The sequence below is a fragment of the Panthera onca genome, chromosome A1 (assembly GCF_046562875.1).
Source record: "Panthera onca isolate mPanOnc1 chromosome A1, mPanOnc1 haplotype 2, whole genome shotgun sequence".
Taxonomy (NCBI): Eukaryota; Metazoa; Chordata; class Mammalia; order Carnivora; family Felidae; genus Panthera; species Panthera onca.
In genome coordinates this window covers 88,487,077-88,631,255 of record NC_138339.1, presented here as the reverse complement: position 1 = coordinate 88,631,255, position 144,179 = coordinate 88,487,077, and the positions used below count along the sequence as shown (strand labels likewise).

At 36.2% G+C, this 144,179-nt stretch overlaps 1 protein-coding gene and 1 long non-coding RNA gene across 6 annotated transcripts; one reads left to right on the top strand and one right to left on the bottom strand.

The window, feature by feature from the left end:
* Positions 1-51,918: 51,918 nt before the first annotated feature.
* On the bottom strand, positions 51,919-123,394 carry TMEM161B (transmembrane protein 161B). 5 transcript variants are annotated; one of them, XM_060635410.2, is made up of 13 exons: positions 123,231-123,394; positions 100,995-101,098; positions 89,504-89,587; positions 87,325-87,422; positions 83,237-83,393; positions 64,544-64,695; positions 63,961-64,021; positions 63,333-63,473; positions 60,510-60,623; positions 58,279-58,453; positions 57,108-57,204; positions 55,800-55,912; positions 51,919-52,167 (listed from the first exon to the last, which is right to left on the bottom strand). In XM_060635410.2, exons 1-13 carry the CDS (start codon positions 123,231-123,233, stop codon positions 52,060-52,062), a joined length of 1,407 nt encoding a protein of 468 aa, XP_060491393.1. In that variant the 5' UTR covers positions 123,234-123,394; the 3' UTR covers positions 51,919-52,059. The 5 variants fall into 5 exon arrangements, with proteins under 5 accessions (XP_060491393.1, XP_078304436.1, XP_060491392.1 ...); XM_078448310.2 differs by adding an exon at positions 109,994-110,117 and having other exon boundaries at positions 52,051-55,912; positions 123,231-123,327; XM_060635409.3 differs by having other exon boundaries at positions 52,051-55,912; positions 123,231-123,391.
* Positions 123,395-123,439: 45 nt separating this feature from the next.
* LOC132681199 (uncharacterized) lies at positions 123,440-125,203 on the top strand. Its single transcript, XR_009610941.2, has 2 exons — positions 123,440-123,540; positions 123,778-125,203. It is a non-coding gene; the product is annotated as an uncharacterized LOC132681199 (long non-coding RNA).
* Positions 125,204-144,179: the final 18,976 nt, after the last annotated feature.

The following is a 144,179-nucleotide window of genomic DNA, read 5'->3' as shown; positions in this document are numbered from 1 at the left end:
TAGGTAAAATAAAAATCTCATGGACCAGCTGGCAACATTGTATATAAATTCTCTCATAGCAAAACTAAGAACCTTCAACCCATAACAGATGAGTTTTGTTTTTTAAACTTGGCAAGTAAAATAAGTGTAAATGTGTGGCTAAGGAGACCTGGATACAACTAAGTGTAACCGAGATGTTAACTCAGGTGGCAACCCGAAATATGATCATTAAAGGAACTTGTAATCTGATTGGTTGTATCATGCTGCCTGGATTTAAAAAAAAAAAAAAATCCCAAATTAGAGTACAAGGACAACAGTCTACAACAGAAAGCCAGAGAAGAATGAGTCAGGGTTTATCCAACCCTACCTGAGGACAGGGTCCTGGACCTAGAGGCTGTGGGCAGATCGTGGGCCACACTTGGAAGATGTTGACTTCACCAAGCAATTGACATCCTGCAGACATTATCTGGGGATGGAGGAAACAGTTGGCCTTATACTATGATATACTAAATGAGTTCTCCCAAATCCCCTCAAATTAAATGTACAGAATAAGAGGAACAGAATGAATGAAACTTAGCCCAAAGTCTTTGGGCTGGTTACTACAGAATGGTAATTTAAATAACAAATAGGGAATACTGAAAGGGAAAAAAATGGATTGAAAAGTTAAATCTGGTTGGGGCCATGTGAAGTTTTAAAGGCAAATAAGGATACAACATATAGATCCCTGGAAGGTGACTAGAAATGCAAGCCTGGAGCTTATGAGGAAATGCTGATTAAAGACAGACCAATTTTACCTGAGGCTATGAAATAATTCCGATTGCTAAAACAACAAAATGGAAAGCCAGGGTCGAAGATGCTGCCCAAATTTGTTGAGTATCTACCATGTGCTGGCCACACCATTAAGAGTAACACATGTTATCAAATTTAACTTCAAAACACCACTATACAGGAAAAATTAAAAATTCCATTTATAGGACAGCATACACCTGTTCAGAGAACTTAAACATCATACCCAAGGTGCAAGGTATAACCAGAATTCTAATGCCAGTAAAAAAGCAAAAGCCTCTATACCTTGCTTTTTCAAATGCACACGTTAAAACACTTAGTTGTAAAACTGCTAAAATGTTTATTCTTATTTTAATTTATATCCTTACAAAAGCATTCTTGTGAGACTCAAAGCATAAATATAAACTTTGATGAATAGTGTAGAAAAGGTATTATTCTCCCAATTTTACATTTAGGGAAACACACAGAAGGTCATAGACAAAACCACTCAGTGAATAATGAACCCAATACTAACATGTGATAAATGTTACTATCTCCTCATCTATGTGGGGAATGGAAGCTACTAAGAGCCCGGTACTCTCAACAAGTCTGCAATATAATTGGAGAGGTTATATACATATGTTTATGAAAATTAACAGTACATACCAGATAGTGTAGGATTAACTTTTACAGTCAGATAGTCACATTTTTCAACATAATTATTTTCCCAACAAATCACTCTTGCTTTTAAATTTTCTCCATAAATAAGTCATCAAACACCAAGATGTTTAATAATACACTCTCTAAGCAAGCATACTCAAATTTGTATTATTTCTTATATACTACATTCACAAGAGTCTAATATATTGATAAAATCACAACATTTTCATGAAGTATTTGCTTTTACCCATGCCATACATTTTTATTTATTTTGAGAGAGAGAGAGAGAGAGAGAGTGGGAGGGGCAGAGAGACAGGAAGAGAGGGAATCCCAAGCAGGCTCCTCACTGTCTGCACTGTCAGCACAGAGCCTCACATGGGACTTGAAGTCACAAACTGTGAGATCATGACCTGAGATAAAATCAAGAGTTGGACGCTTAACCAACTGAGCCACCCAGGCACCCTTTACCCATGCCATGCTTACTTACCTAATTATCCTTATTTACTTTTATGATAGCACCGCTAGGTAACTGATTCAACATGTCAGGATATATGCACCTGAAGCATGCTAGATATCATGCTAGGCTCTGGACAGAGGAAGAGGAGTAGAATATTGTTCTCACTCCCACGGGGCTCACAATATCATAGTGAGAACACAAGGTACACAATTACCAAGTTGCTCACTAGAAACATACTCCATGAGTTTACAGCAAAATGTTATGTTTGCACTAAATATATTTTAACTTGCTAAAAGGAAAAAAAAAGGAATTATTTAACTCAAGGAAATTCCAGACTTCTGATTGGAACCAATATTAATGAGATGCTAAATGAAATTCTCCCCAATGTATAAAACTAGAATCTTTTGGTATATTTTCCACCAGACTAAAACAAAAAATATATACAAGAAAAAGCTTTACCATCTTTATACAGTATCTTGAATCAATCCCTAATAAATATGATGGTGTATTTTCATTTTGAAATACATTCACTTAACAACTTTTAAGGTGTAAACACAAACAATCAAATGTGTACACATGTGAAACCAGAAAATCTGAAGAAGATAAATTAGAAAATAGTTAACATATTATTTAGCTATGAGAAAGAAGGAAATCTTCCATTTGCAATAACATGGATGGAGCTCAAGGGTGTTGTACTAAGTGAAATGAGTCAGGCAGAGAAAGGCAAACACTGTGTGATATCATTTATATGTAGAATCTAAAAAAATCAAACTCAGAGAAACAGAGAAGCATATAGAACATAGAAGAACATAGAAGAACATAGAACCACCAGAAGGGTAGTTACTTGGGGCTGAGGGGTGAGGGAAGTGGGGAGAAGTTGGTCAGAGAGTACAAACTTCCAGTGATAAGATGTATAAGTATGAAGATCTAATGTACAGCATGGTGATTATACTTAACAATACTGTATTATATACTTGAAAATTGCTAATAGAGTAGATCTTAAATGTTCTTGCTACAAAAAGAAATGGTAATTATGTGATATGATAGAGATGTTAGCTAATGTTTCAATATGGTGGTAATCATTTTATAATATAGAAGTTGACCAAATCAACACGTTGTACACTTTAAATTTACACAATGTTATACATCAATTATATCTCAACAAAGCTGAGGGAAGAAAGGAAAAGAAAATAGTTTAACCAATGAAAAATTTACAGGCATCAAGAACGTTGAGGATAATATAAAAGCAGGATGCTGTAAATACATTCATCATACAAATATTAAAAGATATAGCTAAGCACCTTCAAGTTGCTGATAAATATTCTAGAGATATTTCACACCAGATGTAGTCCCCATCTTTATAATCAAAGAAAAACTCTCCTTAAACTCTAATAGAAGTGTCCATGTAGTAATAGGAAAACAGTATTCTACCATTAACTCATGCCACACTTGAAAATTGGTTTTAGCATGATTTTTAAGTTTCTTTCAAAGAGGGAAAACCCAGGAGGGCTCTAATAGAGGTGTTTGAAACATTCATATAGTAAAATAACATGATAAATATCCCTTTCTCTTCCCCTGTGTCCTCTCCTCTCCTTTTTCAATAGACTGAATGCTTTGGATATCTTTGATATTGGTTGAATCTGTTCAAAATAAGAATAAAGAAACCTGATAAAAATTATTTACACTAAATTGTTAAGAGTAGACAACAGCAGGGAAAAAAATATGCTCAACGTAGAAATGAACTATTTAAGGTGGAGTTTAAGGAAACAATGGGAAACATCTCTGTTGAGACACTTTCAGGGTACCCTCTTAATAATTCCCACATATGTAATTGCCTTTTATACCAATAAACAAGGACTACCCTCCTCCAAAAATATAAAAGGTTGAAAAATGAATAGCTCTTTCTATCCCACAACATTCAAAGAGAACCAGACAGAAAAATTGAAGCAACATGATTATGACTGCTATAGTTCTTAGATTTCCTTAAACAGTCTCAATAATAAATATCTTTCCCATTGTTGTAAATAATAATAATGATGATGATAACAATGCCAAGGAAATGTCAGAATGTTGGCCAGTTTCCCAGACTACCTCTCATACCTTGAAGAAACAAACAAAAAAAGGCATCTGTATCTTAGGTATTCCAGTTCAGGCTTAAGAATATCTCTCACCATATGTGAGTTATACAGTAGAAATTACAGTTCAGAAAATTAGGGAAAATTCAGCCAATCACCTCATGGTCCTCCATTTTATTCATGGTGGTCATACAGACAGATCATGGACCAGTAGTCCCAGAACTCCACCTAAAGAGCACCATAAAAATGTGACCCTCAGATTCTGACTAGGTCTCTTTTGAATTATTATGGTTAATTATGGTGAATGCATGCTCAATTATTAAAGTTCAACACTGAATGAAGTATCATAAATCAAGGATCCAAACAAAAAAAGGCTTGTGCACCCAGAACATATCCAATAGAGACTGTGACACTTGAGACTAGTGCCCGGTTTAATCTTCATTAATGGCCTAATAGTAAGGAGAGATAGGACAAACTGATAACTCAAGTGGAAAACATTGTAAAAAAATTGAAAAGAAGTTGTACCTAACACAAGAGAGAGAAAGGGAAGGAGAATTAAGGAAATAAAAGAGGAACAGCTTTCTTTCAAGAGAAAATTAAGACCAACCCATCAGCAGAAAAATGATTGTGCACTGAAGGTAATCCAAAGAAAGGGAAAGGTAGGAAACAATGCACTAAATGGTGGAATAGATGAGCTTCATATGCTAACAAACCCCATACCCCAAAGTCCTTTCCCTTCTATTACTCATTCAACTATTTATTGACTCCTTTTAGAATGCTCAGTATCCTTTCAGGTTGTATTTCTCACCTCCTATTTATTCTGCACTTTTAAAGGTGGAGAGTGGAGGAAAGGGATGGGAAAAGAAGAGTATCATAAATAAAATTTCATTAGACACCCATCTTATAAAAGTCAAGTGAAAAGACAAGTGTAAGTTGTATCTCTGATCCAAGGAAACCACTTGGAAAGTAAAGTGTTCAAACGATCAGTTGTTTTATCTGTGTAGAGCCAAATTCAGGTAAAAAGTGTGAATTTCCTCCATGACACATGGGTGCAAGAAGCAATGTGTGTGTGTGTGTGTGTGTGTGTGTGTGTGTGTGTGAGAGAGAGAGAGAGAGACAGAGACAGAGACAGAGACAGAGAGCACGCACATGTATGCAAGCACACACAAATTAATCTAGTTTTGCCCATACCTGCTGAAGTTGAGGGAAAATTCAAACTGAATCCTGTTTTAGGAATACTTTCTAGGGTTATATAAGAGTATAGTCCAGAAAATTTGAGGAAAGACCAGAAGTCTTCAATGCATTATGCTGACCAGGCCCATATCATTTATTCAAAGGCAATTTCCAAAGCGTGGCCACAAAGACCCTTCTCCGTGGCCACTTAAGACTGTAGGACTGAAACACCCACTTACCACTGCCTGAGAGGTCCTACCCTCTCACAGAGCACTGTATGGCAGGATGGCCTGGGTTTGCACTCTCACAAATCATCCACCCATGACACTTCTCTCTCTTCTATGGAAGACCCTACTAGAAGGAGGAAAATCTGCTATTCTCTTCTTAAACTCAACTCAAAACATCACCCTCTACTCCTCCCTTTCTGCTCTAGGGCATTAGTGGATCAAAAAAACAAAAGAAGAAAACTTAAGTAAGAGAAAGCCAGTAAGGGTATCTAAGATCTTTAGAAATACTATGCTGACTCTTCTTCCAAGAGTGGAGAAAGGAATATTGTTTACACACAAACATTGCTTCTTGGAAAATGCAATAGGATAAATAAAAACTGGGGGGGAAGGGGGGAGCTCAAAAGATAATTTATGTATTAGCTTAAGACAGATAAAATTGTCATTGTCTTAATTTGTCTAAATATCAGCAAGTTCATGTGACTCAGCCTAGTATTTTCTTCTTAAAAAATTATTATATTTGTTTGACTAGTTTCCATTAGATGAATTTTTAACTGATCATTTATTTGGGGGTCAAACTCTACCTAAACACAAAAACATGCAAAGGACTTACCAACCTTTCCCCAGAAGCCCTTATTATCTGGGGCAATTCTTGTAGACATTTCAGTATAACACTGCCTAGTGTGTTGATCCTACCAGTATGTAATAAGTGACTTAGTCTATTAGCTTACTTTGTTACATTGGTCCAGCAGATGAAGAGAATGAATGAATGAATGAATGAATGGGAGGGACGGAAGGAAGGAGGGAAGGAGAGAGAGAGGAAGGAAGAAGGAGATAGAGAAAGAAAGAAAGAAAGAAAGAAAGAAAGAAAGAAAGAAAGAAAAGAAAGAAACCCAAGTACCTGAATAAACTTCAGTTTTAATCTTGCTCCCAAATCATCTGAACCTCAGAAAGTGATTTTTTAAAATATTTTCTAAATGAAAAGGATTTGGTACATTTCCATTCTCTGTGATAGCATCAGAGTAATTAATGTCATGACAACAAGAAAAAGGCTAAAAGGAATAAATAAAAGGAGAAGTTAATTTTTCTATTTGTTGCTGATATAAGATGCTTCAGTTTCTCTTGAAAATTAAATTATTTTCAATAATCTTTTAAATCTTCTATTTACTTCACAAAGAAAACCTCAATTCAGTTCCAATCATCTCAAACAACTGATAATTTCCCATCAAGTTAACAGTTTTAAGGCTCTCTGGAGCAGAGAACAGGAGTCTTTCTGTCCAGTGAAGGAGTTAGAAATCAGAGGAAGGGGCTCCCTAATCACTCAGGCTGGGTGGCCCTTTGCTGGTGGTCTGCAAATGGGCAGATTGGTACTCATTAAGATTCCAAGTGATATTCATTCCAGTACCCTTTCACCAAAATGATACAAACTAGACTCTAATGGATATTTTAGCATTCTTTTACCAAAGGCTCACAGGATGTCCAAAAGCATCACAGGATCCAAAACTTCAAGGTCATTAAAGTCTACACTTATCTACACTTTTTGCAGTACCTGAGGGGGCAAGGTCTCTCCATTTAGGCCTCTGGAGGAGGTTCCCAGTGGACACACTCTCCCTCCCTTTCTCTCACCTTCTCCCAAGCATCTTTAGGTCCCTTCAACTGTCTTCGCTTCAGCCCCTCTCAAAACAGGACATATCACTCTTCCCCTTAGGCAACCTGAGTCCTGGGCCTGGTCTCATCTTCTGCTTTGCAAACTCTGCCATCTCAGACTTCGTTGGGAATTCGGAGAGGTCTGTCTCTGCTTAAGCTTCCTCCACGTCCAGGGTCTGTGGAAAAGGTGGGTATTTCAAGGTCAGTTAAGACACTCTTTACCAGTTATGTTGCAACTCACTTCTCCACTAAATACTTGAAGGTTTACACCCCTGATCACAGAGCTGGTTCATTTTCTTCCAAAGGCTTGAGCAAGGCCCTGTCTAATCTTCGTGAGGAGTGTGTACATCAACTATGAACATGACTTTGGCCCCTATTCCTTGTGAAATAATACCTCTAACCTTATGATATTAAAAGCTCATGGCTTTCCTGCCCTGCATTTTATTACAAAGGGTCCCCACATTAATTGAAAATGCTTCTGCCTGAGTCGTTCAAGATGAAGCTTGCCAGGCTCAAAGAGTGCCACTCTGACACTCTAGTTTCTGTCATGACAACAGATGTGACATTTACCTGATGCAGATCTAGCTGACCTCTAGAAATCAAGCCCAAGTAAATTCCATTTAGGAAAAAGCCCTTTTTTAAAAACCAGGACTTGGTTTATATGACCCAGTCACGCCTTCCACATCCATACCTCCTGCTATTGTTACTATGATATAATATATATCTGAAGAAAAACATACTTATTGATCCAGAAGATCATTAATCTAGATCGGAGATCAACAAGTTTTTTCCTATGACAATTCAGGTAGTAAACATAGTCTCTAACACAACTACTCAACTCCACCTTCATAGCTTGAAAGCAGTCATAGACAATACATGACTGAATAGGTACAGCTGTATTCCAATAAAATTTTATTTACAAAAATAGGCATTGGGTCAGATTCAGCCTGTGTGCAGTAATTTGCCAAGCTCTATTCTAGGTTATTTTTCCAAATTATAGATTTTAAAAGACACTTTAGGTTTACATTGGTTCAGATTACTATCAAAAGTATCTGAAGGTATCTACGAGGATAGATCTATTTACATGCAAGATATGAATAAAGAAAATAGCCATAGAATTTCACATTTCAAGACATCAAGACAACTGAGGATTTGTAGTAATGTACCTTATTTTACAGATGATAAAAATGTGCAACAGATTTTAGTAAAGAACTAGGTCCCCTGACTCCCAATCCAAAATTATCACAATCCAAGAAATTGATCACAAAATTGAGAAAGCAAAACACAATGTGCACATGAGGAACTCTGGGAATTTAAACCTTTTTAATTATATCATAAAGGGTCTCTAGCCTACTAGTATCTACAGAGTTAGACGGAATTGCAACTACCTATCCAGTCCGTAGTTATTCCCCACCCTAACACACATGTAAACAGACACACACATCTGATACACTATTATTGTGGGTTTCCAACATTCACCCCAGGCCAACATTGGCACAAAAATTCAACTGAAATATACCTTGACACTGACCAGCAAGAGTTATTTCCACAGTTAAAAAAAAAAAAAGTATGCCAAGAAGCCATAAATAAGAATACTTAGAACGAGGTCAATGGAAATTTAAAACACAACATAAAAATGTTAACAGTGGTAGGACTTTTAATAATGTATATTTTACCTTTTATAATTTTTTCTGTATTTTCTAATATTTTTCCAATTCACATGTACTGGTTTTATAACCTGGGGGAAAAAAAAACTCAAAACTATTATTTGACACAGGTCTTATTATGTAACACAAAATAGCTCCTTGAAAGAATGACTTGTCAGATTCAACTCTGTATCACTAGTTCCTAGCAAGATACAAATATTAGACATTCAATAGATGCAAATGTAACAGGTAACTTGAGCACATTCTCAGTTAAACAAGTAACATTAGTGAAGGTATTTAAACACTACAAAATTCTAACAAAGTCATTCTCATCTTTATTTGTAATATCCATTATTAGCATGCAAAACTATTTGGCTTTATTATATTCTAAAGTTATGTTTCACAGCTGTGTTTTTGTAGCTGTGAAAATTTAGTCCTCCGATTACATCTTAGCTGTTTACATTTTAGCTGTGAAATAGGATTTTGTTTTTAGCTAGCTAGCAAAAGAACTTTTGTTACATCAGTTTCAAAAATTGTCAAATCAGAAATAACAACTTTAAATATATCAAAATGTACCTTGCATTTTCTCATGTGATAATATCTGCTATATAATAATTAATGAGGTTGAGGTTGAACAGTTAAATTACTTTATCACTTTTTTCCATAGAAATTTCTGTTACATTCTGAATAAAGAAACTGTCCAATCTAAGGAAAATGGCACAGTGTCATTGCTGCTTCTTCACTGATAAACTACACAGCAAATTCTCTGTTCCGATGCAAAGTTCCTATATATGAACACAACAACTATTTTGCTAAGGAACAAAACAACTCATCGGTAGTTTAACATGGTTACCAATATCAAAGTGCAAACCAAGATTCAACTTGCTTAAGAGAGCTATTTAGAAAGTCTAGGGCACTGATACTCAAAGAGAGGTTCCGGGACCGTTACCTGGGAGCTGTTTAGAAGTAGAAATTCTGAATCCTAGGCCCACACCAGATCTCTTGAATCAGAATGTGCATTTTAACAACCTTAGAGGACTTGTGTTTACGTCAAATTTGAGAAGCCAGTCTACTGCTATTTTCAGCAAGAATTCCGGACATAATATGTACGTTGTACCTTCACAGACACCAATGAGACTAGTTGGTCACAAACATACCAGAATATTTGTATTCAGATTTGGGCCATTAGTGTAGTCACATTTGGAACCATTTTATACTTATTTCCCTGACACTCCATCCCTGACGCTCTATTTGGAAATTCCCTTTTGTACTTGGTAAGACTCACAAAATCAGTGGCATTACCTTATAGTTTCACCTCCTTTTGGATCAAAAGCAGCTTTTCTCACTGATTTTATTCACAAAACTAAGCCAAATAACATTGGGCTCTTTCCAAAATCAAATCCATTTTCAAATATAAATATTTGTTCTCTTTGGGAGTAATAAAAGAAAATTGGGCTACAGGCTCTGAAAACCAGAGGGTAGGTTCAAAAACCTGTTTAAATGACATTGGCAAATTACAATAATGTATATAGCAAGTGACTCCTTTAAAAAGGGCAACTCTAAAAAACATAAAAATAAAAAATAAAAAAGACAACTCTCACTTAGGTGTACGATTACGTTTTGGAATTTTTATTTTTTAAACTGGGGACCCTGCTAAGATTTAACTGCTTAAAAAAAATGACCGGTGAAGATCTAAGGGATGCTTTTGTTACAGCCCCTTTAGCAAGAAGATACCATGAGGTCTTCCAATTTGTCCTTGGAGGAAGGAATTCTCATAAAGGAAAGGAAATGTTTCCAGATTGTGGAAGTAAATAGACATTTGTGTCTTTGTGGTCCAGACCCTTCAATTAACAAAAGAGCTCTATCGTCAGAAAAAGGAGAGAAATTGACCTTTTGTTTGGGAGCAGGGGAAGGGAAGGCTGCTGACTCCTGTGGGTGAAGCCCAGAGGCTAAATGCGAGCAGCAGATACCATCTAGCATGGTTTGTTACTGGTGGGTCCTTGGATGGTGTGCAAACCCAAAGGATGGGCCCTAAGATCTGTGTCCTGGGGAAATGTTCTTATTCAGAGGAGCATCCTGGCCTGGAGGTCCATGCAGCACAGTGTGGTAACAGGAAGCCAGAGCCACAATGGCCCCAGGCAATGAGAGCTCTCCTGGGGCCAGAGTAGCCAAGGGGCTTCTTTGGGACCTCTGTAAACCCACAGAATTCTTAAATATTTCAGAATGGGGGAAGGAGGACTCTAAGGGTGTGATACTGATGTTTATGTCAATCACAAAGATAAGAGTCAAGCCAGTTCTGATTCAAATCAAAAACATAAAAAAGACAGTGCCTACAGCCCAAGCATTATAGAGCAGATCACATCTTGCCCTTATTTTCCGGCCACACCATAAAGAGGGCAAATAAAGACTCTCACAGGCAATATTGTCAAGACGGTCAATTTTGTGGCTAGCCACTTTAGAAGCCAGTAACGTGGGAGAATTGAGTGAAGTAGTGAGATCTTAATGTGTAGTGTGGGATACAATGAGCCAGGTGAGGGAAATACAGCTCAGAGAATAGGGAGCAAATGATATCCATTCAGTCTTTTAGCTGTGTTCCTGGAGCTTCTTCTATAGCACAGACACTGTGCTAGGCAGAAAGGATGTGTAGCAAATGACTGGTTTTCTGGAATTCATATTATTGAAGAGAAAGTGATACACAAACATGTAATCTAATAGGTGGTATCAATGGAGGAGGCAAAACAAAGCAGTTGAGTTAATAGGTTTTGGGGTCAGACATATCTGTCGGAAAATTTACTACCCAACTGAAACTGAACAAGTTATGTAAAGCCTCTGAATCTCATTCCCTTCATCAATAATAATAGAATTATAGCACTTAAGCGTTCAGTAGACGTTAGCTGTCATTCTTAAATCGGAGTATATATTAGTAGAATGATATATTAATTCTATCTGTAGGGTCATGAAAAGCTTCATCAAGAAAAACATTTGGGGATACCTGGGTGGCTCAGTCGGTTAAGTGTCCAACTCTTGATTTTGGCTCAGGTCATGATCACATACATGGTCCTGAGATGGAGCCCTGTGTCAAGCCTGGCATCGACCTCTACACTGGGCCTGGAGCTTAAGATTCTCTCTCTTCCTCACCCTCTGCCTGTCTCCTGTGCCTTCTCTCTCCCTCTCTCTCTCTCTCTTCTTTCTCTCTCTCTCAAAAAGAGAAAAAAAAATGCATTTGAACTTCATCCTACAGGAGGAGTAAAATTCACCAGATAAAGAGTGGGGGAACAAGCATTCCAGCAGAAAGGACAGTATGAATAAAGTCACAAAGAGGTTTAGAACAAATCTCCCCAAATTTTGCCACTTGGGCATGTGAACTATTTTGAGCTGAAAAGATAAGCTTTTGCCCCTCTCTTTACTTCCTAGAAAAATTAAAAATGGGGGTCTTTCTCAGCGTGAAAGTTTCTCCTGGAGATAAATTTTATCTGAATGACCTATCTGTATGCCAGAGCAAACATCTAATTACCAATCACCTCTTCCTCTTCTTACTGCCCTGTGAATTGCCATCCTCCCTTTTGCGTGTAGGTTTCCCGGCTGTACAAAATTAAATATGATTTTTGCCTGTTTATCTGTCTCATGTCAGTTTAATTCTTAGACAAACCGGGAGAACCTCTGAGAGGTAAAGAAAAATTTTTCTTTCCCAGCAGTCACAGGAGAACAAAAGTACCTGGTCCATCCAGGGATTAAAAAGGGTTTAAATACAACTGTCATAAAAGGCCTGGGAAAGGAGGCTGAAATGATGACTAAAATGTAAAACAGGGCTGTGATGTAGCTGGCTACATAACCTCTTAGCAATGAGGAACCAGCAAATGTTTTAATTCAAGTAGCAAAATCAGATATATATCTTAGAAAGGTAATTGTGGTACTATGCAGACACTAGACTGCAGGAGGAAAAGTCAGTAGTATAGGGCATCTAGAACAGAAAATATCTGATAAAAATCAAATAATATGCCAGGAAAACCTTTGGGAATTGTTGGTGTGGGAGATGGGGAGATGGGCAACAATGTATATATGACTGTGTTTCTCCTTCTTTTATATACATACACACCCACAAACACATCTGTTTATGTATTGGTCATATAACCTCTGTGCCTCATTCTCCCCTATTCACAAAAAGGAGGTAATAATAGAATGTTGTAAGAATCAAATGGTTGATACATAAAAAGTGTCTGGTACATAATAAGGATTATATAAACATTGTTATCACACTTTTTCTCATCATATAAACTCCTTCCCTTTATTCCCTGGTTTAATCACTGCCCCTTCCCACTGTCAACCACTTCTATGTCCCCAAAGCTCCAACTGCAAATTTTCAGGCCTAAAGTGGTCTAGGAGTTTCACAAGTTCAATTCAATTCAGAACATTTTAAGTGGCTCCCTCTTAGGTTAGAAGAATTTCCAGACATGGTAGGGGAGAGTCCATGTATAAAAGGAATCATCCCTTTTCTCTGCACTAGGGAAGCTCACATTCCATTAGGGGGAATATGAGAAGTACATAAGTTTGTAAAATGTGATACACAATAAAGCAAAGACCAGGAGAGAAGCTACAACCAAATGGAAAAGCACTTCCTGGGTATCACGTTCTAAGCTATGATTCCACACCTAGTGGCCAAATTTCCTGGGCAAGCTGCTGAACTCTGGTTAGAGAGTGTGAGGGGTAAGCACTTTGGTCTGGAACCAGACTGGATGGATTCTCATTTGACTCCACTATTTACTTGCTCTGTAGCTTTTGGACAGGTTACTCTATTTCTCTGAAACTCTGTGGTTCAATCTATAAAAGGAAAATGAGAAGAAGAAGATTAAGTATTTCCTACAGCTACAATCTAGACAGACCACATGAATTAAAACATGGAAAGTTCTTAGAACACTGACTGCCTGGCACAAAGAAAGAAGTCCATTAAAAAGCGAGCTATTTTCAGTATGTCTGAACCTCTGTATCCTTTACTATAAAATAAGGATAATCACTGCTTTCACCAATCTATTCTAGAAGGTTATTGTGAGATAATTTACATGAAATGAGATAATTTATGTGAAAGTGTTTGGTCAATTGTTGAGTGTATAATATACAAAAGCATAATATCTATAATACAAAGTGAATAGTAATACCATTAGATAATAAATTATTTCTTCTCAGAGAATTATTTCTCCGACCTTGTATATGGTAACCCCACTTGAAGCCCTTCCTAAATGCATCAGAACTAGATCTCTCATCAGTGAGAATTCGGGACAATGTGGAAAACAACAAACAGTGTTGTTGGATGCTTTTTAATAATCACTTGAATGGGTTGTTTTAACCAATGAACCTGTAGGCATTAATGACCATATTTTTGAAATGATAGTAGAGTAAATATAAGAAATTCAATCTTTTTTAAATGTTATCCACTTGGGATGTCTGTTGACATTTTGCAAAGCAAACCAGAAATGTACTTAAACCGATGAGTTAAAACATTAAAATTAAAAATCAGCCTATCTTTTCTCTGAGTACCTTTTTCAAATGGCACAGGGAACTTTACACAAGCTCCAAGCACCTCTATATTTAATTCCTAGGGGCAATGGTATTCATCACTGCATTAAACATACTGGTCAGGTACTGCTGAGTCAACCCCGTTCTGGGGCTTTTCTTGATTGTGAATGCAGCATACAAGCCTTGAGATGTCATTATTCCAACGTTATGATAAGGCACTCACTTATGCTGCAAAGGGGAGCAGATTCTGCCACCCCAAAATACGTTTCTTTGCCATAAGGATTATTTGGAGCTAAAGGCAATCAAAACCCAGTAGACTCAGGAAAAACTCTCTATCTCAACCTCCTCAACTGCCTAAATTTACATTGGAAAGAGGCTATTATCAGAGATACCTTTTTACCCAAAAAAGTTACCTGCATAACAGGGCAACGTTTGTTTTCCAAACTTCTCCTCTGCCTCCCTATAAATGGCCTTCCTTCCTTTTGTATCCCCAGATCCCAATCCCTTTCTTTCGCGCAGGATGTTATATAAGCCTCAATTACCTGGCTGCCTTTGAGCCTCATATTTTTGCGGGGCTCCCATCTTACATCAATTTAATTATTAGACCAGCCAAAGAACTTAGAAGAGAAGCAGGGCTCATAAAGTTCTCTTGCTGGAGGAATCTTAAAGTAAAAAATAGTAACATGTTTGCCCCTTTGCCCTTTTATAAGTGAGAAAATTGTGGTACACGTACGGTACCTCGTTCTCAAGGTCTCCCAAGCCTTAACAAAGCTCAAATGTGGCCTCTATATCCCTTACTTATAACCTCTATAACCTTGACTTACCATGTATTCAAAGTAAATTCTGAGCGGCTATTTTACTAACTAGTCCCTTAGTTGACTAGTGAAATGAAACTTCTGTTTCTAGAGTCATTTACCAGAGGGTGATGCTAATTATCAGAACTAAGACTAAGGGTGACATGCAAAGGCTCAGTGTAGCGACTGGATACAATTTAAATTAGAAAGCCAGCCTGCTTTAGCAAGGGAACCAGATGAGAAACAGCACTCCTTTGATCACAACACTGTTACCACTCTTGACAGTGGGACTGTCCTCTTCTCTACTCTAAACCACACCCAGAAAGTCATCAGCCTACAACATTTGCTTTTCTCCTTCCCATCCTGCATGTTAATACTGGGCTGGCTGCCTGTGACAAAAACAGCTTTCAAATAACCATGAGAGACCTAGAGGTTTTTGTTTTGGTTTGTTCTTTTAATTTTTTTAATGTTTGTTTATTTATTTATTTATTTTGAGAGAGAAAGATAGAGAGTGGGGGGGTGGGGGGGAGGCAGAGAGAGAGGGAGACAGAATCCCAAGCAGACTCCTCTCCGTACCATCAGCACGGAGCCCAATGTGGGGCTAGAACCTATGAACCCTGAGATCATGACCTGAGCTGAAATCAAAAGTCAGGCACTTAACTAACTGAGCCACCCAGAGGCCCCAGGGCTAGAGGTTTTTCGAATAAGTAAATAAATAAGGCCCTAAGTAGTAGCTAACTCACAAACATCTGATATTTGCCTCTGGAACTCTGAGGCATGTATACTAAGCTTATACCCCCACAGCCTTACTCTGTCTCTGAATCAGCACCTACTCTGTACCGCCCAGGTGTCTGCTTCTCAGGGTCCCCATGAGAAACAAAGAGGAAACCAAACAAGAAGAAACCAAACCTTTGAGGACTGATAGTATAGACCAGGATCTGGAATCACACAGAATCCTTAGAAGTAGTGAGAACCTCTAAACTGGTGATATAAATTGTCACCCTGTATCAGATGCATGGAAACTCAGCCTGCCACTAAAGTTCAACCTGGACCTCAAAGGGCAAAGGTCCATCTTTCAAAAAGGATTTAGGGAATATTTAGAAACAAGCCATAGTTCCACAGTTGGAAATACACAGATGCTCAAAGAGTTAGAAATGTAGGTCATCAGCATCTCTAGTTAGTCTCTCCTACTGCACAACTAAATTAATCTCTCCTCTCGCTACAACTAAATTAATTGAAGGGCAACTTCCAAATGACTGTGAACATGTGTGTTTTTCTATATATTTGGCTGGGTAGGTTGTACCTAGCCCAACAGTACATGGTACTTAATATCAGATTACAGATTTCACCTCTGGTGGAAATATGTGAACCCATTTATCGATATAATACAATGACCAGTAATAGAAGATCTACATTATAATGACAACACCTTGGACAATAATGAGTCCAGTCCCTGGAAACAAGAAACTGTACACCAGGGACACCTGGCTGGCTCAGTGGGTGGAGCATGCAACGCTTGACCTCAGCGTCATGGGTTCAAACCCCATGTCGGGCATAGAGCTTACTCAAAAAAAAAAAAGAAAAGAAAAGAAAAAAAGAAAAAGAAATTGTACACCAGAAACAACTCATATGGCCTTCAACTGGTAAAAGGAAAAACTATCTGTGGTATGTCCATGTAATGAAATACTGCTCAGCAATCAAAAGGAACAAATTATATGGGAACAAACTACATCTCACAACACAGATGATTCCATTATACTAAGAGAAAGAAATTGGGTGCAAAAAAAAAAAAAAAAAAAAAAGGCTACATACTGTGTGGTTCCATTTATATGATATTCTGAAAAAGGCAAAACCATAGGGCTGGAGTGGTTTCCAAGGTGTAAGGTTACGGGGGAATTTACTCCAAATGGTAAAGGTTGACTACAAAGGATAGCACAAAGGCACTTGGGGAGGGGGGTGATGGCAGTGTTTTGTTTCCTGCTTGTGGTGGTGGTTACATGACTGTGTTTGTAAAACTCATAGAAAAGTATACCCCCCAAAAGTAAATTTTCCTGTATGAATATTAAAAATTAGATAAAAGGTGTAAAAGCTTCAGTATTTTTCTTATGTATTCAGAAAGAGACAATTATTTTTGATTACGCCTATTAAACTCGTGATTATCACTTCAAGAACTTAGCCTCCATGTCAACTCTTCCATAGATTCTTCCCATACTCTCTATGTTCTCTTATTTTCTGATCCCCCCTTTTTTTTTTCTTTACAGAAATAAGCACTATTCACATAGCTAAAGCCCATGTGATGAAAGGATCCCTGTCTCCCCAGGGATTACCCTCATCCTGAGGTTGCATGCACCCCGCCCTGACACGTTTGTATACTTTTACTATATAAGTATATATGAACAACTTTTATATTTGGGAAGCTTTAAAAATATTTCTATACGAATAGTTATTAATATTAACATTAATATCACATGTATTCTTTTGCAATTTGCTTTTTTCATCCAACACTGCCTCCTCCAAGACATTCTGTTCATTTTTAACTGCTGCAGAGTATTTCACTATAGGAATATGCTAGTATATTAACCCACTGTCTTTTTGACAGATATTTAAGCTGTTTCCATGCTCCATGTTACACTATACCACATTTATCTTTTCTGTTCTGTCTCCTCTCCCTGCAAGGCAATGAGCAACTCCAGGGCAGAAACCATCCCAAATCCCTGCACCTCTCCCTAATTTCCGTCACACCTGAGAATCATGGCACATACAATGTGCTTCACATGGAAGAGGCTGCTGTGTGCCCTGCATGCAGTAAGTACTCCAGAAAAGTGTGTTGGATGAACAAATGATGAAAAAGTATTCCCAGTCTTGTGCTCTCTACTCTCTTCTCCATGTCTTACTACAAAGTTCTTGAAATGTTTCCATGTCCAAATAGACATCTATGAAAGAAGATCACGATTTTCTTGCTTTCTCAAAGCACTACACAAACAGCGATTTTCTCCAGTGACATTTGTCCCCTCAATGTGCCTCAAGGTCAGTTCAGAGCAGTATTCAAAGCTTGAATACCCTTCATGGGTTGCTGCAAAAGGCCAGAAACCAGAGTTTGGATGTAAGTAACAATAGCAACCAACTACCCCCAGGTCTTTCTTCTTCGAGGATTTGCTTCTCATTCATGGGTCTCCGTATGTGCTCTAAGTCTGCTCACCTGTGCGGTTTAAGACTTTGACATTAAAATGCGCGCCTTTAGCAGGTCTTAAGCCACCACTTGCCCTTTACCCCACGGCCCCACTCTCTCTCCTACTACTAAGTAGATCTAATGCTGTTTGATCTCATCTCCAATTCTTTGCAGTTTAAGAAGCTGTGTAGCCTTGATGTACAAGACAAATACACACTGTAGCTCTGGGCTTACAAAATCATCTATCATCATCCTGCCTTTGGACGTGACCAGTACATTGTGTGTTTCAGAGAAATTAATCTGGTGTTTAGGAGGAGAAAGGCATTTCAAAATCATTCTGCGTGCAGAACCTTCCCGCAGACCTGCAGAGGCATTTTCGACGCCTTTCGCTCCTGCTCAGCAAGCCTCAAACTTGACCTTCGAGAGGATTTCAAGGATAGTACCTTCCTCCCTTTCCCTCTCCTGTTCCAATAGCGCGCGCAGGCCTCCTTCTGGGAAACAGCTGCCCGGGACCAGAGCTCGGAGGAGTGCACGTCTAGGCGCGCGGACGCGGCGGGGAAACCGCAGGAGGCACAGGCGGCAGGCGGGGGGCGGGTGGCTCACGGTTTGAGGCGGGGGAAGAGAGGGCGGGGGGTGTTGGAGAAACAGGAGGGAGGAGGAAGATTATCTGCATATGCATGAGGCACCCAGCACTGCCCTCTTCCCCGGCAGCTGCTCGGGCGGGAGCGGAGGGAGGGGGTGCGGGGGGGAGGAAGGAGACGCCGGCGAGGCGGCAAGAGCAACTGCTAAGGCGGACGCGGGTTTGGAGAACGGAAAAGGTGATTTGCATGGCGCCTGGTGATTGGATGACAGCCGGAGGCTGGGTCTGAGAGGAGGCTGCTGAATGGTTTAACGGAGGAAATTACAGGATTCATTTGGCTAAAGAAAGCCCGAGAGGGCCCGGTCTGCGCAATACGAAGCCTGGCCGCGAGGGGGCGCGATGTCCCATCTTTGTTCCTGTTAAAGGCTCCTTTTCTCTTCTCCCCACCCCCTCCGTCCCTGCCCCCACCCCCCACACACAGACACACGCAGAAAGTGCAGAGAAACCCTGTGATCCAGTCAACTGGCTCTGCCCCGTCTATTAAGAAAGATGAACACTCCTTTCTCTTCCATCTCCTTCATGGGAGACCACTTTTCATTTCAGATTATCACATCAATAAATATTCTTCCAGGAATAAAAAAAGGCACTTTGCCAAAAGATAAGAGAATATATATGAAATGTGTGGATTATAGAGAAAGACAATACATGTAGGCAGGGGAATAGGCACACATATGTAAATACGCACATAATCACCCTGAGGACACAAAACATGGGTGGGGGGGAGCATAGCCAGACAGGACACCCGGAGAGAACACGCATCACTCACAAGGTGCTCACAGGCTGTACACACTCGCCCAAACGCTGAGGCACACACCCACTGACCAGCACACCACCACAACCACCACCGCTACAAACACATACACACACACACACACACACACACACACACACCTCGGAAAAGCTATCCAAGTAAATTCACACGCAATGGAAACACTGCCGAGAAAATAAGAGAGAATAATTTAAATGGTTCATCCCCTCCCCCTTCAAAAAATACTCAAGCAGAATGATTCTATTTGCATAATACTAATGTACGCAGGACGCCGACAGGGGCAAAAAAAATGGCTCTATTTGAGGCACACACGAGAGAATGCGGGTATGCACACACAGACACGCACACGCACGCACGACAGTGGGCGGGACACACCCACAGCCTGTGTCCTCCGCCCACGGGCACAAGCAGAGGACAGATGCCATCAGCTGCCATCAGTACATTTTTCCAGAAAATACTAACGTGAGAAAAACGTAAAGAAACCCACCCTGCTAAGCCACAGGAGAACCGTTAGTGGACCCAGGTTTTCTAAACACACACACACACACACACACACGCACACGCACTTGTCAGACAGGAGAGTTAGGTTCAAAGAAATAATGGATGCACAATAGATAACTGAGAGCTAGACTATGTCATCAGCTTAAACAATACTTTGAAATTACTTCAGCCTGAAGATGGCTTTCTGGGATGCTCCTGAAAAATCATACCTAAGAAAAATAAAACATTTTCATTTATTCTGCTTTTCTCTTCTTTTTTTGCTTTTCCATCTTGTTTTTTAAGACAGGGTAGAGGGAGAATCCCCCTTTCCCAAAGGAGGGTAGCCCTGTTTTTGTTTTGCGAGCTCATGAGCTTTCCAGTTGATTTCCCTGGGAGGAAGGTGCTAGGGAGAAGTCTTTCCCCGCAGCCTCCCAGCCAGACGCATCACAAAAGGCATTATTACACATTCCAAATAACAAGGGCTGTCTATATATTTACAAATCTGTTCAAATATTTAACCTCTTAACTTGCTAAATATCCCCCTCTTCTCCCTTTCTTTCTCTCTTGCACTCTCCCCTCTCCCCATTTCGGCCCTCTCTCTTCCTTTTCCCTTCTCCTTCCAAAAGAGTTGGGGACAAGAAGTGCCCTTCTGGGGTCCAAAATGTGGCTAGGGGCTCTGGGCTTTACCTGACCCTATTTGAATGCCAATTTCGTTTCAGGCAATTGCTTCTTCGCCAGCCAAAGATCGGTTTTGAATTATCACGGCTACCCCTTTTAAAGGGGAAGCTTTGATGTTGCCTCTCAGTTTTTAAACTGCCACCGGAAGGCATCTCCTAAATGGGAGGGATTGTCCTGACCCTTTGGAGTTGCAGGTGCCCCCAATCAGCGGTGTTTTCCTGCGCGTTGCACCTTCTGCCCATCAAGGGACTAATAGAGGGGCAGCTGCATGAGTGAGGACCTTCTAAAGACAGCCAGAGAGTTTCGGCAGCATTTTGGCAACCCAACCAAGGCCAGAGGTGAGGCACAAGCCTACTGCAGTAACCAATTTGGAATGCCACCGTTGAAAATCTCTCACTGCCCAAATCTTTCTTCATCAGGTTAATAAATTCAATCTGAGGGCCAATGTAGAATGTAAAGATACATAGCAGTGGGCCTTTAATGCAGTAATAGCGCTACATTAATCCAAAATCAAGTTATACTCGCTCTGATGCATAAAGGGAAAAGAAAACTTGTGCTTGGGTTTTGCGGGAAAGGCAAACAGGCTAACCCCTAAGGACACTGCTCACTCCCTACTCTCCAGGCAGGTGATGTGGGTAGGACTTCACTTTGAAGGACCCATAAGCACCCTCACCCTGGTGTGTCCCAGCTTCACCCGGGACTTTGCTTGTGACACAACCTAAAGTGCCTTGAAGGAGCTTCCCACGCCATTCTGGGGTTTTTCTTTCCGGGAAGAATTGCAAGGAAAATCCAGTGCCTCTACAGTTGACACAGAAAAGTGTACTTCCTCTTGTCCCGTTTCCTCTGGCCTCAGATAATACCTTTGGCTATGTATTTGTGTCGGGGTAATGCAAACAGTGAAACTGCAGTTTGGCAAGATAATGAGAAGTGTGTCTGCATGTCATGTTTGTCCAGTTGACCATAACATTTCATCTTCCACCATCTTCAGATGTCTGTGATTCTCTGAGGCGAACTACCCACCAATGGCCAGAGAGCACTTTAGGAAAACCAGCGCTCTCCTCAGACCCTAGCCCTTAGCACACTCAATTTGGTGTGCAAGAACCCCTCGCCCCCGGGTATCTGCCAGGCTCTGACTTTCCCAGAGGTGCTGAAACGCGCCTTTCTGGGCGATAATGGCATTTGCTCAGCTGTCGGGGCTGGCATGCCGCGCCACGAGTGCTTAGAGCCGCCCAAACCTTGGGCAAGGGGAAGTAGGGAAGAGGGAGTAGCTAACATACATGTTGAAAGAGGTTTCCTAAAAACTTTTACAGATGCCAAGTAAGAGAAGGAAGACGAAGTGAGTTAAAAAAAATAATAATAATAAAAGTATGTTTACTCTTGGTGCTCACGCCAGACCCGGAGGAAAACGTTGGCACTGGATTGTTATGCGATGTATTCTGTAAAATGCTATCTATTTGCATGACTGCGTGATGGTCAGGACATTTCTCTTCTATTGCACAAACCCCTTAGGAAAACTGCGGGCAGTTTAAGAGTTTTCTAGTTTTTCCTGATCGGAAAAGATATTCATCCGGAGACATTATCTAAATTTGCGCAAGAATGAAGGCTGCTTGTCATGCGTCCTTCGTCTCCAGTAATACGTGCCACCCAATTAGAAGCAATTTAAGCAATCAAGGCCGTTATAAGGGAAGGGAGTGTTAAAAATAGGTTTTCTATAGCCTCAGAACTCTAATTCGGAAGAAAATCTAAAATTACACATGTATCATTTCTTTATATAAAATAAATATATAATCCAAGTGTCTCCTGTTCGCTCTTCTTTTTTCCTCCACGCTCCCTCCCCCATCGCCTGCCTTCCTTCTGGGAATTTACAACAGAAGTGAAATGTAAAGCTCTGATAAAGCAGAGACTAGAGTCCCTAAAAAGTCTTTGAGACCAACGCGAGGATGAGGGTGGGGCTTGGCCCAGCTCTTCCTGGGCTTCCCGCTCCTGTATTAAGAGCCCTTGACAGTGGTTGCTATCTGATTTCCATCCGTGATGAGCGGGAAAATCTCAGAAGTAATGCCCAGATATCGAAGGACCCCCATTCCTGGAATCTAGTTGTATGACCTCCCCGGGCCCCTAGCGGGGGAGGCGGGGAGAGGTCAAGGATGGCCGACTAAGGCCGTGGACTCTGGTCCCTCGAGGGAAGTCAGGATAGCTGCCGACATATACGTTCACCTTGGAGGTTAGGGGTACAGAAAAAGGGCAAAGAGACTATGTTGGAGGCGAAAGAGGTAAATAAAAGCAGGTGCATGTTTCCAAACAGAACGGGAAAAGAAGAAATCAAAAAAACTAAAGCACAGCAAAAAATAGACCCCAAGCAATGTTCTCTAGCAAAAAACAAGAATACAAAACTCGGGGGCGCCACTTCTCACCATTTCCTAAGTTCCCACTGGGCAAGCGCCAGCGGGGCAGGCCTGGAAAAGAGGCTGAGGGCCAAAATGACTGACTCCCCAGCTTCTTCCCTTACCCACCGAGCCTGCCCCTTCCGGCACAGCTATTTAAGAAAGAATTTTATCCTCCCCAGCTTTCCTCGGAAAGCAAAGCAAGCCGGTCCGGAAATGGACAGAAGTAAAGTTGGCAGAACTTTTAGGAAGCGAAAGGCCAGTCCCTCTGCTTCCTGCGGGCGCCAGATCCTGAGCCTTCAATGCGTTTGGCCACGAGGGCCAAAGTTCTCTGGAAGTGAGTTTGTGCTTAAAGCTCACCTGAACCCTGAAAGCCCTGGCAGACAGGGAGAGGGGGGAGGAGTCTGCACTGACCCGAGCTCCGGGCCCAGAGTGGCAGAGTGCACATCGAGGGAGGCCAGGAAGTTGTCCCTGCGCTCCAGGAACAGACACCCGCTGACTCCAGGGGACTCACAGCCTCCAGAATGGGAATTAATCACCTGGCAGTAACCCCCTTCAGAACTCAGTCTTCTGGAAGGAGCTTAAGGTCAAAACAACATTCCTTTCCCAAAGCTTCTAAGGGTAGACCATGAGTGCATGAGTACCGAAGTGGGGACAGGTCTTGTCTCAGATGTACCACTGGGTTTAAAGACAATAGCAGTTCCAGAGGAGACCGCAATGCCTCCACAGGGCAAGCTGACTATCAACGTCTGGGTGTCTCAGAATGTGAGCCCCAGACCAACTGCCAGGCAAGGAGAGCAGATGCCAGGGCCCCTCTCCACCCTCCGGTGATTCTTTACAGAAGGTTCTCATACACAGCTACAATAATATTCCAATGTTAAAATCCTTCCTAATAGCACCTAATTTATTTCCTATTTGTTCTGCTTGTTTGTGTCTGATTCGTGAACTGAAACCATTTGATTTTTAACAAATTGATCGATTTAACAATTCAAGAAGTATTTATTTTCAAATAATCTTCCCTGGAAAACAGTGTTCAATTTCCTCTTGATTTTAAAGCTTCATGAAAAGTAATTGCTTCCAGAATTCTTTGAAAAAATATACTGTATTTTTACACAACTGTGCTAAAAATAGATGACATTTAAAACACAAATAGATATTAAAAACATTTATCCTAATAAGGTTTTGATTTAATAAATACAGATGTAAGCATTTCTGAATTTAATTCTTCCTCTTGCTACATAATGCCCTAATATGTTGGAGTACAAATCAGAATAGATATTATTGACAAACAACAGTACACTTTTATTTTTGTTTTAATTTTTTTTAATGTTATTTATTTTTGAGAGAGAGAGAGCATGAGCAGGCTAAGGGCAGAGAGAGAGGGAGAAAGAGGATCTGAAGCAGGCTCTGTGCTCGAGAGCAGAGGCCTGAAGAAGGGCTTGAACTCAAGAACCGTGAGATCATGACCTGAACTGAAGAAGGACGTCTAACCGACTGAGCCACACAGGAGCCCCAACAATACACTTTTAAAAGTTAAATTTGTTCTTTAAATCTACTCTCTTCATATTGCAGTTTGAAAGTTTAGTACACACAGATAGTCTTTTCTCCTTCCTGGGTCTCAGCTTTGTTAATTTTGGGGATTGAACTAAATAATCTACAGTTCAAAAATTATAGTTTTATAAAATATTTGACTTCCATGTATTTTGCAGTTACATAAAGACAGTATTAATATCAAAATAAACATTTTCCTGGCTACTTTGTACAAGTAGTCTGTGTTTTAACTGTCTATATAATACTCTGTTTTAACTCTCTGGGAGGATTCCTGATTTGATCTATTGCCCCATAACAATCCAAGGGAATGCAGGAAGGATTATAAAGAATTGTGTATCTTGATGCATAGATCCACTTTTCTGTAAATGGGGTCATATCTCACTAGATTCCCAAAGAGATTCATGATTCAAAACAGTTTATGAACCAAAGATCTATCCTGGAAGCATTCATAGGCAAAAACACAACAAACCCAGCAATCCTTGCATTGGCATTCCTTTGCATGGATAAAAGGTTTAGTTCTTAAAGTAATTTAAGGGCACTGAATGCTATGTGAACTTCTACAATAGCACTCCATCTAGATGTAGAAAATGAAAATCTCAGGAATGGTGTTATCCATAAGAATTTTATGACCCTAAAAAGAGCTTAAATTTTTCCTCCAGCCATTATTGAAGTTGGTGAATTAATACCTTGGATAATTTTATAACTTTCTCTGGAAGACAGCTAGTTCATTTCAGTGATTATAAGAATCAAGAACTATGTGGAGAATATGCTCTCTGATAGTGTCCTTGAAGTTGTCTTTTTCTCCAGTAATAATCTTTTCTCAGTTCTCTTCTTCCTCTCCCCTCAGTTCCTCTTCTAGTCCCAATACCCAGTCCCCACTTAGGCCCATTCTTCCAGGCTGACCTGAGTTTATTTAGTCTAAGCAACATTTTCAACAATGAGCAGCAGCAGATTACAATGAACATTTTTTTTTTTTTTCACTTTGGCCCAAGTCTATGAAATTAATTTCCATTTCAACAATCACAAGACTTCCCTTGGAAATATCAGTGACTGCACAAGCCATAGACAGATCAAGTGGAGGTGCTCAATCATCTGAATGGGGTTGGGTTATGTTTTCAATTGGAACAAGGTATTAAGTGATTAAATTGTGCCAGCAGTCATAGCACTTTTATCAAGCCCTTTTCTATCCAAGCAGGCACAAGGATAGTCAATCCCTGGTTCTGAAAGTCTCCAAGGAAAACTTGGAATGCTTTAAGAAACCATGTTTGCAATTAAAGCACTGGCATTTTTCTTCCCATCACAGAATAAAGGCTAAATACCATTTTGGAAACTTTACCTTTCTTTTTATTTCAATAAGCTGCTTAAGATCCTCTTGCATTCATTGACAGGATTTTTGGCCCCATTCTGCTGCACTAGCCCACAACCATTTAATTATTAAATGTTAACAGATTACAAGTGACTTAACAGAGACACATTCAGAATTCCAGATATCATTATCTTAATTCCTACCGCAGCTAGCACTCATACAATACAGAAGATCAAATACCAATATGGGCACCATATTTTGCCCGCCTGTTTGTAGACAGAGTTAGAACATTGGCATGTCTTTACCTTATTCCTATCAGCATACTGGCACAAAGATGGGAGAATGAGTTAATTAATAAATGAATGAACAAATATGCAGGGTGCTCAGTGTCAATTAGACTATTTGAATCACTGGAGAAGTGGCAGCTTTTTAGTGGTTCCTAGGATAGTTCCTAGAAGTGCTTTTAAATGAAAAATACAAAATGAACATAATAAAATACTAAATACATATCATAAATCTGAAATAAAATTAAGCAGTCCATTATCATAAAATTCTTTTTAAAACTCTTCCAACTGCTGGAAATAGGAGAAGTAAAAATGAAACTTCCTCGGTAAGGCCAAGAGATTATTGTGTCAGGCATCGTTCCGAGTGTTTTGTGTGAATTCTCTCATTCAATCTCCCAGGAAAACTCTGAGACATGGACTAGTATGACCATTTTACAGGTGAGGAGACAGAGGCAAGAGATGCCGATAACTGAGTGTATATGGTGGAGCCAAAGTTCAAATAGAGACAGTCTGGTTCTAGACAGAACTCTTAGCCACTTAGGGGGTATTTCACACAAAACAGTGTTCAGTTGATGGTCACATAATTTGTTGAAAGAAGTGTAGGAACAAGGGAATTAAAGAAATATTCAGAAAAATAACAGGTGCTTCAGAGAATCCAAAGATCCCACTCCTATTTCTCATGGCAAATAAACAGGCAGCACAGCATGAACAGCAGAGTCAGCTGAGCTGGGTTAACGTCTCCAAGTCCTCATTTTTGAGCTGGGAGACCTTGGGCCAGGTACCTAACCTCTCTGAGACTCAGTTCTTCAACTGTAAATTGGCAATAAAAATACTAACCTCAGGGAATTGTAATGATTAAATATAATGGATACACAGTACTTCATATAAAATAAATATCAGTTATTATGTGTGACATAGATTACAGGATTGAATTGGATCCTAATTGAAGCATTGCCTCTATTTTCAAGTGAAATGCCAATATTCTATTCTAGCTACTTCCACAACATTCCTACCATTTTTCCCAATCTGATGTCTTCAGACATTGTATCTGCCACACTTAATATGAAATCAAAGTTATATTCTTTGTATTTCAGAGATAAACTTGCAAACAATCTCCCTGCACCCACTACAAGTACTGTCTCGGAAGCATTAAGACATCTTCATCTTCCTTCACCTGGACAAGGCCTGGAATATGAGGAAGGTGTGTACAAGGGCATAAGGGAGCTTGAAATGAGGAGACAAGACTTTTATTTATTTATTTATTTATTTGTTTGTTTGTTTTTCATTCATTCATTCATTCATTCATTCATTTTGTGGGCTTCATGCCCAGCACAGAGCCCAATGTGGGGCTTGGACTCACAACCTTGAGGTCAAGACCTAAGCTGAGATCAAAAGCTGGACACTTAACTGACTGAACTACCCAGATGCCTCAAGGACACAGTCTGTTTAATCTGGTCATTAATTTCCCTGTAAGAAGAGCTCTCTCTGCTCTTAATATATATTTTTAAATTATATATTAGTTATATATATTTAATTATATGTTTTAAAACAATTTTTTTAATGTTTATTTATTTTTGAGACAATGCAAGAGACAGAGTGCAAGCAGCGGAGGCGCAGAGAGAGGGAGACACAGAATCCTAAGCGGGCTTCAGGCTCTGAGCTGTCAGCCTGGAACCTGGCCCAGGGCTGGAACTCACGAACCATGAGATCATGACCTGAGCTGAAGTCGGACGCTTAACCGACTGAGCCACTCAGGCGCCCCAGTTATATAATTATTTTTAATTTTTATCAAGGTAAAGGATATATATGGTTTTAAAAAAATAACATAGAGGGGCCCCTGGGTGGCTTAGTCGGTTGAGTGTCCAACTTCGGCTCAGGTCATGATCTCACAGTTCGTGGGTTCGAGTCCCACATCGGGCTCTGTGCTGACAGCTCAGAGCCTGGAGCCTGCTTCAGATTCCGTGTCTCCTTCTCTCTCTGCCCCTCCCCACTCACGCTTTGTCTCACTCTGTTTCTCAAAAATAAATAAATGTAAAAAAATAACATAGATTGACTTACAATGAAAAGGCACAGAGTCCTGTCCTTTCTTCACTTCCATTATAGTCCCTCATGAAGAATCATTTTAAATGTTTTCAATTGTTTCTAATTTTTTTCTGGTGATTACTATCATATTGCTAAATATTATATTTATACATCTACTTTTTTCTTTTTTTTTTTACGTAATTTTTTTTTTAAGTTTATTTATTTTTGAGACAGAGAGAGAGCATGAACGGGGGAGGGGCAGAGAGAGAGGGAGACACAGAATCAGAAGCAGGCTCCAGGCTCTGAGCCATCAGCCCAGAGCCCCACGCGGGGCTCGAACTCACGGACCCCGAGATCGTGACCTGAGCTGAAGGCGGACGCTTAACCGACTGAGCCACCCAGGCGCCCCTACATCTACTTTTTTATTAATTTTGGCCACTGTCATTAACTTCCTTCCACTGGAAATGCAGATATAGGTTACCTGTACCACTTCCCATACATTTTCCCGATATAGTTGCATCACCATTTTTTACTTTCTACATTGTCTTTTTAATTTTAAATAATATATTTTACATGTATTTCTTGATGAAACAACCTCAGATACTATCTTTTGATATCCCATTTTAGCTCTCCTCTCATCTCTCACCACTGAAATTGTATTTTCTGTATTTTGTGTTTACCTTAGCAAATTTGATGACATTACATTCTCCTTTTAAAATTCATAAAATTAAGTTTATGTATTTTTATAAATATAAAATTGAAAATCAATAAAGTTTTACAATTATAACAATGTAAATATATATATATATATATATATTTTTTTTTTTTTTTTTTAATGTTTCTTTTTGAGAGAGAGATGGAATGCAAGCAGGGGAAGGGCAGAGAGAGAGAGAGGGAGACACAGAATCCTAAGCAGGCTCCAGGCTCCAAGCTGTTACCAAAGAGCCTGACACAGGGCTCAAACTCACAACCCTGAGATCATGACCTGAGCTGAAGTCAGACACTTAACCAACTAAGCCACCCAGGTGCTCCATGACAATTTAAATATTATTTATTGAACAACCATAATATTTTCTCTTATACAGCCTTTTGCTTTTCCTGGAGTTTCCTATTGCCTTCTTTCCTTGAATTATCTGCCTTTGTTGCTTCCGTAAGTTTTGATGGTATCAACCTTTGAAATCTATTTGTCTAAAACCTCCCCCCATGAGCTTTTCCTTTTCTGCTTCAATCTTGACAGATTTCTCTTCAAGGTGTGTCTACAACTGATAGGCTGAGACATGCCTTCATTACTTTCCTGGGTTGTAGACAATATTTTCTGCATGGAACTCATATCATTCTTTTTTGTGTCACTTTCCCTACTTACCCCATTTGGCTCATGTAAACTTTTATACTGGTCACAGAGGAGACAATTTTTCTGAGTCCTTTCTTGTTTAAATAGTATTTATTCAATTGCACATATTATTGATAATTTGGCTGGGTAAAGAATTCTAGGTTTAAAATATTTTCCTTCAGAAAATTTAAGACATTGATCCACTATCTTTTGCTATGGCTGATGTAAAGACTGATTATATCTGATTCTTTTCCTGTTGTAAAAGTTCAAGTGCCCCTCCCTGCCCAGTAAACATTTAGTCTTCTCTTTATTCTTACTGTTCTGTACATGTAAATGATGTATCGAAAGTGGGTCTGCATTTTTTCATTGTTCTGAGCATTGAATGAATACTTTCAATCAAATTACTCATGGCCTTCAACCCTAGTTGCTCTCTTTAGTTGTCTTTTTCTTTTCTTTTAGAGAGAGATTGTGTGTGTGGTTTTGCGGGGGGGAGGTGCAGGGAGAAAGAGAGAGGGTGAGAGAGAAAGAGAGTGCTCAGTGCAGAGCCTGACACATGGCTCAACTGCACGAGCCTGGAGCCTACTTTGGATTCTGTATCTCCCTCTCTGCCCTCCCCTGCTCTCTCTCTCTCAAAAATAAATAAGCATTAAAAAAAAAATTTTTTTTAAGACTAATTCTTTCTCTTTTACATGTCCATTATATTTTCCATTTATTTTTCCACTTGTTTTACTTCTTTAGAAATTTACTTAATTTGATTCTTCAATCATTCAATTGTATTTTTTGTCTGATAATCATATTTTTAAATGCAAGGAGCACTTACTTCATACATAATCTTTTTTTTCCATAGCATTTCATCCTTTTTTTTTTTTTTTTTAACTGATGTATTATGCTTTCTAATCTTTCTGTGGTATGGATTAGAACTTTTAAGGATTTTTTTCTGTTGTTGTTCCTCAACTATTTCCTTCAAGGTTCTGTCATCTCTGTGTCTATTTCTTTTTTTTATGACTTTTTTTGGGGCCTTTCTCATTCATAGTGCTGAATCTCCTCAAATGATTAAGATGCTTAGTATGTGTTTATAAATAGGAAATAGTAAAATGGCTGTTTGCTCTCTGAACATGAGTAGGGTCTTATTTACAGGCAGTTCAATTAATAAAATGTGACTAGGAAACTGGTCATTTTATTGAAGGACACACGCTTGCCATAATTCACAGGTCTTTGTTCTGGAATATCAATGCCTGCACAAACTTCCCTGGACCCACTTTGACAATTTCTCTAGAGAAGGCCTTCCATTATGTTGGAAAATGATACAATTGTCTATACTCTATACACTGGAGTGGGGCACTGAGAGTTTCACATATAATCAACTAAATGCCTGTTTTTAGTCACACATCTTACCCCCATCCTCTTTCACACCTACTTCTGAGTCTTCCAGGGTTCTACAGGGCAGTCTGGATCCCTCTCTGCTTGTAGTCACCTCTGCATATACTCTGGGTAGTGACTGCTTCCTACCTGGCTCATTAGTTGCCACTCCCCCATCTATTTTTCAGCTTCCAGAACTTTTACAAAATCTCTCTTTTGTAGTTAGATTCTCCTTATGTTCTTTTATGTTATTTAAAGATGGTTTTCTATAACTTTTAATGTTTTAGGGTCAGATTGCCATGTTGAATCAGAAGCCTATGTTTAAAAAAATTTAAAAACCTTTTTATATTGTTCATACTTTACTTATTTCATACATCTGAGTTATTGCTTTTTATTGGCATTTTGTAATCAATCATGAACCTGAGTTTAATTGACAGTATAAATTAGATAGTTGGTAGGAAGGCACTATCTCTGATGATTTGAATGACCAAACATAACTCTTTCTTTGGCAAGTGTGTTTCAAAATGTGAAATGGATTTAAAATGTTTATTTCCAGGGGGTCCTATGTTAGTGTTAACAGCAATCTTGGATTTTTTTTTAAGTTTGTTTTTTTATTTTGAGAGACAGAGACAGCATGAGTGGGGGAACAGCAGAGAGAGAGAGTATCCCAAGTAGGCTCCGTGCTGCCAGCACAGAGCCTGATGAGGGGCTCAAACTCACAAACCATAAAATCATGATCTCAGTTGATACCAAGAGTTGGACCTGAGCTACTCAGGTGCCCCAAGACAATCTTGGATTTTTTGATATTTATTTATACCACATATTTTTTCAAAAGCTACTTCAATAAAGTAGAAAATCCTATTTGTAGCAAAAGCATACACACCAACAGTTGGCATTCCATTAGTTGTAAGTTTGCTTACCAACACAGATCTTTCCTCAAAAGTACCTTCAGTATCATCACAGTGGTCACACCGTTGAACTTAATACTGTAAATGATATACCTTCTTTGACCCTCACTTATCTATTCATCCTACAGTTCATCTCCAAAGGGTCTGTGGCCAGGTCTTTCACCACTGTACCTCCAGTGCCTAGCACAGCTCTTGCACCTTGTGGTCAGTTGATAAACATGCACTGAGTCAACACTGAATGAACTGTGTCCAAACAAGGTTCTGAAACTGACAATCAGGTTTGGGAAATTAGATGTAGTAAGATGTATTAGGAATAAGAGTCTGCAGTGTGTGATAAATGTCGCAGGGGTCACCTGTGCAAGTGCTATAATAGACGTTTAAAGGAGGGAAAGATTGCTTTAAGCCAGGATGATTATAATATCCAGTGGAAAATGAGGAATAGGATTTTGATAGGGAGAAATGAGAAGGGCAGAGCTTTTCGGGGCATTAAAGGGTTTAAGTCAAAATAATATCCAGCTTATAAAATGTTTGTACTCATTCAATGTATTTAACTTAAAAACAAAGCCTGACTTACAGAATGAAAAAGTAACAGTTTCATAAGCACTGAAGGCAAATCAGGCTTTGTTTCTTACACCAACTGTATACCGATAATGAATGGATATTTAGATATTATCATCTTGGTATACAAAACCACATCCTTTTTTAAAAAAATATTTGTTTATTATTATTATTATGCTTAATTTAATTTTATTTTAATTTACATCCAAATTAGTCAGCATATAGTGAAACAATGATTTCAGGAGTCGATTCCTTAGTGCCCCTTACCCATTTAGCTCATCCCCCCACCCACAACCCCTCCAGCCACCCTGTTTGTTCTCCATATTTATGAGTCTCTTCTGTTTTGTCCCCCTCCCTGTTTTTATATTATTTTTGTTTCCCTTCCCTTATGTTCATCTGTTTTGACTCTTAAAGTTCTTATATGACTGAAGTCATATGATTTTTGTCTTTCTCTAATTTCACTTAGCATAATACCCTCCAGTTCCATCCATGTAGTTGCAAATGGCAAGATTTCATTCTTTTTGATTGCCGAGTAATACTCCATTGTATGTGTATGTATATATCTATATCTATATCTATATCTATCTATCTATATATATATATCACATCTTCTTTATCCATTCATCCATTGATGGACATTTGGGCTCTTTCCATACTTTGGCTATTGTTAGTGCTGCTGTAAACATGGGGTGCATGTGTCCCTTCGAAACAGTACACCTGTATCCCTTGGATAAATGCCTAGTAGTGCAATTGCTGGGTCGTAGGGTAGTTCTATTTTTAGTTTAGTTTTTTTTTTTTTTTGGAACTTCATACTGTTTTCCAGAGTGGCTGCCCCAGCTTGCATTCCCATGTTTGTTTTTTAATGTTTATTTTTGAGAGAGAGACAGAGACAGAGACAGAGCATGAGTGGGCAAGGCATAGAGAGAGAGGGAGCCACAGAATCTGAAGCAGGCTCCAGGCTCTGAGTTGTCAGCACAGAGACTGATGTGGGGCTCAAACCCGGAAACTGAGAGATCATGACCTGAGCTGAAGTCAGACGCTTAACCAACTGAGTCACCCAAGAGCCCTACAAAACCACATTCTTGAGCCAACGTTAAAGAGTTTCACACCAGGTGTCCGGGGTGGTTCAGTTGGTTAAGTGTCCCACTCTTGATTTAGTTCAGGTCATGATCTGTTTGTGGGTTCGAGCCCCATGTCAGGCTCTGCCCTGTCAGCGTGGAACCTGCTTGGGGTTCTCTCTTTCCTTCCCTCTCCCTGCCCTTCCCCCGCTTGTGCTCACTCTCTCAAAAATAAATTTAAAAAACAAGCAAAAACCCAAAAAGCATGCATTACAAAAAAAAAAAAAAAAAAAAAAAAAAAAAGAGTTTCATGCCATATCTTCTTGGCTTTGGAGCTGAATTAAAATATAATACTAATTTACTATGCAAATGTCCCTTACTTGGGTTGATTGTCGCCTAGTTAGTAAGAATAAATATATTTCATTCTTGATTATGTTACTAAGTTTTGGCAATTTCCATCTGCAGTTCTTAGATCTTCTTGATGAAAACAGAATGTCTGAATATTTTAATGTTCTGTTTACAAATATCCAGGTGCTCACACTCTAATCAAATAAACCACAAAGTGGATCAGGTAGACCTAAATGAATTTGGCTGAAATTCCCCAGCAGAGCACAACTAGGGGCAGGCAGGTTCTGACACTAAGGGTGGGCTGGGGCACATCCTTGGAAGAGTTTTATCTGGGGCACCCTCTAAACAGAGTTGAGAGTCGTCATCGATTCCAATTTTCCTGATAAGAGAAAACAATACCTCAAAAAAGACAACGATACACATGACTATTTAGAGAAAAAAATGTAATTGAGTAAAGAAAAGGAGGAAATAATGATAACAGATGATAAAATGGTAATAATAGTCAAACACTCTAAGTTCTTTACATGTATTAGGTCACTTAGGAGAAAAGAGAAGAAGGAAGGTGGGGGAATACGTTTATTTTTCTAGAAAGTTCTGATCTTAAAATGACATACAATTTTTCCACTGTGGTCCTTGAGGAAGTATGATGAATTGGAACATCTACCTTAACATACTGTGGCTCTGACATCTTGGATCTTGTCAGAAATCAGTTTTGCTTCATTATTTTAGTTGATAAAAGAGGGATTCACAGAGGTACTCACTGGAAATACCACCAAGACAGCCAGATGAGGAGAAATGCTTAGTGCCTTTAAATTTGGGGATGATGGGCACTCAAATGAACTATTTAAATCTCAATGCAAATTCTAGATTTCTCATGCATAAAAACTAGAGTATCATGTTGTTTTTAAAATTTATTTATAAGCTATATTCTAACAAGTCCTCTTCTAAAAGGACACATCATGCTTTTAAATAGGAATGAGCTAAAGCACAGTGCTAAAAACACACTGGTTAGAAAAGAGTCTTGCAAACGTGGCTTCTAACCTCATCTCTGGCAAGAATCATCTGTGTGTGAGGTAACAAAATAGACCATGGTTTTCTGGACACCTAATGTTGCCAGAAACTCACAAACTAGAGACCTGCTGAATGCCACCACCACCTACAGCCCACCAACGCAACTGGTTGTGTCTTTGAACTGACTTTTATGCATTTAGCTTTGTTCTGATTTAAGATTTCCTTCTCCTTAATGAACTAGCTAAGCTCTACAACTCTAGTTCTAAAGAACTGAAATGTGCCATTTACAGCCAACACATGGGGGAGGCATGTACTATTCAGGACATCTCAGGGGTGTAAATCAATTTTAAAAGGTAGAATTATACATGTGCTTTAGTGGAACCCCACATTACAAATCAATATTTAAAACATGGCCATTTTAAATTTCAATGACTGTGCCTTATTTTTCTTATTTTACACAAGCAGGACTTACTGGTGCTTTAAAACATGCAAATCAAAGTCCAACAAAATAATGCAAGCTAATGGCAAAGCAGAAAGAAATCTTTAAAACCCACTTTTACAAAGTTTTGGCCTCTCTTAAAAGCACCGACTTTTTAAACATTAGTCTCTGTGTGTCTCAAAGGGACTAAAAGGTCACTTTCTAATTTTGCACTCTCTAAGCCACCTTGCCTACATCTATGCCACTTATTTTCCACTCCCTATAGGCCTACACCCATCCGGACACTAAATCAAGCGACCAAAAGTCTAGTAGTTTTTTAGACCTACAGTCTTTACATTCTGGTAAAGCCATATAACAACAGAAGGCTGCTTTGGAGTTAGCAGCATTGCTAAAACCACACCCACATGGGAGCACTGCTTTTGTGGCATGCAGGTCTCCAGAACAGAAGTAGGGCTGTCTCTGGGCAGGAACACAGAGCCCCTGCGTGTAAAGGAGCAACACCTGGAAAGATTATGAGAGAGTCTGCAGACTGTGTACAGTACTAAAAGCTCGGCTGAATCCTTCCACTGCTGCTCTAGTCAGTAACAAATTGAAGCACTTTATAAAATTTGTAGCTCTTCAATAATTTTGAATCATTTTAAAGTGCTCATGCTCCAAACCATAACGTCTTTCTTAACCACTGCAAACGTATAAAAGGCGCATCATCAAAATGACGGTAATCAACTCCTTCAATTTGAGGTGTGAAATTGTTCTGTGTTTTTTCTCCTTGTTTCTGTTGTTCACCAAATACAAAAAAAAAAAAAAAATGGTCATAAGGACACAGTGTGCAAAATCTTCATTTTTCAAAAGCACCAAGTGATCAAAATCCTAAAAAAATTCTCAGATGAAGAAATATTTGATTTTAGATAAGATACCCCAAGGTAGGTGTGTATGTTACATCTGTCCAGGATCCTAACTGAACTGAAAGAAGCCACTCATAGGTATAAAAATTGCTGATGCAAGTCTTTGGAAATGCCCTTGAAATAGTATGTACCAGGTTCCCAAGAAAAGGAAGGGAAGGGAAGGCAAAGGAGGAGAACTATGTACTTTACAGTGTGTGAGTTTCCTTTTGAGTTAAAATAAATTTCCTATGAGCACTAAAATATTGTCATGTTGACACAATTTTCTAATCTGCTTTTTTCTTTAAATTACTGAATCAATCCCATTCAGATTAGGTCCTTTCAGGTAATGAATATCAACCCTGGTTCAAACTTGTTTACAACCAAACCAAATAAAACTACACATCAGGTTCTAAATGGAGGTATTCAATGATGTAATGATATCTCTCATTTCCTGGGATGGCTGGAAATTATCTCAGAAATCTCTGTCCAGTTTTAGTACAACTCAAATTTAGTTCACTTGAAAGCATTCATAAAAATGAATATATCCTTATAAATTTGAGGCTGGGTGGCACACAACTCTTCTCACAGCCCTAGCTCACCTTAGTTGGTAGAACCAGTCAACACAGCCCCACCTAACTGCAAAAGAACTGAGTGTTATGAGGGAACATTCACATATTTGGTAAGCAGTAAATATCTTTCTCAAGGGTTCTACCCAAAACAGAGTAGTGCACCCCACTAAGTTTTAAAATCCTATCATGTATTCATACAAAGCTTACTCTCAAGTCTAAAGTAATTTTTCAAGCATAGAATGAGTTGAAACTTATTTATTTCCCCTTCCTATATTTGATGGTGGAACTAGGAGATTTTTTCTCCTCTAAACTCAGGGCAGAACAGGGCACAAGGAAGCTCATATGGAGTCCCATTGTGCAGTGGACTGAATGTTTGTCCCCATGAAATTCATATGTTGAAATCCCAAACTCCAACATGATAATATTAGAAGGTGGGGCCATTAGGAAATTAAGTCAGAGATGGGATGGAGCCCGCCTAAATGGATTTGTGCCCTTTTAAAAGAGACCCCAGAGATCTCCCCCTGCCCCTCTTTCCATCACAAGAGGGCACAGTCAGAAGATAGGTATCTGCAACCGAAAAGAGGGCCCTCACTGAGGGCCATCATCAGAGCTCAACCAGGCTGGCACTCTGACCTTACACTTTTAGCCTCTAGAAGGATGAAGAATAAATTTCTGTTGTTTATATATAAGTCACCTACTCATGATATTGTTATAGCAGCCTAAAAGGACTGAGACACAGAGGGAGAGAAACAACTCTAGCTGAAGACTTTGCTATCTTCCCAGTGCAGGTGGGCCGCTGTACAAACCACCAGTGAAGGAGGATGGATCTGTTCTTATAGCCTGTTGGCCTGGAGAAAACATGGCCCTTCCTTGTCCATCAGGGAGAGACAGCCCTGAATCCCTCTCTGTTTACGAGCCTGCTGAGTATAGCCCTGACTGTTAGCTAGAAGCTGACTTGCCTAAGCCCAAACAATCTACCATTCCTATGAAAACATATAGCTAAAAAGCTAATAACACGCATTTCATATATGGCATTGGGGCCTTAATTTAAATACTGATAGTCCAATTGCTTCAGACAGCTTTGTATTTAAGGCTTACATACTTCAATTAATTCAAGGGACATTTCAATGACAGAAGAAAGTCTCCTTACAAAGCAGCATTTGGTTTTGGGTCTCAGTACCCAAAATAGGATCAACAGGGGATCAACAAAATAGGATCAACAGTTGATCAATAGGATCAACTTGGTAAATACCAAGTCAAAAATTTGTGTAATTTTTCTTGATCAAAAAGAAAGCATTGATTTTACAAGGCTAACCCACTCGATGGAGAATAGAGTGAGGTAGTCAAACTGTTCTGTGTGAGTTTCCATGTGAATTAGCGTGAACCTAAGAATGTATCAGAAAACAACTATTAAACAAACTGCTAAGAGCTCCAGGGGTTCTCAACTAGGGGAAGGTGGCCTTCCTACAAGGCAGCTGGAAATGTGTAAAAGTGCTTTGTTTTTGCTTTTTAGTTATCCCATTTTTTTTTTTTTAATTTTTTTTTTTCAACGTTTTTTATTTATTTTTGGGACAGAGAGAGACAGAGCATGAACAGGGGAGGGGCAGAGAGAGAGGGAGACACAGAATCGGAAACAGGCTCCAGGCTCCGAGCCATCAGCCCAGAGCCTGACGCGGGGCTCGAACTCACGGACCGTGAGATCGTGACCTGGCTGAAGTCGGACGCTTAACCGACTGCGCCACCCAGGCGCCCCAGTTATCCCATTTTTAAGTGGGGGGCCTCAGGTGGCAATAGTGAATGTAGAGTGAGGGATACAAAATACCTTGGTGTATGTGACAATCCTAAAATAAAGCATTTCTTTCCTGCCAAAAAGACCAAGTGAGAAATACTGAGCTAAACAAATACAAAAAACTTACGATAAAGGTAAAAAAGCATTGACTCTTTATATTCCTCTTCCAATGAAGCAGAGCCCTCCCTATCATATACCCAGAGAAATGCAGATTAGCCTTGGAAAGGAGATAAAACACATCAAGAGGCTGGATGAACTTGAAACACAGGTGAGTAACATGTCAAGTGCGTTTTTATTCAGACATTTAAAAGGTACTCTTTGATCCCCTCCCCTTCCTGAACAATGCTGAACTTAAAGGCTTTAGGTGGCCATCCATGGTGGGGAAGGTGGCACTGCTATGGTTATCAACGAACGTAGATGGAATGTGAAAATAAACATCACTGTCAATGAGTGTCTGCATGTTCACACAAGTGTGTGTGCATGTGTATGTGCACTTACACTCCTCTATCCCATGGCTCTGTCCTCTGAGAAAGTCTGGGAACAAGGACGATCCAACAGCCATATACACCTGAATGCTAAATTCATGGTTTCTAAATACCATTCTTCACTACAAGAAACTCAAGTTTCTTAGAGAAATAATTGATTCCAGAAGAGGGAAAGTGCAAGATAAGTCTGGAATGCCTGGCTGTGCCAGAAAGTAAGGAAGATCTCAGAGAACAATGGAGACATGTCCAAAGGTCATAAAAGCAAGCTTGAAGGAACTTGCACTGGCAGTGGGACAATGTAAGCATCAAAATAAATGATGATAGTAACAGGGGCACCTGGGTGGCTCAGTCAGTTGAGTGTCAGACTCTTGACTTTGGCTCAGGTCATGATCTCACAGTTTGGTTGGTGGGTTCGAGCCCCACATCGGGCTTTGCACTGACAGTACAGAACCTGCTTGAGATTCTCTCTCTCTGCCCGTCCCCAACGCGTGCACACACGCTCTCTCTCTCTCAAAATAAATAAACTTTAAAAAATGATAGTAACAGATAATGACTCATTAATAAACAGTAGTCCATATGATTTAAATGAATTCTAAGTTTGGTGAGGACCAAGATACATTTTTTTCAAAGTACCTCTCCACAGAATACTTATTACAAAGGGATAAGAAGACATCTTTATAGTGGCAGACACCCCCTTCACCAAGGGGCTAAAGTGAACATCATCAACTGTGTGCCAGCCAATAGGCTACAATGAGAAAAGCAAGACATCACTTCTGTGATAATTCTAAAGTTGAATAACCTGAATTTACTCATAAAGGAACATCAGAGAAATCCAAACTAAGGGTCATCCTATAAAATAACTGGCCTAAAATCTTCAAAATGGTTAAGGCCATGAAAACCAAGATAAGATTGAAAAGCTACTTCAGACTGAAGGGCCTAACAACTAAATTCAGGGAGTCAAATTCTAGATTACATAAAGGATATTATTGAGAAAATTGGCCAAACCTGACTATGGTTTAAAATTTAGATGGAAGTCGTATCAATATCAAATTTCTGGTTTTGCTGGTTGTACTGTGATTATACAGAAGAATGTCTTTGGCAAGAAAACACCATAGGATTAGGGATAGAAAAGGCATTTTGTGAGCAACTTACTATCAAATAGTTGAGCAAATTTAAAAAGTCCTTTGTATTGTCCTTGAAACTTTGGTGTAAATTTAAGACAGTTTCAAAATAACTAAAGTAATAATAATCATCTTTTTTAAGGGCTTGTTATAAATCAGGCTGTTTGCTAAGTCCTAGAGACAAAGTAGTAGGAAAAACTCAACTCCTGCCACCTGGTGCTTATAGTCTGGCAGAGAAAACAGAGTTGAACAAGTTAAGTATTAAGGGCAAGAGAGGAAGCTGTTCAACTGCAGAAACTGAAGAAAGCCCCCGCCCTCCAGCCCTGCCAAAGTGATCTTTACGCTAAGTATATAATGATGCATACAGTTGTGTTGGGTGATGGGTGAATGAGGGTGTGTGAGTCTGTGTGCTGTGGGACACAGCGATTTTGGACTTTGGCAATAGGATATCACTGGTATGATTTAGCTGTGTAAAAACTACACATGCAAAGGAACTGATTATTTATGATATCCACTATCAATATGATAGGACTGTAAAGTGCAGATACCAAGTTAAAGCTCCTCGACAAATGATTACAATGAATTGGGATGTCATTATTGCTAAAATTTGTAAAGAGATTGCATTTTGAAAGAAAAATATGTTATAACATCTTGATTTTAAGTAGCTCGTTCCTCAAAAAAAAGTTAACATATTTTCATTTATTAGTCAATTTTTGAGACATAGTGTCAAAAAGAAATGGTTTCCCACTACTACTTTACACTTGGGGAAACTGAGGCAAATGACTTGCACAAAAATCGCATAATTTTTCAGGTGGTAGGGCCAGGACTACATTATTAATTTTGAAACTCTCACTCCAATGCTTTTGAAAATTACTGCATTGAAAATATATCAACCATGTTCTCATGGCAGGAAAAAAAGGAAAATGTTTTACATTCTTTTCATTATAGAAACAGAAATATACTTACAAAGACTAGTACTGAGTACAAATATAGAATTACTTTATCTAATCAGTGTCAACTTGATCATTTTCCTCACTATAACCTATTTCTCTTCTGTCCCAGCTGTTTTACTTTTTGGTGACTATTCTACTTCGGGAGAATTTCAAACCTTTTTCTTTGCAATTCATTCTCAAACATAAATGAGATCCTACTTCAATGACACTTAATCTTTTTAGTCACAAATCTCTTTGAGAATTTGATGAAAGTTATGAACCACTTTCTCCTCAAAGTGTTCACACAGAGAACACTTTTGAGTTTGAATGAAATTTTGAGTTTGTGGAGCTGAAATTTTAAAATTTACTTTCCTTTTTCAAAGCCATTTGTGTACCCCAGATTATGAACCCCTGACCTATGTGTCAGTTACTGATTTATTTTTATTTTTATGACAACCCTGAATACCCTGGAGGGTTGCTGTTATCTTCAAAATACAGCAGAAGGAACTAGGCCATATCAAGTAGTATAAAGTAGGATTTGAATCCAGGTCTTTCCCTACATCTTCCACTTACATATTCTTACCTACAAAATAGTGCTTAAAACTCACCCAACTAAATCTAGAGTCCTACATTCAGCCTTTATCTACCCAATCAGCTTCCTCCACATGCCAAATCTTTCGACCATTTTCCCACTCACCTGAGAAAAATCAAGTCTACCAAAGCTGCCAAACCTCTCAGGAGGTTTAAAGAATTATTATTTTAATAGTTATCATCTTGCTAAGTGGTCTCTGGAGGCAGCTTCCTAAAAACAGTCCAGCTTTTAGGGTCACTGGAAACTTTTTAAAAGTTCCCCAGTGAGGAATGGGTCCTTTGTCCAAAGCTTCTGTTTGTAACTCTACCAGGATAAATAGGGATGTGGCTGGTCTTGGCTTTCTAAATTCTCAGCCTCCTTCCTCTGGCCTGTTTACCTCTTTGTTGATAATGTATCCTCATCTCTAGAATCAATCGTGTGCCTTCATTTTCTCGCAGTTAAAATAAGTAGGAACTATATGGGAGTCAGAGTTTTGGACTAACTGATTACACATAACCAAAACTCAACCAGGTGAAATACTACCTCAAATAGGCACGTCCTTTTTAAAGATTTGTATATCTAAATGGGAAATAAAAATTTACCTTCTCGTACTTACATGCATCAGCAGGCAGATGGACAAATTATTGTTGTCACTTGTTTGTTTGATTGATTGGTTATTGGAGCAGAAGGGAGAATGAGCTGAAGTCCCATTAGATGAGTTAAACATGGGCAGATTCAGGTTTTATGGGTTTTGAAGCATAAACAATTTGGGGAACTCTCTTGAAGAAAAATATATAATTATGTATATAGAATTAGGTTAAAAAGTGAATAGCTACTTACAATGAAAAAAAATCACATCACAATTATTCTAACATTGAAAATAACAACTATATCACAAAATACAGTGAAACAACATATTCGTTCAGTTTTTTTTTTTGTTTTTTTTTAAGTTTATTTATTTTGAGAGAGAAAGACAGAATCCTGTGCAGGTTCCGTGCTGTCAGCATAGAGCCCGCCATGAGGCTCGAACTCACAAACCATGAGATCATGACCCAAGACAAAACCAAGAGTCAGATGCTTAACCAAGTAAGCCATGCAGGCACCCCCAGTATATTTTTATTAAATGACATACTTCTGGCCTGGCATCTCATGACAGGATGCTGGATGAGTCAGTTAGCACAGTGGAAATTAGAACTATTCTAGAAGTCAGTCTTTTACTTGGATAGCCAACAATAACCACACATGGAAATGACAGAAAACCACATAAATATACCCCACTAAATTTGAATAACATATATCGGCAATTCAACTTCCTCTTAGCTCGATGTACTTTACACTTCAACACCATCCAACATCAGGAGCAGCACAACCAGGGATTCGTGTGAATTTGAGTCAGTCACCTTAAACTGTAAATTTTGCAGAGAAGGTCAAAATTGAAGAGATCCAGGAAAACAGCTGATAGAACTTTCTTCATTTTGCCTAGTAGCATATAATGATCTTCATTTGAGATGAAAACACGGTCTTTGCCTTGGCACTGAATGTGGAAGGATTCCACATTCCAGCCATTAGACCACCTCTCCCCTCTCTGCAGTACAAAACTCATTCCTTCCTCCACTGTCCCTAATCTTTTTAAAATTTTTTTTTTTTTTTTTTTTAATTTTAGAGAAAGAGAGAGACACTGCACTCAAGGAGAGAGGGGCAGGGGGAGAGTGAGGGAATCTCAAGCAGGCTCCACACTGTGTGGAGCCCAATGCAGGGCTCGATCCCAAGACCCCAGAATCATGACCTGGGCTGAAATCAAGGGTCAGACACTGAACTGAGCTACCCAGGTGTCCCATCACTGTCTCTAATCTAAATTCCACCTCTCTTTGTCTCAGTCTCTGGACAAATGTCTGCTTTATACATTTAGTGTTTTCTACTTTGTGTCCCATTAGTAACTACAAGGAGTTGTAGACTCTGACACAGACCATCTCTTTTTTTCCTTGACAGACTATCTTTTTTCTTCATCTTACAAATACGGAATCCTACTAAGAGCAAGTTTATAATTCAATTCCCAGACTTCTTAAACAGTGGTTTAAATAAGGTTTCAGACAGCTGCCACCATATCAGTGATTGGTGAATATATCTTTTATTTCAATATTATTCCAACTATTAAGTTTGAAATTTCTGCCTTGATTACTCTTAACATTAAGAGTATTGATAACTCTTAACATCTTGATTTTCTTAACATTCAGCCAATTCAACTACATAAACTCCAACTTTCAATGCAGCTTTTGTCCTTCATAAAGTTTCCCCTAAAAATCAAATTTACACTAATCTTTAACAAAGTACTTACCATACTGTATGGCAATCATGTCTCTCAACTAGATTAGGAGCCACTTCAAGGCAAAGACTGTCTTGTTCACATTTATATGCATAGCACACATTATAGTGGCTGAGAGGAACCATTAAACGTTTGCTGGGCAAACTAACACACATTTGAATGCAGGATATACTCACTACAACATACACTTAGGGTACAGAGGTATGGCTATCAATGAGAACACCTGAAATTTCACTGTGCTTTTTAACTGCAAATGTCTACCCAGGGGCACCTAGGTTGCTCAGTGGGTTCAGCGGTCCAACTTCAGCTCAAGTCATAATCTCACGTCATGGTTTGAGAGTTCGAGCCCCACATTGGGCTTTGGGCTCTCTGCTGTCAGTGCAGTCTGCACAGGATCCTCGGTCTCCCTTTCACTCTACCACTCCCCCATTTGCACTCTCTCCCTCTCAAAAACAAACTTTAAAATACATAGATGTATTTAAGTTAAAAAGGGGGGGCACCTGGGTGGGTTGGTTGGTTAAGCATCCAACTCTTGATTTCAGCTCAGGTTGTGATCTCATGGTTCGTGAGATGGAGCCCCACATCAGGTTCTGTGCTGACAGTGCGTAACCTGCTTAGGATTCTCTCTCTCTCCCTCTCTCTCTGTTCCTCCCCCCACCCCCCCGCCTTGTGCTCTCTCAAAATTAATGCAAATAAAAATCAAGGAAATAAAATAAAATAAAAAATAAATGCATTACCATACAAGGTAATAGCAGTTGTAGAAGGTGAAGGTTTAAATTATTTTCAAGTAGCTTCAAAAGATCAGTGGAGCTTACAAATCTTGTAACCTAGGAAGAAAAAAAACTTACCTCACTCCACCCTAAAACACAAAACCCATGATTAACCTTTTTGGGTTCCATTATAGGCAGATTTCTACCACTTTCTGAATCCATTGACCTGGACTGCCCTATTTTCCAGGGCCTTCATTTTCTACCTAATGAGTTGATAATCTGACTTTGGAAGATCCTGGCATTTCCTTTCTCCACTGCATGGATGTGAGATGAGATTGTGGGAACTCTTTCATTGGTTCTTCTGCTTTTATTTCCTCCGATCAAGGGTGCCAGAAAGTATCAGATATGTATCTAGACTCTTCAAATATGTAAAGGTAGATGTAAGAGAAATACTATAAAGCAACAGTATTTGGCTCTACACAGCAGGGAGAGAAATTTTCTGAAAGATTTCAGGAAATGAACTGAAAAGGGCAGTGGCTCAGATTTTTTTAATTTCAGGGTCAATAATGAACTCTTACTGAGATTGTATAGGAGTAGACCAAATTTGCTATTAGCATCAATTCAAAGCAAAAGATACTGTAACATCACAAACTCTAGAAACAAACTTAGGATAAAGAACAAATCTTTAAATTATATCAACTTAGCTTCATGAAGAATATATTATATTGTCCTATTCTCCTTATCTTGCTGCACTAAGAATAAGCACTCCATTGCATTTAGAAACCTATGACCTCTATTCTTCCTCACTATTCCCGGAGTCTAATATTTATGTAACTTTAATAAAACTGTAGATAAACTTCACATATATTTTAAAATAAACTTTTATTGTAGAACAACTTTGGATTTACAGAAAAACTGCAAAGGCAGTACAGAGAGCTCTATACACTTCATACCTGGTTGCTCCTATTATTAACATCTTAATATTATTATGGTACATTTATCACAACTAATGAACCAATATCAATATACTGTTATTATCTAAAGTCCATACTTGGCTCAGATTTCCTTAGTTTTTACCTAATGCCCTTTTTCTCTTTCAGGATCCTATCTAGGATACATTATATTTAGTCATTATGTCTCCTTAATCTCCCCTCTTGGCTCTAAGAGTTTCTCAGAATTTCCTTCTTTTTGACATTCTTGAAAAGTTCTGAGAAGTACTGGTCAGGTATTTTATAATATGTCCTTCAATTGGGACCTCTTTCTGGTGCTTTTCTCATGATTATACTGGTGTTATGGGTTTGGGGGAGGGAAACCATAGCAGTAAATCATCATTCTCATTATATCACATTATTAAGGGTACATACTACTAACATAATTTACTGATGTTAACAACTTGATCACTTTGTTAAGGTGAGGTTTATTAAGTTTCTCCACTGTAAAATTAGCTCCCCCCCCCCCGCCCCTTTCCATACCGTACCCTTTGTAAGGAAGTCACTAGGCAGGTATTAGTATGCACTACTATGCTGAGTATTCCACTGAACACATGTAACGATAGATTTGTTTATTCTACTATTGATGAACATGTTATCTGTTTCAGTCTGGGGCTCTTATGAATAAAGTTGCTATGCATATATCTTTTTGTGGATTTATTTTTACTTATCTTAGGTAAACATTTAAGGGTAGAATTGTGGGGTTGTTGGACAGCTGTATTCTTAGTTTTATTAAAAGAAAAAAAAAAAAAAAACTACCAGAAACACACCTGGCTGGCTCAGTTGGTAGAGCATGTGACTCTTGATCGTGATGTGGTAAGTTCAAACCCCATGTTGGGCAAAGAGCCTAACTAAAAACAAAAATACTAGAGCTTTTAATAAAGTGATTGTATCATTTCCAATGTAGTTATAGCACAGAGTATGAGAGTTCCAGTTGCTTCATATCCTTGTCATCATTTAGCAGTGTCAGTTTTTAAATTTTAGCCATTCTAGCGAGTATATATCACTATCTCATTGTGATTTAAATATGTATTTCTCTGATGACAAACAATGTTAAGTGACAAATCTTTGAAAATATACATGAATGGAAGGCTGTCTCTGAACAGACTCTTCATGGAGAATAAAAAATCTCCAGTAAAAAATTAAAACTCGGAAGCTGGGCCTTCTACTTCTGGCCATGGTGAAGTTAATAGGGATCAGATGTACTCTTTCATCTTAGAGAACTAAAAAACGGAACAAAATACATGAAACAACAGTTTTTCAGATATTGAAAGGGCAGCAGAGGACCGTGATCCCTGAAAGAAGAAAATTAGGAGGTGAACTCTGCTCTAGCTTACTGACTAAAGCATTGAAGCCACAGCACAGGGAAGAAGAACTTAACCTGAGCCCAGTGGTCTCCCAGAGATGACAGTTTTGTGAGGAAAAGGCAACTAAAAATCAGGGAAGAGGAGCGCCTGGGTGGCTCAGTTGGTTAAGCGTCCAACTTTGCTCAGGTCATGATCTTGAGGCCCATGAGTTCGAACCCCGGGTTGGGCTCTGTGTTGATGACAGCCCAGAACCTGAAGCCTGTTTTGGATTCTGTGTCTCCCTCTCTCTGTCCCCTCCCCTGCTCACGTTCTCTCTCTCTCAGAAACAAATAAACATTAAAAAAAAAAAAAAAAATCAGGGAAGAGTATCAGAAATGAGAGCTGCAGAGGGAAAGCTCTGAGATTGGCAAAGTCCCTTCATGTCTTCAGCTGAGTGTTGATCAGTGGATTCATCTAAGGAAATCACCCAATGCTAAGGAAAGAACCCCCAGAAAGGAACAGGCAGAACAATCCTTGGGACTCAAATGGGCTGGGATAGTTCCTGCTCCCACAAGTCAAAGTGGGCACTGGTGGAGTACTCACAAGGGTATCTCCTCACTAGTGGGTAAAAATTAGCACCAACTTAAAGACTACCCTTGTCTTAACGACAGGCCTCGAAAGAATGAAAATTGTCTCCTAGTAATGTAGCTGCATTCCAGAACAAGGCTCAGAAAAATTTAAAGAAATACAAAAATATCCAGTACCTAACAAGGCAAAATTCAGTGTTTGCCATCCAGAGATTTCCAGGCAGGCAAACAAATGAAAAAATATTGACTCACAAAGAGAAGAAAAATCAATCAACAGACACAAGTTCCAAAGTGACACAACTGATAAAATTACTAGACCAAGACATTGAATCAACTATTATAAACTTGTATATAAACTTATATATACCCTGTATGTTCAAGAAAGTGAAGTATAAACATGTTAAGGAAAGACATGTATGAAATATAAAAGACCCAAATTTAACTTCTAGAGATTAAAAAAAGGTCTGAGATGAAAAACACACTGGATGAGTTAAACATCAGACTAGACACTGCCAAAAAAAAAAAAAAATTAGTGAACTTCAACATATAGCCATAAAAACTATCCAAAATAAACAGAGAGGAAAAATCATCTAAAGAAAACAGTGTCAATGAGTTGTGGAACAAATTTACTTTTTAAAAAGTAACAGACAAAAAGGTTTTTTTTTTTTTTTAATTGCTTTACAACCAGCAACAAATATAGCTTAATAATTACAAACATGGTACTTCTAAGAGGTACTCAAATGAAGTGACAAGACCAGAAAGTGCTAGCTCACTTAAAATGTGAAATTAAAATCCACTCCTTCTGCCAAGAACTTTTAATACCCTCAAGCAGAATCAGAACTTAAAGAGGCAAAGAAAACTATTATCAAATTTATTGCTTATGTCTTATCATGTAATTGAAAAACCTTTTATGTTTGATAGTGCTAGTACTTAACATTTTATGTAACCATCCTAACTTTTAAGAATCAAACACTCTTTTCTTTCAACACATTTGTCTGCAAGAGACAACTTGCAGTCAAAAAAACTGTAAAATGCAACAATGCATTGCAATTGTATTTGAACTTATTTCCTTAATATGGAAAAAATGTTCAGTCTTTTAACTTGACCTGAGATAAAAACCTGGTGATCTAAGAACCTCAACAAATTCAGTAAAAGAAATATAACAAAATTATAATAAGGATCATCATATTAAAACTGCTAGCGTTTGGGGCACCTGGGTGACTCAGCCAGTTAAGTATCCAACTCTTGATTTAGGCTCAGGTCATGATCTCAGTTTGAGACTGAGCTGAGCCCCATGTCAATCCCTGTGCTGACAGCACAAAGCTTGCTTGGGATTCTCTCTTTCTCTCAAAATAAATAAACTTAAAAAACAACAACAACAACTCCTAGAGGCTGAGTACTTTTTCATGTGTTTTTTGGTCAACTGTGAAGGGTCTACTTAAATTTCTGGCCCACTCCTTCATCTTTTTTTTTTTTTTTTCTTTGTTGGTAGTTGTTTATATGTCTTGAACATCAGTACTTTGCCTCATGTTTGCAAATATTTTACCTCATGTTGTGACATGTCTATTTTCTTAACAAGTTTTTTGATGAGAAGTTTTAAATCTCTATGAAATTTCTTTTATCATAAACAAATTTCGGGCAACTGGGTGGCTCAGTCAGTTAAGCATCCAACTTTGGCTCAGGTCACAATCTCATGGTTCATGAGCTCAAGCCCAGTGTTAGGCTCTGTATCTCCCTCTCTCTGCCCCTCCCTGGCTGGAGCACTGTCTCTCTTTCTCTCCTTCTATCAGAAATAAACATTAAAAAAATTTTTAAACAAATTTTGATTATTGCTTGCATACTAACAAACCTTTGTCCACCCTTAAAATTACCAAGCTATTCTGAGTTCCTCTAAAAACTTCATGGTTTAATTTTTCTTTTTAATTTTTTTAAAGTTTACTTATTTATTTTGAGAGAAACAGAGACAGTGTGAGTGGGGAAGAGGTAGAGAGAGGGGGAGACAGAGAATCCCAAGCAGGCTCCGGACTGTGAATGTGGAGCCTGACATGGGGCTTGAACCTAGGAAACTGGGAGATCACTACCCAAGCCAAAACCAATAGTCGAACACTTAACAGACGCTTAACCGACTGAGCCACCCAGGCACCCTGTATGGTGTTAGTTTTTACAATGAGGTGTATGGTCCCTCTTGAATTAAATTTTGTGTGTAGTGTGAAGTACTACATACTACAAATGAAGGACTGAGGTTCATTTTCTGAACCGTGACTATTTTAGTGACAACAGTTGAAATGACTCCGCTTTCTCGATTGTTGCAATGCTACTCCTTTAAAAAAAAAATTTTATGTTTTTATTTTATTTTTGAGAGAGAGAGAGAGTGCAAGTAGGGGAGGGGCAGAGAGAGAGGGAGACAGAATCTGAAGCAGGCTCCAGGCTCTGAGCTTTTAGCACAGAGCCCAACGTGGGGCTCGAACTCACGAACTACGAGATCATGACCTGAGTGGAAGTCAGATGCTTAACCGACTGAGCCACCCAGGTGCCCACGATTTTTTTTTAATGTTTATTCATTTTTGAGACAGAGAGAGAGACAGAGCAGAGTCTGACGCAGGGCTCAACCCCACAAACCATGAGATCATGACCTGAGCCGAAGTCGGATGCTTAACCGACTGAGCCACCCAGGCCCCAGCAATGCTACTCCTTTAAAATGTCACTACTTACATAACAAAAACTTTTTAAGGTTAAAATCTGTTAAATAAAATTTGTTTATTCCTATAGTTCTGTTTTTTTCTCTGATGCTGATATTCAGTTTCAACAGACTATTCAGTTGACAGAATCTCAACTTTAGACATCAGGCACTTATCCAAAACTGGTACATGGACTATCTACTATAATGATAGAGATTTAAATACATGGAAAAAGGTGCATTTCATGCTCTAAGGAAATGATGGAAATAGAACAAGTATATACACACATAAACACAATCACAGTAATTCCTACAAATTAACCACTGCTACTTATTTAAAGTAATTCTACTAACATAGTTTCATTTGTTTAGTCTTCTGGAATTTTCTATGCATAAATATAAATTGTTTTCAAGAATTACAGAAAGAAAAATGCATTCCAAATAAAACAGATGTTAAAGCTAACTTCTATAGAGCACGATTTTAAAAAATACATCTCCTTCATTTTTAGTACTTTAGCAGTAGGTACACTTGATTTACTCAAATTGTGTTATCTATTTAAAATTTTGATAAGATGTTATTAATTCAAATTTTTCCTCAGTCACGTTACCCGTTGTGTAAATTACCTTTGTGTAACAGATTATCTGACAGATTAAAGAACTGGTGGGTAAAATCTATTGCCAAATGGACACATCATATTGCTCTAGGGTCCTGCACCTCATTTGAAATCCTTTAAGTCTTTAAAAGTTCTACTGAAATAAAATGTAAACATGTTTGAATTAAGTTAAAAAGCACCTGACAGAAAAACTAAAACAAGTGGACTCAGGAGATTACATTTGTTACATGCTTTACTGTTCATTAGCCAACAAGCAGCATTTAAATTCCATGCCTATAATCCTTCCTGTACAATATACCAACCTGAAAAGGGGACTATACAATATTGTCCATCTCTTCTAAAATTTCATTAGGGAGCTCACAAATAGCAAAGTCTGAGCAATCAGGGTGTTTTGTCAACCAATGAACTACAGGAATAATAAGAAAAAAACACTATGGTGGTTCTTATCTCCTGCAGGTCATTACTCAGAAATTACCTTTTCAGTGAGGGTTTCTTTCAATCCCTACCCTCCAACCTCATATTCTCCCTTCCCGGATTCCTTCCCACTCATTAGAACATATCACTATCTAAGGGAGTCTGGGTGGTTCATTTGGTTAAGTGTCCCACTTTTGTTTATGGCTCATGTCATGATCTCACAGTTATGAGTTTGAGCCCCACACCAGGCTCTGGGCTGACAGCGTGGAGACTGCTTGGAATTCTCTCTCTCTCTCTCTCTCTCTCTCTCTCTCTCTGTGCCCCTCCCCAGCTCACAAGCATGTGCATTCTCTCTCTCTCAAAATAAACATCACACACACACACAAAAGAACTTATCACTATCTAATATGTCCTACATTTGACTCATATTCATTTTGCTATATTCCTACATCAAACTCTATGTTCCTTGGGGGGGAGGGATTTTGATGTTTTGTTCACTGCTGTATGTAGAGCAGTTTAGGGAATATAAAATGTACTCAATAAATATTTTCTGAATGAATAATTAAATGAGCACAAAGCAAAATGTTCCTGGAGAAAACACTCTCTGTGAAGTAGTTTTTAACAAACAGTAAGTCAAAGTCCTCTAACACGATCTGTAACCATTCCTAAAGCCAAAAATTGCTCTTTATCTTTCTCACGCTAACACGAAGAGAAACTGCTACCAGATTTAGAAAAACACAGCCATACATTTAATGTAAATTCTTTATTTTATGGTAAAATTGAGGTCAACAGTGACGATAATTCAATTCTATTTAATTAGTATAGGCTGAATGCGTAAGAAGTGCAAAAAATAGCTAATTGAAGGCAGAAACAAGATGTTTCCTGGTGGTTAAATTAATATTCTTTTCACAAAATTATGCTGCTTCTCCTTATTTAAGACAATGAACAGTCTTTGGCCAAGTGGGAGAAAGGAGAGGAGTAACCACATAAAGGGATTCTGAGGGGGAAAAAAAGGAAAGAACAATGAAATAGAAAAAGACACGCCGTCTGAATCATTAAAGATAGGCCCATCCAACATTAACAGTTCGTAGCTAAAAAGAAAGAAGTTCAACTGTAACAAAGACAAGCATAAGGACAGGCTCAATCTGGTTTTTCTTTTTCGTAGGAAGAAATAAAATAAGTAAAATGTTTACCACTTTAAAGAAGTGAGAGGTTGACATTAGCTTTGTGATCATCCTTAGTGTCCAGGTCAGAGTTTTCATGGCATATAACCAGCTGAGTTAGAAACCCAGAGTACAGACATAATGAGAGGAGTAGGAGTTAAAAGATGATACTGTAGAAATATCTGAGATACTGGGTTCATGGTCTAGGATCATAAATGTGTTTAAATCTGATTCTTTAAGCCACCTAAAGCTCTGTGAAGATGCAGGATGATCCACATTCAAAAATCACTTAGTTTTATTTTGCTGAATAGAGCCATATACCATGATAGACCATTTTCAATTATGAGATGGCTCAGAAAGTGTGTTTGAATTCAGAGAATGTTGAGACCCTATGCTTTTCAGTACTGAGAATTTAATCTTTCATTTGAAAGAATAAAATCTATCCAGTGAAGTTCCAATTATAGATTTCATAATGAATTCTACTTATTGCTTCCTGGACCTATCAATTCCATTAATGGATGAATATCTCTTCTGAATCATAACTCAAGAAGAAATGTCACTATTTTACCAATGATATTTATATCAGAAACAATAAGACAATGAGCCCATTCTGCTTGGATGCGTTGGTCATTTATGCATAGCAATTGGAATTCTGGGGAAAATGCCAAAGATAATCAAACTGCATACGGATATTAAGATAAAATTATATGCTTTTCATTTCAGACATTTCAATGGGGGTAGGAGAGAGAATAGAGCTCTGATTTTTATAGTGCAATGGGCAGGGAATAGGGGAGCAGGAGTCAACAAATTATCAAATACAATTCCACAAATTATATGAAGCAAGATTATAAGGATTCCTAGTTACTTTAACAGAAATGTAAAGTAACTGACCTATGAAGCATTTATATTGACCAGAGTCCAACATAAAAAATAAAAGAATTCTACTGGCCTAATTAACAATATTAAAATATTATTTGGAATCATACATATATATAAATAATTATGTTGTACACCTAAAACAAATAAAATGCTATATGTCAATTATATCTCAATTAAAAATATTGCTTGTTTTACATAAAATACAAACCCTTTACACTTAGGAACAGAATTTGTGTACAAAGACAAGATGCTTAAATAAACCAGTTAGTAGTTGCAACAATCATTGTCTTTAAATTTGTTTGGAAAGAATTAAAAAAAAAAAAAAAACCCATTACTTAAATTAATGTGCAGTTTGCACACGTTCACAGTATACTCAGGGAGAATTCAAGTTTAAAAAGAGTGAATCAATAGTATTCAGAAATGCATGTTATTTCACCCAATAATAAATTCTATGCCTTTTCCCCTCCATATTACTCTACCACAGTACAATCTTTGAAACTCAAAACTTTAATTCTAATTTTTAAAACGTAGCTCTTTAATAAAAACGGTTATAAATATCAGGTGAGGTTCTTTTCAAGTCCAACATATCAGAACTTTCACATACAAAATAAATGTCATAATCTTGTCATAAATGCTGTCATCCTGTTAGAAGATCCTTATTTTCATGGATTCTGTTACCTTAAGATGTATTTGGAATGTTTCTTTTGGAAATACGCATGAACTATCATTAGGCTATATTAACAATTCATTTCAACCAAAGAATCTTATCCAATTTAAGCACTTTAAGCACTTATTACTCAGTCATATTTAAAGTATCAGCTAATTACAAAATATTTAGTCTGTAACAAAAGATAGGAATTTGCTGTATTGCCATTATTTGAATGAATGTGAACCACAAGCCTTGGAAGGAATTCCAAAAGAGCTTCAAAAGTGCTTTCAACAGTGATAATAGCACTGAAACAATAACACTAATATGTAATCTCAAGACCTTAACATGGAAGAACATTTACCTATAAATTCTGTTAAAAAACAAAACAAAACAAAAACACACACACAAACCTTATTTATCTCTTACATTCATTCCCTTTATAACTGAAACCCTTAATTTTAGGTTTTACATGTAAAAAGCATCAAAAAAAATTTATTTTCTTTTCATTTCATATGAATTTATCATTCAAATTACCTGAATTTCATCGTATCAAATAAAATATTAACATTTCTAATTCTAAACACTATGAACTTAAAACAAATCCTACTTAACAATGTTTAAATGATTCCTGTAGATTTGGTTAGTGGGAAAGGTTCTGAGTTTTGAAAATGATAAAAAAAAGATTTTTATTTGGGAGAAATCACCTAAGTACTTATATAATTTTAAGCAGTCTCACACATAGGCAACACAAATAAATTGCTTAATCTGATGAACTTTCAAAATGTATTTTAATCTCATTCCAAAAAGAAAGAAAATTTCTAAATACAAAGACATCTCATTCAGTCACATTTAATATACATTCAGCAACTTAAAATATTTAAGGATTCAATATTTTCATCTTTTATAATTTCAATATATTATATATTTAATATATAATATATATACAATACATACAGGTAGTCAGCAGGATTAAAGTAATTTTTTAAAAGTCAGATCAATATTGATAAATATTTTTAGACTATTAAAAGAACTATATTTAGGATCAAAGAATAAAATAAAATATGGGAGTTCCAAGCCTAACAGCAAATGTTCATATAGCCAATCATTTTAAAAGATCCCTCAAGTTGGATAAAATACATTTTAAAACAATACTCTTGCTACTCTCAAGCAGCAATACTTGTAGATATTAACCATGTACATCTCCATTAAATTTAAAATTACTATGCAGCTTTCTTTACTGTAATATACAGTAGCTATTTCTTCCTTTCTGTTGGATTTTGCCATTGTTGTTATTTGAAGAGTGACTAATATATTACCAACAGAGGTGACTTTAGCTCCTTTCCCTCCTCCAAAGCATGGCTCAGTTTGAAGATTGTTCTATAGGCAGCCACTATGAATATTAACAGTACCGTTATACCATTAAGAGCAATCGATCTAGAACTAGAGTCATATGAGAAGTTTCAAAGACTGCTGGAGGTTTCTGTAAACCAAGGTAATCATAAGTATTACCTCTGTAGATAGCCCTCTCACCATCAGTTAATACAAGGAGTTAAAATTCCAATGCCACAGTATAGTAGTTAATAATCTACTCTGTAATTTTAAATATTATACCATTGATTCACCCTGAGAATACAGAGGAAGCATTTAAAACAAGATATGCTGATATGTCTTTTTCCTTTGTATTTGCTTTCTTCTAGTTTCCGATAGCCCTTCAAGGGCACAGATATTTCAATTCAAAGTGTGGCTTGGATATCCTTTTCTGTTAATGGAGATTCATGCCACAGTCAGATACTGGTGATAGAAAAGCCCAAAAAGGCTTGTAGAAAAGAGACAAGCAGCAATCCACCAGGTCAGAAAAGACAGAAGTCCCCGAAAAAGCAGAGGAGTGAAAATGTTTTTTAAGCTGCTCAGTGCCACTGTTATTTGTGTAACAGTTACCTTCATCTTCCCATCAGTAGATGGCAATTCAGAGTAAACAGAATTGGAGGGTAGACTATTATCCACTGGCAAGGTAGAGATAGATTCTGGATAAATCCCCCAGGAATGATTACCTAGAAAATTCAAGACACAAGTAAAACTTGGACAATGACTAATTTCAAAGCTTCTAATTAAAAAAATAAAATAATTTTTTCAACTTATACTTGAAATTGAGAACAAGTTTAGTGGTACAACAAATTATTTCACGTTGAAAATAAAGTAAAATAACCTTTCTACATACCTGGTAAAAATTCATTTAACTTGACTAGACTACAGTCTGGCCTTATCAGTAAAAGTACACATAAAAAGTCTAATTTACTTTTAATTAACTGCAGTAAAATCTGGTAAAATAATAAAAACATTTTTTTCCTTGTATAATACATTAATCAACTACCTCTACTGCAGTGACAGGGACAGACTCAGTAACTTCTTAGAAATCTTTTCTACCTCTACAATATCAGAATAAATTTCTTTCTCAGAAACTATCTATGATTTCAATGTGAGACACTATTAATAGCTAGCTTCCAGAAACTTTTTCATCATATATTTTACTATGTTGGATAGGATATGAGTCACATAATTTATAATTGAGCTACTTCTTTAGGTTCCATAGATTCCTAAAGGCCATTTACATCTGTCATCAGCTCTACAGTATCTACTAAGCACACCCAACTAATACTGCTAGTTCCTTTGGGCTTCTTAAACCCCCACACTGGCTGATTGCCTGATCTAAGCAAAGGGAAATGGTCAATACAATAATGGATAGCTCTCAAATAACACCACACAGGAACTTGATAGTTTAGTGAACAGACTTATGGGAGAACTTTGTTCTTCCACTGAGAAATCTTTATCCTGTCAATATCTACAGTAGACCTCACTACAGGATCTTGCAATTCATATAAATATACAAGGACCTTACAATAATTTAAACGGTAGGCACTAACAAAAATCTTGTATCATCCTCTTACAACACAAAATAACTAAGACCAAGAGTGCTCATTCGAGTTTCTCAGTAAATTTTGCATTTAACCTTCAGCAAACAATTCTTACGAACAAATAGAGCATAATATTATAAAAATATATGGACTTGAGTTTTCAAATCCAAGATGATGAATCAACTTCTACAGCTCAAAGTTTTCCATGTTTCTTCTTAAAGCTTTTACAGAAAACAATTTTAAGAGGCCTATTTCTTTGTAGGTAACAAAAAGCATTATTAATTATAGGCAGAAAGGAAACTGACACCCTTTCTCATCACCAGGGCATGCCTACCTAGTGTTTTCAAAAGCAGAGTCGTGTGAAGCAGCATTACCAGAGGGGCCACGTACTGCAGTGCAATGACACAAAGGTAATAGAAGACTCGAGCCACCTGCAAACAACAACATCCTTAAGTGTCTAATACGGTGAATGTGTTATGGGTGAATTTAACTTTCATGTAATTATCAAAATGAATTGCTTAAGAGATAAGTAATTCCATCTTGGGAAGGAAGCTAAATGCTAATAAGTCTACACTTCATTATAAATGCCCCCAAATGGACTTCAGAAAGGCTTAGTTTGAAAATGAGTTTTTTAAAATGTGAAAATATTAAAATAAATTCCTTAAAAATAGCTCTTCTTAAGCGATTAATATAAATTGGAGAAAATAATCACTTAAATTCAAATGGCATATTCAGTTACATTTCAAATATAAAATAAGATGCGAAAATCTCTAGACAGACACCAAAACATCAAATAAAAATAACATGCCAAGTCATTAACCCCTCATAAATAAAAACATTAAATCCCCATTCTATATGAACATATTCAACTAAAATTTGAGGTAAAACTATAAAGAGTGTGGAAATTTGTACAGTAAAACAAAAGAAAAGTGTTTGAATCTTGATAAATGTCCCTGACTATGAAAGAAGAGTGAAAAATAGGGGACCCAACATCAAAATTCTAAAAAAGACAAGATCAGGTTATATAGATCCAGTTAACTATAATGGTGCATGGATTCCTAGCACTTTCCTTCTCTGGAATTCACATTAAGTTAAATGTTTACATTTCATGCTCAAATACTTGGAAGAATGTTAAATGGAATTAATTTAGTCACTAAAACTAGTGTTTCCTACCTCGTAAGTCTTAAAGGCTAGACATAATATATTGTAGTATTTTCCAAATCAGTTGGGGGTCCCATTTAGCAATAGTAGACATACTATAGCCTTGCAACCCAAACTGTATGATACTTAAAGTACTAAGGCAGGAAGAGGACTTGAGATTCTTTCTTCACTTCGCCCCACAATCAGATTGAGGTCTCTTAATATGTATCAACTTATGATTATACCATTTATTTTCGTTAAGAGTATGATGGGATGAAATTACTATTAAAGGAAATCAAAGGCTTTGTTTTCTTACAGTATACAGTGTTTGTTATTTTTCATTGTGACTAGAGTATGAAACTTACCATTTTCTGTAGCTCGACTGTACTTATTCGCCCTGCTTCTTTCTTCATCTGATCCACACATTTCTGGGCTAAGTTTAAGTAAGCTTGCAGGTGACTGCGCATCATGGCCAACCGCAAAGCACACAGCAGGATTATTAGCCAGAGTCGCAAAGTATCAAATGTAGCTTCTGTCATTCTACAGGTCAAAAAGTTGATACGGTGCTCTCAAAAACCAAAATATGTTAGCATCTAGTTAAATATGTCAATTTTCACCATATAAAACACAGGATATCTATACGTAGCTACAGTTGGAGATATAAAACAAAAGTATCCCACTATACTACAGCCTTACTATAGAATACTTTGACTTGCACAATAGAACTAGACAGATAAATGGATCATGAAAGTAAAGTAGTAACATATATCTACAAGAAAAAAGCAGAAAGTACAAGGGATCCTCTTCTCTATCTACCCTTGTCTGTGAAAAAAAAAATTGGTTGTGAAATGAAGAGAAGTGGAGTGCTCTTAAACTGGAGAGTTTAAGAAAAAAAGGAAACTATAGGGGACTGCACGTGGAACTACCAAGTCAACAACCCATACCTAGAGTTTTGTCTGATTATACAGATATTTCAATATGACCTCTCTGCTGAGCTCCTGACTGGGATCATTGGAAAACCAGTAATTCTGATACATTATGAAGAAATCAGATGGCTCAGAATCCTCTCTATCAAGTCATTTAACCTATGTGCTCAAGCTGGCTCAGCTGTGAGCAATTCCTCAAGACTAAGATGAGGGTTCCAGGTGAGAAGATGTACCCTTATGATGCTTTTTCAGAGAATTTTAGAAAGAAGAGGTAACTTCTGATGTCCTTTTGTGGTTTAATGTTTTTAAAAGACCATGGTTTCTGCTTTGATAAAAGGTAACACTGTGAGTAATTGGAAAGTAACACCTAGACCACGCTCAGCATCTCTTTTAATCTCTAGCACATATCAGGTGCCTAATATAGGACAGTGCACTATGTGAAATTACTTTTTAAAAACTTTGTGAATCTTTCAAGTTAAAACTGCCATTAAGACTTACTTGTATGGGGGAAAAACATTACAACTTCAAAAGATACTTCCCTAGTTCATTAAGATTAACTCTTAAAAAAAAAAAAAACCATCATGGTCATCACTGATTGAGTACTCCAAGACAAATATGTACCAGGATCTAAAAGAAATACATTAATATAAAATGTATACTGTGTAGTCAATGACTAGTCAAGGTTTTCCACTTTAATTCTGGTGAGGCAGAGCAGTAAAGGAAACATTTATTAAGCACTTACTTCCAGCTGGTTGCATTACATGTATTCTTTCATTTAATTCCAATGACAACTTTGTGAGGTAGATACTATTATCTTCATTTTCCAGATGGGGAAACAGAGGCTCAGTGAAGTTAAATAATCTCCCTCAAGTGACAGTTTCAGTGAAGATCACAACTGGGGTTTGAACCAGCTTTGTCTGATTCTTTCTATTACTCTAACATGGTTCCACAAGGCTAATGAGTTAATATATCAAGTGCAGTTATTAGCACCTTTTAATAAATTGTTTCTATGTTTCCTTACTGTCTAGTTCTGTTAAAAGGGGAAATATAACCTAATATTAGTTAATAATGTTAAGGCATTATTTTAAAAATTTGATAGGTATAATGATAATATTATGTCGGAAAATGCCCTTATTTCTTAGAGGTGCATACTAAAGCTCTTAGGGATAAAAATATTAGACTTCTAATTCACTTGAAAAACTACTACATCAAAAAACAAACCAAAAAAAGGGGAAGGAAATATGGAAAATATCAACAACTCTTATAATGGCTGAACATGAGTTTCCATTTGTACTACTCATTATTTCCTCTATAATTTTCACAATTAAGGGGGGAAAAAAAAAAGAACTGCAGAAAGTATCTTGAAAACAGGCCCCAAACCAGAAAAATGTCAGGTAACAACTAGACATGATGTGAGGAAGCAGAAAAACTTACAAGTGTGCAAGACAATATTGGTGTGGATTAATAATTGTTCACATTCATAAAAAGGTTAAATGATGATTTGCCAGTAGCTTCAGTTTTAGAACACATCTTTTAGCATTTCTATTTATGTTTTAAAAGTACAGTGTCTTAATATTATCATTAAAAAATTTAAATACAGGAAATACCATTTTGAAAAAGTTACGATTCAATAAGGAAACAAAAAATAGCCACCAGATACCCATACTTACAAAGGGACACTTTCTTTACCCAGTGGTGGGTTCATAATGTAGTCTTTGGTGATTGGTTTAACCCAGAGCAGAACCATAAATAAAGGAGCCAAGAAGTTGATATGAAGTAATGTTCTGAAAGTATGTAAGAAAAAAACATAAAAATCCAGGAATAAAATACATTAATAAACTACAGGAACTTGGAACTTAAAAAATGAGGTAGAAACTTATTTTCAGTATTCTGTAATAAGGTATTACTGACATCATTATTTTTTTTTATCCTTATCACAGGACACTGATCTGAGCCCCTGCAAAACTACCTCATTATCTGAATTTTTCAGATGAGAACATTTAGATTCAGGAAAGCTAAGTGACTTGCTCATGGGAGTATCACAGGTTAAAGGCAGACCTAGCACTAAAATCAAAATCTGTTCAGTTCTGTTCTAGTGTTCTTTAACAATCTCCCACGATATCCCTGCTTTAATACACAGGTACTTAAATGATTCCCTAACTTTCCACAGTCAACGAATCCAATGGATTTTCAGTATACAGGCATCATCTTTTGATACTTTTTCAGTGCAGCTAAAACAAAGTGCCTCCTTACTATGTATAAGAAAGAAACAGTGTTAGCAAGGTCCAAATACTAGCAGGCATAGGGCACATGGAACCTACTGCAACAACTTACACATAAGCAAACTTTCAAAATGCAATGATCATGCATAATGTTTGAATAAGACTATTAAAATCATGATTCAAATATTTTTATTTCCTCATATTATGAACATGCCTGAAATGAATTTCCCTATCCTGTATGTACCAAGGAAATTTACATTACTCCAGAAAACCAAAATACTTGATACACTAAAAGGTTTTAGGTCTGAATTATAATTCATTGTTAATTAATGTTCTAAGTCTGTATCCCACAAAGGCAGATGACTACTAAAGACAGTTCTTATTTTAGAAAAAGACCAATTCTTCTGTTTTATTACCATACATTGCTTCATGATTAACCACAGTGAAGGGCTTAACTGGACAGTTTTAAATACATACCATGCAACATTTTAAAATCATCACTACAATGCAAATGACAGTGACCTGTGTGAGGAAACAGGCCTGGGTCAGAAACCCATGAAAACCTGACCGAAAAAGGTGGAACTCTGGTTCTAAGCTCTGGCATTAAAACACATACTAGTGCCTGGTGGTGGGGGTGAGGAGAATGCCGTGCTTTGTGCCAGTCCTGCTATTCTCACAACAGAACAAGCTTGCCCACACTCCTGTATCATGGCAGAGTGCTAAAACACAATCGGGGGCTGCAATGAACTGAAAATAAAGCTCCCAACCCCAAAGGGAAAATTTTTTTAAAAAGAAGCTACATTTTACTGAAAAGGAAAAGAAGATAGGCTCCCTCCCAACCCTAAACTACCACCAAATGCTTTAAATGTTTTTATAAAGTGATTCTTTCATCCCCCAGCCTGGGTAAACCACCGGGTGCGGGGGAAGAAAGCAGCAGTATTAGGTATGCAGTGTTGCTAGGGAACACTCTAGTATCAAGGAGCAGCCCACAGCGGTTTCAGTAGCTGGTGAAGGGCTCCCCTCCACCCACCCTTTCAGCTTATTTAAATCCTAACACTGGGGTTAGTGGACTGAAGTGTGTGTGTAGAGAGGAGGGGGAGAACCAGGTTTTGTTTTAAAAGAAGCCATTAGAGAGATGGATGGATGTTGGGAGAAAAGCAGGATGTAGCCAAGAGCATGCTGAGTAAAAAGGAAGGGAAAAAAGAGGGAGGAAGAAGTGGTTACTGGGAAGTGAGAATAAGTAAACACACACATAGAGCATATGCCGAAAAATAGAGGTAAGGAGAAAACCAAAAAGACTGCAAAATTAAAATAAAGGAAAATGACATAGGTAAGAGAGGTAATGTGAAAAGACTAGAGAAACAATTTCATTAAATACAGGGTTTTAAAGAACAGAAATGTTGGGAAAAATGATCACTCAGAGAAACTCAAAGATTATATACACAAATATCAAAATGGAATATTCTCAACTTGGGCTTCTACTGCAAAACATGAAGACAAGACGGAAATTTGGTCTGGATATGAATTCAGAGAGATATAAACCTGTCGTTCTGCCAAGGTGTCTAACAGTCAACAAAAAACATCTGTAACAACCACAAAGAATATGGTAAATGGGTTTTGAACTATATGTGGAGATTCACATATTATTTCTCCATCCTAAATTTCATCCAGGATTTCTCCAATCCTAAAATAGGATTTGGCAGTTAAAAGTAATCTATGATATTTAACACTGTACAGTATCAGCAATCTCCAAATAAAATAATGTATTATTTTAACAAGGGTCTCATAAACAGATCAATAATTTAAAAAGAAAAAACAAAACTTATTTCTTATGTACAAAATTTTAACTTTCAAAACAATAAAAACATTTTAAGTAAAAAATTATTTGCATAAAATTATTTACATAAAATTTAAATAAAATATTTTAATCAAAATGTTCTGATTAAAGAAAATTTCCACAGATCCTTAGTTCAATTATAGGGAGTATTTCATAAACACTGACTTCTGACTTAAAAAGAACCAACAGAAGTACTGACATTTCCATTTTAACAAGTGAAAAGGAAACTGAGTAAATGATACATGTTTTTAAACATAGGACTTAAAATTTAGAAGTGAATAAAAGAAACCTGCTTCTAGAAGAGGAAGTAGTATGACATCAAACGGTTATTAATTTTTAATACAATAATTTATTATTTCATTACAATAATATACCTTCATTAAGATGGAAAACATATATTTATCTGCATGTGCTTATGTACATTTTCCGCTTACTGTGTAATTTTTTCTGTTGCCAAATTCAGGGCATCCAGATGCATTTGAGCCAGTCGTAATCCAGGAAATGTCAAAAAAGCCCCAATGAGTGAACAGAAAATAGCCAGGAAAAATTTGAAGGTAAGTTTTGAAACAGGACCCCTATAAATAAAAAAATAAAAATAAAAAAAGTAAGAAGTTCTCTAAGTTAACTTTCTAGGAATTGCCTTTCTTCTAATCCATTACTTTACAAACCACAATAATAACTAATAAAAACTAAGTAAACTTTTACAAAAAGAGTTCTCTTACTCAATTATAATGAGCCATATTTGGGTGAACTATAAACTAAATCAGGCCTCTCTAGCCACATTGGTAACAACCCAACCTATAAATTCAACACAGAATTTGATATACAACTCAGTATAAAGTTATTTAAGGAATTAAACCAAATAAGAATACAAATAAGAATTCTATGAAACATACTAACTTTATACACATGTAAAAATTACGAGCAAGGATATTTCTAAAAGGGGCAATCTACTTAAAAAGAAATCCTCACAGATTAAAAACAAAAAGCCACAAAATGCTGTTGTACAAAAAAATGGAAAAATTAAAATTTAAGTGATACTTAGTATTTATAAAAACTTACTGAGATTCTAAACCTTGCTTTTCAAGAAACTGCATCGCACTATCTGAAAAATTTGTAAACCCTGCAGGGAGAGAAAAGAAAAATTCTTAATACAGAATCTTTCTTTGGAAATAAACTGTTAGAAAACAGAACATCTTAAATGTTGAAGTGACTAGCTTAGCTCTTTCATGTGCTAATTAGTATGCCATAATGCAATAAAATTTGGTTATTAGCAGGAACAGTCTTTGAAAACATCCCTTTGATATTTGTACATTCCATAAGTGTGCATAAAATTTGCATTAAAATTTGCATCTTTATCTATGTGAGTAAACTTTAGCACTGTAGAAACTTACTTAACTGTAAGGAAAAAATGGGGAAGGGGTGCATTTTTGAAAAAAGGTAACAAAAAATTCAGCTAAAACAACTACAAAAAAAGGAAGATCTTATTTAAGAATAATAAAAGTTAATTATTTAGGACATTACAGAATAAACACCTCAACCCTAATTTTAAAAATGTATCAGATATAAAAATTAAATAATGAAGTAAAAAATATTAACATTTGATAAAGCAAAATTGATTTTTAAAGTAATTTGAAATGATTACCTGTTTCGAGTCCAAATTCCAGATAGTTTTCTGTTACAATCAAGACTGCCATTGCTTTCACAAAGAAAAAAAATCCAAAAGTAACACAGACTGATCTTTCACCACCATCTTCGACTTTAAAATAGTGTGTAGTTAATGAAAATAGAACTTTGCTGCAGAAGGAAAAGTTCAGGAAAAACCACAAGTAACTTTGTGGGGAGTTAAATACAACCATCTTTACAGGATTTGAACTCCAGTAAAATCTGACTACAACATTTATTTTAATTCCGCAACATCATTATCTACAAGGTACCCTTTGGAAGGAAGTGACAAAGTAATGAAAATCTGATTAGTCTTCCAGGAAATAGGACATAAAAACAAGCAAATTTTAGCAAAGCTTATAACATTTTTAAATTAATGAAAAGTGCATACACACATTAAACTGTGTAACTAGGGAAAAAATCTATTTCTATTTTATCTGACTCAAATTTTACTGGGAGAGTATTACAACAGTTTTATGAAATAGGTTCCCAGTGACATGAAACACCAAGGTAGAGGTTATTTTAGGGAGCTATCTTTTATTGGGCATGTTTTTCAAGTAATTTAGAATTAAACACACAAACACACATCACAGAAATCTGCAAACCATCCAATAATTCAAAATTTGAAAATTACTAATAGCCACTGGTAAACTGTGTTATCTGGGATCATCATTTCACAGTACCATTAAACAAAAAACTCCAGAGAAAATAAGTTCTAGTTGAGCACTCAAAAACAGCCAAAGGTTCAACATGCTCACCTATCAAAACAAAATTAAAATGGTTCAATCTTATACAAAAATATTAAAGAGATTATTTTATCTGAGCCCTTCCCACAACTGACCAAACCAGTGGATGATCCAAAGCTAGAACCCAGGTTTCCATTATATCAAATTGTTCTCCTTGAAAGCATAAACCTGCCAAACAAAATAATAAAGTGCTTGGCAAAAAAAAAAAAAAAAAAATCTAGAAAAGCAACTTTTACATCAACTATGTGTCAAGCATGACAAACAGTAACAGCTGTAACCTAGTATTTATAAGTGCTAGGCCTTACCAATTAACTCATTTCACTCTCACCTTAACCAACTATTACCATTACTTTATATATTTAAAATTTTACTGGCACAAAAGGGTTAAGTAACTTGCCCAAGATCACACAGCTAAATTAGAGGAAGCAGGGATTTAAATCTAGATGATCTGAATCCAGGGAGTATTCACTTAACTTATTATACTCCCTCTTCTAAACTGTAAACAGCACCTAAGTTATATGGTAGTTGAGTAGTACCACTTGAAACCTTCTAAAAATAGAGGTGCCATGATAGATGTGAATAGTTCAAAACATTCTCATAATCAGAAGAATCCTTCTTCATGAAAAGTTAAGAAAGGGTAAGAACTCTCTTCCATGTTTCTTAAAAAAGTATTCCTTTCTGCCCTATTTAAAAATGGTTAATATACTTATTACCCATTCTCTATTTCTTTTGGATATTCCCTAGGATACTGGGTATAAATGGAGCATCACAGCTACACTAGTTAAGGTCACTTATCATAAAGTAAGACAATTTAAAGTAATAAAGATAGATGACTGTTTGGCATTTTTCAAAAGGAACTTGAAATAAACCTCCACTAGAATGCAAAGTTAATTATATCAAAGATTCTTATCCCTTGTTCATTTCTGTAGTTAGAATGCCAAGAAAAATGTCTGGCATATAGTAGGTACTCAAACAATTAGTGAATGAATTTTGCCATAGAAATAATGTTTTTACAAGGTAGTTTAGGTAAGCTGAAATAGTAATGAGTCTATGTTTTCAGGGTAAAATAGATTTTTTGAAGAATGATATCAAAAACAACACTGTTTCCCCGGAATAATATACTCAAAGTAGAAAACAACGCAGAAAAAGTTTTAGTCTGGGGCACTTGGGTGACTCAGTCAGTTCAGCATCTGACTTCAACTCAGGTCAAGATCTTGCAGTTCATGAATTCGAGCCCCATGTTGGGTTCTGTGCTGATAGCTCATAGCCTGGAGCCTGCTTCTCCCTCTGCCCCTCCCCCGCTCTCTCTTCCTCTCTCTAAAATAAACATTAAACAATTAAAAAGAAGTTTTAATCTAACGATCTGTTTTTTTCATTGGTAATAACAACAATATAAATTACTTACCACCCATGGTTACGAATTTAAAGGATTGCCTGGGTTTTATAAAGGCTATGACTTTGTTTTCCTAAGGCTTATTTAGCTTATAGTTCCCCCTTTAAAATGTCAAAAAAAAAAAAAAAAAGTACAGGGCTCAGCCAGTCCCCCAGAACAGTGTGTGGGTATTTTGTTAACACCCTTTACTAAGCTCATTTTTTCAGTATCATCCCCTTCCTGCCTTTCACTGCTCTCATCTTGGTTATTTGCACCATAGCTCATCTCTCTTTCACACAAACCTGTCTTTTTCTTAAATGCCATGATGCCAGATAAATACTTCCTGTGATCTATTTTCCTAATTACGTATTAGTATTAGTGTTATTTTCTTTGAAAAAAATATAGTTTTGTATGCTACTTTATAGATCAAATGAATGTTCATGGGCTAATATTACAGGTGGAGATGCCACTTATAGCATTATTTCTCTAGAAAAATATTTTATTTCTAAGCATTTTTTTAATAAATTTTTAAAAATGCTTATTTTGAAAGAGAGAGAGAGGGAGGGGGTGGGGAGGACAGAGAATTCAAAGTGGGCTCTGCACTGACAGCAGAGAGCCAGATGCAGGGCTCAAACCCAAGAACCGTGAGATCATGATCTCAGCTGAAGGCAGATGCTCAATAGACTGAGCCACCCAGGCGCCTAAACATTTAAGAATACAATCTACATGTTAAGTTGGGTACTGACTACCTACAAAGTGCTGTACTAGAAATTAATTTCAACTTTTTAACCTATTTCTTCATAGACTATATTATTTACAATGCTACATTCTATAAATAAAGCACCTGATTTGCTTCTAAAGACCAGACAAAACCAGGTAATGGAAAGCTCGATGATAATCTCTAAACTTTTTTATTAAAAACACCTCTGCATGTTTTCATGTTTGCTATAATGAATACCTGCTTTAGGATACATATAACCAGAATACAATTATAGAACTTTAGCATACACCTTCTGAAGACATTTATCAGGCATTCTAAATGTCTTCTGATATCCACTGTAACTCAGGTTAAACATATACTTGGTTAGGTATTTGAACAAATTACTTCTTTAGTGTAAAAAAATAAGACTAATAAACAAGCAAATGCCAATAGTTTATAATTATTACCCACAGCAAATATTCAGCACCCTAACAGAAAATTATCTTGCTCAATTTAAGTTTGTAGTACTCTGGTTATAGAAATATAGAGAAATCTGAAACTCTACTGAAGAAAAAAGCTAACCCATGCAAGAATAGGTATTAGTTTTCTATGATATTGAGCATAAGGGAGAAAGGGGAAGCTAAATTATTTTTATAAACCTTCAAGTCTTATAAATCGGCAAAACCAATAATCTCTGCAAATTAGAGTAAGAATTTCAAGAGTGATATTTACTTTGCACTTGTTATTCTGCAATGCAGTATTTTCTGATATTCCATGTGCTATTCCTTCCTAATTCTAAAATCAGCTAACATTACTGTACAAATTTTCCCTAAACATATTTGTCAATCCTCTTTCTATATTGGCTACTAAAAGCTACTAAATCATTTATAAACAATAAGAGTATACTGCATCCTTGCAGAAGTTGGCACGACTTTGTAATAATAGTCAGCTTAAGTAGGACTGTCAAATTGATAGGATGTCAATTTCAATTAAAATGACTAACGAGGGTTTAACAAAGCACATTTAGCTTCCACAGCATTTTAAGATGTAATGTGAATTATTTTTAACTTTTCTACAACTTAATCACTACATATATCTTACCACTATTTTTTTCTCCATTTCTATAATGCTCTCACATCAAAGACAAACACTGGTAGTCCATAGTTGCTTAAAATAAAAGTCTTTCCAAGGGGAAAAAAAATAGTAAGATTATATACCCAAGACAGGACCCTGACAGTAATCAAGAGTCTCCAGTGAGCAGAAATAAAGGCAAGGTCTGCAACGCCATCAGTGCAAACTTCTTCCATTAACCTGGTGAAAACACATTGTTTGCAATGAAAGATGCTTCTGAGAGGAGCCAGCTGTGTGTGCATGCAGAAAAAAAGTTACAAAGCATTAATTTAAACTACCTTGTGGGATAGTTTTCTAATTAACCAAAGTAAACACACTGTAATTTAAATTTACATTATGATTTTTTAGTGGTTCAATTACTAAAAAATACAAAGTTAAGACTTCTCTGCTTAAAACTCCCTAACTTCTCAGAGAAGAAAACAAAGTATTATACATGTAACATTCTATTATACCATTATTTTTTTAAATTATGCAATTTTAAGGGCATAACCTCATTATATCTATGATTAAGTGATATTCATCACTTCATTAAGAGCTGAAGCCAGGTTAACTGTGAAATTTACGAAAGCAAATAACAACAACAACAAAAATCTGATTTTTCAAATAAATAGGACTACTGAAGCTTTTCGCCATGTAAATGGTAGTGTGTCTTATAATGAAGTAGAGAATCTATCTCTGAGCACCAAGAAAGCAAGTTAGGAACAACTTTACAAGTCTTTTAAACTTCCCCTTAACTTTCAGCTTTTAAGGAGTGAAACACAAAACACTGCTTAAGAGTGATGGTGAAATTCTAGAACACAGATGCTCAAATTTTTCCCTCTAGGATATTCTGAATCTGTGTTCCTTACTCATTTAACTCTTCTCCATTACTTAAAAATAAAACAAACAAAGCTGGTGGTTCATTTTACTAGTATCAAACACTACAGGTCTATCTCTTCCTTGGCATAATAATAAGAGCTTACACGTTGGGGGAGAAAAAGGAAAGAGGAGTAAGATTAAAAAAGAAAATACACCCCCACCCCCTGCAATCACAACTGAACTGCTTTTGAGAACTAGCTATGATCTCTCCCATTGCCTGAGGGACCTAAGCCCAGGCTGGAAAAACACTGCTTCATTTTTACTGAAAATGGATACAAGAATCTGGAGATAATTTTCAACTCCTTTTACAATGAAGAAGAAAACAACATTTTAGCCAATTGGTATCAAATGACCAAAATGAAATTTCTCATAGATTTACACCCACCGCAAAACTCTGTTACCAAAGAATAATTAAATTACAAAATATGTCAACACTAAAGGAAAGAAAAAAAAAATCAGAGGCAATCTAATCCAGGCATGAGGCATAATCTTTTTTATATCACTACTACTTTAATCCATTTAACCACAAGCACCTAAAATGTTATAATTTCTGCATCCTCAATTCAAATTGAATACTAGGATGAATCTTAAAACCATGTATCCATTGAGTCCCAGATTAGAAATGTTCCCATAACCCAGTGTAAAATATCCAGAGTATTCTGAAATGTATTATGATCTGGCTATACCCGTATGTTCAAGCTTCCACTTAAATCAGAATGCTGTATTTACCATCTCCTAAATTTCACAGCTATATTGTCGTAAATCATAACCCACTACCTGAACTACCTTATTCCCCTCCCTCTACCTAGTCAAAGACTCAACTCAAGCTCCATATGCTTTATGAAGCTTACCATTAATTCTCCAGCCGAGACCATTCTCATCATTTTCTGAACTCAAAGCGCTCACTACTGTAATTCATTTGCTATGTATATCATGTGCTATCTTGAACTACAGTGTAACACAAATGGAAAGAAAGCATTCTCTAGATCTAGACTGCCTGAATGAATCTTGGTTCTACTGCTATTATGTGATCATCCATGTATAATTTCTCTGTGCCTCCAATGTCTCTTCACTTGTAAAACGCAACTAATACCTTTACCACCTCAGAGGGCTATTTTGAATATTACAGATTTATTTGTAGTTCTTGGCAATAACTTGTTTTCTATATAATGAAATAAAATACTAAACTTCCAATACCAAAAAAGTAGTATGGGAATGTATACTAGGACAAATAGATTATATAATAATAAAAAATTAAGTTATTTTTACTTCAGATACAATTCCAATTACGTTTAAATCTTTTAAGCTTTTCCATGAAAAGCTAATCTAGAAGGTACAATTCTCTATAAAACACAACAGTGTTGTGTCAGGCTGAAAACATAGGTATGAGTTGACCTCTGTATAAGTAGAAAATGGATGCCCAACTCTCCACCCCTTGTGCAGCCAAGTAACAAACTTCACTCTGATTCCAGCAGAAAATGAAGATTTAGCCTCTGAAGAAAGTGAATCTGAAGTACAAAATTTATGGGCACCTGGGTGGTTTAGTCAGTTAAGTGTCCGACTCTTGATTTTGGCTCTCAGGTCATGATCCCAGGGTTCCCGGGATTGAGTCCCACTCTGGGCTCTGTACTATCAGAGATTCTCTCTGGTAGGTATTCGGATTCTCTCTCTCCCACTCTCTCTGCCCCTCTCCTGGTCACACTGGTGTTCTCTCCCACTCTCTCAAAATACATTAAAAAATTAAATTAAGTTAAAAAATTAAAATTGAAGTACAGAATTTAGATTAAGGCAACTGTATTGAAATTAGAATAAATGAAAACCTACTCAAAGGTTTTCTCACCTTCAAAACATGTGCAACAGGCTCATATACTCAGGCAAGGAGATCAGACTCTCCTAGAGAAATCAAAAGGTCCAAAAGACCAATAGAAAATGACCTTATGATCTACCTGTAACAAAACTAGCTTCAGAATTACCAAGCTATAATCTCCAGTGAAGCTAATCAAGCCCTACTTACATATAGTTTCCAATTTGCTTAAAGTGCCTGACTCTCGAAAATAAAAGGAAAGCCAGGAATCTCCAGACATTAGAGCAGGGATCAGAAAACTTTTTCTGTTAAGGAACAGACAGTAAATATTTTAGGCTTTGTGGGCCATCAACAGTCTCTGTACCATATTCCTCTGTATGCTTCTTAATTTTTTTTTAAACAACCTTTTAAAAATGTTGAAACCCACACTCAAGAGCTATACAAAAACCGGACGCAAGTCAGTTCATCAATCCTTGCATTAGAGCGTAGCATCTTACATAAAAGAGAAAAAATGAGCAAAGGGGAAAATAACTTGTTGGAGAAAAGAAAGATGATACCACCTGAATAAAAAAAAAATTATATATATACAAATAGATACACACGTTTTTATACAAAGATATCTATACATGAGATATACCTGTATTTCATAAGGCTAAACAAAGATCAATACATCTTGGGAACAAGAGCAGGATGCTATGAAGGCATGGTTAGGTATCAAAAATAAGCTCAGAAAAAATTCAAATAGGACAGGCAAAATCCATTTTAAAAAATAGGTTTAAAAGATAAAGTTGAAGAAAAGTTCCGTCAAGCAGTAAAGGGTAACAAAATAAGAGAATCAATCTAGGGGGTACAATATCTGACTAACAAAAGAGACAGAAAGAGAACAGGGGGTGGGGGGATTACAAAAGGGAAGAAGTTATCAAAGGCATCATAAAATAAATTTCCAAACTCGAAGCTTCCAAATTAAAATAGCCCACCAAAAGCCCAGCACAAAGAATGAAATAAAGATTTCCAACATGGTACTACAAGATCACAAATCTTCAAAAACAAGACAAATGAAAACTGTAAAACTTCCTGAAAAGAAAAATAAAGAAAAACAAATCATATGAAAAAGATTACACATCATGACACTGTACTCCTTAACAGCAAAGTCTGACATTGGGTGTGATGTCTTCGGAATTATGAAGGAAAATACTGATGACCTGGAATTCTATATCCAGGTTAATGAGAGTACAGATAAGACAGCAGTCTAAAACTAGTTACTCTGCATGCACACTTTGGCAGAAAGCTCCAGCAAAATATATGAACAAACCAAAAAAGAGAAAAATGGTGAATTCTGGAAATGGGAATGAAACTTGGGAAAAAGGCAAAGAGAATTCCTAGATAACAACAAAAGGATGATTATCTAGCAGGCCTGAAGGGCAACCCTTCCAGATAAAAGCTAGAGAATGGAGGGTCTCCAGGAAGAGCATCTCCACAGGGACCAGTGGGGAAGGGGAGTGAGGGGGACATGGGGACAGGACACAACTAAAGAAGTTATAAGCAACCTTGAGGAAAGGTAATGGAATTAATAATAAATACAAGGAAAAAATAAATAAATATTTAAAAATGAAAAAATTATAGAAGCTATAGTACCTTATAATGCTCACATATGAATAATATTTATATAGGTTTAATTATCACTGAATATTGACAATTTTCAGTAAAATTATAAAATAATTAAACTAAGAACATAAAAGAGAGGAAGAAGCACAGAGGATGGCATAATTTAAGAAAAAAAATCCTCACCTATCAGAACTGAATTAATAGTGTAAGCATTATATTTAGAAATACAAAGATTTTTAAAAACCAAAATAATCAGCTAAAAACATGAGAAGTGGCAAGGAGGGTCAAGAAGGGGATTCTTGGTTTTTAACGCATTAAGAACTTTTGTCTACGTAACCTATGTGCACATATTATTTGATAAAAGTTAACATTTTAAAAAATTCAATCTAGATTTTAATAAAGTCTACAACATACCCCTCAACTCCAGAAAACAGTACATTGTGTCCTGGAGTTTAACAGAACCAAAACTACTTATGAATTCACAGTGTAAAGCACATGTATATGTTTTACTACCTTTTAAATCACGTGCACTGAAATTTTTTCCACATCCTATTAAAATATACCGAAATGTTAATGGTAATTAATACTAACCAACTGTTAGAAATGTTTCAATGCTGTGGAACAGTATCATCATAAATCCTTATGATTTCAAAACAATCTAATCATCCATCCACTGACAAAGACCTGATGTATAAACAACCCAGAACAGAACAAATATTTAACCTGTTTTATAAAGAACTAAACAGGCATTTTTCCAAGAGCTCTATTCTTTCTCCAAAATAAAAAAATCTGTGTATTTTCCAGCAATAACCCCAGTGCCTAACGGTTTATTCCTGGCCAGTTTATTGCTGAACCAACTGACATCTACCCTGGGATTATATTTTGTAGAATCTTCACCATGTTTCAACTCAAAACTCAACTGCTTGTTTTACCAAACTTTTAGAGCAATGTGTATTTTATTCAGTTAATATATAATAAGACCGAAGAGTAGTATATGATAATAGACTAAAAAACTTCCTGAGAAGGAGACAGACTTTTGCTAGCATTTGATGTAAGAGAATATAAATCTGGCTTTTTTTTTTTTTTTTTTTTAAACCGAAATAATTACACCATGGTACCCCATTTAGATTTCCTCACTGACAACTTTGGTAACTTTGAGATCACTTACAGAAACGTTCTGTACTAGCTGAGATAGTAACAAAGTTTCTTATTGAGCTACTTATCAAATTTCTCTAATACCTATGTAACAAATTATTTTGAAATTACTATTATGGAAATATTATTATTATTTCTCTATAAGTTCTTCCTGCTACCTTTATTATTTTCATAGATAACTGTTAATTAGACTTTCATAGTGAATATTATATTAGTAAATATTCAAAATTGTATATGCAAAACTACTGATGCAAGTGGACATTTTCAAAATTTTTCTTTTAATAATTTTTTTTCTTTTCCCTTTTAACCTTCAGTTCTTAGCTGAATGGATCACATACTTTAAGGGCTAATTTATTTTAGATCATAAAATTTCAACCTTTGAGCTAAAGAAAAACAGTAGGGGTGGGATAAATTTTTTTCTGCCACATGGCTGACATTTTTAAAGTTCTAATTCAATATCAACATTTTTTGCAACCGGAATTAGGCCATTATAGATGCAAATATAAAAGTTACAACAGGAAAGAAAAATCAAGGACAAGTGGAAAGATTCAATCAGTAGGAAACATTTTAAATATATTTATCTTTGAGCCAGAGAAAAGAGCTTTTAAATAATGAGAAAGCTTAATTTTTAGATCTAAGATGGCAAATTTCTCTCAGATCTCGGATAACAACTTAAAGAACATATACTTATGGAGACACTGTTTCAGTTTAGTTTGTACTCACATTGTTTTAAAGACCCAATTCTCCTATTAAGAAAATGTCTTCTACATCCTAACATCTTGAAATTATTCAAAGATATTTATCAATGTTTTTTTTTGAGAAGGAAATAGAAAGAGATCATATTCTGAGAGTAAGTATTTTGTTGCCAATAAACAAATATAATGGATACTATCCTAATCAGAGGATTCTCAAAAAATTTTTCCCAAAATTTATGGTTATCTTTTTAAAATCATGTTTCCACTCAAGTAAGTCATTTTCATCTAAAGTGAAAGCTCTCTACTCTGTGAAAGATATGGTCTTGTTTTGGTGACCACTAACAATAAAGTTTTTTTCTATTCAAAGGGCTAAACCTCTTAACACCTATTTTTATATAAAAAGCAACCAAAATACTCAAAACACATTATATTTTGCATTCTCACTGCAAAGAAACCTAAAAACTATACCAAGATTCTGCTACAGTGTGTACAATGAAAACTAACAAGTACATTAATCCTTAATGACCTATCCAGTAAAATCCTTTTAAAAAGAATTGATCCTGTCTTCCAACTTAAAAAACAAAACAACCAACTTGGATAATTTAAAGAAGTTTTTTCCTATTTTCTAGGAGAAGAAGTTTCAATTACTTTATTTTAAAGAGAAAAGAAACAGAACCTAAATTTCTCTCAGATTTAAGCAAAAACTTTTGCATGTTTAAAATCTGTCCCACAAAAGCTTACAGACACAGCCTCAACCTAGCCAAATTGTGGAAGGAAATAATGGTCATGGATTTCTGAAAGCATAAAACACAGATTTTATTTCAAAACAAAAGCAAGCAAAAAAATATAGCAGAACAATGAAGACTATCCTTAAATTTTTAGGTGTAGGAGAAAAATTCTCACTTCCTAGCTAAAAGGGGAAAAAAAAATCTCAATTATAAATTAATAAATCAGAAATACTGATTTTATCTCTCAAAGTAAGTTCTCTATGTAGCTCTAGGTTTCCAACCTGAAAGGTAAAAAATTTGGCAACATTGGTATCACAGAAGACCTTTAAGAGTTTATAAAACCATCTTTGACACACCATGCTATGTACAAATTTTCAAACAAGTACTTTGGCTTAGATTCAAAAGCTTTTACTCTGTCCCTTTCTCACTAGGAGACGTGATAGCTTATGCAGTTCACTTTAGGGTTTAGTGCTTCATTTCTCTTGTTAATATAAAACAGAACATTTTGTAAAGTAAGAATACAGCAATTTAGAATCCTTAAGGAATTTAGAAAAGGTGACAAGTTGTGATAATTTGCTATAGCTGTCTATTTCCTATAGCAAACAAGTGCAGCATTCAATTTACAAACATTTAATTTACAAATCTACACCAAAAAAACTGAAATATTTAACACAGAAAACCTTAGAATTTATTTCAATTTAAACCATCCCCAACTTTTGTCGTTGTGTAAAATTTGCATGGCTGGCAACCAAGGCAAATTAAAAATTTAAAACACAGCCTTAAAAACATACATAATAGGGTTTTGTACCTTAAACCATCCACATTGTAAAATACAAGCAGTGTGGAAATGTGACTAATGATCCAGTCCTTTAACCAAATATAATAGGACTACTGAGAAGCTTTATCATTCTTTGTAGAATAGCTTTCTTCTCACTCAAATTCACGTAATTGACTCAATATTACTCCGTGATACAGCTTATTCATAAGGAAAGATTCTTTGAAAAAAAAAATCCATAGATAGTAGAGTTTTAATTTTTAAAAGTTTTACTTCCACCCAAGTACTATTGGATTTTTTGAAAGCATCATTTTTACCTTTCTGTCTTCCTTTACTCATAAATAAAAATGATATACTTCATATTATAAAATCAGTAGACATTTCTCCAGTGACTCTAAGCCTTCATGGACCATCATGCAGGAAAGACAATTAACACAACTGTTCCATCCTCACTGTAAGGCTTTCTTTACCTTTTACCTTCCCCACACCATGTAACTCAGCATAAATGGAACTGGAACACACACACTTGACCATATAAGGTGGTTACGATGACAAATGGGCAAGGGAGAAAAGCTGAGAGTTAGTTTGGGTTTAGGAGTGAGACTGGAAGGTGTGACAGCTGAGATGCATGTACAACTCTGCTGAAACATAGCAAGTAGAGCTGATGATAAAAGACAGCCTAGTTTTAGGTAGCAGTTCAAGATTTTAGTGTCACAAGTTTAAAAAACTCATTCCTATGCTTTCAGAACTTCCAAGATTCTGAAGAAGTTCTAATTGTTGCCCTACAAGTATGTAAAGCAAAACTCATGGGGAGACAAAAACAAAATGACCGCAGAAATAAAACAGTTTTCTTCCTTGCTTTTAAATGAACCAATTATTTAAGTTATTATACGTGTCTAAATTTGGGACCACTTTAACAAAGGACATTTTATCAGTAACAACTGCAGAGAATTTCTGAATTAACTGATGTGTGTATGACTCTGGAATTAAGTGGAGCTATTGTCCTATGTAATCAATGGAGACATGTGTTTGACTAATAAGTAGGCACATACAATAAGAAAATAAAGAGAAGCCAAACAGAGGTCACAGCAGTTATACTCTGTGCATACGATGTGAAAGGCATACCAGATATGTTATAACTAAGATAAAAGATAGGCTATAAACAGACTCCTCCCTAGTGCTAATCTGGATATGACATTCAAATTCTGGTTTCCTGCATACTACTGAAGGCAGTTGATCATTTTCTCACACGATGCAAGTTTGAAGGAAAATCACATACCTCAACATATACACAATTCTACTTTCCTTCTTCCCTGTCCCTTTTGTGAAGGGTCAAAGTTGGCAGAAAATAGCTTGGATTCTAAAGCCCTTCAGCACTTCCTGTCTTCTCTAGGATGGTGGAGACAGCCAGCTACTAGATTCCCGCAGAGATGCTATTGTTTGGTGCATTTCACGAGTGCACTACTCAAAACTAAGCAGAGCCAGTTCAGTGCTGAAGACTGTGTGGGACCTTTGCTCTCACATTATTAGGCATTACTGAGTGAAATGAAAGATGAAATTTATTCACATAAACAATAGTCTGAGTAGCTCTTAAGAGGTACATTTTTCTAATTTCTCTGGTAAATAGGTACTAAGGGTTGTATCACATTAAATCAAACTGGTTATCAATGCACTATTTATGCATTTCAACATAAATATCACAAACGTTATCTGACATCATGCTATCAACCATGAAGAAAATGAAGACGAGCATACTCCAAAAGAAGCGATATTTCAGAGAACATGAGAACTCAAGTATGAAAAAAGTAACATGGGAGCTAGTGCTAATTTCCAAGTTAAGATATTTTTGGTGTTTATATAACCTGATGTCTAGAGATGGGTCTTTATTCTGACTGCATAGTACTTTCACATATTTAATACTATAGAATTAAATAGTAATATTCTAAATGCTTCAACTTAATCTCCTGTTGAAATGAGTGTAGCACTAGACATCTGGGGATGTTTCTCAACTGACACACATGATCAGTATTTCTATCCAACAGAATATATACCTGGTAAAGATGTCAACTCTTAAGATTTTGTTCTGGCTCTTCTGGTCTACGTTATACCTAACTCAATCCAGAAGAGTCAACAAAGAACATACTGGTGTTGAATGCCAAGTCATATCATATATTTAAAATAGTATCCACTTATAGTATTAAAAGATAGTTCAGCAGTCTCTAGCTGAATATAGAAGATGTAGAACATGCACTTATTCTTACTTCCAAAATTTGACTAAATAAACCATATAGGAAAGAAACTAAAAGCCATAAGAAACAAAAAATAGGAAGAGATGATAGTTTCTAGAAAAGAATTATCAACAAAAGTTGGAAGACCATCTAAGTAGATGGGACAAGCAAAAACCGATTTAGGTTTCAGCTTTCTCTGTTACACTGGGTCTACAGAGGGAAAAAAATCCAGCGAAAAGAAAGCCAGCTCATTCATAAAAAGCTTCTGGAAAAGTCAGGAATTAGAGGTAAGTGGGCACCTTTGAAGGCAGGGTTACAGAATTAATGCAAACAGGATAGGCTGTATGTCTGTGTTAGCAATAATTAGACTTCTTACAACTTCTCTTGCCTAAGCATACAGATTAGGTGATGGTCGTCCCTTAACTCTGGCAGAACCTTAGAAGAAATACTATGAGAAAATGTTAAAACCAGAAAAGACTGGGCTTGGGAATATTTATGCAAAACTTAGGGTGGCAATGAAGACCTGAAAACAAGGGGCACAAGGGGGACACAGACATGCATTTAAATTAATGCCTATACACTGAATGCTGAGTCTCTGAGTTTTCTTCCCCAATCGGTATCTGTAACACTGGCTGTTACACTTATACCCCAAAGATGAGAAAATGGACAACTCTTGTTGGAGAAAATGACAGACCCAAACAATCTGCAGACAATAATATTAAGAGGTCTCCCCCAGGATAATATAAAGTCCCCACTTAATCATGCACGAAAAAGGCCACCAATCAACAAGTTGCAACCACTTGCACAAAACTTCTAATTTTTAAATTCTTCCTCATTAAATATAAACAGAAAATCAAAGGACATGAAACATTTAAGAACAATCTCGAACATGACAATGATTAAAGCAAAAGGGGAGGGATACTCAGAAAATAAACAATACAAGGTGCAAATTAAAAATTAAAAGATAGTAATATCCTTAGAAATATAAAGATATTATGTATCCATGACACAAGAATGCTATGAGAACATTCCAAGTTTTTAAAATTAAAAAACAACAACAACAACAACAACAAAATAACAAGGGAGTGCCCAGGTGGCTCAGTCAGTTAAGCGGCTGACTCTTGGTTTCAGCTCAGGTCATCATCTCAGGGTTCATGGGATGGAGCCGTGAGTTGGGCTACGCACTGACAGCATGGAGCCTGCTTGGGATTCTTGTCTCCCTCTCTCCCCATCTCTCCCAAAAATAGATAAATGTTTTTAAAAAGTTGATATAAAAAATTCAACAAAAGGGTTAAAAGAGAAAATTAAGAGAAAAATTAAGAAAATAGTATAGAATAAGTGGAAAAAGGGAGATATATTAAAGAACCATTCAAAGGAAGAATATGCCATTACCAAGAGTCCCTGAAAAAGAAGACAAAAAACAGAATCTTATTAAACAGTCAATATAAAACTTGTGGATAAAAATAACAGATTGAGCATTTCCACTGACTTTTGGTCTCTCCCTAACCTCCACCAAAATGACAGTATAAAGGAAACTTGTTTTGGGGTACATAAATACAATGAATGAGAAGAATAAAAGCAGTAAAACTCCAGAAGCCAGAAAGCAGGCAGGTAAATGGTAACTGACTAAACAGCATGAGGAAACTCAAATGGAAAGCTAAGATAAAACCTGATGTTACTGCAGAGCTCCCAGGTAGGATAAGAAGTGGTCAGATGCCATGTAATTCTCTACAATGGGCTAAAGTGCAAATGTGCTTATTAGGGGTGGCAGGAGATATTAAAAAGAAGGACTAGTAAAAAGAAGCACTACTAAAAAGCAGCACTTTAAAACTGCCCCCACCTCAAAGAGGTCTGGAGATTTATGCTTTGGAGAGGGTAAAAAAGATGATCCCTGGCCCATCTAGATGTTTCAACAACTTGCCTCACCATCTGCTTAAAACTTTCACTCAGCTTTTTAGTGGCTTAGACTTGACACAGGCAAAAACAATCACCAGAGCTAAGAAAAGCCCTTAACATAAAAGACTACAACCAAACCAAGCAAACAAAAGCAACCTACAACAAAAATCATACTTGCCAGAGAGACAACTCTGAACAAAATCAACATCTCAAATAGACACAAGAAGATAACCTAATCTAAAGCAAGCAGATTTCCTTAGGGTGGGACGGGAAAACAAAAGAAGAGCTCTTGAAAGTAATTAAAAATTACAGCAGTGGGGCGCCTGGGTGGCTCAGTCAGTTAAGCAGCCAACTTTGGCCCAGGTCATGATCTCACGGTTTTTGAGTTCGAGCCCTGCATCAGGCTCTGTGCTGACAGCTTGGAGCCTGGAGCCTGCTTCAGATTCTGTGTCTGCCCCTCCCATGCTCATGCTATGTCTCTCTTTCAAAAATGAATAAACATTAAAAAAAAATTTAAAAATTGCAGCAGAAATTAGAAACAGAGACTCAAAGGGTTGGGAATATTGAGAAAAACCTCCCACAAAATTAAAAACTATCAAAATATGAACACATATGAGAGAAAGAAGAGAATCTTAGCCAGTCTAAGAGATCCAGTATCTGAACAATAAACATTCCAGAAACAATGAAAATGGAGAAAAGAAAATCACAAATAAAATAATTCAAAAAAATATTCTAGAAGTTAAGAACATGCATTTCCAGAGAGTAAAGTCTCAGCAAAATGGATGAAAACAGATTCACAAAAGGGTACATCACCATAAAATTTCAACACCTTACGTAGCCAAAGAAAAGATGGTAAAAATTCCAGAGAAAAAAAGAGAATATACAAAAAATCAGAAACTGGAATGGCAACTAGAATTCATTAAAAGAATGAAAAGGAAGACAATGAAACAATGCCTTCAAAATTACCAAAAGAATAACTTTAAACCCGGAATTCTGTTCTCAATCAACAGATCAAGTAATTTTCAGCCAGAATAAAAATATTTTCAGGAATGCAAGATCACAAAAAATGCACTTCTCATGCAACCTTCTTAATACTAGAGCATATGCTCCACCCAAATGAGAAAGTAAACCAAGGAAGAGACATGGAATATAGGAAAAATAGCTCCAAGTCAAGAGAAATAAAGACAATCCCTAAGATAGTGAAAACTGGTGATCCCAATAGGATAGCTGTGCATCAAGTGGAAAGATTAACCAATTGAAACTGGGTCCAAGGACTCCACAAGAACCTTCTCAAAGATGAAACTAACATACTACCTGATATATCTGATATATTGAGAGATTTATACAACCAGAAGAGTTTTAGGTTGAATTAAGATCATGTATTAAAAAAAAAAAAAAAAAATGCAAATGAAAAATTAAGGCAAATATTTATCTGTGAATAGTATTTATATAATTACAACATAAACATTAAATATCCCTCTAAAAAATGACATTACTATCTCTAGAAGATGAGGTGAATGGGAAATGTTCAGTAATAGATGACAAATGTGCCAAGTCCTCATTTCCAGAATGAAATGGTAATAGTAACAGTTATAGCCTAAAACTAAAAACAAGCAGTAGCTTTGTATGCACATGGAAATATGGTAGGAAACCTCAAACAGAAAGGAGCTGGAAGAAATTATCTCTGGAGAGGTAGAAATGGAGGAGAAAATATTTAATTTTAATAAAAGGGGAAAATATTGCCCAATAATAAAGGATGACTTCCCAGATATAAAAGCTAAACCAAGAACTTAACCCAATCAGCGATGAAAACTTCATAATACCAAAAGAGAAAAAGCATCTGGAGGGTGTATGCAATGGGAAAGGGAGGCATATTCCAAGAGCAAGAAGACATCCAGTTTCTCAACAATTAGAATTTGTACAGAGTCAAACCATCAACTAAGTATGAGGAAAAAATAATTTCAGGCATGCAAGATTATATCAATAAAAAAATGTAGCACCCCTTTCAAGGACATTATAGGAGGCAAAAGGACATTATAATCAAGGACATTATACTGGCAAAACAGTAAGCCAAGGAAGGGCAGATGATGTGATCCAAAAACAGGCACAGGGAATTCTTAGAAAGTCAATGAAGAAAATCCCAGGTTAACAGCTATGCAGTCAGTTTACAGAATTGAGAGCTCCAGAAAGATACTTACATGGGAAAACAAAATAGAAATGACTTATTTGAACTACCAAATTTTAGAATTTTGTAAAAAAAACTTAGCTTCTATGTAATGAGAATAAAAAAATTGTTCAAGGAAGGTAATAAGACACTATAATGCTTTGCTGTAATAGTATTAAAAAAAAAAAACTTATTTGTTTTTGAAAGAGAGAGAACACATGCACGTGAGGGCAGAGAGACAAAGGGAGACAAAGAATCCCAAGTAGGCTCTATGCCATCAGCGCGGGGCCCAATGTGGGGCTCAAACCCATAAACTAACTGTGAGATCATGACCTGAGCTGAAATTAAGAGAGGTTTAACCAACTGAGCCACCCAGGCACCCCTATAAATAATATTTTCAGGGGCATCACTAAAACTGACTACTGATTTGATAGAACAGTTATTTCCTTACTGTTTTGGGAGAAGGAAGGGGGAGAATGATACAATAATCTAAAATTAGAAAAACACCATTATCCCATAATATTTAAACATATGGAAGAAAATATCAGAATATCTAAAACAGGGTAAAGTGGCTCCTCTGTGCCCTAAGATTCACATGAGAAAGCAAAGGAAAGGTACTGGCATCTTTTCTTATATTTCACTTTTTAAACTACCTCTACTTTGGAAAATTTTTTCTATTAAATATAGAGGATTTCAACAAAGAAAAATTCTCTAATAATCTAAAAGTTTTTTCAAATTAGAGATGAGGTCTAATTGTGTTAGCTGCACAAGACGAACAAATATATAAGTTAATATTAGTGATGTTTTGAAGGATACATTGCAAAAGATAAAACAAGCAGGCACCAGACTAAGCTGATATTCATTTCCTGTGTGGGCTTCATAAAGTTGTAGTAGACTTCAGTTACTAGATACACAAGTGTAGCAGCTACTGTGAAGTCCACCAGCCACTGGTATTCTGGAAAGTAATGCAATGCTGAAAAATAAAAGTTAAAAAAAAAGTTTACTTAAACTTTTGTAAGTAGCTCAGGAGGATTTATCTATAATAACTTTAATCATGCTAAACTTTACTCAATCTGTTGATATGCAATGTTAAGGTTTGCAAATAGGAGAATCTAAAAATGCAGAAAACAGATCAAGAATGCTGACATCCAAAATTATATTTTAATACCTCATAAATTAAATAATTTTTAAAACCTAAAATGATTATCAAAAATGATTTAAACTGTTAAAAACATGATTGCAAAATGAGCTGGTATTTTCTTAGCGGAGTAGCTGTTTTTTACAGAAATTAAAAAGCTTTTTTTTTTTTTTAAAGAATCTCAAGGATGATACTTTAACTTCAGGATTTAACTTGGTATACAGTCCTACAGACTTACATACATTTTTCATTTCTATGAAGGAAGAGGTAAACTTTGTTACAGTTATTAACTGTACTAAAGGCGGATTAATAATTTTGTGAGTTACTACAGATTGAAATAACAAATATACTTTTTATTCCCTCCTGTGCTCCTGCAAGAAAAGCTGATGAAATGCCTGTCAATTTTCCATAACACCATACCCCTTCAACAAAGGGTTTACATTAAAATTAGCATTCTGATAATAAATGATTTTATCTTTTTCATCTCAGATATTCTTGTTTACTTCTGCCAGAGTAGAGTCCAAAATATCAACATCATTTTGTAGAAGACCTCCTGAAAATGTGCAAATAAATCATATACATAAACATCAATTCCTACGTTCCCACTGGCACATAATAAAATGATCTACGCTGCTTTAGAAAAATTTTAGTTATAAACTGTAGTATCTGAGGATATTTTAAAATCACGCACTCACAGAAAAAGTATTTTGAAAATAAAATACCAGACTCAAAGTAAGACTTATTTACAATATCAAAACAAACCAACCAGACTTACATCTCTGTGAGATAGCAAAAATTCCAAATCCTTCTACGACTGGGTCAATTTTTATTTGCTTCAAGTTATTATGGGTGTGTTAGCTTTTTTGTGTGTGAAAGATGTAATAGCCTAGGAACAACAGTCTGATTTACCCTCAAGCAGTTGAGGGATTCTTACCCTCTAGCCACCTCTCTTCCCCACTACAATCATCCTTTTGAATAACCTTCCAGAAGGAGGACAGGGAAATGGGTAGAACAGATAGACAAATATCCATTTATTTAAAGGCTTTCAATTTTTATTAATAACAGGTGAAGTAAGTGTTCCACATCTTCATGCCCACTCACATTCACAGAAGCTTCCTCCAGAGAACTCTCACAGCAAACAGCCAAGTGACTTTTCAAATACTCTTATACGCTTTAAGAGGTTCTTGTAATAGAGCTAATACAAATTGAGACAGACATTCAGGATACTTATTGGGATACCAATAATATATACATTCAAAAAAAAAGTACAAATTATACACATGCGTGGCTACATATTTAACCCAAGTATTATATTTGTTTTGTATTCAATAATATACATATGTGTCTTTTAATAGGCTATTAGAATCAAAAGAAAATTTATAGTTCATCAAGCCTAGTGGTTTGTGTTAAGCTTGTGACTATACCTTAAATACAGGCAGAAAATTCTCTACTTTTACCTAAACACACATACACAGCATGCATTCACAAATGATTACGTAAATATAAACATAAGTAAAATCTCTCTCCATTATTTTGCTCTTGAAATTATGTGACCACTTGTTAAAACTACTATCATTCGCAGTTAGTTTCAAAACTGTACAAATGAAACAAAATATTGAATAAGCTATGTTCTAAAGACATAATTTAAATCTTTGTAAGTTCGTTAAAATAGCCTAGTTCTCAATGACTGTCTCTACCACATTTGGTGTGTAACCCTGGCCAAATTATTTAATTGAGTTCGAGTCCTTGCCCCTCCCTACAAAAAAAGGTCGATAATCGTTACATACCCTATAGAATTACAAGAATGTTAATACAAGGAAAGCACTTACAACAATGCCTGACAAGTACTCAGTTGAAGTTATTATTAAAGTTAGTAAGTTGATAATTACTCATTTAATATTAGTTATTAGTAAAAATTACAAAAATATGTACTAGAAATCAGGGAGAATGTATAAATAAATAAATATATATATATATATATTCTTGTATTTACACATCTGTGAACATTTTATACAAGCACACATATAAAATTAGTAAAAGAAATGTGACAACCAATCAAAAAGTCAAAGTGCTTTTAAATGTTTTAAATTTTGCATGAAAAATAATTAAAAAGAAAAAAAGTGGATGACATAACCAGTCGAAAACCAGTATGACAACTGATTTATACCGTTCCTCACGGACATTTTTTGGGTTCTAGGACACTCTTCCCAGGTGTGTGTGTGTATATATATATATATATATATATATATATATATATATGTATGTGTGTATATATATATATATGTATATGTATGTAAAATATTTGTAAATATAGAATCAACTTTCAAATATCTTGAAGTCATTCTGTATCAATAAATAATTCTATATGAGATGCTACATGAATCTCTTAAGGCTTTTCTGGGGTGGTTATGATTTATACATTACCAAAATTATTCCTTTTAATATGTTATTTTTATCCCTCACTTATCATGTAAACCATTAGTTCTCAAAACTGGTCAAAAATAAGAGTCACTAAGAGCATTTTAACAAATACAAATTCAATTCCCAGAACTCACTCTAGATTTACTGGATCTCTGGAGGTAGATATGAAGAATCTTTATTTTATTTTATTTTTAATTTATTTTTTTAATGTTTATTTATTTTTGAGACTGAGAGAGACAGAGCACGAACGGGGGAGGGTCAGAGAGAGAGGGAGACACAGAGTCTGAAGCAGGCTCCAGGCTCTGAGCTGTCAACACAGAGCCCGATGCGGGGCTTGAACCCACAGACCGTGAGATCATGACCTGAGCCGAAGTCGGAAGCTCAACCGACTGAGCCACCCAGGCGCCCCAAGAATCTTTATTTTTAAGAGCTGTTCAAATGATTCTGATGTACAGCCCCATTTGAAAATCAGTGTTTAATACAGTTTCACCTTAGATATCATTCTCTTATACGATTCAAATAATTTCACATAAATTTCACTTTAAATTTAAAATCATCATAGTTATTATGCAATTATAAACACTGATATACAGGAAAAAAAAAACCAAATGACTTATTAGAGATACACAGTGGGTAAAAGCAAATATTGAATTCAAGTTTTTTGATTCCTAATCCAATGTTTTAACATTACTTATTTTTGAGAAACAGAGCACAAGCAGGGGAGGGGCACAGAGAGAAAGGGAGGCACAGAATCTGAAGCAGGTTCCAAGCTCTGAGCTGTCAGCACAGAGCCTGACGCAGGGCTCAAATCCACAACCGATGAGATCATTCATGACCTAAGCCAAAGTCGGATGCTTAACCAACTGAGCCACCCAGGTGCTCTCCACTTTGTTATTCTAAAACCACTTTCCTTTCTACTAAACATGAGCATAAAGCTGAATCATTCTACTAAAGGTAATTAAATACAAACACACAAATGCATTTCTGTAAGCCATATCATAAAAGGAGCAGAATGGCACATATGGTAAGAAGTCTAGAATTCAAAATAACGAAAACTGACTGTGATCTCGACATAAAACAGAAACTGCATAACAAACATGTAAGTCAGCCTCTTCTGAAAAATGGGAAAAATAATTCTTAGTACAAGTTAGGTGAATAGACAAAGGAATTTAAATGAAGTCATTTTGAGCTTCTAAGTTCTGAAAAAGATTTCGTATTCTGTAAAATGGACTTAATGATTAAAAACTAACCAAAAAAATCTAGCCACAATAGATAAAATGGAAGCACTTTCACTAGCATAGTATAAAATGAGATTTACAAAACACTTTACCAAGATTCCCCTTACCTAAAGTATCCACTTCTGTAACTGACTTTGTTTCTAGATGGAGGTCAATATCCTTTGGAATGGTTAATGGCTTACTTTCAATGTGACCATTATATTTCCTATAAAAATCAGACAAGTGACACAAAAAACAAGTTACCTACACTGTTATCCAAGTGCTTGTATCAACTAATCACAAAAGAGGTTTTAAATTTCACAGTATAAAAAAAAGCAGAATTTCTAATATTTCATCAAAAAAGGAGGTAGAATACCCAAAAGTAGTTTTTAAAGGGGTGGGGGACTACGAAACGTAGATGTAAATTATTACGTGAATCATACAGATTACCGGGGTAAGAGGTACTAAATTAGTGACAAAATCTTGATTGCTAGCTTAGCATTTCACTCTATTTCTCTTATTCTCTCTTCTATACATTTAAAGACAATATAACATCTCTTTCTTTAGGTATAAGAGTAAAAGCAATTCTAAAATTAAAGAAATACCATTATCACATAATATTTAAACAAATGGAAGAAAATCTCAGAAAACCTAAAATAAGGTTAAGTGGCTCTTTTTCTTCTGTTTTAAACATTTGTTATTTATTTTCGAGAGAGAGACAGAGCACAAGCAGGAGAGAGGCAGAGAGAGAGGGAGACACAGAATCTGAAGCAGGCTCCAGGTTCTGAGCTGTCAGCACAGAGCCCAATACGGGATTTGAACTCATGAACCAGGAGATCTTGACCTCAGCTGAAGTCGGAAGCTTAACTGACTGAGCCACCCAGGTGCCCCAAAAGTAGCTCTACTATGACATGACACATAAAAACTGGAATCTTTTCTTGTATTTCACTTTGAAACTATTCAACTATTTCTTTAGGTAGAAGAGTAAAAACAAATGAAGACAATACGCATTTCTCTTTGAAATTATACATGTCTACACATAAAGAAACCTGTAGCTATAAACAAGTCAGAGTTGAAGAAATATACTAAGATTTATGTGCATGAGAAATTCAATAATGTGAACACCTAATCTGGAGTTGCTCTGAGAATCACAAATGGGAGAAATAAAAGAATTCTTCAGGTACACATGTGATCATTCCTAAATTTAATTTTTAAAGACAATCACATGTATATAGAAAATAATAAATTTTCAATAGCATTAATTACAATACCAAGACACATTTTTCAATTATTGTGGGAAAACCTCAGTAAAAATATTAATTATGTCAATAAATCAAGCCTTTTCAGAATAATAATAAAGAGAAGGAGGGCTTACACTTAAATATTCAATGATCTTCAAGGTGTATTTGTAATAAGCACAAAAGAGAATGGCAGTAAGATCAGAAAAAAAGGTCCTTTTTAAAATTTTCAATTTCATGCCAAATAATCATTAATGCTTTAAAAAACTCTAGCACCTACAAATGCATTAGCCCAGGTTAATATAATTTTTATGATACACATGAGAAATTTGGTGACAAGTTGTTGTCAATGACATTCTGTAATATATTAGAATCATAGTTTCAGGTCCTAAAATCCTCCTCAGTTGAGGACACTAAGGTCCATATAGAGAGGGTAATTATCATGTACTTTTCTTGAGAATTCAATTTAAATAGAGATATAAAATTTTAAAGCTGGAGAGATCCTAGAAAATTACTAAGTTTGGTCCTTCCATTTCACAGTAAGTTTGGTCGTCCATTCAGTGAGGTTTATTAGCAGGCAGTTTTCTTCATAAACTTTAAATGTCAATATAATATGCAGCAACTGAATGGGACCTAAGAAGTTGTACTGTCTACCCCTTTTATTTAAAAACTAATACTGAATAAAAGCAAAACCTGGGGAAAAAAACAAACCAACAGGTATCTGTAAATGAGTTATAGGGTAAAGACACAGGCTATGGTTTTCTCCCCAGTCAACCCCCACCAAGTTTTAATATGATGGCTGTACTGTTTTCATAATTTAAACACAAAGAAGAATAAAGTTAACCATTCTTGAGTAAAATATTCGCTTCTGTGCTTATATATTAAATTACTACATATTGGGTTTTTTTAAAGGGTAATTTAAAATTATGTTAGATCATGGATTTTGATCTCAAATGTATTAACTGCACATGGCATAAGCAGTAAATGTTCATTTAACCAAAGTAAAAAAATATATTTATATCAAATGTGTCAAATATTAACACTTTACAAACTCAACAATGTAACTTACCTATCTTTTCTGCTTTTCCCTTTTTGCTGCTTCCCTGCAAGAATTCTTAATTCTTCTTCTGTAGGATGTTGATACCATCTCAAACTAAGAAAAAAAGAATCCTTTTAAATAAAGAAATTAAAATCACCAGAATTATTCATTTATGGTACAAATATTTATTGAGTTTCCTATGTGTGAAGACACTGAAGGGAATTATCAGGTGAAAAACTCTCATCTGAATTAAATACTACTGCTTAAGCCTTAAAAGGGTTTTGATTCAAACCCAGCACTTACCAAGCACTTACTAGATGCCAGACCCTGCAATGCTGTTTGTAGATATATTTCTTAAAACTGACATTGTATTAATATATATTAAGGCTATACAGGCTTACTATTAAAAGTAAACGGAGTGAACTTTGCAGGTAAGAGCACATTAGAATTTCCACCCACCCCTCATTTACATAGAAGTAATTGACAGTTGTCTTAAAAAGAATCCTTTGTCCTCAAAACTACAAGTAGTCTTTACTTTCCTATCCTCCCCTCCTTTACCTGGAGAATTCTGAAACTTTATGTGTTGAAGAATTAGAGTAAAAAGTTGTACTTACAAAACCCTTTAAGTTAGGGTTTAACTAACCAACAACAGGGTATATTCACCTCCACCATGTAGTCTATAGAACACCCAAACAAATCACTTACTCCCTCCCAAGCACCCACCTGTTCATTCTCAATTTCCTATCTCACCTGAATTTCCTACCCACTACTTAAATTTGATATTCTAGTTTCATCTTCAATGTGCCCTCACCACATATTATCATTAATTCTGTTCTTTAACTCTTAAAATTTTAACTTCTCTGCTCCCTGTAAGAACTTTAAGTTCAGCACATGTCCCTCTCTAGCTCTATTGGCAACACTCTCTAACTGGTCTCTTTGTCTTGCCAGGACACTCTCCTCAGTGCATTTTGATCCCAACTTTAGTTATCTTTCCATAATGCAAATCTTATTAAGGTAAATGACTGTTTAAATCCTTTATAAGAGTCTTCTCAAGGTAAAACAGTTAAGTGGCAGCTAGGCAAAGACTTTGATCAAGGCCCTGTTTTTATAAAGGAGAAACATACACCTAGTATTGCTAAACCTTCCAATTTTTCACTTACAAAAAAATCTACATTTTTAAAGTAAAATGTCACAATTTAAAAAGTTAGCAAGTGATTTGCTGTTTTTAAAAACACTGCAAAACTGGCAATTTGAATAATGACTGGATAGTTGATGACATTAAGAAATTACTGTTAAATTTTTTTTAGCTGTAAAGATAGGATTATAGTTATTTGAAAAGCTTATATACTTTAAAGATATACACAGAAATATCTATGAATGAAATAATATTTGCTACAAAGTAATATGTTAGGGGGAGGAGAGATGAAGGGGAAAACAGATGAAACATGTTAACCACCAGCTGTTAATTGTGATATGTACATAGGAGATCATAAAAATCATTACATATTCACTGTATTAGTCTGTCTACTCTTTGTATATGTTTGAAATTTTCCATTAAAGTTAGAATACACACTGTAAGGCTCATATGCGCATAGGATTTGTGACCTCCTATTTCCACAGACTTTGATGATCTGACTACTATCTACTTTACCAGACTCACCTTCAACAACTCCCCCTTGGAACATGACATTCTAGCTAGACTAAGTGACATTTTACTCTACAAATTCTTTCATCCCTTGATGTTTCTGCATATATTCTTGTATCTGCTTATAAATATCAATGCCCCTATCTGGCAAACTTCTAGTTTACCTTTTACTATTTATAAGGCAAGTTGCCCTATGGTGTAAAAAAAGAATGTATCTGGTCATTGCCCCCCATTCTTGGCAAAGAGCTTCAAAAGTCTTTGGAACTTCCTTAGTGATAGGGAGTATCTTTGGTATGTTAATTAGAGGACTCCAGGTGGACCTCCAGATAGCCTCAGGATGGTGACTGGTCACCAGAAATACCAACTATATGATTAAAGTGGGGATCCTCAGCCATCTGATCTACAAGAAGGGGAAGTGGGCTAGAGATTAAGTTCAAGCCTGTGGCCAATTATTTAAAGTCATACCTATGTAAAATGGAATTCCAAAACACCTCTGGACACTGGAGGTGAGAGGAGCATCCTGGTTGGTCAACACAATGATGTGCTTGGAGGGTGACATGCCCTGACTCCACAGGGAGGGAATGCAAACTGCACTTCTTCCGAAATCTCCTCCTATACCATCTCTATAATAAAACTTTAATCATAAGTATAGCACTTTCCTGAGTTCTAACTGTTCCAGCAAATTAATGAACCTGAGAGGGGTCATAAAAATGCCCCAATCTGTAGCCAGTAGCCAGTATACAGAAATACGGGTGGCCTGAGGATTCCAAGAACGTGCAGCTGGCATCTGGAAACCTAGGCATTCTTGCAGAGAAATTGGTCTTTAACCCATGGAGTCTGTATTAACTCCAGGTAGTGTCAAAATTAAACTGCAGTTGGTAACAGACCAGTTGGATTAAAATGAAATACTCCCCTAACTGAAAGATCCTTAGAGTAAAGATTTTAAGACTTACTTGTTATTGTATACTTCAAAACTAGTACAGTTACTGGCATATAGTAAGTGCTCAAAAAGGATCACTGAACCAAAATTAATTCAGTTCTCCCCTTAAAGGTTTTAAAATAAAATATATCCCAACCAAAAAGTCACTAAACTCTAATTAACATGGGTGAGGAGGCACTTCCTGAAATTTCGATTTAAGTCCAGAATTTTAACTTACAGTCGATTCTCGTTATTCGCGGTAGTTATGTTCTATAAAGTCGCCGCGAACACTGAACATTGCTCCTAGGGGAAATACAGGGTTAGGTTCCTGCGAGCCTCTGGTCACAACATTTTCATCAACCAATAAATACAAAACCTTGTTTTATGTGTGTTTAAGTTTAAAGACACCTTATTTAATATATACTGTTGATTCATTAACATTAAATTCACAGCCAATAGCACTGTAATTCACACCTGAACAAAGCTTATTTAATAACTATAATCATAAGTATAGTATTTTCCTGAGTTCTGTGAATATTTCTAATGCATTTTCTCCATAAGGCCCATCATAGCCCTCTTATGCCTCGAAACACTAGACAACCCCTCAACACCATGTTTGGAGGCCATTTTAAATAGTGAAATCAACAAAAAGCTAAAGCTAAAATGTGAACAACATGGTACTAAACAGACCACAAAAAGCACACTTGTTTATAATATGAAAAGTGAAACAAGGCCTCAGCTGGGAACGTGGGCATTGGGCCACTCAAATATTTTGCCAATCTGGATATGTCTATGAATGATCTTGAAAGCACCACCAGTATGAATTTGGGGGGTTACAAATGAACTTCAGCAAGTAAGCAAATAACAAATACACAATCCATGAATGATAAAGATTGAGTGCATAACATTGAGAAGATCACTTATGCAATAACTCATTTATAAAGACTGAAATTAGTTGTTTGGCACTGAGGAATAATTGCTAATTATTACTAATCTGTAAAAGAACTCTTAGTATAGGAAAACTTAAATTACTTTTAGAATGCTATAATAATGAAATATTTTAAGATCCTTAACATTTTCTAGGACTCATTTTCTTTTTAAATATACTCGAGCTTGTTTAATCTCATTTTGTGAACCCATTTTTCTAGAATAGATTGCATTTATTATACTTCTTACTGGACAAATGGGTCATCTTCATCAGTAAAAATTATTGTTCAAAGCTGGAACCTTAGGCTGCTGGGTGCTCTTAGGGCCACTTCTAGTCTGTTACTCATGTATGTATCCATCCATCCATCCATCCATCCATCCATCAGACAGTTATGGAGTCCCCTATGGTCAAGTACTCCGCTGAGCAATGGAGATGTAATCACATACAATAAAGTCCCTGCTTTCTTGGTGCTTGTATTCCAGTTGGGGCAGAATTTAACCAAGTAAAAAATGGCCAAAAAAAAAACCCGCCACAAGTCGGATACTATATAAAAGAACCTAACAAATGGTGAGAATGAGAGAGAAAAGCCTTAGGTTGTAGGTTACAAAGATCTCTCTGAGATGACATTTACCCAGCAACCTAAAGGATGAGAAGAATGGAGGAGAACGGCATTGAGGAAGAGAAGAGCATGTCCAAAAGCACAAAGGCATGAAAGAACACAGAAGGCTGCAGTAACCAAAAGGCCAAAGAGACGGCTGCACCATATGCAAGGAGAAACATAAGAGGGAGGCAGAAGAGATAAAAAGGGATCAGATCATGCACATCCTTCTGGGCCACAGTATGGAGTTTAGATTTTATGCTAAAATAATAGTCTCAAAACAGGATAGAGAAATAACTTCATTTACATTTTAAGATCTTTTTTGCTGCTCTGTGAATTATATGGAGGCAAGGAGAGAAGGAAATATATTTTGGACACTGAATCAACAGTGATAGACTAAAAGTAGGAAGTGGAAAAAAAACAATGAAGGATATCTACCTTTCTGATTTAAGGAAGATGGTGGTACATTTTTCTCAGATGGAGTAGAACAGGAAGAATTATGAATCTGAACATGCTTGAGTTTTTAAGTACCTATGAAATATCAAGTGAAAACATCAAGAGGAAAACTGTATTTTCGAATCTAGAGCTCAGAGATAACCTGGGGTCATTACACAATTGTGGTATTTATGGAATCAATAATATCACCTAAGGGGAAGATAACACATGGCAGAAAACTAAACAGTTATTAAGGAAGTGAGAAGTAGAGTTCATGAAGACAATGCATGTAACAAATTTGGCTATAACAGAAAACAGGGAAATAGGCCAAAACTAAGAAATGGACAGGGGAGAGGCTTTGTTTTTTAAGACAGAAGAGGGAGGCAGGGCTGTAACTCTTCTTTATTTGTAGTTGCTGTTACTTTGAATAAGAGATCTTTAAAAAGAAAAAAGAAAAAAAAAAAGAAGCATGTGTATGGGTGTGTGTGCTAACAGGAATAATTCCCAATGGAAGTGAAGCAATTTATGACAGGGAAGAAAGGAAATGGCCAAAGGAGCAGTCTAGGTAAAAGAGGGAAAGGGGTACAGAGCACAAATGTAGGAATTGGGGCCTGACAGACAGGACACCTCTTCCATGGGCCAAAATTAAAATATACAAACATTCTTTACAAATATAGAGGGGCTGCACAGGTAACTAGGGTTGTGGGTTTGGTGGTGAGAAAATGAGTGCAGAGCTCTGGCTTCAAGAGCTGAGGCTGAGGCAGGCATGCATACTATTTGAGGAGTAAGGGTTTGGGTTGAAAAGCTGTCAGAGAAGTGGAGCATACAAAGACAGCCAGGCAGCATGGAGTAGCCACCTAAGATCTGAAAATTCCAAGTAAAATCTAGAAGTACAGCTGCACAGTTTTCCTCAACAGTCAGTGCTTCGTACACAGTTGGATTCCATACCATATGGTTCCCTTGTACTATACTTTAGCACTGGTCTCAGTTTTTAGTCTTGTCTTTTGCTATTAGTTGGTATGTCTATCTCAGCAAAATGACTCGCAATCTGCTTGTAACTGCTGCACCATGCCTTTCTAATATGGGCTTGGAAGACAGATATAAAAGCTAATTAGCTTTAGATTCTATGTAGCAGTTAATAAGAATGGTTACAAAAATACAATTAGAGAAAAATGCTTTGCGTTAATGTTCTAAAATTGCACATACAATATAATCACAACCATGAGAGGAAAATATGAATAGAAAAGATTAGAAGGAAATACAACAAAATGTACACAGTGATTGTCTTTAGCTGATGAGAATACAGTCCATTACCTCTTATTTTCCCTTTTTATCAATTTATTACCTTTTTCTATATCACACGCATTACTGTGTTTGAAAGACGGGGAAAAACTTTAAAAAATAAAAGGTATTAAGAGGATCTCACTAAAAACTGAACTTCTTGCATTTAAGTTAAATGTATGAATCTCACTGTATTTTATGACATTTACCTTGGCTACTGAGTGGCTTTTTTTTCCACTTACGTTCACTTCACAAATTTGCGTGTCATTCAAATTCTCAGTAGTGTCTCAGAAATTAAAGCCAACCTAGGGTTACACTCCACTCAATCACTGAAATATTTTTTTAATAATTTTCTTGTAAATCTCTTACATAACATACTAATAAGCCATTATCTTTCTTACTGAAGTTCAACAGCACTGAAAAAATATGTATCAGAAAATGTATGCATACATACATTTATATATGTATAAAATATACTGATGTAGATTCCTTAAAAATTTTAAACAGCAATGTAATTTAAAGCAAACCACTTCAAAATTTTTTAGAAGTAAAAATTTCAGAAATTTGAAATGAAAATCTAAACAAGAATACAGAAAAACTTAGTACTGAGAGCAAGCTAAAAAAGTTTTAATACATAATCAATACAAAACTCTATTTCAAAACACAGGTCATATAGACACTTTCAGTCTTCATTCTAAATCCCAATAATTTCGACAAGTGAGAAAAAACAAACTTAAGAGAAAACAAATACCGCTTAAAACCCAGAAGACCTTTCAGCACAAGTAGCTAAAATATCGTTTGTCATATATATATATACACACACACACACACACACACACACACACACACATTATCTTGTTATTTACTGGAAATTTTAATAGGACAGCATGGCATTCTGGAACTGGAAGTTAAGATGACTAAGGCAAGGAGAGAGCAAGGGCTCAGGCATTCCACAGGGTAGTAGCTGACTGTTTACACCTTTCCCTTAGGTCATAGGTCCCACCTACTGTGCATTTGAATAGTAGGTTTCTCTCACCAAAGGGAACTTGCAGATTCTTGGATCAGGTAACATGCAAAAGAGAACAGGCAAAAAGAATTAGAGCAACTGAATATGAAGGTGTTGGTACACTGTGCTCTTTACCCAATACAGGATCAGACAAAATCAGAGTAAATCCAACTATAATGTATTTTCAATGAGGGACACATGACAGGAAGTAGCAAACCAAAGTGAGAGCCTCCGGAGATAAAGGGGTAGAAGAATGCATAAGGTTTGAGCTAAACAATCAGGGAAATGGAAAGCACATCCAGCAAGGAAGCTATTGCAGGAAAAAAAAAAAAAAAAAAAAAGCAAAATCCTACTTCCTCATGCAAAACCCACTATTCAAATGTACAAAGAATGTAACCTATCACTTACCTCTCCAAGAAAACAGGGACCAAGCAAACTTCAAAACAGAAAGGAACTTTAATTACAATAGAAAGTAGAGAATACTATGGCTACAATACAGTGGTATGCTGGACACGATAAAGAACATCTTCAGATGATCTGAACGATGGTTCAAAGTGTTCCTTATGTTAGGGAAAAGCAGCTCAGACAAACCAACTTCCGATGATTTTTCCTCCCTTTGTGAAGAGAGGGGGTAATAGAGCAGTCTGAGAGCACTAGACTCTTCACCGTCGGGTTTTCAAAGTTAATAATACATGCTCACAGGTTACAGGCAGAAGAGATTTTATTACTTAAGTTCTTGTTAAAGCAGAATCCCTTCAACAAAATCTGATAGTCATATAAAAAGGCATGTAAAAAAAAAGGAGAAAAACATTTCTCAGAAGAAAAATATTTTTTCTATTAAAAAACCCTGGAAGAATGGAATACAAAATATTTATAATTTAGTAATGTGGAACAAATTTAATTTCAAATAATGAGGTGAGAAGTATAATTTGAACAGATGATATTTCTTAAACTCTACTTTGTACTTAGCATGTCTGTGGTAATCAAAATCAATGTTGAGATACCTTTTAATTTAGAATAAAAGGTGGCTATGCAGTCACAGAAAAGCCAGAAGAATACAGTAAGTGAAGAGAAACCATACACTAACTATATATAACCTGTAGGATTAGCTTATAAAAGGCTAAGTATCACTAGGAACAAAAGGTAGAAAAAAAATCTTAAAAAATTACTCGTAAACTGCCAAAAGAAGTCACAATAATTGTAGAAAAGTTCACCTCCACCAAATTCCAAACTCTGTTCAAGTATGTCAGTTCCAGGACAAGGTCTGGAGTTGATGAGCTCCATAAATCAAATAAAGACTATACTGTGAACTGAACTTCAGGATAAGAAGCTTAGATCTGTTTCATTTTTCAGTATGTGACTGTGAGTAGTTAAATGAGTTTTCTCATTCGTAAACACATTATCACCTACTGCAGAGAAGGACTAGACCCTCACCAATCTTGCTTTTACTTCCTAGGTACAATGAAAACTACATTCCCAGACACACTTGCCCTTTGGCCTTAATTAGTCACAGGGCCCCAGCCTATGGAATGTGGACAGAAATGATATATCAACTTCGAAGTGTGACCCCTTGCATCTCCTGAAAGATCCATAGCCTATTCCCTTTATTTGCCAACAGATACAACATCTAACAGAAGATTCCAAGGTATCAGGAGGAATACAAGAGCCACAAGACAGAAGCCTAGAGTCCCTAAGTCACCACTGGAAAGACAGCTGAATCTTTAAAATACCATTTTGTCAAGAATCTACCTTAAGAGCTGCCCAACAAACCCTTTCTAACTCTCCCATCAGACCCTGATTCCTGCCTGAGGAAACAGAATCACAAACTTTCATTAGGTTCAGACATTGAGATTCTGAGGTCATAACATATACCCCAGTGCATCTCCTCTCCTAATTCACAGTGTACAGATCCAAATAGCATAAGAGAAATAAAACTTTTGATCAGTATTAAGTTTTATAACATTGTAAAGGTAATTTAATGGCATTAAACAAGGCTAAAGACTATGCAGTTATTTTTTTAAAAACTAGAGATCTACAATACTAACAGCAATATACGTTATTTAACAAGAGCTAGAAAATTAGTGTTTTTCTAATATTAAAAATCAACAAGCCAGTAATTTATAAAGTAAAAATTGTTTATTGCTTCAAGGTATTGACTTCTTTAAGTAAGTGGTAGGCTTACTCTTTAAATCAACATAATAAAATCCAATGGCACTTTAAACCCTCCATTCCAAAAAGACACAGATTGATGAGAGATGGACATAAATTAAGTTATATGATACAAAAAGACAGGCCATAACTTTTAAGGCAAATATGAATATTTATTTACAATATGAAGATACAATACTAGTGGGACAAATATTAGAGCGATATATACAGAACCTAAAAACAACTCTCTTCTGTCAAACTCACGATTAACCTTTCATGGTATCTACACAGCTATACATTTGAATAGTTCTATTCAGTTGTTCCATTCAGTACAGTCACTCCCAAGCCTTCCTACACTATTCATAATTTTAAGTCTTCATGAGCCTTTCCCCTCAAATTCTTTTAAGCATGTTACAGATGATAAAGAATGCCCTCAGATCTTTCTCTTTAACTCAACAGCATCATATGGTTTAAAATGCAAACTGTCATTTCTGATCAATATTTCTACATAAGCAATTCACAAGGGATTTTACATTTTATCAATATTAAAACAGCATAATTTCATATCATTAAAGGTTGGTGAAACACTAATTATCCCAAAAGGATAAAATCAATGATCTTATTGAACACAGTTAGGCAACAACATTAAGCGATTTAACTTCATGACCTAAAAATTCCAGGATTAACATTAAAAAAAGATAAATCTTAAACACACACACATTAAAATAAAAAAAAAAAAAAACAACGGAGGAAATGAAACAAGGAGTAACTATTTCTAGAAAATTCTGATTGCTATAGTTGGAACCTGATTTAGAATTAGAGACAATGTTAACACTACAGTTAATCGGTTTACAAAAGCAAATCAAGATTACAAAAAATAATCAACTTCATATTTATTTTTAAATGCTGAACTCTCCCTCAAATCTGTAGTATGTGTATTTACAAAACATCTAGTATGTATATTTACATCCATGCTAATATTTGTCAAAAAAAACCCCCATTTTAATTATAATACATAATTCCAATATTAAGAGAAAAGAATTTGGTTTTCAATCTCTGAAGTTTTAGTTTTTACTAGTAAATGTAAGTTTCACAAAAACAAATGGAAAGCAGATAATGTAAGAACAGGAAATTGCCTATACTCTAAAATGAGACAAGACTGCCAAGATCTTTGGAGCCAAAGAGATCTGGAGTCTCACTGGAGATTCATCATAAACAGAATCTATAAATATGAATTCTCAGTAGAAACAAGCTACCTTAACATACTTTTATCTAGTTCATTAAATCAGATTCCATTTATTTAGAATGAATGGTAATTTGCCCAGTTGATGTTTATCCTTTCATGATCTATGGAAAAGGGTTTTGATAAGCAAAAAAGTAAACAAGACTACACATTTAAAAACTAGCTACAGATGACTGACTTTTCTCTTATAAATAACCCTGACAGAGGTTTTAAAGTTTACTAAAACTTTATTATTTACTTTGCTAATAAAACATATGTTTTTAAATAGCCGTTCTCTCACACATTCTGTGTGGGTGTGCACACATGCATGCGCCAGCGGTCAAAAAAAATTTTAAGAGGTCTGAATAATATTTTTCTGTATTTAAATGATATGAAAAGAAGCATAGAAAATAAATTCAATAAAGCAGATTTAAGCTTTGTGGATAGAATGACCTTGATCTAATCATAAAGCTTATTATTTGTCTTGCAGTGTATGAAATCATTAGGAGAATAGGATCTATCCATTGTTTTCTAATTCCAAAAGGTCTAAACAAAAGAAACTAGACCTACAAATTAAGAGAATGCAGTTATTTACTGGAGATGAACAGTTAGAATAAAACTATAGTTGTGGTACCATATCTATAACTTACCTTTCATAATTACACAGGATTTTGGCATGTATTTCTATAGGGCATTTTCCTGCAATTGTCTCATATCCCCTATATTCAACTTCCTTACTTGTGACATTATTTTATTGTACACGTATCAGCAAGGCAACTGAGCTCTTTTGTGGAAGGATTGGGAATAGTAGTAAGCTTACAGCACAGTAGACAAAATTAAAACCAGCAAAATAACTTTGCCCTCTCCTTGTTAAGTTAAAGTTTAAAATTCTTTGCAGTAAAACAAAGAATCCCTAATTCTCATAATAAACTCTCAAATGAGTCATCAATAATCAAATATATGCTCTCAGTCATTTTCCCAACAATGGTAAAAACATTTAATCACTTCAATTTATAGTCGCCTCCCTGTGTTGACCAACTGTTTAAGGAGGTAACTATGGGAAAAGTGATGTGCTATTTTCAATGGCAATGGACAAAAGGGGACATGAAAGGGGGAGGACTGAATTCTTCACCATGATCCCATTACCTTTGTACTAAAAAAAATAAACTACTAATATCTAAAGTAAGAAAAATAAGGAAGCTAGATTTTTCTCATAACTTCCCTTTGTCATGTTTTTAGAAAACAGGAATTCACGCTTAACTTCTGGTAAGTCCATCAGTCTGAGACTTGAACTACAGAGAGATTTCAAAGTACCAGACACAGCCTAACCTTGCCTTACCTGCCATTACAGAGTAGCCATCGAGCAAGAGAATAGTGAGGTATAATCTTCTGCATGACACTGGCCATCACCATGGTAACGACCAGCTGTATACCTATCACACCCTGTATAAAAAAACAAACAAACAAACAAACAAACAAGTTTAACAATGAATAAATTTAGATTTGAGGACACTGGTGGAAAACTTTGTATACATTCCAAAAATTAGACTTTAAAAAAGATGAGTTTACAATTAAAATACATTATTATTCTGACATTTAAGCATTCAAGACCACATGTTTAAGCTTAAAACATTTAATCTCATCTCATAATCCTCTACAAAATTCCCCAAGGGTAACATCCATGTTAATAAAAGTTAAATGGGTTAGCATGCACATTTAAAATCAATTCCCAAGAAACGTTCTCCATTATTTAAGGGTATCCAAATGAAGTAAAAAGTAGTTGTTTTTTCCATCTTTCTCCAAACTTACTCTATTCAATACACTTAAAACACGAGCTTGGCAAGCTTTAAAAGGAGTATGCCTACCTTTTACTTCTAAGGTGGTAGTGAACAATTAAATGATTAAGTGAATGATTAAAGAGCATTAACCATATTAAGTGTGATGACAGAACTGGCCTAAAAGTCACTACTAGAAAAAAAATTAACTCGTGCTGTCATCACCAACTTCCAGTGGGTGGGCCTTCAATAATGTCCAAAAGCCTCCTTAGTTTACTCTCATCAGTCCCTCCCTATTCTCTACTATAACGAATTCAAAACCTTCCCCATCTCCACACTTCCAACCTCCCTCATCTTGTACTCACAAAGAAAATAAACACCATTAAATGAAAACCCTCCCTTTTCACCAAGAAGCTCATAATCATTTGTATCTGCACCCATCTTTTCCTCTACCCTCTGGAAATAATGAGCATCTTCTACACAAATCCCTGCAAATGTGCTTAAGAGCCCATCCTCCTTTTGATTTTCAGGAACGTCAACCTCTGAATAGTTTACTTACTATATCTTCTAAAATCTCTTCTGTATCTGAATCCTTCCTACCCGCATTGTAACGTCTGTAAGTCTCTTTCATCTTTCTGAAACATAACAATGATTTTCCCTCATTACACAGCCCTCCTCCCTAATATTCATAGCTACTTGACAAAAGACTTATTTCCAGTTGCTTCTATGTTCTTACATCCCCACACAGTTCCCATTTGACGTTCTGCTTCAGCCCATTCCATTGAAAGATCTACCATCAATATCACCTCATCTTAACAAATTATCTTTCCTTATTTTAAATCTCAGCAGTATCCCACAAGGCCTACCACATGCCTTCCTTTACTCACACCATGACAATCAATTCTTCATACTCCTCTTTGCTAGCTCCTCCCTCTATCCAAGCAGTCCAAAAATAAGGCTGAATTCCTACCTCAAACATAATACACCAAATAAGTACATAAAAATATAAAAATGTTTGAAAGAAGCAGTATAGTGTACAGGTTTAAGAGCATGGATTCTAGACCCAACCTGCCTGGGATAAAATCAGCCAACTAACTACTAGTTGCATGACTTTGCAAAGGTCATTTAAACATTATGTACCTTTATTATCTCTCCTATAAAATAAAGCTATTCACTTAACCTACCTAATCAAGCTGTGGTTATAAATTATGCCTGATACAGAGAAAGTTCCATATGTATGAATACTATTTGTTGTTATTGTCATTGTTATTACCTCTATTATAACTCTTTTGAAGTTTTTATTTTAATTCTGTAAGAAAACTTTTTAAATTTCAAGAAGAGAGAAGGCTTTCAAGAAATGACAAGTCTCGGGACCCCTGGGTGGCTCAGTGGGTTAAGCCTCTGACTTTGGCTCAGGTCATGATCTTGCACTCCATGAGTTTGAGCCCCACGTCAGGCTCTGTACTGACAGCTCAGAGCCTGGGGCCTGCTTCAAATTCTGTGTCTCCTTCTCTCTCTGCCCCTCTGCCTCTTATGATCTCTGTCTCTCTCAAAAATAAATAAACATTAAAAAAAAATTTTTTTAAACTGACAAGTCTCCTGATTGAAAAAAAAAAACTAAAAACTAAGTTGAAAAAAATCAAATTTCATTTATTATAACAAACTGTGCCACCAACAGTTCATCACTGTAAGAAATGTAGTACTGTGGGGTGGAACGGTGATAGAGGGGGAGGGTGAACATGTGCAAGCAAAGGGTACACAGGAACTCTATACATTTCAATTAATTTTGCTGTGAACCTAAAACTACTCTAAAAAGTAAACTTTATGAATTAAGAAAAATCAAATTTCTGCAATAGAGAATGATATAAACAATGTCAAATGACCGGGAAAAGACATCTGTAATTCACATGACAGAGGGATCATTTCCTTATTAGATATTATAAACGGAGTTCTTACAAATCAACTACAGTAGTCCCCCCACCAAATCAGTGGGAGGTATGTTCCAAGACCCCCCTGTAAATGCCCAAAACCTTGGATAGTATCGAATCCTATATCCACAATGTTTTTTCTGTACGTACATACCTACAATAAAGTTTAATTTATAAATTAGGCACAGTAAGAGATTAACAATAGTTAATAACAAAACAGAACAATTACAACAATATACTGTAATAAAAGGTACCTGAATGTGGTCTCTCTCTCTCAAAATATCTTACTGTACTACAGTCACCCTCCTTCCTGTAATGATGTGAAATGATAAAATGCCTACGTGATTAGATGAAGTGAGGCGAATGTCGCAGGCACTGTGACATAGCATTTGGTTCCTACTGACCTGACCGTATCTCAGAAGGAGGATCATCTGCTTCCCGACCATAATTGACCTTGGGTAACTGAAATCATGGGAAGTGAAACAGTGGATGGTGGGGATGAGGAGGAATAACTACTGTACTAACAGACCAAATGCCTAATTAAAAAAAAAAAAAAAGAGGAAAAATATGTACAGACAGTTCTCTAAAAAAAGGAAGTAAAAGTGGTTCTTAAACAGGACGGCTTTTAAAATGCTTTTGAAACCTGCCTCAACTCTCGTTTTACTGTGGATATTTTACTGCCTTAAATTTTACCAACTGGGTTAAGGTTCAGACCACTTTTATATTCACCTAACATCAAAGGTTACATTTTTACCTTTCTACTTTCACATTTCCTATCACTTGAATTTACTACCCTATTTTCTGTGTAGTTTGTGATAGAAGTTCTGCAATCTCCATACAATGAATGCCATTACAAAGAACTCTTTCAGGCAGAACAAGGCCAAGAAATATATTAGCAAGTATGTCAGAAGGTTGGTCTATTTGAGATTATAGACTTAAAAGCAGAAGATAAGTTTTTAGTCAGGAAAAGTTTTGTGGACCAAGCGAACCTCAATCTAGTCTTTAAAGAAATAAGTGATAGTATCACAGAATCTTCAAGGTCATCTAGTACAATCTCTCACAAATATACATATACCAATTTATTAGAGTGTAAACTCCTTAATAGCAGAAATCATATTTTAGTCATATCTAGTAAGTGTTACAGGTATTAAATGGCATTTCAGGAAGACTGATAGGGAAATATATATGATGGAATGTGATGAACAGTGAAAGAGAGGTATTTTGCTCAACTCTCTCCTTTTGCTTCAAATCACTAAGCATGATATTGCTGATAGATGCAGAAGTGAAGATGTAAACCATGCAAAGGCAAAAACAAGTATCAGCAAACCGGATTGAGGATAATTAGAAATATGAACTGGGTTTCTACAATGGCCCAGACCAGAAATAATGAAGCTTTAAATTACAGTGGTATCTCTGGTACTGAGAAGAGAAATGCATTCTGGTATCTTTGTGCAGAATTCAAAAGTTTATCAAATATAGAGGCAAAGGAAGAATTAAAGAGAACACCAAGAAGGGCAAACACCGTTCTCAATGTAGTAGCTAATGTTTGACTAAAAAATGTTCAAGGCAAAAATGTAACCTGAACACTATTCATTATGCCACGTCCACTTTTTCTTTCAAATAGATTTCTTTTTTAAATTTACTTATTTATTTTGGGACAGAGAGGGTGCACACGTGGAATAGGGGCAGAGAGAGAGAGAACCTCAAGCAGGCTCCCCACGGTCAAGTGCAGAGCCCAATGTGGGGTTCGATCTCATGAACCGTGAGTTCATGACCTGAGCTGAAATCAAGAGTCGGGACACTTAACAGTGTCCAGTGGCTCAGGGAGCCACCAAAGCACCCTGCCACTTCTACCTTTTTAAACAAAGCTAGAAATATTTTCCCCAAAGCTCATCTATATACTGTCCTAAATGTATTATTATATAAGTCAGTCTTCTTCTGACTTTCTAATAGAAGTCAATGAATCTTTCCTGGAATGTTATCTAATTTTTAGAGAGGTAAGATTATGTGGAAATTATTTCACCAAAATTATTATATTGTATGTTACCAGTTATATATTATCAATTTAATAGATTAATACTAAACTTAAATAAACTTTTGAGACATTACTATGAAATTAGCAATTATAGTGTACATTCTAGGGATTAATGTGTTAAAGTATAAAAATATTCAACTCATTAACTAAGGGACACAACAATTTGAAATTTAGAAACAAACCATTCTAAAAATAAATAAAAATCATTCCAATAACCTGCCTTCACTGCCCAACTTAGTATCTATGTATGCCTAAGCTTTTTCTTTTAATGTTTGTTTATTTTTGAAAGAGAGCCAGACAGAGCACAAGCGGGGAAGGGGCAAAGAGAGAGAAAGAGAGAGAGAGAGAGAGAGAGAGAGAGAGAGAGAGAGACAGAATCCAAAGTAGGCTCCAGGCTCCAATTCATGAACCATGAGATCCTGACCTGAGCCAAAGTTGGACGCTCAACCGACTAAGCCACTCAGGTGTGCCTATGTATGCCTAAGTTTATACAAAAGCAGGATTACTGAACTGTTTAACTTAAAAAATAAAATTCCCTGAATATTTCTCATTTTTAATTAAAGACAATGATTAAATACATTTAGCCATAAACAATCAAATATTTCACAAGAGAAAACTGTTAAACTGGGGAGAGATATAGTGAGGCTACAAAGTCCATCATGGCTCAAGTCTCAAACACAACCACATGGATCAATGACTCAAGTAGCCCTAATGCTTTTATTAATGCATCAAAATTTAACCAAAGTAATGGTTTCTGTCTAGATTCATTGCCAGTAGGCCCTGATTCTCTTGATAACTAAAAGTGGGAAAACATGTTCGTGAAATAGCTCATATGACCCAAGATGGGTGAAATACTACGGCAACTTAGGTTTGAACTTAAGATAACTTTCTATTATCTATTAACCTGAAGCCATGAAGAGCAAGACAAAGTTATTTGCCTTTAGTCTCTAGAAGAATAATCATTTCAAGTTTTGTCAGTAATCATTTCTGGGTAGGTTTAAAAAGTTCTTACCAAGGAAAATTAAACAACTCTCCAAGAAATAAAATATATCAAACATCAACATTTTGTCTTGCTTGTCAATACGGAAAATAAAACTCAGAATACTGTGTCAGACTTAGTAGAGTTGACATTTTGTTTTGTTTCATTAAACTAGCTCTCCTGCTAACCAACTGAAACAAAGCACATGCTGTTTAACATTAGAAGGCATATTTGCATATACACTTGGGACTCAGACACCCCCAAACGATTTCAAGTATAATCTCCCTGAATAAATTAGAAGGGAGAAAAAGGAAAGAGGATATTACCTATAGAGGCTGTTTTTAGGCAATAGGCTTGAGCAAAGCTAACCTGAGTAAAGCAAAAGGGCCCATAGCAACGACAGACCACCCAGCTGATTGCAAACAAGCTCATTAAGCAACCCACCTCAAAATAAGTATAGGCCCTAACTGACCAATTACAACCAGGCACAATTCCTAAGATTACCAAAAAAGGGGAAATTCCAAAGTCCCCACATTCCCTCACTCCACCCTATAATGTGGCCCCTCACCAATGCCTATGGCAGCCTCTGCTCTATTGTCCTGCCAGCCACTCCCTTGAGTGTATTCAGTAAACTTCTATCTCCTTATGCCTTGGATGAATTCTTCACTGCCTTGCCACCGGTCCCCATCCAATTGGGACACCCCACATTTGGTGGCCCCTCATCTGATCAGAGCACCCAACGTTACCCAATAACCTTCCTAATTTTTGTCTCTTGACTGTTTATATCTTTTACTGATAGCTAGACATGTTGAGATAGACTTAAGAGATGCTCAAATAATTTAAAGGTATACATTTTGTTATTTCAACCTAGATTTACATAAAACTTCGAATTCACACTTTGAGCACTTAAACTATCTCTGAGCAATTTATAAATGAGGAAATCAGGGTTCAAACAACAAAGATCAAAGTTAGACTTATCCAAAACCCAGACCCTTAATTTCCAACCTAAAGCTTTTTCCACTAAATCAATTCAGCCCATTCGATGAACATTTAATGAGCAACAAAGTACATGTGCTGAGCATTAGATCACTCAAATGCAATAGGGAGAAATAGCAGAGTCCCAGTCACCAATGAGCAGCCAGGGAACTAGGAGAGTAAAGGGACCATTACGATACAAAGTGATGAGAGGATAGGCAGAAGATTCTGAGAACACAGTAAAATGAGAGAGAGAAAGAAATTATTAAGGGTAAAAACCTATGAAAGGGCATTTTGGATGTTAAAGCCTGAGTCAAAATCCAATGAGCTCAGCTTGAGTGAATGAGCCATCAGTGGTATCTGCTTCAAAACTAAAGGGTTTAGAATGTAACCTAAAGGCAACAGGAAACCCATGAGAAGTAGTAGGATCAGATCAGTATTCAACAAAAATTGCTAACCCCGCAGCACTAAGATAGCTAAGCTCAGGTATGACAGGAAGAACTGTGCTAAAGTCAGTAGCAGTACTGCAGGTATAATCTCTCTTACTTTGGTGATAAGAACTGTATATCACCATATATTATGTGACGAATTAGTTAGGGTCTCGGTCAAACAATGTGAAAAATGATACAAATCCAAATTATATCACTGTAGAAATTATTTATATCTATAAATAGGAAAAGCAAATAAAAATTTAATTTACAAGTACAGGCTATCTGCCTAACATATATCCAATATCTTGCTGGCTGTTATCAAGAAGTTGGCAAAGGAACTTTGTGTTTCACAGACTTAAATCCCAAATACTTAGCACAATGACATTTAGAATAGTTCAAGGCATACAATAGGGCATTTGATATTTGTTGAACAACTAAATGAATGGCAACACTGCAAAAGAATATGTCTTAACAGAACTTAAAATCCAAGATTATCATACTAGTTACCAACAAATTAAGACAGTATTGCAGGACAAAATTGGACAGTACTATGAACAAAAGCTAGAGAAACTGAACAAACTGCATATGAAAGTTTCATAGATGGGGTACCTGGGTGGCTCAGTCGGTTAAGCCCCCGACTTCAGCTCAGGTCATCATCTCATGGTTTGTGGATTCGAGCCCCACAATGAACTCTGTGCTGAGAGCTCAGGGCCTGGAGCCTGCTTCAGATTCTGCGTCTCCCTCTCTCTCTCTGGCCCTCCCCCCACTCACACTCTGTCTCTCTCAAAAATAATAAAACAGCAACAAAAAAAAAAAAAAATGAAGAAGAAGAAAGAAAAGTTTCATAGAGTGAAACCTAACATGGAAACTAATATCACAGAGATAAAGAGTAAGAGGGAATTCGAGGCTAAACGAAAATGTGAACAGAGAGTAACCATGCAACAGTGAAAATCTTAGCTCAACCAAAGCAGGCTTTTTGTATTATAGGGCAAAGAATTGGAGGAAATAAAATGAAGACAGAATCTAACATTGTTGAGTCTTCAAAACCAAGAGGACACATAAGATCACCTTGGAAGACTTTTAAGCAAACAGGATAGGAAGATGAAATAATGCCAGTAACATATAAGAAAAATGAGACATAGAAATATATTAATTAAAAAGAAAACCTAAGACTAACGTAGAAGCAGTTCAAACTAAGAAAAAAAAAAAGATAAAGTATGTCAGAAGAAAACCAATCAAACTTTGTGAATGAACATGAAGGAAAACAACTGTAGAATAAAAATGAAGACAATCTCAAAGATATTTTCAGGATATTTTGGTTTGGGTGATTGTAGAATCCTAGAGACAATGTGCATGAAAACTGCAGGAACATCAAGCCTCAGGCAGGCCTCCCAAGGACAGCAACTTAGCTACATTCTCAGCTTTTCAGAACACACACAAAAAACGCCTTCACTGGTACAACCAATCTACATGAAACAGACTGGCAATAATCAGGTTGTAAGAATTTTATCAACTAATTTACAGTGAAACATAAACTATCAAGTAGATCAGATGTTAAAGTACACTAAGTGTTCCATTCAATCACTGTCTTAATGATCCTATGGAGGTCAAATAATAAGTAGGCTGCTTGGTGAGTAGTGATTGAGACCAAAAGGCAGCACTGAGGGATAGCTCATTCATTCAGTGCTGAAGTTTGAATATACAGAATAGCTAGGGGGTAAAATACTCTCGACCCTAAATAGATATGGATAAATATGTTTAAATCTGGCTAAACTTCTAGACTTTCAACTGATAAAACTGCATTCCAATTGATATACTCTTTCCAAAGACAAAAACCTAGATAAAAACTATTCTATCTTTCAATATGTAAATACCACTGCTTTGGCTACAATCTAGTCTATCTTAGGTCTTGGAACCAATCCATATCTAAGTTCAAGGTTAGAGAATAACTCATATCTTGCATCAGGTGTTTGTATCAAACTCTTACAGTGTTAACCACTCCTGACTGCCACCTACAAATAATATGTGATAAGTGGTATGGTAGAGGTCAGTGCCAGTGTTATGGGAGCACCCCAAGAAAGGCAGTGATTAAATCCAAGTGGGAGAGCTGGGAAAGACTGGTTCACAGAGGTGACATGTGAATTAGTGTTAAAAGGTTAAAGAAGTATCCCACTCTCACACAGAAAAAGAAAAAAGTTTAGACAGATACACCAACCTGTACAGAGAGTAAATGGCAAGATCCAAAACAATGAGCAATTCCACATGCTTTAGACTTTGATAGGGGTTGCACATAATGGACTTTTCTTCAGGTACTCGGAAATAAGTTCAGGATCTTAAGACTGGAATGAACCAAATCCATTATATATATTTTGGAAAGATATATATATTTTGGAAAGATAACTATGCCACCAAGTAGAAAATTAAAGTGAAAAGTAATTGGAAGCAAAGAGGTAAATTAGAAGCCCTCTGAAATAATCCAATGAACACCAAAAAGCCTGAACTAAGACAGCTTCAAAAACAAAAGCAAAACCAGGAGCACCTGGCTGGCTCAGTCAGTGGAGTGTACAACTCCAGATCTCAGAGTTGTGAGTTCAGTCCCCCACTGGGCACAGAGCTTGAAAGAGAAAGAAAGAAAGAAAGAAAGGAAAGAAAGAAAGAAAGAAAGAAAGAAAGAAGAGAAAAACCAAAAAATTAAAATTTTTAGAGAAAAAAGGGAATTAGGCATAAAATTATTAATTATCCCTGTAAGGGAAGTATCAGCAGATAAGAATAAAACTTAAGCAATTATGTAAAGATTAGATGGAAATAATGGAAAAAATTATTCTTTGAAGAAACTGAGCAATAACAGGAAAATCTGATGGATACTAGAATGGTTGACAAAGAAAATACATTTAAAATATACCCTCATAAGGAGGAAAATAAACACGCTTAAGGCAAAAGGGAAGGAACCAATGTTGGATGGGTGCTGAATGTTCTAGAGACGGGTTTGTGGGAATTTAATCACTTAAGATTCAGAAATAGATGAGACCAAAGGTGCAAGCTGAAAAAAACTTTATGAGACGTGTCCTACTGAAGAGAAGTACAAGTAGTGTAGAGATGTATTAAATTTAAAACCTGAATGGACAAAGTTTGAGAGACTTTGAAGAATAAACAAACCAAGCTCAGGATCTTGGCAGTGTGACTGAGAAGAGGTCTAGAAACTCAGGAAGAAAGGTGTGATATACATGTGGATGACTGACAGACTCAAGCTGGTTAAAAAAATAATAATAATAAAGATTACTTCTAATAGGTTTAAGGGCTGTGTAGATTTAATCAAGATGAGAAACTCTTCCATATAATGCCAAAGCAGGTAAAAGCAGCCTTAAACAATCATTAACAAGCAAGGAGAATTCTTGCCAATAGACTATTTCTAGAATCTTAGGCTTCATTATGTGAGTACCCTGGTCCTTACTTAGCCCCAGCCCTTACAGACAGTTAAACAGGTCTGAAAATAAGAAAAGGAAAACTTTGCTGAATAAACAAAATGAAAATAATCAAAGGGTTTGATAGAAAACCAGCGAAAGAATAAGGTCACCTACTGATTTAATATAGATTTGTTAAACGAATCTAATGAAATCACAGATACTTAACTGTTCTGACCTACCAAACAGCAACTTCATACACCTCAAAATAATACTACCAATAGAATTATATAAATAAGAAGGTAAAATCAGAGAAAGAAAACTGTAAAACATAATTACCAACTGCTCTGATTTGAATTTAAATGGGTTTTCGAATTTAATTGCTTACAGAATTTGTTTGATTTGCCAGCATCGTGCTTCACAGCACAAAATGTGCTTTTAATTCTTTAAAGTAAAAAGTATGAGCAGAAATGTTTGCTATTTTCCAACTGAGAGTAAGAAATTTAACGTACTTTAAGGCCAAAAATCAAAAATTCTCAATAAAATACCTTAGTACATCCTTAATATCTTAATAACACATACAACATAGGAGCATGCATGAATTTGATATAACTATATTCAAAAACAACTCCAGACTTCTTGCTTAAGATGACGATATAAAACCATTCCTTGGAATTTCATTAAATTTATAAATAAACTTGAGAAGACATGTTTCTTGACATAAATTGGTAAGGCAAAGTGGAAGACCAACCAACATAGGGCAAAAATAGACATTTTCAAAAGAACAGAGGGCATTCTAGTTAAATACAATTCATTAACTATCTCAACATTAGTGTTGAAATTAACAGCTGTTTATTTTAAAAGATAGTTTTCCAGTTACTTTGAATGAATTATGCAAGATCTTATATAAAGCAATAACTGTTTAGTCATTAAAAAGTTGATGAAGAGGGGTCCCTGGGTGGCTCAGTTGGTTGAGGTTGAGTGTCCAACTCTTGATTTCAGCTCAGGTCATGATCCAAGGGTCGTGGGATTGAGCCTGGTGTTGGGCTCCACACTGAGCATGGAGCCTGATTAAGATTCTCTCTTTCCCTCAGTCCCTCTCCCCCACTTGTGTGCACTCTCTCTCTCTCTCTCTCTCTCTCAATAAATAAATAAAAATAAAATAAATAAAAATAAATAAATAAAAGATAAGTAAATAAAAATAAAAAATTCTCTTTAGGGATGCCTGGGTGACTCAGTGTCTGACTTTTGCTCAGGTCATCCATCATCTCATGGTTCGTGAGTTCCAACCCCACATGGGGCTCGCTACTATCAGTGCAGAGCTAGCCTCGGATCGTCTGGCCCCCTCTCTCTCTGCCCCTACCTCTCTCATGCTCATGCTCTCTCAAAAATGAATAAACATTTATTTAATTTTCTAAAGTATAATTTATTGTCAAATTGGCTAACATACAGTGTGGAATAAACACTTATTTTTAAAAAATCTTTAAAAAAAATGTTGGTGAAGAATGCAATATTTTTAAAGATGGTAACAAGCCACTTCACCTTTTTCTAAGACATTCATAAATGTTCCATTATAGTACTAATAAGTAACAAATAAAAGGTTCAATGGAAGACGGCATTCTTAAATGTAGTACTCTTCCTTAACTGTATTTTCTGACATTACAGAAAATACCCCTATAGATCTATATCCAAAGAAGCTATTAATTACAACTAATAAATTTGTATTTAGCATTTATGGATCATCAACTTCAAACCAATTCCTACCCATCCCTCAATATTCACTTCCCTTATAAAACCTTCCTTGTTAAAAAAAAAAAAAAAAGCATATACATCACTCCAAAACAGACTTTATCACGCTCAACTGTGACCAACAATTTACGGATCTCTCCTCCAATGAAACTACTCATCTCATTTCTTGAGCCCTAATCCAACTCCCCGGAAAGTGCCTAACACGGCAGGTTTTCAATATATATTGAATACTACCTTTTAGATGAAATAAAAGGATAAAGCATAAATTTGCCTACTGTCCTTCACTACATTCAATTCCTATGTGCCAAGCACTAAACTTTAGCATAAAAAAGAAAATTATTCACTTTAAGATCAAAAGACAATACACTGTATCTCAGAGAAAGTAGTCTGTTTCTATAAGACAATACTCTCAATTTAATGCAATTTAAGTCTGTGTTACAAATACTTTCTTTTAAACAAACTAAGAACGACAACTTTGGTAAGTACACTAATAAAACGTCATCAAAACAAATTTAAAATAAAAATTTTAGCTTAACTCTAAATTTTAAGCCACACACAAAAGCCAAGAAAATTTAAGGTGCACTCCTAATGGTAACTGTTGGAAAGATGCACTTACTGTAAATATTTTAATGTACTGAATAATTAACCATACTAGAATCAAAGAACTTCGCTGTCACTAATAACAGATAGACGAGCTAGCTCTCTCTGGGACTCACTCTTATCTACAAAAGATATGAGTTGGCAAATGATCTCCAAGTTCTTAAAAGATCTTATTGTTGATGATTGCAGTTATTTTAATTAAAAACACAATGGATTACTGGCATTCACACACCTACCATTTCTAAAGCATCGTCAAAGCCTGTGTAGTTACTGCTGATAGGAACAATTATCCCTTCTTCATAAGGATTAAATGAGCTAACATTTATAGGAGACCTGAAAGTAAATCAGAGCTCCAAGCTCTGATGTAAAGGAGTATACCTAGCCCACTGCCCAGCATTCTTCCCTCAGTTAGTGGTTTGCAGGAATTTCTCTCAGGAAACTTGTGAATACCAAGAGTTTTACAATATTATTTTGTTTTGTTTTTTAAGTTTATCTCAGATACTTGGCCAATTCTACCTACTAAAGGATTCCTTTTCTTGATGATCTGAAATGTTCTTTTTCAGTGACTATCAAGAGAAAGAACTATGATGACCTTCAATACTTCTAATATGATTGAGAAGCTCTCTATCAAAATCAAAAGTACTCAATGAATAACAGAATCAAGTTAGAAAACAGTTGTTTAAAGTTTATTTATTTACTTAATTTATTTACAGAGAGAGAGAGAGAGAGAGAGAGAGACCGACCAGGGGAGGGGGGGGGGGGGGGCGGAGAGAGAGAGAGAATCCCAAGTAGGCTCCATGCTGCCAGTTCAGAGCCCAATGAAGGACTCGATCTCACAAGCCATTAGATCACGACCTGAGCTGAAATCAAGAGTCAGATACTTAACCAACTGAGACACTGAGGTGCCCCAAAAATAGTGTTAGTCTTAACCAACTAATGTTTCAGTTAGTTATGATTTAACATTACAATGAATGTTACCAAAGCTTTCTTATCTGTCCCTCCTGATTAGAAAACAGACTTAGTTTACAATTAATTCTAATTCTAGTTAGCATCTGACCCACCCAACCAACAAAGCTGTCTGGTAATAAATGATAAAGTGAAGCTTCACTGTCCTAATATTAATTAACCTAATACAGGGAAGGGAAAAGACAATAAGCAAGAATTTAAAGTTAAGAAAATTCTACTAATGAATGTAACTATTAATAATGTAAAACTTTTCAGGAAAAAAAGTCATGGCTTCTCTTTTGAGCAAGACTATATTCAGAAACAAAAGACATAAACATTCATATTTGAATACATATGCCCATAAATCACAAAGAATTGGAAACATTTTTAATCAATCATTTATACTGATCATAAAAATGACTAAAATCTTCTGAAATGATAAAAATACTTAACAAACATAATGAACTTAATGAAGTCATGATGGAGCAGAATCCTCCAATATGACTTTTTCTTTTAGGAAAAACAAAAAAGCAGGAAAGTGTGGCATTGCTTTGCTAGGTAAATCATTGTATTTGGGCAAACAGTGGCAATCAAATGGTGAAAGATAACAAAAATCAGCTAAGCACTGTGTAAAGGGCAGACACAGATAACTACATAAAAAAAATAAGCAATCAGATTAGTATTTCAAAAGGCGTCTACTACTTATCAAAAAAAGTATCATGTTTATTTAAAAAAAAAAAAAGCCATAGCCTACCATAGCCTTATAGTGCCTTATCTGTGACATCATATGATGGCAATCTATACTCATATATTTATAATACAGAGAAGAACAGCTTGTTTAAGTTCTTTCTTCATAATTAACTTCTGGAGGAGAAAGGTCTCCCTTTCTCTCTCTAGTGTCCCTTATTATTTTCCATCTCATCTCTTCTTCACAATCCAAACCTCTCTACTTCCAAGAATGTATTGCAAAGACTCATCAATATCATCCAGAGCTTCAACTTTTTTCCCTAAAAGACCTTTATGATAAGTAAACAGTTATGGTCAGCTGGAAGTAAAGTAACATGGCAAGGTGACTTTTAAAAAAATTTACTGGTAGTAATAACCTTTATCATGTGCGTTGACCATATGGTAGGGAATGCAAGGTACCCTATGATACTATGTTATTTGCAACTCAGGGAGAAAACTAAGTTCTAGCTATAAGCAACAGGTAGTCCAAGTGAAAGAATATGAGCAAGCCAATCCTTAGAAGCCCTCAGGAAAAGAAATGGGCTGAGACAGGCTTTTAGCACACTAGATACTTAACAATGACAAGAAATTCCAATTCATCTCCAGTTCTCTAATTGCTCCTCACCTCATCAATGTTACTACAAGTCTATACTAGAGGCGCAATGGAAATTAACACTGTACAGAAGGAGTGCCTTAACTGGATGCAATTAAGGTGAAGAGAATATGAAGGACTGAATTCTTATTTTGAGTGAATGCAGCAATGTCAGACCTGTTTGGCACTTGAATTAGGCTAATCATTAGTGCTATGAATGACAGTAATGATTGATTTCTTTAATAGTATATGAGATGTAATAGAAGTTATTAACTAGATTGGGAAAGACTTTCTAGAAATATAACACCCTAATGTTGTTTCTATAGGAAAATGTTCTGGAAATGACTCCTCTCATAAGTTGAAACCTATCAAATGTAAACAGCAAGACTGGCACAACAATACAATGGCCAAACTGCCTGCGTTCAAGTCAAATTCCACCACCAATAACTGTTTCATTTTGGAAGAGTTACTCTAATCTTGCTGTGTCTCCATTTTTACATCTGTGGAATAGAGGTAAAAAAAAAAAAAAAAAAAAAAAAAAAAAAAAAAAAAAAGCAGGTAAAAAAGTGGAGGTGGAAAAAAAAAATCCAAGATTAAATACTTCATGAAGATTTAAATGAGTTAATGTAAGTAGGGTACATAAATACTTTTACTTAAATAAAATGAGGAAAAGTAAAATTCAATTTCTTACCCACCTAACATACTTCTACTTACCCTTAAAAGACCTAGTCCAATCAATCCTCTGTGAAACTCTTCTTGAAAGACAAATTGAATATTCCCTCCACTGTCACTTCAATATACATTCAACTAAATGTGCATCAGTGAATATCAGTGATATTCAGTTTCACAAATTCAGAATCACAAAAACTTGAGTCAAACCCCAGAGGTCATCTAGTTCTAGTTCAAGCATCCTTTCCATGCCACATATTTATTGTACTTTCCCCAAAATATCCTTATGAGCATGTATGAGCAGATTGGCTTTTCATACTACCTAAAGATTTTTTTAAAATAAATACAACCTTATAATCAGATATTAAGACCCTGAGTCTCAACATCAAAGAATCAAAAGCTGAAATGATACCAGGTTTTTCTAAATCTTTTGATTATGGGCAAATCACAAAGATATTTTAGTCTACTTTAACAATGGAATAACTAAGTCTGCTTTATGTAACTGAAAGATATGAATGTAAAATCAGTATATTGTGAGTTAATGAGTTATATTCTCTCAAAAAATATACTAAAAGACTAAAAATATGTGGCACAAACCAATCTATTAAATAAAACATCACTTACTATTATAGAGGTTTCTTTAAGGAAAAAAACACAAAATATACTTAAGGGGCGCCTGGGTGGTTCCGTAGTTTGGATGTCTGAACCTTGGTTTTGGCTCTGGTCATGATCTCCTGGTTTGTGAGTTCACGCCCCACGTTGGGCTCCATGCTGCTGGTGTGGAGCCCTGCTTAGGAATTTCTCTCCCTCTTTCTCCCTCTCTCTCTGCCCCTTCCCTCATTCTCTTTCTCTTTCAAAATAAATAAAGAAACTTGAAAAAAATAAAAAACTAAAAAAAAAAAAATACTTAAATTATTTACCTGTTCACTGTTTGGAAAAATGATAATGTTTAACTTTATTGAAAGAATTATATAGCTACAGACAATATGAGCTTTGTGCATGACATTATAGTAATTGTTTAGGGTATAGCTCCCAAATATGTACTCACAGATAACAGGCATGTATGTTGAAGATATATACATATGTATATTAAATCATACTTGTTCCACTGTCACCTCATTTAGGTTTTCTCTGAATAACTTAACTAATAAAACAACCACCCTAATCATTTTCTATCCTTCACCCTGCTTTTATCTTTCTTAGTTGCATTTATCACAACCAACACATATTATGTCTCATTTCATTATCATCAGAATCTCCCAGTAAAACATAAGCTCCACAAAGGCAGTATTATCCCTGTTTAATAAAGTTATATCCCTATGGCCAAGAATACAGATATACCTGACATACAGATGGTGCTTAATAAATAGTGAATAATCGATTAAACAGTACTTGTGAGAAGAGACCATGATTTTTAAATGTTTGGGGAAGGAAAAGGTATAATCATTTCAATCAAAACCAAGCGAATGTTCTACCAGACCTTCAAAGATTTTTTTTTGTAGGTGGTAGATAAAGAGTAAAGAGACACTTTATAGACAAGTTTCTTCAAAGTTTCTTTGGGGCAAGTTGTGTTCGCTCAACTTAGTAACATGGGCAAAACCACAGTACAACATTAAGAAAATAAGTTCTCTCTTAGAAACGAACACTTTCAATTATCTTCTGATTTTCTAAAATCAACCAAATTTGCCTTACGCTTTCACTCCAGAGCAAACAAAAGAACTAAATTTAAAAAGTGGACCAAAACCAGAGTATAAGCTAGTCTTAAGAATCAATCTTAAATAAACCAAATGCTACCCACGAGAACAGTCTCTACTATTATTTGAACTAAGCCTCTTTAGGAAAGTAGTGAAGGAGAGAAGTCACAGGAAAAATCAGAGATGTGGGAAGAAACCCAAATCTCTGCCACTATATGGCTAACTGATAAAACCTGAGAATTCATCCGTGAAGCTACACATGTCCATTCACCAAGAAAGACCACATTCTGGGTCATAAAACACACCTTAAACTTAAAAAAAACAGAAATCATACAATGTCTGCCCTCAGACTGCAATGGAATTAAACTAGAAATCAGTAAACAGAAAGAAAAGTGGAAAATCCCAGAATATGTCAAGACTAAACAATACATTTTTAAATAACACATGGGTCAAAAAGGAAAAACCAAGACAAACTCAAGATATTTTTAATTAAATTAAAACATAACTTATCAAAATTTATGGTATGTAGCAAAAGCAGTGCTTAAACAGAAATCTATAGCATTGAATGTAAATACTAGAAAAGATCTAAAATCAAACACCTAAAATTCCACCTTAGGAAACTAAAAAAAGAGCAGATTAAGTCCAAACTAAGCAGAAGGAAAATATATAATAATAATTAGAGCAGAAATCAGTAAAACTGGAAAGAAGAAATCAATAGAGAAAAATCAATGAAACCAAAAACTGGTTCTCTGAAAAGATCAATAAAATCAATAAGCCTAGTCAGGCTAAGAAAAAGGAGGACACAAATTACTAATACCAGAAACAAAACAGGTGACATCACTACAGACTCCACGGACATTAAAATAATAAAGAAGCACTACGAACAACTCCATGCCCACAGATTTTATAACCTAGATGAAATGGACTGACTCCTTGAAAGATACAATTTGCCAAAACCGACATAAGAAATGGACAATCTGAACAGGCCTGTATCTATTAAAGAAACTGAATCAACAATTAATAACCGTCCTTAACAGAAAGCACTCAGCCCAGAAAACTACAGATCATCTTTATCTCTTATAAATATAAATGCAAAAATCCTAAACTTTTGGCAAATCAAACCCAGCAACATATGAAAAGAATTATATATCCCAGCCAAACGGAATTTATTCCAAGAATGCAAGGCTAGTGCAATATTCAAAAATCAATTAAAAGAATCCACCATATCAATAAACTGCAGATGTTTGATCATCATCCAGCACAAATCTCTCCAATACCTCCACTAAAGTCTGCATTAGAGTTCTCTCAAAGTATGGTTTAAGGACTGCCAATTTCAGATTTAACTGTAAAACTCTTAATTAAAAGTAAGATTCTGAAACTCTACCTCCCATTAATGGGGCCCAGATAAGCATTTTTATCAAACATCACAGGTGAATTCTACACAAACTCAAATTTAAGAACTAGTGTCCTCAGTTAAGTCACCTACTACATGACACCTACTGTTAGAATTTCTTTCTTCTATTCTTTGAGCACGTTATACATACCTCTTATAACATTTACCATTCTCTTCTCAATACCCCTTTCGGCCCCCTAATCTTTCTCATTAACTCTAAATGAGTAAGGCAGAAGTTGACAGCCCTTTTTTTGCCAACAGACAACATAGCTCAATCCCAGCAATAAAAATTACCACAGAATGCTACATAAATAAAACAAGCCATGAGATACCTCCAATTCCAGGAACTAGCTCTATTCTACATACTTTGTCCTGCAAATAAGCTTAAATGGTAAAAAGATCTATTTGATTACAGCTGATTTGTAATTTTCAAAAAGAAAAGTATAAGAAAAGAAATAGTTTCATCATTCCTTTAGTAAATTGTCTATAGACTAACAATTTTTACAACATGGAAGAAAAACTTAAGAGTGAATACTAAGTATTTTTAGTCTGGACCATAATCCTACTCTCATCTGCTCACAATAGAAGAACCTTATTACATGCACAGGCATTTACTGAGTTTGGGTCTACTTAATGTACCAGGGAATAAAAGAACAGAGTGAACTTTTATCAATTAAAACAAGTAAAATCAAGGTGTCCCAACGCTTTGCTTTCCATTCTGTAATAGTATTTAGGACAATAGTGAAATACCTGGCCAAACATATGTACAAAGATTCCAAGTATTACCTACATGATGTATAAAAAAAACACAAGGAGAATGAAAAAAAACAAAAAATCAAACTTGAAAAATCAAAAGGGTAAGGAAAAAAGTGGGTAAGGAAAAAAGTGGAAGTCAGACTAAATTTTTTTTTTTTTTTGCATTTATTTATTTTTGAGAGACAGAGACAGCATGAGCAGGGGAGGGGATGAGAGAGAGGGAGACACAGAATCTGAAGCAGGCTCCAGGCTCCGAGCTGTCAGCACAGAGCCCGACGCGAGGCTCGAACCCACTCGAACTCACGAACCATGAGATCATGATCTGAGCTGAAGTGGGACGCTCAACCGACCGAGCCACTCAGGCGCCCCAAGACTAAAATTTTTTGAATGAGAAACATGTACCTCTTCTGAAAAAAGTCCTGAAAGTTAAAGAATCAGAAATGTGAGAATTAGAAAGTATTTTAATCTTGGGGTGCCTGGGTGGCTCAGTCAGTTAAGAACTCTTGGTTTAGGCTGAGGTCAAGATATCACAGTTCGTGAGTTTGAGCCACACATCAGGCTCTGCAACGGTGCAGATTCTTGGGATTCTCTCTCTCTCCACCCCTCCTTAGCTTGCTCGTTCTCTCTCTCTCTCTCTCTCTCAAAATAAGTAAACTTAAAAAAAAAAAAGATGTTTTAATCTCCATCAAGCCCCACTTCTCTTATCTAGGAGGAAACTGGAACCCTTACCTAACTTGACTCCTTTTTCCAAATTCATGGAACTAATAATGGGCAGAATCTGGGTCTTCTGAGTTCAAGTACAGCCTGTTTTGCATAGCATTAGGCCCAAGCTGTGAAAAAGTTCTCAATTTAACCCAGCTGTATTCAAAATAAATTCAACCCCTCACTTCATTTAATGTCTAAACCTTTTCTTTTGAAGGATTCCATATATTGCCTAAACTTGCATATACAGACGTTATCAACTTCATGACTGGGAACACTTAAGTGGAGTTAAGTAAGTTAACACAAAAATATAAGCAATACCAGAATGGAGAGTCAATTAGTTGGCCCCTGGTGACGTTCTCCAGGTGACATTCTCTTACGTGACATTTTGAGAAACAGCATGAGTTTACCTCAACCTAAAATAAAACTATATTTTTTGAGATGGCAGGAGGAGTTCTCCTTCTAGTATTACAGAATACTGGGCGTAAGTTCACATTCAGCTTCTTTGTGACTATTGTAAATTTAAGGATTTTTATTGTATTTTCACCCTCTGCTTTTCAGACCAATAAGCAAAAACTGAGCTTAAATTTAGAAGTGGAGATTTTTTACTGAGTTTTTAAGTCAGTAGTAGTCTGACTATGCCAAACTAGTGTTATCTTAGGGAAACCAGTGCTTATTTCCAGACCTCAGACTCTTCCTTATGTCAAATTAGGGAGAGAGTAGAGTGGAGTGGAGGTGGTTAGGCTAATTATTGTCTTTGGCTCCTTCTCATTCTACTATACCCTATCTTTGTCTTAATTTCACTGATATAAAAGAGAAGAAAAAAAAAAAACTCTTAATGAACAAAAACTGTATTATTCACTGAAGTTAAAAACACAGAGTACCAAAAAGAATCATATGTTACATTAGCTGGTAGAGTACACCAGAAACCACATTACTTTCAAGTTCTTTTCTTTCACATTCACTGAAGTTTCTAAGTCATTTGAAAGTCCAACATCGTACACAACAGCTGAACAAGGTCGACATTTGGTCCTGGATAAACACGGTACACTGAAACTAAATGCCAAGACACACTCCCTTCCAGATGAGAATTTGAAATCTTTTATATAGTCAAATAATTGACAATGCTGAACTTTACCAGATCCCTGTGATCTTGGAAAAGAGCAAAGGTTCAGAAATACCCCCTACACCCTTTTGTGTTTTGTAAAGGGCTTACTGCAATGAACCACTGGTACCCACATGACTTAGGTAAGGCTCACAGATGCCCCACGTGTTTACCTATGACAAGCTCAGAGACAGAGCCCACAAATTCCCATTCTTTGTTTCACAAGTGATTGGCTGAACTGCATGTGCCCACACATCAACTGAAACAAAACATTTGTTACTGAAATTCTGGTTAAGATCCTCTTTCCCCCGGTTCAGTCTGAAGCAGCATACAACTCCTTTTTAACAGCTCTTCCTCAGAACAGACTGGCCTGAGAGTAAAACATTCTGATTAACTGTTCAATGTACTATGCTTTCATCTCACCTCCCCACATATGGTTCTTCCTACCATTATTTTACTCCTCCCTATAAAAGAAAAACCTTTTTGCTTAACCTTTGAGACTCTTGCCAATCTTATGGTTAGAACATTCTCCCTATGCAATAGTCCCATTCCCCAGACCTTTGCAATATTCCTTTCGAATAAAATCCCTCCTTACCGAGTCTGAATTTTTTATGACACCCTTCCCAATTTCAAATAGGCTGAGTCTGAAAGATAAGCTGACTTTGCCCTTTATCTTAGGTGACAAGTGTTGATCCTCTACAAGAAAGGGTTCCTTTGTGTCAACTTGGAAAAGCTAAAGGAATTTCTAAGATCTTAAGTTCTTGGCCACTGCCAAGCAGCAGAGGAGGAGGGAGGGGCGGAAAAGATCAACCCGGCAGGGTCAGCTCTAGGGACCACCTGGCGCCACACGCCATACAAAGTGAATGGACCACGAACATTCTGGCTACCTACTAGGTACTCTTGGACAAACCTCGCCTTTGGGCAGGGCGGATGCTCCTCCTCAGGGGCCCAGGAGCTTCAGCACTCCGGGACAGGTGCGGGGTCCTGCCCCCACGAATCATCCCACTACTCTCGCCTGCTCCATCCTCAGCCGGGAACCCGACTGGCTACCTTCACAGGACTGACCTCATGGCCCCTTCCTTCCCACTGTTGTTACTCCAGTTTTCAAACCAGGACTCACCATGGCGCCAAGGACAGGTCGTAGACCGGACGCCCTGGAATCCCCGGGACTGTCCTGGACCTTCCCTCCCCACCCTGCAGACGGGAGCCTCTTAAACAACGCGAGGGAGAGAGTTTTCCGGCTCTGGCGGAAGTTCTGCCCGCGCGGGACAGGAAGTCCCTCCCTTCCTTGAACGCCTGCGACCCCACGCCACGCAGAGGCGAGCATACGCAGGACGTCCTCTAATGCCACTTCCGTGGGTGCTAGGTTAGAGGCTGGGGGCGGTGCTGACCTTGAGAGTGCGCGGGGGGGAGGCGCAGGCGCAGCACAGGTAGGTGGGCGGGCGGGGGGTGTTGCTGCGATCGTGAGCTTCGGAGGTACGTTGGGTGGTTTGGGCCGGAGCGCATCCTCGCCCGGGGAGGCGATGGAGGCGCAGGTTGATGAACGGGGTGGGGACTGACCCCAGAGGATTTAGTGAGGGAGAAAAATCACAGGCCGTGGTCGTGCTGAGACAACAGTAATTGCCTGAACTCAGCCACGCGCTTTCTTTTACCTTCTCTTTTTCCAGGCTGCCCCTTCCTGGAGACTTTCCGGATCTCCACAGACCTGTTTGTCCCTCCGTCATCTCTTCTACCTGCTTTAGTGCGTCCAGCAGCGCTCCTCTTCCTCGGGGCAGTGGAATTTGATCCTCAGATGTTTCTTCACTATTCATATATACCAGTTGAAGCCAGAGGAACATCTACAAGAGCAGAGAAACCAGGAGGAGAATTCTGCCTATTTAATACATTCCAATGTGGACGGTCTCCTTTTATTTTAAAAAATATATGTCATCAGCTGGGGGAAAAGTGAAACTCCCGTGTACCTCTTAATTTGTGTTTTTTTCCAAAATCTGTACCCAGCAACTCTGTGCCTTTTTTATTTGGCTGTAAGCCACGGTACTGGAGGCAGGCTTGAAGTGGATATACAGAGCACCTTTAAGCCAGAAATTAATCTCACAACTTGGGATCCTTGTTTAAGACGTGACTGTATCTACAATTTCACTTACAGGATCTCTTTTTGCCAGTATCTAGTTTTGTTGTAAAGCTGGTCTTGGGAGGTAAACTAGGAAGCGTAACAAGAAATTTAAGAAGGTTGGGCAGGCAGGAGTGGCTATACATGTACCTGGAGAGCATGATACCCAAGCTATAAATGGTCGAAAGACCATGGGAACCACTTCTGAGCCACCCAAAAGAAGCCTGCTTTATATGAAAAAGGGGCCTAGAGACAGAGTGTATGAGTTGTTTTTACGTTAAATTTTCTTTTTTTGGTGGGGGGGGAAGGGGGATGAATAATGTGATAAAGATACGGGAATTTTAAGTACCAACATTGGAAGTAGCTGGAGGTGGGGTGGGGCTGAGAAATAGTTTGTGAAACAGACCGACTGCTAACGGATCCAGAACTTCCCTGAGGGTTCCACCTCTGCTCTATAGGGACAAGGTTGTAAATAGACAAGCCCCAGGGCATCTGCAGATGATAAGTGTGGTAGAGAAGGATTGGAGTCGTTCTGCTTGTGTATCTGTGGGAAGCAGCTGCTATCCTTGAGGAAGAAAAGGTGGAGAAGGAAACTGGCTATCAGTCTGTCAGTAACAACACATCCTGTGAAGTCTTACTCTTTCATTTCTGACACTTTGGTTCTTACATCCGTCCTAAACCTGGCAGCCTCATTGAGGTTCACAGAGCATCTCCTCCTATGTGACAGTAAGACTGGAATTATTATCAGGATGGAATCTATTCCTGCCAGAGTAAAACCACGAGAGGAAATCACAGTCAGTATTCGTTATCTGCTTATCATTTTTAATAGATCATGGAGTTCTATGTTCCTTATTTGGTATTTGACAATTTGATAAATAACCCTTGATTAATATCCTTTAATATTCTAATTTCTTTTACAGTGTGAAAAATCTGTTATACGTAATGTTTTCTAAAGATTAAAATGCATACCATATATGTTTAAAGGCAGCATCTCCCTGTCTTTTTTATCCCACAAATAATTACAGTGTTTTGTATTGGTTACATGTGTTGAAGTAGAGGGATTTACCTATTTCCATTCTTTAAAATAGATGAGAGTCTTTGACAGATAAAAAGAAAGGGGAAAATTTTGAAAGGAAATAAAAGACGTGGATAAGGGAGATTAGGAAGAAATTCAGTACTCTTGGCAAGGGAATTAGTCTAATCTTTGATCCAAGTCTTCGTTGCTTATTGTTAAGGCTTATTTGTTTGTTTGTTTTATTAAAAGTTGCAATGTCCTGAGTGAGAACTGTTCTCAAATAACTTAAGAACAGCAGAAAAGTTACTTCCTCCTTCAACACCCACAATGACCTGGAACATTTTCAACCATTAAGACCTATCACTGTTTCAAAGACCAGCTCCATATTGTTCACAAAATGTTTTCCTGATTAGCTCCTCTTCTGAGAAATTAAAATTGCTTTTTCTTTGCTTTAATAAATAGGATTATTATGTCCTTTCTTACAAGGTGCCTTTGTAATTTCCCCCCAAATTACTATAGTATATTGTCTTCCTAATTAGACATAAATACCTAGAAAGCTGAGACCTTTTTGTGTTGATCACCTCCTTCCCCTTAAGAAATACCATTTAAATGAATGTTGTGGACAAAAATCACTTTAGTTACATTACTCTTAAAATGCTTTATGAACAAAAGTATTCGTGGTAGCAATACTTATAATGGTAAAAAATTAGAAACAGTAGTTAGCAATTAGAGATGAGTCAAATGCTATCATGTATACTTAGTGAAATATAGCTATTTTTTAAAAGTAGATTAGTCTTTCTAATGTTTATTTAATCTTTTTTTTTTTTTTTTTTTTTTTTTTTAGAGAAAGAGAGAGAGCAAGTGTGAGCGGGGGAGGGGCAGAGCCAGACACAGAATCTGAAGCAGGCGCCAGGCACTGAGCTGTCAGCATAGAGCCCAACGCAGGGCTCTACCTCACAAACTGGGAGATCATGATGTGAGCCAAAGTCGGAGGCTTAACCAACTGAGCCACCCAGGGTCCCCTAGACTAGTCTTTCTAATGGGAAGTGTTTCTTTCCCAAGTTAAAAGCAGGCTGCAAAATTATGACCAGTAAGATTCTTTGATGTGAAAAAGAAAATCCTAAACATAGAACAAAGAGTAAAAAAGTAACCAAACTATATCAATCACCATTCCTGGAATTGCCCTTAAAACCTTTCTGTAAGGGGGTAATTTTTAAAATTTTACTTTCTTTTATTTAAGAATGGATGAAAGGGGCTTATTTCTTTCTCAAAAGTATGCTTTGTAACCTCCATGTAATTCTCATCTTCCTAATTTGGGAAAAACAAAACAACATGCTCTTCAGAAGTATACTGCAGGGCACCTGGGTGGCTCAGTCAGTTAAGCATCTGACTTCGGCTTAGGCCATGATCTCGTGTTTCATGAGTTCGAGCCCCGAGTTGGGCTGTGTGCTGACAGTTCAGAGCCTGGAGTCTGCTTCAGATTTTGTGTCTCCCTCTCTCTCTGCCCTTGCCCCACTCACACTCTCTTTCTCTCTCTCATAGTCCCTACTATAAAATAATTTACATTTTAGTGATAATTGACCATAAGTAAGAATATAAGGTAGTTAACAGTGGTAGTCAGGAAATTAAAATAGATGACTATTTTAGATCACGTGAGGAAGGAAGGAAAGCTTCTAAGAAAATGCCACTTAAGCTCCTATTTGACGGGAAAATCCAGTTTTGCAAAAATTGAGGAAACCATGCTTGCAGCTAGGGCAATAACGCTAAACCTTAAGGCAGGAACTAATTTGGAATGTTTCAGGAATCAAAGAAGTCTACCTTTTTGGAGTATAGTGACTAAGAAAAGAATAAGTTTGGGGGGTATAAAAGGGTTAAATTGTATTAGCATTGAAAGCCAGGAAAGGGTTTGGATTTTATTCTGAGTATGATGGGAAAGGCATTTTACTCTGAGGAGTGGTATGAAAGAATAGATTTTTTAAATCTATTTTGATAATATTTTGTTAATTGAAGTGTTTAATCCATTTATGTGTAACATAGTTACTAATATGCTTGATTTGAATCTATTATGATACTATTCTTTATTTGTCCTATCCTATGTTGGTTTTGCCTTTTTTTGCATTCTTTCTGATTATTTTTTAATTATTCTGTTTCTCCTGCCCCATGAACTTGAGAGTTATATATTCTTTTATTAGGTTGTATTATACCTCTTCCTGGATGATACAAGGACCTGAGAACACATCAGCTTTACTTACCACCCCACTTCATGTTATATACATTGTGTATACTTAATGTCCTAAATTCCTCAAGACAACATTTTTATACAGTTACTGTGCATTTATATTTACTCAAACATTTACTTTGTCTCTATGTGCTTTATGACTCCTTGAATTTCTGAGCTTCTGTCTGGGATCATATTTCTTCCTCCTGAAGAACATGCTTTAGTATTTCCTTTTGTAAATGTCTGCTGGTGATAAATTCAATTTTTGTATCCTTAAACCATTTATTTCACCTTCATTTTCAAAGAATATTTTCACTGAATTAACAGCTATTTTATCATTTTGAAGATATATTCCATTGCTTATGGCTCCCATAATTTTTTTTGAGAAATAATGTCAGTTTTATTTTTGTCACTTTAAAAGTAATCTTTTTTCTCTGGCTGCTTTTAAGATGTTTGTCTTAAATTTGAAGCAGTTTGATTACGATGTAACTAAATGTTTTAGGTTTTGTTGGTTTTCTTTTTGAAGTTTGTAATGCTTCTTGAATCTGGGATATGATGTTCTTATTCTCTCTCGGAAAATTCTCAGCTTTTATCAGATACTGCTTCTCCCCCATCCTGTCCCCCTTCTCTCCTTCTGGCACTCAAATGTATAATAGATCATTTTATATTATCCTTTATGTATCCATTCATTTGTCTCTGATGGTTCATTCTAGATAATTCTTACCTTTCTTTGAGTTCATGGTTTTCTTTTGAAGTCTCTAATCTCCTGTCAAACATACCTGTTGAAGCATTTATTTCAGTTGTTACTTTTTTGGTTGTCATTTTGGTCATTTCTGTTTCTTTCTGTTTTATGGTTTCTAGTTATATGTCTAGTTATCTACCTCAATCGGATCTTTTATTTTCTCAAACACATTAAGCATAAATCATTTTAAAACCTGTGTCTAGTAATTTTGGGGTCTGCTATTATCTGAAGCTCCTTTGTTTTTTCTTGTGGTTGTTTACCAAATTATCTTATTTACCTATAGGTCTCTTACATTTTTTTTTTTTAAGTTTAACTATTTATTTACTTAAGTAACCTGTACACCTAACCTGGGGCTTGAACTCAAAACTCAAGAACAAGAGTCTCATGCTCTTCCAATTGAGCCAGCCAGGCACCCATCTCTTACATTTTTTTATTTTATATTACTTATGCTATTTTTTTATTTGTGTTTATTTTTATTTATAATATTTTGTTAAGTTATGTTGTTATTTTTAGATTGAATTCCAGAATTACTGTGTGAAGAAATTATACTTTTAGCCCTGAAATGATATTTTTTGCAGAAAGGATTTATGTCTCCTGGCAGGGGTTTTGAGCACTAGTAAGCTAAAATCACTTGAGTCAGTGATTGAGATGATTGGACTCTGAGCATATCTCCTTCTAGTTCATACTTTTCCCCAGGGTATAGACCTTTGATGTCTCAACTTGAAGCCTGTAGAGTTTACCAGAGCAGGCCATGAACTCCAATTTTTGTCTTTTTAACTCCATAATTTAGTCAGAAGTTCTGTTCGAGCTTCTTAGCCATCTTCTCTGGGATCAGCAGATATCCCAGGGGAAAAGCTGTCATTAATGCTTGATTCAACAACTCTTTTTTCTTCTGAATTTTCCACTGGATTTTTCCATTACTTCTCTAATGACTTCAGGTGTTTGTTTTCTATTTTGTCCAGCTTTTCTAGTTATTTTCACAAGAAGGGCTATTCTAAATTACCAAGTCCATCATTGCAGAAAAATAGAAATAAAAAATACTTTAAGTACACATGAACAATTTACAAAATGTAATCATAAAAAGTCTTTTAAATTTTCAAAGAATTGGTATTATTAGATAACAGTTTCTAATCACAGTATAATTAGTTTTATAGAAATTAATAGAAATTTAGGAAACATATTTGGAAAATAAATTCATTTCCATGTAAGATGAATCATTCAAATAAAGAACAAACAATAGAAAATGAAATGTAAAATAGAAAATACATATTCAGAACTGAACAATGACAGGAATACTGCATATCAACACTTACAGAATGCAGCTAAAACAGTACTTACAAGGAAATTGGTAATTTTAAATATTAAAGTAAAACTGAAAATTAGAGATCTAATAATCTGTCCTAAACCTGAGAGATTAGGGAAAGAATAATGGAAATAAAACTAATGAATTAAACAAAAAGCAAATACTCAATATAGAGAGGCAACAAAGTCAGAAGTTTCACCTTTTAATAATAATATTGACAAATCTTTGACAAGATTACCTAAGAAAGAAAGCAGACACAAAGAATATTAGAAACAAAAATGAGGACATTATGCTATAGAGATTGAGGAGATATCATGAACAATTTATTATAACAAGTGGGAAGATATAAGTGAAGTAGATATTTTCTAGAAAAATTAACTTCTCAAAAGTTATTCAAGAAGAAATAGAAAATATGAATGCTCTGATTACTATGTAAGAGATTGAATCAGTAGAAATTTTTCAAAAAAGAAAACATGTTGCCCAGAAAAAGCCTTTGAAAAAACACAGACATGGATAAAACTTTTTGCCAAATTGGAGTTTTGCAGAATTTTTTAATTTTTTAGAATCCAAAGAAGACTTCAGGCTCCGAGCTGTCAGCACAGAGCCTAGAGCCCAACGTGGGGCTCGAATTCATGAGCCATGAGATCATGACCTGAGATGAAGTCAGACACTTAACCAACTGAGCCACTCAGGCACCCCAGAACTTCCTTAAGTCAATAAAACCTACAACATATATATTTAACAATGAAAATTTTTAAATAGTCCCTTAAAGTCAGGAATAAGTACCATATTAGAGATCCCAGCTAGCATTGTATGACAGTTAAAACAAATAAAAAATAAAAGATTGAAGAAACAATTTACAGATAAACTTTAAGAGTTTTACAATGATTCTGTATATAATATTAATATACAAAAGTGAACTGCATTTCTATCTAGCAGACATAAACTGTTAGAAATTATTTTTAAAAATACCATTTACCATATCATTTTGAAAATACAAGTTATATAGGAGTAAATTAAAATTATTTTTCCTTTAAGAGAAAAAAAATCACAAAAGATTACTGGAAGACATTAAAGAATGTCTGATAACAAAAAAAATTACATGTTCAAGTATTTAGAGCCTAGAGTTAAGATGGCAAATCTCCCCTGCAAAAAAGCAATTGCAATAAAAATCCCAGCTTAGTTTTTCCAGAAACTTGACAAGCTAATTCTGAAGTTTCTGTGAAAGAGCAAGGGATCATGAATTTCAAGATACTCCAGGAGCAAAAGATTTAAGATGGAGAGAGTTAACTTGTCGGACAGAATTGTAAGATTATACCAATTAGGTGTTCATAAAAGCCAAAAGGTAGAAACAACACAAATGTCTATCAGCTGACCAAAGGATAAACAAAATGTGGTATATCCATACAGCGTAATATTATTTGGCTATAAAAAAGAAATGAAGTAGTGATACCTGCTATAACAAGGATGAACATTGCAAATATGTTAAGTGAAAGAAGCCAGTCACAAGAGACCACATTATATGATTCTATTCATATTACATTCTGCAATAGGAAATCTATACAGACAGTAGATTAGTAGTTGCTTAGGCATGGTGAGGTTTAGGGAGATGGGAGCACAAGGTAGTAAGAGCTAAAGGAAATGGGGTTTCTTTTTGAGGTAATGAAAATGTTCTAAAATTGACTATGGTGATAGTTGCACACATCTGTGAATATCCTAAAAAGCATCCCATCTTCTACTTTAAATGGGTGAATTGTATGGTATGTGAATTATATCTCAATAAATCTGTTAAAGTTATAGTAATTAGGACAGTGTGATACTTCCTTAGGGATGGAAATAATGATTTATATTGGAACACAAGTCTAGAAATACATGCACTCTTATAAGGAATCTGGATTTAAGACAGATGGCATTGTGGGCCAGCAGGAAAAGCAAGATCAATTCAGTGAATGGTGCTGGATATCTATATGGAGGAAAATGAAATCGGAACTCCTTATTTAACACCAAACAGAAAAATCAGTTCAAGGTGAATTAAAATTTAAATGTGAAAGGAAAACCATTAAACCTTCAGAAGATAAGATAGCAAGATTATCTTTATGATCTTATGGTAGGGAAATGCAGACTCAAAGAAAAAAGTTATATTCAAATGCATTAAAAAAAAAAACACCTCTGTTTAAAAGACACTATAAGCTCTTGGAGTAGCAGGTGATTTTAGTTAGGCACAGGAAATGTAGAAGATGAGCCTGGAATATTTTGTTTTGCAAGATAGCAAGTAAGCTCTCCTAGAATCATGTCAAATGGATTCAGGAGATAACTAAAAAGCATCCCACTGGCCAAAGATGGACAATTTGACTGTCAATAAGAACACATAGGATTACAGAAATTCTGAAATGCCCCTGAGCACAGGTTGGAACATATCAAATGCAATCGACTGGAACAGCAAATTATCAAACGTCTTTAAATTCACAAGTTCATGATGATAGCTAAACTAACAAAAAAACATCCACTTCGTCAACATTGGAGGATGCTCTCAAATCAATTCATTGTTCTGAAAACCAGTTAAAAAAAAAAAAAAGCATGTGTATAAAATTAATCAAGGATCTGTCCTGCCTTTTCTATGTGGATTGTACCACAGGTAACCAAATAGTAAGTGAGGTGAAGTTTCTCTATATACATATATTAATGAATGAAGAATGATAGAATTAGAAAATTGCCATTTTGAGGTTCCTTTTATTTAAAGTTTTTATTTATTCATTGTGTAAGAGAGAGAGAGGGAGAGAGAGCACAAGAAGGGGAGGGGCAGAGAGAGAGGGAGAGACCGAGAATCCCAAACAGGCTCCAAACTGTCAGTGTGGAGCTCATTGTGGGACTTGCATGACCTGAGCCGAAGTTGGATGGTTAACTGACTGAGCCCCCCAGACACCCATGAACTGTCGTCTTCGGAAGCCTTGACTGGTGATAGAAGACCCACTTCCAAGATGGCTCACTCACAGGGCTGCCTGAGTGTCCTCACAACATGGCACCTGGCTTTTCCCAGAGCATGTGATCCAAATCCAAATGATATATCATTATTTCTCCTATATTCTATAGGTGACGATCCCTGATGCAGTGTTGGAGGGAACTAACATAATTTGGGCTCCGAAGATTCATTCTTCCAATATTCAAAATACACTCATCCTCTCCCAAAACTCCTGAAAACTTTCATCCTTTTACAGCATTCGCTCAAATCTTAGAAATATAAATGAAGTTCAGGTGTGGATGAGGCTTTTCAGGTATACTTCCTCAAGCACAACTCCTTAAATGGAGTTCCTCTTGATCTGAGGACCTGTAAACTAGAGACGCATACAGTGTCTGCCTCCACAACCTAATGTAAAATAGATAGGATAACCATTATAGATGTGTGTATTTAAAAGGGGGGAAATGAGCATACAGGTTGACAGAAATCCTAAAATCCACCTGGGAACAGGTCGGCAGTTTCTTGATTAAGATTCACAGCCTGAGAGTAATTTTTCTGTGGATCTTCACTCTGCCTTCTGATCTCTTGGATCCACTTGCTAAGTTATCCTTCCTTTCCCATGTTTCTAGCTCTATAGTAGTTGTCTGCTTGCTTTCTGCCTGTAAAAGTTGGATGTCCAAAAACCTCTTTTCATTTAGTATTCTCTTCCTTTCAGTCCAGGCTGGCAAATAGCCTGGTAATATAATTCCCCCTGAAAAGTCTCTTGTAGGGATGCCTGGGGGGCTCAGTTGGTTAAGCCTCTGACTCTTGATTTAGGCTCAGGTCATGATCTTTCGGCTTATGAGTTCAAGCCCTGCATTCAGGTCCCTGGCTGACAGCATGGAGCCTGCTTGGGACTCTCTCTGTCTCTGTCTCTGTCTCTCTCTCTCTGCCCCTCCCCCCTCGAAATAAATATTTTTTTAAGTCTCTTTATAAAAGTATATTTTGCTAATAATTCTCCTATAAACTCTGTGGGCATCCTGTGAATTTTAGTTGAGTTCATGCCATTAGACAAAGTGACACCCATAACTCTATATAAACCCTTCTCTACCTTGGGTTTTTGATATACCACACCCTTAAACTTAGAAGCCCTGTAATTTGATTGAGAAGTTCTGTGAGGCACATCCTTTGGGTCTGTATGAAATTACTCTGAGGTACCACATTAATATCTTTCTGACTTTCTGGCTTTACCCTCTACACCCTCAACTTCATATTTTCCTGTTAGTCCCTGGAATTGTTCTTTGTTCACAGCCATTTTCTACTTTTAACATCACTCATCACCTGGAGAGGCTGAGAATCCTCAAATCTGCAAGTTCTGTCCTTCCTCTCACTTACCTCCCCCGTCTCTCATTTTACAGTAAACAAAAGGAAACCAGGTGACATCTTTAACATTCTGGCTGGAAATCTCCAGTTCATTAGGCATATTTTTTACTTTGCATATAACTGTAGCCGGCAAACTTGCTAAACTTTCTGCCACTTTACTCCAATTTTAATAAGACTTTTCTAATCTGTTAAGACCTCATCTGCCACCTCCTCAAAGTTACCAAGCATCTATAAATAAATTTCTTTGAGACTTTTCAAACTTTCACTAACACTCTCCTCCAAGTTCTTCCACGTCCTGCCCACCACCACTTCCAACGTCTCTCTTCTGTTTTAGGTATTTGTTATGTCAGTACCTCATTTCCAGGTACAAAAATCTTTATTAATTTTCATTGCTTCATAAAAAAAAACTACCTCAAAACATAATAATTAAAGCAACAAATATTTCTTATCTCATGTAGCATCTGAGGGTTAGAAATCCAGAAGCAACTTGGCAGAATGGTTCTAGCTCAGGGTGTCTTGTGAAGCAGCAATCAAGCTGTCAGCAGGGGCTACAATCATCTGATGGTTTACCTGGTGCTAGAGAATTCACTTCCAAGATGGCTTACTCTTGTGGCTTTTGACAAATTGCCTCAGTTCTTTTGCTTATTATTGCTTGTGCCTCACCACACCAAAGAGCTGTCTGGTTTCCCCTAAAGCAAGTAATTCAAGACAGAGAGGCAGAGACTACCATGGCTTTAAAGTCTCTTTTGAGCTAGCCTCAAAAGTGACATACCATCATACAGATATGTGACCAACAGGTTGTTCCCACATAAAACCAAGATACAGTGTGAGAGGGAATTATGCAAGGGTGTGCACACCAGGGAATGGGAGTCATTGCATGTTATTTTGGAGTCTACCTACCACAGAACTTTGCCTGGATCATGATTCAAACAAACTTAAAAAAATTTTTGTGGTAATTAGAAATTTGAATGCTTACTGAATATTTTATGATATTATGGAATTAAAAAGAATTTGGTATGTTCTAGTAGTATTTTTAAAGACATTTTATCTTTTAGAGATACATATTTAGAGATATAATATTTAGAGATATAATGATATAATGTGTGGGATATGCTTCAAAATAACGAGAAATGGGGAAAGTGGACAGTGGTATGAATGAAGCAAGATTTGTTATGAGTTGATAATAGTTGAAGCTGGATAATAGGTAAATGGAAGCTTATTATTCTATTCTGCATACTCCTATATGTTTTAACATTTTCTATAATAAGCCAAAAAACAAAAAACAAAAAAACAGACATCAGAAGGAGAGCAGAAGACAAGCCATAAACTGGGAGAAAATCTGTACAACCCATATTACTAACAAAAGGATTACTATTCAGATTGTATGAAGAACCAACACAACTTAGTTAAAAAATAATACTGTACACCACACCCCACCGCCCCAAATAGGCAATTCATAGAACAGGAAACCTGAAGAGATGCTCAGACACAAGGAAATACAATTTCACACCTGCCACATAAGCAAAAATTTTAAAGTCTGACAATATCCCAGAACACTTATACATTGCTGGCTGGAGTATAAGTTGATATAATCAATTTGGAAAACAATTGGGCATTAACTAGTAAACTTGAAGATGTGTATCTTTTGTGGTCCAGGAGAGGTGTTCTAGGATATATGAGCAAGAAAATTCTTAACAGTATTATTTATAAAGTAAAAACTGGAAACAGTCCACCTGTCCATCAACAATAGAATGGTTAAATACATTGTGTAGATTCATTCAGTAGAATATAACAGTGGGGAAAAAATGCATTACAAATCCATAGACATGGAAGAATCTCTAACAGTGTTGAGCAAAAAAGCAATTCACAAAACAATATTAAAGTAGGATTCCATTTCTATAAATTAAAGAACCAATAAAAGTAAACAATATATTGTTTAAGAGTACAAACACATGACATAAATCTATAAATAAAGTGAATGATAACCACAAAATCAAAATAGTGATTTTTTTTCTAGCTGCAGAAGGAGGGATTGGGATAAGGAAGGGGCATACAAGAATAGTTTGATTTTACATTTTGGTTTAGCCAGAACAGACCTGGTTTACCTATTTTCTTGGTGTTATAATTAATAGCACTCTTACTCTCAAATGTGTTCTGGTTTAGATCATAAATTATATATTCATCCTTTCTAAAGCAACTTTTTCCCCTTTAATCTGGATGGAGGGCATATGGATCCTCATTATATCCTTCTTCCTAATGTCATACATGTATTTTATAAATATTCATTTGAAACTTGTCAATATTTAATAATATAATTTTAAATTTTAGCCAGTGACAACACAGTAAAAAAAAAAAAACAACAATACCTGTATACAGGATAAATATAAATAGGATTTGAATGAAACCTTATTATCTGGATGGATATGGAGATAAAGAACATACTGTGTGCCTGGCATCATGTTAAGGGCTTTGTAGATATTACTTCATTTTCATAACAAGATTTTTAAGTAAGTATTACCTCTATCTTACACATGAAGAGTCTGAGGCAAAAAAAAAAAAAAGTATATCTAACTTAGCCAAATTTATACTGTAAGTCACAGCAAAATTTGAACCCAAGCAATTTGATACCAAACTACACGCTCTTAACCACAATGCCAGAGTCCATAACAGATATTCTTAACCTTTTTTGTGCCATGGATCCCTTTGGCAGTCTGGTGAAGCCTATAAAGCCCTTTTTAGAATCATGTTTTTAAACATATCATATATGGGGTGCCTGGGTAGCTCGGTCGGTTAAGCGTCTGACTTCGGCTCAGGTCATGATCTCACGGTCTGTGAGTTCGAGCCCCATGTCAGGCTCTGTGCTGACAGCTCGGAGCCTGGATCCTGTTTCAGATTCTGTGTCTCCCTCTCTCTCTGCCCCTCCCCTGTTCATGCTCTGTCTCTGTCTCAAAAATAAATAAATGTTAAAAAAAAAATTTTTTAAACATAATATATGCATACAATCATTAATGAAATAAATTATACAAAAATACACTAATCAAGATATTCAACAAAAGTGTACTGTACATGTACTTCTTTATTAATGCACCTAAGAACAAATCCTAGCAGAGGGTCTAATAATGTCTGTAATTTAAAAGAAGTGAACACCAAAAAAAATAATAATAATAATAATAGTAATAATAAAAATAGGAAACACCAATAGTATCTTGAGATTTCTACTACAGTATGCAACTATAACTATCCTATCTGACTATAGTAACATGATAGGAAAATATCTGTGATTTTATTGGTGAAAAAGCCACCATTGCTTCTAATAACACTATGGTTTATTGCCTATGTTACAATTGGAAGAAATTCTAAATTTCACTTAAAGGTTAGCAAAACTTAAGGTATACTATTTTTTCATTGAAATTCACAGCCCTCTGTGTTATGACTTTAGTTCATAGACTTCCTGACATATATTTTACTGCAGAAAGTTCATATTCTTCACCCCACCTCCCACTTTCTGGTTTGGGATTACATGAAAAATGAGATACACAAAGTATTAGTTTATTAGAAATAACAGTATATATGTATACATTTCTCCATGTGGTGAACTTGAGCGGGGGATTAGAAACAGGAATGTGTTAGAATAATCAGGTGTATATGGGGAGCTTGGAACTGCTTTAGAATGTTTTATTTCAGAGGTTTAAAACTGGTTCCAAATATGTACTGCCACATGTAATTATTTATAAAAGAATTCATTACTGATACCTCAGTGCCCTACAGTATACTATTTGTCAATACCTGTAGCAGTGCACCAATCAAAAAAGAAAGTTTAAATAACTGGATACCTTTTAAAAGTTTCATTGAGCTAAAAGCAAAACATCTGACAAGTTTTTGATTTGCCTTTCTCATGATTTGATGTCCCAGCAGAGCAACTGGGGAACCTAATTCTGACCAACAAGGAGGAATTGCCTGGCTAATTGGAAGTGACAGAAACCTTGGGAGAAAGCAACCACATACCAAGGATAATTATAAGAAGGTAACATGGGCCCAAAAGAATAGTGTCAAGGAAACTGAAGCCCCCAAATGAGGTGAGACTTGCAAAAAAATGCTAAGAAAGGACAAAGAATGGGCTTTTTAAAATTCTGTTCAGAGCCAAAAGATGATCAAGGAAGGGAAAAGCCCACTTGCAGCTTCTGGTGTAAGGTTACAGCTGACAGAAAGCAGAACTCCCTAATATTTTGTTTCATTCTTTGCAAAGGAAACATGAGAAGTAGGTGGACATAGTAGAAAGAATTATGTGTGTTTGTGGGGTCAGACAAATCTGAGTTTAATTCTCTGTTTCAACACTTTGTAGTTATGTGACCCTGGGTCTCCTTTTCCCCCTTTTCCCCTCCATTTTCTGTAAAATGGAGACAACCATATCTTTTTCATAGCATTATTCTGAATAATGGAAGTAACACATTCAAAACACAACTAAGCTAGGCTTAGAGCAGTGACAATAAATAGCAACTTATTAATATTATTCACCTATTTGAAACATGGACAAATATCTGCCTTCAGGGTAAGAAGTAGAAGTCTAAAACCTCGAATGATTTGCTTTTTGACTTGGTGATACTCCCTCCCATTAGTGCCCAGGGAAGGGGGAATCCCAAAAGAAAGCAACTGAAACAAAGGAATAGATTGAATTTTCCAAAGAAGTGCTTAAAGTGAAGACATAAGTCTTAAAAGCTAAGGTGATAAAAAAAAAACAAAAAAAAACAAAAAAAAAAAAAAACCAGGCCTCTTGAATTTCTTCAAAGCTTCAAGAGGTACAGCTTGAAAGACAAAGGGGAAAAAAATGTATCCTTAAGCAAGATATAGTAGGTTGAATGGTGGCACCCAAAAAGATGTCCACGTCGTACATCTGTGGAAGCTGTGAATGTTACCTTCTTTGGGAAAAGGGACTTTTGCAGACATAACTAAGTTAAAGATCTTGAGATGAGGAGGTAAATCACCCTGGATTATCTGCCCGGCCATAAGTTCAATGACAAGTATCCTTATGTGACAGACAGAGGAGAAGACACAGAGAAGAGGTGGCCATGTGACCACGGAGGCTAAGGTTGGAGTAATGTGGCCACAAGTGAAGGAATGGTGACAGCCAGCAGAAGCTAGAAGAAGCAAAAACCAGGTTTTATCCTAGATCCTTCAGTAGAAGTACAGCCCTGCTAACATCTTGACTTCAGACTTCTGGCCTCGGAACTATAAAATAATAAATTTCGGTTGTTTTAAGTCACCAGTCTGTGGCAGTTTGTTATGGCAGCCCTACAAAGCTACTGCACAGAGTTTAAAGAGAATCTAGTAATGTCCCTAGTAGATTAGGTTTTGCTGGGGTGGAAGGAATGGGTGGGGCTGGGGAGGTGGTTGTGAAATGGATAGTGGAGGGTGGAGAAAGTCTGAGGGACTCTGTGGAGGTAATATGTGAACCACACTGGAGTTAACAAAATACTGACCATACAGTCTCTGCTTGGACAGAGATTGTCAGAAATTCAGAGACCTGACAGGGTTACCCCATGCATTGCCAGAACCAGGAAGCCAAGCCAATATTCAGCGTTTCTCCAAAGAGTATTTCATGTCATCTGAGAGAGCTTCTGTTTGATTGACAAATGTTTTTTTTACTACCCCACCTCTTGCAGTAGTAATCGCTGTAGTAATAGCTGTCCTTATGCCAATATTTTACTCAATCCTGTCTAAACTTCCCTAGGAAAAAGTATTTTTTAGATATTACCTGGAAGTCACAAACTTTCATAAATAGAAAGGATTATGGACAAGTAAATAGTTTCCAGTGATAAATAATGGAGATCCAATCACTTGGAAACATTTCCTTCAATCTTGTCTTGACCCGGACTTTATTCATTCAACTTAGAGTCCCTCACATCTCTAATTATCTGCCAGGACCACACTGACCTAGGGAAGAATCTAAAAGGTTTTGCTACAAAAATGCTCTGTAAATATCTACAAAAGAAAGCAGTAATCAACCAAATATAGTGTGGGTTTACAAATCAGAATTCATTTGTCTAATTGTATTTTTTTCTGAGGGTTACTAGACTAGTACACCAATAAAATATACAGTAGACAATATTTATCTGTGCCCAACAGGCATTACTGACATTTTTTGTCTATACTTATGAGTAACTGGGGCCAGGGGTAGGGGGGTGGGAGGAGCTACATGATAGTACCTTCAGGGAATGACTTAACACCCGAAGGGTACTGAATTCTAGATGGCAGTCAGCATCTCCAGAGGTTTTTTAGTATAGAATCGCAAACCCTATCTGGGTCAACACTGCATTTCATTGACTTGAGAGAGGATACAGAACACATATTTATCAAGTTTTTACCCAGTTTAAAGTTGGAAAGGGTAGAATATTTTGCAAGCCTTTGAACAGCTTAATGTTGACTCTGGGCTAAATTCTAGATAGTCATGATTAGAATTTATAAAATTTGGGAAGTCTGTAACCATGCATGCAGAATCTAACAAACTAGTAGGGATTTTTAAGTTTATTCCCTCATTTAGATGTCACAAATTTACGGAACATTTACTTTGTATAAAACTCTATATTAGGCTTTCGAAAGATGATTAAAGTATTGCCCTTGGATTGCAGCAGTTTAAAATCTGTTGACTGAAACAGACTTATAAAGAGATAAACTGTATTATAACATAAGTGTTCATTGTAAAGCCTTATATTTGGTAAAAATTCTTTAAAAATTAACTACATATAGTAGCGGGATGGACAGACCCTAATGTGTGTGTAAAACACCTTTAGGAGTTTAATAAACTGGAAAGAAAATAGTTTTCAAGAATATGATCATGGGCTGATATTCTTATTCTAGCTCACACAAATTGATTTTCTAAAACTTAACAAGGTCTTAAACACCCTAAGGGGGGAATACAAATCGCCAATAAAGATATAAAAACATGTTTTAAAAATGCATTCATTCTCAATTACAAGCCAATCAAGACAACAAATTTAAAGAAAATCAATAAATAATAGTATTCCATGTATGCAGAGATGTGGTGAAATGGAATACCATTGGAATAAACATGAAATGGTAATTTTTTTGAAAGTTATTTTTTTAATTAATTTTTTTTTTACATTTATTTATTTTTGAGAGACAGAGAAAGACAGAGCACAAGTGGGGGAGGGGCAGAGAGAGAATGAGACACAGAATCCGAAGCAGGCTCCAGGCTCTGAGCTGTCAGCACAGAACCCGATACAGGGCTCCAACCTATGAACTGTGAGTTCATGACCTGAGCTGAAGTTGGATGCCCAACCGACTGAGCCACCCAGGTACCCCTGGAAAGTCATTATATATAAGTCACACTATACTATGTAGCTATTTTTTTCTAGGAAACTGCTTTAAGAAATAATCTAAAATATATCCATAAAGTACACATAAGGAAGTCCATAACAGATTATTTATATCAGCAAAAAATTTAAGATTAAATGATTTAAAAGATATGTATAGCCTATATGATGGGATGTCATAATCATAATCAATATTATGTGTCTTAAAAATAGGATGTGTGCAATATATTTATTATATTATATTATATTATATTATATTAGAAGGCTAATATAACTAGAAGGCTAACGATCATGACTTCTCACTGTAAACCATCTTGGATGTTTTGAATTTGTGCCATGTGCATATAAAACATCCCCCAAAAATGCAATTTTAAAAATAAAGTATTCAGCTTAAATTTTTAAAATAGTCACACTATGTGAAAGGCAAGGAAATTTCATTATCTCCTACAGTGAATATGTATAATTGGAAAATGTATACACTCTGGCTGTGTTACTAGAAATATTTTGTACAGTATTTTGCTCTGTAAGAAATCTAGAACCCGTTTTAATACAAGCAAGAAGAATGATAAAGGAGCTCATCTAAGACATGGTTAGAGGAAAATGTAAATGTTTAGCCTAGAGAGCATGATGGCTGTCTTCAAATATGTGAAGTACTGTCATGTGGAAAGGGACCACATTTCTTCAGGAAAGTCTCAGAGGATGAAACCAGATCCATTGGCAGGAGCTGTAGTAAGCCATTTTAGCTCAATGTCAAAACACTTACAGACTTGTTCACTTGTTTATAGGCCATTTCAGCCCAATGTCAAGAAACACTTCGTAACAGAACTGGGTAAAAAAAAAAAAAAGAGTGAATTCCCAGTCACTTGAAGGATTCAAGCATAAATTGTCACCTACTTGACTGGACATTATAGAAGAGATTCGAGCAACAGAAGTGTGGTTTTTGTATGATTCCTGCTGTGTGAGAAATCATTTAACCTCTCTGAGACTCTATTCTCTGTAAAATGGAGAAGTTTGACTAAATTACCTCCAGTTCCTTTTGAGTTTTAAATTGTTTTGATTCTGCATTGGTGTAATTACATTTGTCTGTCTTTTCCAGATTTACATAATATCAGCCTTTTATCACTTGAAATACATAGCTATACTTGTGAGAATTAATTGAATATTTGTAAAATTGCAAAACACTATGTAAGTGTAAAGCATTACAGTCCAACATCATTGGCCGTTAGGAAAATGCAAATTAACCCCACAATGACATACCACCACACACTTGTTAGAATGGCTAACTAACATTAAAAATATTTATGATACCAAGTACTGCCAAGATATGGAGCAACTGTATCTCTCGTTCTTTGTTGGTGGGAATGTTAAATGATATAGCTACTCTAGAAAACAGTTTGGCAGTTTCTTCTGAAGTTAAACATAAACTTACCATAATACCCAGCAATCCAACTACTGAATATTTACTCTAGAGAAATGAACATTTAAATTTGTACAAAAATCTGTGTCCAGATTTTTTTACAGTTTATTTATTTTGAGAGAGAGGAAGAGAATGCAAGCTGGAGAGGGGCAGAGAGAGAGGGAGAGAATCCTAAGCAGGCCCCATGCTGTTAGCATAGAGCCCCACCTGGGGCTCAATATCATGAACTGTGAGACCATGACCTGAGCTGAGATCAAGAGTTGGAGGTCTGAATGAGCCATCTAGGTGCCACTGTGTATAGATTTTCATTAAATCTTTATGACAGCCAACTGGAGACCACCCAATGGGTGAATGAGTAAACTGTGGTACATTCATATCATGGAATACTACTCAGCAATAAAAAAGGAACAAACTATTAACATACACACAAAAACTTATATGGGTCTCAAGGCCATTATACTGACTGAAAAAAAGCCAGTATCAAAAGGTTACATATGATACAATTCCATTTCTATAACAGCCTCAAAATAGCAAAATTATAGTGATGGAGAACACATCAGTTGGGCCAGTGGTTAGAGTTAGAGGGAAGGTGTGACTATAAAGGGGTAGCAGGAGGGAGTTACTTCGGAGTAATGGAATAGTTTTATATCCTAATTGTAATGAACACTACATTAATCTCTGATATGTGGTAAATTTTATAGAACTAAACAAACACACAGAAATTTATGTTTTTCTTCGAGTTTCTGGAAAGCAAGGAAATATGTATCTATATTCAATTTTTGTTTTCATTGACTTTTTTTATGTTTAGCTCTGAACTGTCTTGTAATCAATAATGTGAAATGTTTCTCATATGAAACATTTTTTCTTGTTGAAGAATGGTATAGAAAGAAGGGTGTGAGGTATACTTACTTGATGGTAATTTTACTCCTTTTCTTTAGAGGTGTAAATGGTCAAATGTGAAATAAATTCAGGCACATCGCATTTTTATTTATATTTTGTTCTTGTTTTTAAATTTTACATCACATTTTCAAGGAAGCCTCTGGAAGAGATTTTTACATAAATTTTCACAGCTCACTCAATTGTGATCTGTTTTTTACTATTTATCTTATGACTGAAGAGACTACCCATGTCTTGTCAGGTTCTATTTTAGCTGTTGATTGTCTTTGTTTATAGTTAACTAAACTTACTATTGTTCAAATTTCATGATAAACACAAGAGCTTAAAATTAATTCCAGTGCTAGCATAAGATCTATACAGAGAGTTTGTTTCAAGAGTGAAATGTCTTATAAGATGACCCTTATGGATACTAAAATATTAGCCTCTCTTAGTGTCTGAGACTGTCCTTGTGACTGACATTACCAACGTTTACCAATATTTTCAATTCTCTTCCTTTTCCTGGATATGTAAATGGTTATATGCATTTCTTAGTTCTACAAATTAGATGGGGTCCTGTTACTAGGTCTAAAGATAGACAATGGCCAGAGGCATTGTGTCACTTCCAGTGCACTATTCACCATGCTGTCCTTCCTGGAACAAAGAATCCTGAAGCAGCACGATGAAATGGAGATACCAAAAAAAACAAAGTGGGTCTTGAGTGTTGAGACACCACATGAAG

Excerpts from the sequence above, each read along its gene's own strand:
- TMEM161B (XM_060635409.3), bottom strand. Across the intron at positions 83,394-87,324 it reads TACAGAAGTGGATACTTTAG|CATTGCATTACTTTCCAGAA; the intron begins GTAAGGGGAATC and ends TTTATTTTTCAG. Across the intron at positions 55,913-57,107 it reads TCTGCTTTTGAAAACACTAG|GTAATCATTCCTGGGGGATT; the intron begins GTAGGCATGCCC and ends TGAATTTTCTAG.